The following is a 144,179-nucleotide window of genomic DNA, read 5'->3' as shown; positions in this document are numbered from 1 at the left end:
CCCTGGGCCTTCCGGGCTGTGTTCCTGCCTCTCTTGGGCTGTCCTTAGTACGCAGTCCTGTTGGAGGTTTTCAGAAAGAGAAGGACCACAACACTCCTGTTTCATTGAACCTATGACTGCACAATGGAATCGCTGCCTGGAACCTACCTTCCCTGAGGAAATCTCTACTCAGCTCCAGAGAGGGTGGCCATGATGCCCTAGCAACTGGTTTCATCCACCGTTCCACATGACCTGCTGGTGTGGGCTTCTTTGTCGCAAAAAAGGATGGTGGACTTCGACCATGTATGGATCATGGAGGTTTAATAAGATCAATGTGAAGAATCGGTACCCCTTGCCACTGATGACCACAGCTTTTGAGTTGCTGCAAGAGGCGACCGTCTTTACTGAACTGAACCTCTGAAACACATTTAACCTGGTCCGCATTCGGGAGGGTGATGAAAGGAAGACTGCTTTTAACTGGCAACTATAAATATCTTGTGATGCCACTCGGTCTAGTCAATGCCCTAGCAGTCTTCCAGGCCCTTGACAATGATGCTGTCCAGGAGATGATCAATCATTGACATTATGTACAGAACCTGAATGATGTACTCATCTTGTCCAAGCCCACATGAACACATTCAACATGTTTGACAGGTCCTTCAATGTTTCCTCCAGAACCAACTATCCACTAAAGTGGAGAAAAGTGAGTTCCACATCTCCACAGTCTCCTTCCTCAGATTTATTGGCTCTAAGGGGAATCTGCAGATAGATCCTAGCAAGACCCAGGCCCTCAGGTTTTGGCTGCAACCCACCGCAATCAAGCAGCTCCAGCAATTTCTGGGTTTTGCTCATTTTTAACGGAGATTTGTCCACAACATTTGCTCCATTGCAGCACCCCTTACTGTTCTGACTGAGGAAAGCTCCAGTCCATTTGACTGGACTCCAGAAGCTGAGATAGCTTTCCAGGAGTTGAAGGGTTGATTCACAACAGCTCCCGTCCTTGTTATCCCAGACCCTGGCCCAGAGTTGCATGCCCACCAAACTCCTTGGAGAAAGTTTGACTGAAGGTAAAACTGTCACGGTTTTTCAACACTTCTAGATGTACCTGACATCCAGAAATATCTAAAATCTATCAAAAATAAAATAGAAAACTGCACAAATAAATTATTTTTTAAAGTTAAGGTAATACTCTGAAAAGTCACTATTTGCACTTTTGAATTCAGAAGCTCAACTCACAAGTCCTGAGCTTTCACATTTATGAAGAATTCTCAAACCCTCCAGTATTTACTAGCAAATTGCAAATACTTCTAAATGTCAGGCCCCAGCGAAATCTATGTCACAGGTTTACTTACAATCAGTAGATAGAATATAATGGAAGGTTTGAATGAGATTCTATATTTCCTTATTTTATTTTTTTTATTTGGGGATATAGCACAGAATAGGCCCTTCCGGCCTAACGAGCCACACCACCTATTTAACCCTAGCCTAATCACAGGGCAATTTACAATGACCAATCAACCTACTAATCCTTGGACTGTGGGAGGAAACTAGAGCACCTGTGGAAACCCACACATTCATGGGGCGGGAAGGACGTACAAAAGTTCTTACGGGGATGCCGGAATTGAGCTCAGAACTCCGGCACCCTGAGCTGTAATAGCATCATGATAACACTACCAGGTGCCCCCAAGTATCCTATGGTTTGGGTGTCAACCATCATCTCAGCAATTAGCAATCTTGTTTCTCAATCAGAGAGTTGTGAGTTCATGGCCCACTCTGGAGATTTTGTTCCAAAAATCGTTGCTGACAGGTAGTGTAGTTAGTACTTTGGGAATATTGCTCTGCTGAGCATCCATTCCTGTCAACTCAAAGTACTCTCCCAGCTCTATGTAATGCCAGAGTGCTGTTTTACAGAAAGGGGGCGCTATCCCTTCCAACCTGGGCAATATTTAACTCTCAACTAGCACTTCACTTGCTCAGTACCATATAACTGTTTTGGGAGATTCTTGTGGCCCATTGTGTTTCCCATTTAAATGACCACACTTCTGATTCTCCTCTTTGTCTGTAAGTCATTTTGGGATGTCCTGATGTTGTGGAAGGCAGAACATCAACGCAAGTCTTCTTTTATTTTATATTGAACTGGAATGACTTTTTTGCAAGCTTCTATTAAAGCTGATTCCTTTCTACAATCTGAAGATAGTTATTAGAGATGAATTATTTCAAGGAATGATCTTCAGAATATTTTTATACACCCAGCCAGGAATTACTGTGTTGCATCCAAAGCAAAGTTTGTGATAATGCATTCCATTATAATTGTACTGTTACCTACTTTTTAGATGTGCTTTTCACAGTACAGGGTCAAATCCTCCCTCAGGGGATACTTTTTGAACCTCAGCATTGAATAAAGTCAGAATTAATCATAAACAGAAGAGATTCTCCAGAGGCTGGAAATCCAGAGTAACACATGCAAAATGCTGGAGGAATTCAGCAGGTCAGGCTGTATCTATGGTGGAGTTCCCAACTGTTTTTGTCATGAACCCCTACCAGTAACCAAGGGGTCGTGGACCCTAGGTTGGGAACCTCTGATCTATGGAAAGGAATAAACAGTTGATGTCTCGGCCCGAGACCCTTCTTCAAGTGTTACACAGAAATAGCGCGTTACTTCAATGGTGCTAGATGGCCGTAGTTGCACATGGGTATTTGCCTCATTCTCCAGCTGGCAAATGTTTGATTATATCACTGCATAAGATGCCTGGATGCAGTTCAGCTTGCACCAGTTGTTCTAGTGGCTAAAGCCATTTGCAAAGTTTTGCCTTTTCTGTGGTGCTTGAGATAGAGACTCATCTTCTTCCATATGGGTTTACTGGTTAGACGTATCTCTGAGAGGTCTCTCAAGCGTTGTGAATTTGCATCTTGGTATTTACATTGATCAGGTTCAGGGAACGAGATACAAAAGCAGAAGATACTGTAAACGTTCAGCAGGACAGCATCTGTGGAAAGAGGAACAGCTCATATTTCAGTTTGCCAGCACTGACAATTCCTAAGAAGAATCCCTGATCTGAAACATTAACTATGTCCCTTTCTACAGATGTAGTCTGAACTGCTCATTGTTTCCATCATTTTCTGATTTTATTTCAGAAATCCAGCATCTGCAGTTGTTTTTTATATATTTTCATTCACTGAGGTATGTCTGGGAGATATTGATAACAAGTAGAGGGTGGATGAGAGATAGTATCAGTAGTCAAGAGTAAATCAGAGAATCTATTATACCATATGTTCTGCATTTTTGTATTATAGATCAAAAAGATTGGTGAGCTTACTGTGAAACCAGTATTGTATTCATCTGCAGAATATAATATTAAATCTGGAGCGTTTGTGGCAAGAGTCCTATGATCTTGCCAGTTTCTGATAAGCAGGGGTTGGGGGTTGGATAACCTCATCACAGATGATATCTTGACAGCGTATTGCCAAGACAACCACCTTCTTGTAACACTGTTAAATGTTGGATATTTGTGCTCAAGTACCAATGCTTTAACTGAGCCACAGCACACCATATCACGGTTTGGTCAATGAAAGCAGCAGTTTATTCAAAGCCTAGAAGGAGGTAACTACCACCTGAATTCTCTTTTAAGGTCAATTTTTGTTATAACAGTATTGACCCTATCTAAGTTTGCTGAAAGTATATCAGAACAGACTTCTGTTAAATTGATTAAATTAGTTTTCTTCATCCCCTTTATCAGTCAGTTGTTCTACCATGAAGTCTAACAAAGAGACAAATAGATACTGAGCAAGTCTCATGCTATCAGGGAAGAACGCACCATTAGCTCTAGTTTATCCTCATTTACATATTATAGTTCTGTTTCTGGGGCTAAGTTCTCACTTCAAGGAAGTCGACACTGACCAACATTATTTTTGTATTTAATCGTAGCTGGATGAATTCGGAATGATCTGTATTTGGACTGCATTGGGATAAACAATGGCTCAGTCGGAGGGCAGAGATGAAAATCGGGCAGCACACCCGTATTACCATATCCACCATCCTATTCCTATGTTCCTTTCCACATCGGGTGGCAACCTTGCTGCTTCTTTTAGCATTTTGTCTGTTTTTTATTCAGCCGAGTTGCTAGCTGGACACTCAACTTAGCATGGATGGAAAGTGTGCCGGGAGCCGGCCGGTTTCAAATCCGGGACCACTTGTCGCCAAGTCCAGTGCGGATGCTGCTCCACCACTGGCCGGTAATCCCACTCCTATCTTCCGCGAGAACTCGAAGGATTCTCCAACCCCAGGAAGGAAAAATGAAAAACTACACTTCATGTTTTCCCTGTGCCGACTACAAAATGCTGGAGTGTACACCAAATAAAGTAGCACTCTTTCTGAAGGATGCAGCCCAATGCCCTCAACGGGAAATAACTTGTGTAATTTTAGTATTCAGCCTCCATATATTTCTGGCACCACTGCTGAGTATCCTGTTGTGAACTGTAATTTTTCCTGCAATGATGAATGATAGACCATTCAGAGCTACAGAATTCTAACTTGCAACAGGCTTTGGTTGAATGCAGATCAGTTACTTTTACACTCCATATGTCTGCGTATCAATAGGTCATCATGTTTGATACATTTTGAAATTGCTTCCCATCCTTTGCTTGCTTTTAAGCTGCTATTTGTATTTAGACCGTAGGCCATGAATATAACTAGTCCATTGTATTAGTCACTGAGATGATGAATTTCTCATAACTCACCAATAGCAGTCTGCTATCTTACACATAGCAAGATCCAGCACAGTTGTTATGAGAACAATTTAATTGAATTAATGCCATGCAGGCACCTGTTAATCTCTGTTTACTTATCTATCACTCACTTAACCTGATCAAAGTAGACAAAGTATGCTTCAAGTTTTGTCAAGTACCTACAGCACATATAGAGAGGGAGCAGCTGCTCTACAGTCAAAGTCCTGTTAAACATGTCTAATTCACCAGCTTAAATCAAGCAGATGCATGTTTATAATTTTTTTTACTACTCCCCTCGAACATTGTCTTCACTGGTGCACTATTCAGGAAATTAAAAAGCTCCTCTTCCTTTCAGTCAATGTTTTCATTGAAATCTCCCACAATAAACCTCCATCTGGTCCAGTACATCTGTCACTCGTCAGATGGAGTCAGCCTGTCACACCGGGCTGAAAATCAGGCTGCTGCCCTCGGGTGCTTGTTACCATTATCATCAAAAGCACTTCAACAGGCACTCGACAACACAAAGCAATCGACTTTCTGTGGCTCAGAAACCGCTGCTGGGGCTGAGCTAATGAAGACCTTTGAGAAGGTGGTGGAATCTTTGATCAAAACAATTGAAAGGGGCACACCCACCCTGGTCTTTTGCTGTCTAAACACTACAGAAGGAGGCGAACAAATTGCTGATTCTGCTGTTAGTGGGAAAGATGCTGGAATCTGAACCGAGATCAGAAATCCTGGAGAAGCTCAGTCATTCAAGTAGAATCAGAATCAGAATCAGGGTTAATATCACCAGCAAATGTCATGAAATTTGTTCAACACGCGGCAGCACAATGCAATACATGATAATATAGAATAAATACTGTGAATTACAGACAAGATGTATATATATTAAATAGTCAAATTAAATAAGTAATGCAAAAACAAAAATAAAAATGTAGTGAGGTAGTGTTATGGGTTCAATGTCCATTCAGATGGCAGAGGGGAAGCTGTTCCTGAATCGTTGAGTGTGTGTCTTCAAGCTTCTGTACCTCCTTCCTGATGGCAACAGTGAAAAGGGGGCATGTCCTGGGTGAGGGTCCTTAATGATGGACGTCACCAGTTGCGGCACCGCTCCTTGAAGATGTCTCGCATACACAGGGGCTAGTCCCCATGATAGAGCTGACTGAGTTTACAACTCTCTGCAGCTGACTTCGAACCTGTACAGAAGGACCCCCCCCTTCCCCTACCAGACGGTGATACAGCCAGTTAGAACGCTGCCTGGTTTCCCTGTACGCGGTTACTGCTTAATCAGCACTTTTGATTTTGTTGTTGGTCTATTTCTGACAAATCAGCCACAACAGCAACTTCCTTAAGGTCAGCAAGACAAAGGAGCAGATCGTTAACTTCAGGAGGAGGAAACCTGAGGTCCATGAGTTAGTTCTCATCGGAGGATCGGAGGTGAAGAGGGACTGCAACTTTAAATTCCTTGGTATTATCATTTTTTAGCACCTGTCCTGGGCTCAGCACGTATATAAGTACAATTACGAAGAAAGCACGACAGCGCCTCTACTTCCTGAGGAGTTTGCGAAGATTTGGCAAGACATCAAAATTTTTGGCAAACCTCCACAGCACTTGTCATACAGCACAGAAACAGGCCCTTCAACCCAACTCATTCATGCCAACCAAGATGCAAGACTAAGCTAGTCCCATTTGCCTACATTTGAGCCATATCCGTCTAAACTTTTCCTATCCATGTATGTATACAAATGTCTTTTAAAAGTTGTTAAAAATCTACAGGGCAGTGAGACTAACAAAAGACCAGAGTGTTCAACCATCCTATTCAGTCAAGACACATCAAGGTTGCTGGTGAACGCAGCAGGCCAAGCAGCATCTGTAGGAAGAGGTGCAGTCGACGTTTCAGGCCGAGACCCTTCGTCAGGACTAACGAAGGTTATCCTACAGATGCTGCTTGGCCTGCTGCATTCACCAGCAACTTTGATGTGTGTTGCTTGAATTTCCAGCATCTGCAGAATTCCTGTTGTTTCCATTCAGTCAAGATATTATATTTCCATGTTGGATTTGTAAGTGAAACAAACTTTATATCTGAAGCTAACCACAAATTTTCATTTCAGCGGTCACAAGGTGGAAGGGTGAAGGAGGAATAAAGCCACTGAAGTCTAGTTCTCCTCTGAAGACAATAAGGTGAGGCAGCAGTGACTGGTGGAAGTAATGGAGACCCAGAGATCCTTAATGTCAAACAATACAGTCATTCCTATGGTCACGAAAGGACGTCCACAGTGTCTAAGTCAGGCAATGAGAATTTCAGATGATCATTTTCCAAAGAAATTCCATGGATAACCTATAGAAGATAAGTAATCAAGAGGCCAGGGATGTCTTGGATCGTGTCCACGGCATTTTGGAGGGGGAGGGGGAGCAACCAGTTGTCTTGGTATATATTGGTTCCAATGACATTGAAAGGAAAAGCAAAGAGGTCCTGAAAAGAGAACTTAGGAAACGAGGCAGAAAGCTGAGAAGCAGGACCTCCTGGGTAGTAATTTCTAGATTGCTCCCTGTGCTATGCTTCAGTGAGGGTAGAAACAGGATGATTTGGCAGACTAATGTGTGGCTGAGAAGCTGGTGCAAGGGGCAGGGCTTCAGGTTCTTGGATCATTGAGATCTCTTCGTCAGAAGAGATATGACCTCTTCAAAAGTGACGTTTTGCTCCTGAACCTGAGGGGAACCAATATTCTCGTGGGCAGGTTTGTTAGAACTGTTGGGGAGGGTTTAAACTAATTTGACAGGCAGGGTGGGAACCAGAGTGAAGGGACTCAGGATGGGACGGAGGGTGAAAAAGCAAAGATAGCATGCTGTCAGACTGTCAGGAAGGGCAGGCGGATGTTAGGACAAAATTACAGCCAGAAGGGTGAACACCAGTGCATTCAGGATGTAGAATCAAAAAGGGTAGCAAATACATTACTCAAAGTGTTATATCTCAATGCCCAGAGTAGAAGAAATAAGGTGGATGATCTTGTTGCACACTTGCAAATTCTCGGGGATGATGTTGTGGCCACCACTGAATCGTGGCTGAAGGGTGGTTGTAGTTGGGAGCTGAATGTCCAAGGTTACACATCGTATCAGAGGGATAGGAAGGTAGGCAGAGAGGGAGGTGTGGCTCTGCTGGTAAGGAATGGCATCAAATCAGTGAAAAGCTGTGACATAGGATTGGAAGATGTTGAATTCTTGTGGGATGGGACCCTGATGGCAGTAATATACAGGCCTCCCAGTAGTCACTAGGATGTGGGCCACAGATTACAACAGGAGATAGAAAAGGAGTGCCAAAAGGGCAATGTTTTGATAGTCATGGGAGATTTCAACATGCAGGCTGATTGGGAAAATCGGATTGGAAATAGATCTCAAGAGACTGAGTTTGTTGAATACCTATGAGATAGCCTCTTTAGAGTAGTTTGCTGTTAAGCCTACTAGGGGATCAGCTATACTGGATTGGGTGTTATGTAATGAAGTGGAGGCGATTAGGGAGCTTAAGGTAAAAGAACCCTTAGAAGGCAGTGATCACGATATGATTGAATCCACCTTTAATTTTGATAGGGAGAAAGTAAAGTCTGACGTAGCAGAATTTCAGTGGAGTAAAGAAAATTACAGTGGTATGGGAGAGTTGGCCAAAGTAAATTGGAAGGAGATGCTGACAGAGTTAACAGCAAAGGAGCAATGGTGTGAGTTTCTAGGAAAAATAAGGAAGGTGCAGTATAGATTTATTCCAAAAATGAAGAAATACTCAAGCGGCAAAATAGTACAACCTTGGCTGACAAGGGAAGTCAAAACTAATGTAAAAACAAAAGAGAGGGCATACAACAAAGCAAAAATTAGTGGAAAGACAAAGAATTGGGAAGCTTTTAAAACCCTACAAAGAGCAGCTAGAAGAATCACTCATTAGAAGGGAAAAGATGAAATATGAAAGCAAACAATATCAAAGCGGATAGTAAAAGTTTTTCAAGTATGTAAAAAATAAAAAAGAAATGAGAGTAGATATAGGACCACTAGAAAATGAGGCTGGAGAAATAATAATGGGGGCCAAGGAGATGGCAGATGAACTAAATGCGTAATTTGCATTAGTCTTCACTGTGGAAGGCACTAGCAGTGTGCCAGATGTCAAAGGGTGTGAAGGAAGAGAAGTGAGTGCAGTTACTATGACAAGGGAGAAGGTGCTCAAAATGCTGAAAGTCCTAAGGGTACATAAGTCAGCCAGACCAGATCAACTGCACCCTAGGGTTCTGAAAGAAATAGTGGTAGAGATTGTGGAGGCATTACTAATGATTTTTTAAATATCATTGGACTTCGGCAAGGTGCCAGAAGACCGGAAAATTGAAAATGTCACTCCATTCTTTAAGAAAGGAGGAAGGCAGCAGAAAGGAAAATATAGACCAGTTAGCCTGACATCAGTGATTGGGAAGATGTTGGAGTCAATTGTTAAGGATGGAGGTTATTGAATACCTGATGACACAGGACAAGATAGGACAAAGGGAAAATCTTGCCTGATGAACCTGTTGGATTTCTTTGGGGAGATTACAAGGACGATAGTTAAAGGGATGCAGTGGATCTTGTATATTTGGATTTTAAGAAGGCAATTGACGAGGTGCCACACATGAGGCTACTTACCAAGTTAAGAGCTCATGGTATTACAGGAAGTTACTGGCATGGTTAGAGTATTGGCTGATTGGTAGGAGGCAGTGAGTGGGAATAAAAGAATCATTTTCTGGTTGGCTGCCAGTGACTAGTGGTGTTCTGCAGGAGTTGGTGTTGGGACCACTTCTTTTTATGCTGTTTATCAATGGTTTAGATGATGGAATAGATGGCTTTGATGCTAAGTTTGCAGATGATACAAAGATTGGTAAAGGGGCTGGTAGTGTTGGGGAAACAGGTAGGATGCAGAAGAACTTAGACAGATTAGGAGAATGGGCAAGAAAATCGCAAATGAAATACTATGTTGGAAAATGCATGGTCATGCATTTTGGTAGTAGAAATAAATGTGCAAATGATTTTCTAAGTGGGGAGAAAATCCAATTTAGAAGGATGAGAGGTGATCCCATTGAAACCTTTTGAATGTTGAAACAGCTAGACAGAGCAGATGTGGAAAAGATGTTTCGCATGGTGGGGGAGCCTACGATAAGAGTGCACAACCTCAGGATAGAGGGACGTCCATTTAAAACAGGGATGCAGAGAAATTTCTTTCACCAGAGTGTGGTGAATTTGTGGAATTTGTTACCACAGGCAGCTGTGTAGGGCAAGTCATTGGGTGTAATTAAGGCAAAGCTTGATAGGTTCTTGATTGGACATGGTATCAAAGATTACGAGAAGGCCGGGGAATGGGGCTGAGAAGGGGAAAAAAGGATCATCTATGATTGAATGGCAGAGCAGACTCGATGTGCCAAATGGCCTAATTCTGCTCCTATGTTTTATGATCTTATTGTCTTATGATAGCTGCAAAAGGAATAAAAGGCTTCTGGAAAACAACCATGTATCTCAGCATCTTTGATGCGACGTGGATGGGAATAGGCTGCTCCTAATCAAAAGTCATGGTTCATACTGACCAAAAGCAAGCCATTGGCAAGACAATTTTCTACATCTGAATTTCTGAAATTCAAGTAATTCTTGCTAAAAAGTCCAATTGCCTAGTCCCTCAAACCCAAAGCTCAGTGCCAAAGAGGATTCTCTATCAAACTTGGGCTTAATAACTGCAAAAGCTGGGATAATGTGGACATCATTTTTGTTAATTTAGGACAAACGGCAACCCCACCCTGAAAGCAATATCTAGAATTAATCAATTCTCTGAGATGTATCTATAGATCAGGTAAAGAAAAGAAACAAGAGTCTGGTGTTCGCTTCTCCAAAATGTAAAAATCCTTCTGGTGTCGATTTTGTAATTCAGTCCTTTACTTGAGGACACCATATCATAGGATCATAGAGACATAGAGCACAGAAACAGGTCCTTTGGCCCTCTGAGACCCCACCAACCATTAATGAGCACTTCACATAAATTCTCTCCAGATTTAAGCAGTCTCCCTGGGTTCTACCAGTCACCAGCGCACTAAGGACTATTCATAAAGAAGAGAAAACCTGCAGATGCTGGAAATCCACGCAGCACACAGAAAATGCTTAAGGAACTCAGCAGGCCAGGCAGCATCCATGGAAGCATCAACTGTACTTTTTTCCATGGATGCTGCCTGGCCTGCTGAGTTCCTCCAGCATTTTCTGTGTGTCACAAAGGATTATTGACAGTGAGCAAATAACCTACTAACCAATAGATCTTTGGGACATGGTGGGGGTGAGGGGGTGTGACTGGAGCACCTGGATGAAACCAATGTATCACAGGGAGAATATACAAACTCCACAGTGACAGCACCTGAGGTCAGGACTGAGCCCATTGCTCTGGCATTGTGAGGCAACAACCTTAATGTTTGTTTCACTGTGCTGCTCGAATAAGAAGACATATTAAAACAGGTAGTACCAACCTCTTCCCAGGTCAGCCTACATTTCAGTACAGAATCCATAATGTCATATTAGGGCAAACAAGATAACCACTTTACGTCCTTCCCCATACATAATCCTTATTCCACTTCTTCCTGCTCCATGAATAAATTATTACATTTCCTTCAAACATTTCACATAAATCAATATCTACAGCAAGAAATACCAGTCTGCATCATAAGACCATGGATGTAGGAGCAGATTTATGCTATTCGTCCCATCAAGTCTGGATTGCAATTCCATCATGGCTGATTTATTATCCCTTTCAGCCCCATTCTCTTCCCATCTCCCCGTAACATTTAATGCCTTGACTAATGAAGAATCAATCATCCACCTCTAAAAATATCCAATGATTTGGCCTCCACCAGCCTTCTGTGGCAATGAATTCCGGAGATTTACCACCCTCTGGTTAAAGAAGTTCCTCACCTCTGTTCTAAAGAGACATCCTTCTATTCTGAGACAGGGCCCTTTGGTCCTAGACTCCATCACCATAAGAAACATCCTCTCCAAGTCCACTCTATCCAGGCCTTTCAATATTCGATACGTTTCAATGAGATCCTCTTCATCCTTTCTTAGATAAGAGGCCAAAACCTGCTGACAATTCTCCAAGTACGGTCTGACCAGTGCCTTATAAAGTCTCAGCATTACATCCTTGCTCTTATATTCTAGTCCTCTCGAGATGAATGCTAACATTCCATTTGCCTTCCTCACCACCAACTCAACCTGCCAGCTAGACTGTAGGCATAAAGGCATAGACTATCTTTTGAACAGGGGAGAAGATTACAAAATCAGAGGTGCAAAGTCCTGCTGTAAATTCCCTTCTTCATCAACTCTACTTGCCCTCCACCTCCTTGTATGATCCACAAACTTAGCCAAAAAGCCATCAATTCTGTCATCCAAATCAATCACATATAATGTGAAAAGAATTGGTCTCAACACCAATCCCTGCAGAACACCACTAGTCACTGACAGCCAATCAAAAAAAGCCCTTTATTCCCACTCTTTGCCTCCTGCCAGTCAGCCAGTCTTTTATCTATGCCAATATCTTTCCTGTAATACCACAGGCTCTTACCTTGTTCAGCAGCCTCTTGTGCGGCACCTTGCTAAAGATCTTCTGAAAAACCAAGTAAATAACATCCACTGACTCCACTTTTTCTATCCTGCCAGTTACTTCCTCAAAGAATTCCAACAGACTTGTCAGGCAAGGTTTCTCCTTAAGGAAACCATGTTGACTTCAGCCTATTTTATCATGTGCCTCCAAGTACCCTGAAACCTCATCCTTAATAATGGAATCGATCATCAGTGAAGTCAAGCTAGCTGGCCTATAATTATATTTGATATTGCTAGTGAGCAACTATTTCTAACTATCTCTGGTCAGTGCTATCATGTTTGCTGTTGTGTGCTGGGGCAGCAGGCTGAGGGTAGCAGACACCAACAGAATCAACAAACTCATTCGTAAGGCCAGTGATGTTGTGGGGATGGAACTGGACTCTCTCACGGTGGTGTCTGAAAAGAGGATGCTGTCCAAGTTGCATACCATCTTGGTCAATGTCTCCCATCCACTACATAATGTACTGGGTGGGCACAGGAGTACATTCAGCCAGAGACTCATTTCACCGACGTGCAACACAGAGCGTCATAGGAAGTCATTCCTGCCTGTGGCCATCAAACTTTACAACTCCTCCCTTGGAAGGTCAGACACCCTGAGCCAATAGGCTGGTCCTGGACTTATTTCCTGGCATAATTTACATATTACTATTTAACTATATATGGTGTTATTACTATTTATTATTTATGGTGCAACTGTAACAAAAACCAATTTCCCCCGGGATCAATAAAGTATGACTATGACTATGACTAACCTGAACCCACTTCTTGGAGGTTTGTTTTTGTATCAGCGTAAGGCTTGGTTCCATGTAATGTCATAGCAGGGCCATTGCTTCACAAAGCTTAATTTCCACCTCAACATGCAACAAATTTGTTTCTTGCCCACATTTTGAAATTATTTTATATGTTCTAATAAAACTTTCACTCCAACAGAAGATGTTATGCGTAATAAATTATATTGCTTTATCTCATGTTGTGAGAATATTCTATTCTGTTCAGGCGCCTGCCTTTAAATATCTCCCACTTGAAACCTACTTCTATTTCTAGAGGGCTGCCAATAGCCATCCAAATCCAAACCAGAGGCAGTAAATATTTTTGCTGTTGGCTAGAATCCCCTGAATAAAGAGTTTTAAGCAAATCACTGGACTGGTAAGCTTTAAATCATTTAATCTGAAGCACAAAAGTGAAGTAACATCTTCAAGAGGTTTTTCCAGTCAGAATAGTTGGTAAGTGGTTGAAGATGGTGTCGATTTACATTTGTAAATATTGCTCCAATATATCGAATAACTCCAAAGCAAGTAAAGAAACTCTGTCTAAAACTTGCTCTTTGACACTACCCTAGTGCAGAGTGGCTCTCCTGCAACTTGAATGTCTGCCCAATCAATTTGAATTGCTGAACCCTTTGCCCTTCTGCAGTCCTCGTCCTGGTTTCATCCTCATCCTCTGTCCATTCCATTCCATAGTAAATAAAAGACTTTTGGCAGCTACTGGGATGAAACTCATGATACATATGAAGACCATAGGAAAACATTGCTATATTCCTGCACTTAATACATAGGATATCCTGAATAGACATATTTAATCATTCCTTCAACTTTATCTCTGTTTAACTCAACAGAAATGTAGGCAAATGACCTTGATGGCATAAGTTTCTCCTGAATGATTTTTCTGTGTCAGATGAAATAACGAAGCAGCCCAGTGCAATGAATATGGACCTCAATCAAAATCTGTTTTTCTTCCTGCCTATCTTCTCTTTCTGGACAGATGCTATAATTATATACTTACCCAAGACTAATTGTATATATTTAGGAAAATTTAACCTCTATATTAAATCCAATTTAAAAGTAATCCTCCTTTTGCCTTGGGAAGTGATTAAGTTGTGAATGTCAGAAGAAAGAAACAGGAAGCACCTGGCTTCTTTTCCCTTCATAACATTTAGTGTTCAAGATATATTTATATATATTTATTATTAGGTTTCCTTGTGAGTAATATATCAAATCTTGTAGTATAGTTTCCCCCACACCCAATATCCAGTTCCTCATCACCTCCTTTGTGTCCCAGTCTGAGCTGGAGATACCATCTATCATAACAATACACTTTTCCAAAGTTAAACACTTTTTGCCAAGTTCAGATTCTCTGAACAAATTGCGATCCATTTGTATATCCTATACATACTTAAATATTTATCTATATCTAGCTCTCACCCAACACCCACCCACCCCCACTGACAATCAATGACCTAACAAAGACATTGGGTTGGCATGGTAACGTGTCACACAATGGCTTTATAGCACCAGCAATCACTGATTGGGACTCAAACCCCACTATTTTCCTTTCCTTTATTAATCTTTTTATTGATTGAAAGAAAACATAGATACAATCAAATACAATCAAGAGGAGAATTAGTTCAAATATATATATCAGTAACCAAAATTAAAATAGACACTGTCAAAATCATAGATATTGTTAAACTAGTATAAAATATATAATTTAAAAAAAGAAAATAACAATTCTCCTCTTACCAGTTTAAAGGAGAGAGGAAAAAAATTGAGTTTTAAACAGAGAGGAAAAAAACCCCACTACACTATTAAAAAAATACAAAACAAACAAAACAAAAAAAAAGGGATTGGGCAGTCCATTTTGAGGATACAACCAAAAAAAAGGAGAGAAAAACTTTCTGATCAAATCTAAAACCTCGAAAAAAAAACGTGGATGGGTAATAAATTAAATTAAATGAAAATATTGGATAAAAGGTCGCCATATTTGTTCAAATTTAAAGGATGTATCAAATGTCTGACTTCTTATTTTCTCTAAACTTAAACAGGACATAATGGAGGAGAGCCAATAAAAGTTCGTAGGTGGATAATAAAAGACCGTAGGTGGATAAACCCCACCATTTTCTATAAGGAGTTTGTACATTCTCCTTGTGACCATGTGGATTTCCTCCAGGTGCTCTGCTTTCATCCCACATTCCAAAGATGTAAGGTTAGGGTTAGGTTAGGGTTAAGACTAGTAAGTCGTGGGCATGCTATGTTGCACCAGAAGCAACATAGCATGGGGTATATGGGGTGTCAGGGAGGGGTAGCACCTCTGGTGGGGGAACATGTCGCGTCCTTTTCAGGGCGGTTAGTCCACCTTTGGTCCCCACCTGGCACTCAGCTCTCACCTGTGGCTCCCTGTAGTTGTTTGCATGCGACAGCGGCCACACCCCGGGCAACGGCTTCGACAAGCCGGCTAAACCAGGTGAGGGTAGCCGACGGGTCTCAAACCCTCGGTGTGATAGGGAGTTGTCTATCCCAGCACGTGAAGACAGACTCCGGCGGATTGAGCGGACAAGACCAATGGAAGGTCCAACGGTCAAGAAGGCGGTCTCTGCAAGCGTCGTGGAACGTGTACAGCAGGACAAGACACAGAAGACGTCCTGGTCATCCACTGCGCCTAGTCCCATCTCCAGCCGTCTAGACTCTGTCTTGCCACTGGATCCAGATGGGAATTGGGAAGAGAGAGTGAGGCTGACGCTGCGCAACTCTCCCTCACTTAAATCCAAATCACGCGCTAGTCTCGACACCATCATAACGGTGTCGAGGTCCTCATCGACGTCAACGATGGACGAACAACAACAACAACAACAACCAGAAGCAAGGGGACACTTACGGCTGCCCCAAGCATAATCCTCACTGAACATGAACAGGAGAAAATCTGCAGATGCTGGAAATCCAAGCAACACACACAAAATGCTGGAGGAACTCAGCAAGCCTGGCAGCATCTATGAAAAAGAGTACAGTCGACATTTCGGGCCGATCATTGATTTGGTTTGATGCAAGTGAAGCATTTCACTCGATGTTTTGATGTTTCAATGTACATGTGACAAATAAGCTGCTCTCTTTCATCTTTACAATATTCTGAGTGTTACCATTGACCAGAAACTGTACTGGAATTGCTATACACACAATATGGCTAGAAGGGAAGCGAGAAATCCTGTGACAAATGACTCACTTCCACAACAGGATGAAGCAGCCTGTTGGTTGGCATCCCATCACAACCACTCACTCACTCTACCACCATTGCATAGTTGCATCAATCTGTACCATCTACAAGGTGCATTGCAGGCAACTCACAGAGAGAACCTTCAAATCCATGACCTCTACCAGCTAGATGGATAAGGGAAGCAAAAAACAAGGGAACATCAATAACTAGAATAGTGGTCACCAACCTTTTTAAGCCCAAGATCCCCTACCTCGACCTCAGTGAAAGGCAAGATCTACCTACCAAATTGTTTAGAGAAAAGACAGCTTAGATTGTACTTCCAATATGAGGCCTTTTATTTGGGCTAATTGTATTTGAATTACACAAAATACTTTTGTCAAACTTTCAAATTAATTCAAACAAGAAAAACACTGTAACTAGCATATCAAACAGGCCATAGATGTCTTTATTTAAGAATATTACAATACATCACACCTTTACTTCTAAGTTTCATTATTTAATTTTATTTCAACATGAAAAATAAATAAATAAAAATTGACTGTTGCACTCAGTGTGATGACTGGGGCTGAATACTTTCTGCTAGTTCCCCGAAATTTGGCTCATAACTACAGACAGCCAGTCTGAGACAGTCTGTGAGGTGTCTGTCAGTAAGACAGCTCCTGTACTTAGATATAATAATTTGCATCTGTGAAAATGCGATTTCACATAGATAAGTTGACCCAAAGAAGGCACTGACTTTTAGTGCTATAAAACCAACACGTACACTGCACATTGCTGGGGCCCCATCAGTAGTAATTGCCACCAGTTTATGAATGAGGATGTCATTTTCACAGACATATTTTTTAAACTCATTGTAAATATCCTCACCTCTCGTTCTCTCCTTTAATTGCAAAAGAGTGAGGAAGTCCTCCTTTGTTGTAAAATCCTGGAAAGCCATTCTGACAAATACAGCAAGCTGTTTGCAATACATCCAGGGCTTCATCAAACTGTAGTGAAAAATATTCAGAGTGACAATTCCTTTAACATTTGTCAATCCACGTCGTCTGTTAGTGACTCTACCCTCCTTGTCACTGTTGCAGGGCCAAGCGGCATATTATGTATTGTGGTTGTGATGTCGTTTTTGTTTTTAAAGTCATTAAAAACAGTCTCTGCGGTAATGGCCATTGCTTCCTTGAATAAATCGCCATCTGTAAAAGGCTTCTTGTGTTTAGCCAAAAGGTGACTTACACAAAATGATGCTTCAATAGCAGCCTTATTTTGAGCAGCATGTTTTGTGAAAAACGATTGCCGGGCCTTCAACCCAGATTTCAGTTCCTCAACTTTCCTAGCACGAATTGCGCCCTTTGGGGGGTAGGACTCTTTAAATTTCTGGTGGTTGGTGTTGTGGTGCCACTCCAGATTCCCTCTTTTAGTCAGCGCTTGTGTTTGGTGGCACAACATACATACACACTCATCTTTCACCAAGGTAAATAGAAATTCCTCTTCCCATTCTGGATGGAACTTGTATGTTTTCGCCTTCTTTCGTGGAGCCTCTGCCATGCTATCAAGCGAGTGCCGTATATGTTGTTTGCAACAGTCTGTACTCTTATCCAGTGGTCCCCAACCTCCAGGCCGCAGACCGATACATTGCCGTGAAGAATACAGCGGTGGCCAGGAAGCACCCAGCACATCTTTAAGAAAAAGGCCGAAATAAACAAGCTAATTAATTAGGTGCCGCCCGGCACATAAATGCTGCCCCAGATCAGAGGTGATGCAATCGGCAATCGCCTCTGATCTGGGCCAACATTTACGTACCAGGCGGCACCTAATTAGCTAAGCTGGTGCCAAATGTTTTTTTTCATAAGCTTTCCTTTGGGCTATGCTGGTGAGGCCAAGAGGGGGATCTTGACGACTGGGCATCTCAGGATCTCCATACCTTCTGCCCATGCTTGTGATGACCATCAGCATCACCCATTGTCCTTCGAGACAGACAGATGCCAACCAAATGTCAATATTCCAACATTGATCCTTATAGGATAACACTGATGAAGTGTAAGCATTTTACTTTAGTCATCTGAAATACTTTATTTCAATCACAGTACCAATGAAGTGCAAAATTGTTCAGTAACATAAGAGAAGGGAGAAGGTAGTTAAATTGCTAAGATTTAAAAACATTTGTAATGTGCCATAGAGTAACATTCAAAAGGAGGAACATTGTGCACTGCCTGACATAAACCAGTCTAGATAATAAAGAAAATTTCATTCTCAGAATTCTTCATCCTGCCAGTGACCACCATTAATGTAATAATGAACAAGATCTCTGACATTTCAATATCTTATCACAGGCCAAAGGTCAATTCCACACAACTTGGCAGTTGAGCATTTAACACTTGTCACTCAGTCATAAACTGCTTTTCTCAGTATTAGTGAAAATAAATGTAAGATACCAAAAAAAACCTGGTATGATGCAATGAAGGAGAGATAATGTGCAGGATATTTCATGAAGAATCAAACCTCTTTTCTGTTTTACTTTACATAGATTTCAGGAAACCATTGAAAACTAGAGATTCTTATGCTTCGTCCAACAGGCATTCATGTTAATGACCAAACATGGAGATCTTTTTATTGCACAAAACCTTTATATCATAAGAACAGCAAGAACACATCTCAGGGCCAAGTAGGGATGTGCAGTAACTAGTGGCCTAACCAATAACATCCGCATTTCATAAATGAATGTAAAAATTAAAATATTTTTTAGAAAAATATACATTATCTGAATCACAAACAAGAGAAAGTCTGCAGATGCTGGAAATTCGAGCAACACACACAAAATGCTGGAGGATCTTGCTGGATACCTTGGTAAGACCTGAGGACTTCTTGACACACAGGATGGACTGGACACCTGATTCAGAGAAGGCAAAAGGTGGGGGTCTGTGTTTCAGAATCAGAATCAGAGTCAGGTTTATTATCACCGGCATGTGTCGTGAAATTTGTTAACTTAGCAGCAGCAGTTCAATGCAATACATAATCTAGAAGAAAACAAAAACTCTTTGTGGTGCTCAGCTGTAGCAGTCTTGACACGCTCTTGAATCTCGGCTAGAACCTCTAATGATTAAGTGCCAACCATTATACATACCAAGAGAGTTCTCTTTCATGATCCTGACTACAGTTTACATACCTCCTTCAGCAAACAAGGAACTGTCTAACCTTTTAAATCACTGTTGGCGACTTCATCTTTTTATTCTTCTTGTAAAGTTTAATGGCAGTTGGCAAACCAGCATTAGGTATATTACAAAGATACAGGAAGTATGTCCACTCAAAAAACTCAACTAATATCAAAAAGTCTAATGCTTTTCAGAAAGTCAAATACACACTTACATACATTATGATGGCAGTGATATCCCAAAAAACTTTCCATGTTAAACTGTGTCTATCCCAAAGATCTCAATTTAGCAATTAGATGTTTCCTTTACACCTCATAGAAGTTGTATTGAAACAATATATGTTGCACCATTTCTTGACAAGTTCACTCCCTACAAATGCCCGTATCATGCATATTAATTCTGAACAAAGAATTATTCAACCTGGTATGTCCAATATCTAAACCTATAAGTGTAACTTCTTCCCTCACCCTATACCATCTCCCAGCTGAGCTCCCACCATCCTCCGAACTTTATAATAATGTCATCCTTTCTTTTCCTTATCCCAGCTTTGTTGCCACAGTGATCAAATAGACTTTTTAGTTTTGGCTTTCACCTCCTCTTTATGCAAAGGTACCGCTACATCTACATCCTTAATTTTAAGTGATTGCCGTGCTAGAGTGCCTGTCACCTTATTTCCTTCAATCCCAGTACGGGAAGGCACCCATAAGAACTAGATGCACAAGCCTAGATGCTGAAGCCTCAACAACTGTTGTCCAATCTCAATAAGTATGTTTGGCCTACAACTTGAAGTACCTATCTTAATAGATGTCAAAACCAAGAACGAATCAAAGCTCAGAAGTCATAATCAGGGCGTATTTTTTCATCCTGGTACAAGGTTTAAATGATAGCAACCATCTCAGATGTGAATACTGGTACTTTGTCTGATAATCTTTTCTTAATAGCCACCTAAAACATTGGAACATAAATGGAATTACCTGAGAAATTCGTCACTGGATCATCTCAACTATGTAAAAAGCCAAAATATCTGCCTTGTATATATGGCTGAACTACCTGTGCCACTGGAGATCCGTGAACCATTCTTAATCAGGGAATCAAAGGTGGAGAATGTCAACAACTTTAAATTCCTTGGTTTTATCATTTCTGAGGACCTGTTCTCGATCCAGCACATAGTGCCATTATGATGAAACCATAACATGCCTCTACTTTCTTAGACATTTGCGAAGATTTGGTACGTCATTTAAAACTTCGACAAACTTCAAAAGATGTCAGTGGAGAATATGTTGACAGGTTACCTCACAGCCCGGTATTAAAACCAGGTTGTGTCTCAGCCCAAAACATCAAATGTTGATTAATTTCTTTTGGTGCTGCCTGACCTGCTGAGTTCCTGTAGTATTTTGTGTGTATTACTTGGATTTCCAGTATCTGCACATTCTCTTGTGTTTATATATTTAGAGCAGGTGCCTTTTGCCCTCTCATGGCCATCAAACGCTAATGCAAATCCTGAGCTCATCAAATGATGATGGATAGAGAAAACATGTGAAGTAAGATAGTGCTTTCCATGTTTTTTATTATCTTCCAGATCATCAGAGAGGTGATAACTTTAATCCATTCAATGCCATGGAATGAAAGAAGCAGGAAATAGTTGTATCGTTGAAGGGAAAATCTGTTAAATATTTGAAACAAAAGAATGAAGGGCAGTTAGCAAAGCTGCCCTTAGCAAAGCTCTGTCATAAAAAAAGGCCCCTACTGATTTAAATAGTGTCTATAACAGACTCTGCATCCACTGTCTTTTGAGGAAGAGTTCCAAAGACTCACAAGCATCTGAGAGAAAAGATTTTGTCAAACCTCTTTCTTAAATGAATGACCTTCTGTATCGAGGGATCCCTAACTTTTTTATGCCAGGGACCATTAAGCAAGAGGTCTATTAACTCCAAGTTGGGAACCCCTGCTCTATATTGAACCAGTGATCCTTTGTTCTTTAGGATCAAACATAAGAGGAAATATTTTTTTCTACAACCATCCAATCAAGACCCGGCTCCATTTTAAACAGTTGTACAGTTACAACCCACCTGTTGGTAGTGGTGATCATGCACATATTTGTACAAATCTCCCATATCTACAACTCAATATTTATTACATTTTTATTTAATTATTATTTTGGCTTGTTTCTTTTTGTATTTGCATAATTTGCTGTCTTTTGTACATTGGTTGTTGGTCCGTCTTTGTTTTCAATTTTATTGTGTTTTTTTTTAAATTACTGTGAATGCTGGCAAGAAAATGAATCTCAGGGTAATATATGATGACATTTATGTACTTTGATAATCTTGTGTTAGTTACTAAATTAATCCTCTGCCATTCAGTTAGCCACACCCACATGAGAGGAGTTCACATATTGTACAAGCAAAGTTATCAATAAAGTTCAGTTGAATATCCTACATGCTGGCATCCTAGTGTGCTCTGTACTCTCCCTTGAACACAGCAGTGGTTGATCATCAATGAATTTGGGCTACAGACTGAAGGAGATTCCCAACAAGAAAGAATTTACAGTAAGACTGCTCTTGATGAAAAATGTCCAAAGTCTTATCAAGCTGCATTGCTTATGCTATTTGCTAACTGTATGTGCATGAACTGAGAACTGGCCAGGGTTGCTAGGCAACACCTCTGAGCTACATCCAAAGTGAATACATTGTAATAATCTGTGGGCCACTAGCCTGGGGAAGTGCACAGAGACAGAGCCACAGCAGAGAAATTGGAGAAGTCAGTCAAACTCTCAAGAAGAGAAAAGAGGACTTTTGTAATCCAAATAAATAAAATAATAAATGAACAAGCAAACAGGAAAATGGAGCAAATACCTGGAGTACCTACATCTACTTACTTAATAAAGCCCCTGAGACATTTGATTTTCCTAAACCAGGGGACTTTGAGAGATAGCTCAGATGCCTTGGGAGATTTTGGGTTGCAAGCAATCTCACTCAGGCACCAGGTATACTCCACGAGGGACAAAGCAGATGATATGAAGGGGGAATTAGGATTGACAGATGCTCAGGAGAAGGAGTACAAAACAGTGCGGGATAAATTCAAAGAATATTTCACAGGAAAGAGAAAAGGGAAAGTTCAAATCCAGAAAACAGGAGCCAGATGAAAGTGTAAATTACTCCATCACAGCATTGTATGCCCTGTCAGACAACTATGTATATGGAAATCTGAGAGATGAGCTCATTAGAGGCAAGATTGCTGTCGGGCTACTGGACACCAAATTGTCAGTGAGACTTCAGTTGCAGGCAAATCTTATACTAGAGAAATCTATTACTATGGTCAGGCAGAGTGAGAATGTTTGTCAGCAATAGGCAGAACTCAGGCATGAAAGCAATGCTGAGCTAAAGCTAGAAGCTACTAAAAAAAAGGGTACAAACAAGATGCAGGCAGAAAAACTACAAAAGAGGTGCAGAAGAGCAAAACGCAAAGAAAGAAGGACAAGTGAAACAAAGAGCAGATAAAATGTCCAGTTGCAGGAGATGCAGCAAGTCTCCACTCCTTGTCAAAGAGCTCTGTGATGTGATGTTGAGGCTCTATAAGGCATTCTTGAGGCCACACTTGGAGTATTGTGTGCAGTTTTGAAAGGATATACTGACGTTGGAGGAGTTCAGAGAAGATTCACGAGAATGATTCCAAGAATGAAAGGGTTAGTATATGAGAAATTCTGGCAGCTCTTGGACAGTATTCCCTGGAGTTCAGGAAAATGAGGGGGGATCTCATAGAAACAGTCCGAATGTTAAAAGACCTGAACAAATTAAATATGGCAAAGTTATTTCCCATGGTAGGAGAGTCTAGGACTTCAGGATTGAAGGACGTCCATTTAGAACAGGAGATGTGGAGAGATTACTTTAGTCAGAGGGTGGTAAATCTGTGGAATTTGTTGCCCCAAGCAGCCATGGAGGCCAAGTCATTAGGTGTATTTAAGGCAGAGGTAGATAGGTTCTTGGTTAGCCAGGGCATCAAAGGGTATGGGGAGAAAGCAAGGGAGTGGGGATGACTGGAAGAATTGGATGAGCCCATGATTGAATGGTGGAGCAGACTCGATGGGCTGAATAGCCTTCTTCTGCTCCTATGTCTTACGGTCTTATAGGTCAGAACATAGAACAACCTATGAACGTATTAGAGATCTGCAGTTCCTTGGCATGGTAAACCAGCTGGTTTGGCAAAGAAAATAAAGCCACTAAATGACCTCCTCTATGAATGTTTGGACCTGGGATGCACCACAGGAGAAGTCACTCTCATCACTTAAAGCAGAGCTTATCTCTCCACCAATATTGTCATCCTTTGATCCGAACAAAGCAACCAAGATCTCAGCAGAAGTCTCTTCCTTTGCTTTTGGGAGAGTGCTCACGCAACACTGCAGTGGCGTATGGAAACCGATGGCATATGCATCAGGAGCATTGTTACACCCTATGAAAAGGAGACACTGGCTCTAATGCAGGCTTGTGAATGCTTCAGCTGCTCCTTGATAGGCACTAAATTCCTACTTGAAACAGACCACATGGCGTTTGTCAGCCTCCTCAGCTTGAAAAACTTGGGTGACTTACCCCCATGTCTGCAAAATTTCAGTATGAGGCTTATGCAATACTGTTTTGATATTGAACATGTCCCTAACAAATCTTTCTCAATACCAGACACTCTGTTGAGGATGCCATGCACAGTAAGGTGACGGAAGCTGACTCTACCCTCATGGAAGATACCAATATCTACTTACTTCAGGTATGTGAAAGCTTTCCTGCATTACAGAGTAAACTGGATGAAATTAAAGCTGACTTGAAAAGGACCAAATCTGCAGCAAGGTCATTCAATACTGTGAACATGGATGGCAAGTAGTTCCAAAAGGAGCTCACAAACTTAGACCTTACTAGCTTGTAAGAGACAGACTCACCATTCTTAATGGTGTGCTGGTAAAGGGCTCCAGACGTGTCATTCCTGCTTCTGTACATGCTAAAATCATCAGTCAAATCCACCAAAGACATCCAGGCATCAAAAAATGTCACCTAACAGCAAGGCAATGATGTAGTGACCTGGTCTGAGCACACAGCTGGGAGATTATGTGAAGCATGCAGAAAACTGCACAAAAATCAGGCTGAACCTCTCTGTCTACAGAATTCCCAGATTTCCCATGGCAAATTGCAGGCACAGACATTTTTGAGCAAGAGAGAGACAAACATCTTTTCACTGTGGATTACTACTCAAGGAATGTTGAGGTGGAATGTTCTATGGACAAGAATTAGATATTGAGTTTTTCTTCTTTTTCAAGTAGCGGAGATGGTGTGGTAGTTAATAGGTTAATCCTATGCCACTCAGTTAGCCACACTGTACAAGCAGAGTTATCAATAAAGTTCATTTGAATATCCTGTGTAATGCTGTGCTGGAGTGGACTCTGCATTGTCCCTCATTAACGAGCACAATAGATAATAAATTTACCTTGAACCTTGAACATATTTCCTCTTGTATATCCATCAATTAAACCCTTCTTCTGATTCTCCTGATAGTCACTGATTCTAGGGACAATTTACAAAAGCTTTCTCTGCTGCTATGGATGTTCAGATGGCACCTGCAGGACTCTGCAACTGGTGAGTGACTTATCCTATTGTCCCTTCATAAGTCTTCCTTTCCATCTTACATAAGAAACAGGAGCAGGAGTAGGCCAGCTGGCCCGTAGAGCCTGCTCCACCATTCAATAAGGTCATGGCTGATCTGACCAAGGACTCATCTCCACCTACCTGCCTTTTCCCCATAACCCTCAATTCTCCTATCTTACCAATTTTTATAAGCACAACCCTGCTAAGAACAAAATTGAATTCTGCACAAAAGAAGATAAAGACTTGATTAAAGAGATGATAGTTAAATTGTGCATTCAACAAGCAGAGGAAACTGGAAAGGTAGGTGATTCAGGGAGGGAAATGATTGAGTTACTGAGACTGTAGGTAAGTAGCACCTAGTCCCCACCAGAGGTTAGGGTTAAAATAAAGATCGTTGTCACGGTCTGAGGCGAACTTTCGGAGTGCCTAGGGGCGACTCGGGTAGCAGCAGTACTCTCAATGGATATGATTAAATATTCTCATTTCAGCCTGATACAGCTAAAAAGCACAAGGTCAGTACAGTCAACAAAGATGTCTTAATGCGTTAAAATGAACTATTGCTGTATAAAACTGATGGAAACAACAGTGGGGTGGCTGCAGATCAGAGACACAGTGTGTTTAAGGGAACAGGGTTTTAAACTCCCAATACCGACTATCTCGCTGGCAAACGTGCAGTGTCTGGTGAATAAAATCAATGATCTCAGAGCTAGGGTGTAGGGACATTCGGACCGCGTGTGTCCTTCGTTTCACGGAATCCTGGTTAAGCCCTTCCATAATGGATGCAGTGATTCAGATCGACGGGTTTACTATACACCGTCGGGATAGATCAATAGAGTCTCTCAAAAGCAGATGTGGAGGAGTATGCCTCATGATCAACACTTCTTTGTGCACAAATGTATCAGTGCTGTCCCAATTCTGCTCACCAGACCTGGAATATCTAGCAGTTAAGCCGTCCTTTTTACTTACAGTGGGAGTTCTCCGGGGTCATTTTGGTAGCAGTATACATTCTATCTCAGGCTAATGTCAATCGAGCTTTAAATGATCTGAGCAATGGGATTAACATGCATGAACCAGCGCACTCTAACACCTTCACCATCATTCTGGGAGATTTTAACCAGGCCAGTCTGAAAAATCACTCAGCAATTACCATCAACAGATCACTTGCAATACTAGAGGAAACAACACACTGGACCATTGCTACACCACCATCGAGAATGCCTACCATACTATTCCATGCCCTCACTTTGGAAAGTCTGATCACCTGGCTGTACTTCTACTCCCTGAGTATGGGCAGAGACTGAAGACTGCAGCACCAGCAGTGAGGACCAAGAAGGTTTGGACAAGGGAAGCACAGGATTGCCTGTAGGACTGCTTTGAATCAGTGGACTGGACTGTATTCAGGGATTCATCTTCGAACCTGGATGAGTATACTGCAGTTGTTACCGACTTCATTAAAACCTGTGTGGATGAGTGTGTGCCCACAAAGACTTACTGTACATTCCCAAACCAAAAGCCGTGGATAAACCAGGAGGTATGTTATCTGCTGAAGGCTAGATCTGTGGCATTTAAGTCTGGCGATGCAGGCCTGTACCAGAAAACCAGGTATGATTTGCGGAGGGCTATTTCAAGGGCGAAGAGACAATTTTGAACGAGGTTGGAGACGACATCAGATGTACGACAACTCTGGCAGAGTCTGCAAGACATTACTTCCTACAAAGCGAAACCCAATTACATGAATGACAGCAATGCTTCACAACCAGATGAACTCAATGCCTTCTATGCACGCTTTGAAAGGGAGAATATAACTACAACTGTGAAGATCCCTGCTGCACCTGATGACCCTGTGATCTCTGTCTCAGAGGCCGATGTTAGGCTGTTTTTAAAGACAGTGAACCTTCCCAAGGTGGAAGGTCCCGATGGAGTACCTGGTAAGGCTCTGAATACCTGTGCCAACCAACTGGCAGGAGTATTCAAGGACATTTTCAACCTCTCACTGCTACAGGCAGAAGTTCCCACTTGCTTCAGATAGGCAACAATTATACCAGTGCCTAAGAAGAATAATGTGAACTGCCTTAATGACTATTGCCCGGTAGCACTCTCATCTACAATGATGAAATGCTTTGAGAGGTTGGTCATGTCTAGACTGAACTCCTAGCTCAGCAAGGACCTGGACACATTGCAATTTGCCTATCGCCACAATAGGTCAATGTTAGATGCAATCTCAATGGCTCTCCACACGACTTTAGACTACCTGGACAGGATGCCGTTCATCAACTATAACTCAGCATTTAATACCATCATTCCCACAATCCTGATTGACAAGTTGCAGAACTTGGGCCTCTGTACCTCCCTCTGCAATTAGATCCTTGACATCCTAACCGGAAGACCACAATCTGTGCGGATTGGTGATAACAACTCCCTCACGCTGACGATCAACACTGGTGCACCTCGGGGGTGTGTGCTTAGCCCACTGCTCTACTCTCTATATACCCATGATTGTGTGGCTAGGCATAGCTCAAATACCATCTATGAATTTGCTGATGATACAACCATTGTTGGTAGAATCCCAGGTGGTGACGAGAGGGTGTACAGGAGTGAGATATGCCAACTAGTGGTTGTTGCAGCAACAACCTGGCACTCAACGTCAGTAAGACGAAAGAGCTGATTGTAGACTTCAGGAAGGGTAAGACGAAGGACACATACCAATCCTCACAGAGGGATCAGAAGTGGAAAGAGTGAGCAGTTTCAAGTTCCTGGGTGTCAAGATCTCTGAGTATCTAACCTGGTCCCAACATATCAATGCAGCTATAAAGAAGGCAAGACAGTGACTATACTTCATTAGGAGTTTGAAGGGATTTGGAATGTCAACAAATACACTCAAAAACTTCTATAGATGTACCATGGAGGGCATTCTGACAGGCTGCATCACTGTCTGGTATGGTGGGGTGTAGGGGGGCTACTGCACAGGACCGAAAGAAGCTGCAGAGGGTTGCAAATTTAGTCAGCTCCATCTTGGGTACTAATCTACTGTTTTGTTTTTGCACAATTTTTAATCTATTCAATATATGTACACTATAATTGATTTACTTATTTATGATTATTATTATTATTTTATTTATTTGTTTTTCTTCTATTTTATGTATTGCATTGAACCGCTGCTGCTAAGTTAACAAATTTCACGACACATGCCGGTAATAATAAACCCAATTCTGATTGCTCTGATTGTCTTAATCTGTTTTTCCTCCATCACCTTCTGTTAGGACTTTCTGCTTCAGAGTCACTTCGACTTTTTCTTACAACTGTCAAAGTTAGCTTCACGGAATCTTCTGAAGGTATGAGCAGTTTCCCATGGTTTCAACTCAATCCTGCAGCCCCTTCTAGATTTCAACGGCTATTCATGTGCTCTGATCATTTTCAAACAGTGTCTCATGCCTCTGAATTTGTCTTATGTTTCTGTTCTTAAAATGTTACGGCTCACTCACATTTGTCTCAAGCCACATAGTGATCACTCCTGTCAACAGCAGGAATCCCCTCTGAAATGTAAACAGTATATACACTTAGAGAGCAACCCAGCTGCCCAGCTGGAAATCCTTTTTTTTATATCTCTGGAAAACTTTGCTTGTAAATATCAAAAAAAAAGTTGCAGGTGCTGGATTTTCTGAAGTGAGATCAGAAAATATTGGAAACACTTAACATGTGAGGAAAAAGAACCAGAATTAACATTTCAGACTGAAGACTCCTGAAGAGCCTATAAATTTGAACTCATTGTTTCCTCAGCCCTTGTTTTACTGTACTCCTGCCTTCAAATATATAATCAAAATAGAAAATTCATTATAAGTACAAGTGACAATGTTGCTTCCTTTATAAATATTTTAACTAATTACACAAGTATTTTGATATGTTTTCTTTATTCGGGAACTTACTTGTATTTAATATTTTTAATATCAATCAAAATATCTAAGTGTATAACTTTTTCTGATCCTCCACATAATTACAAAAAACACATCAGGTTAACACATTGATACTAAAGTAGTTAACTCTATGCAAGTTGCCTAGTATGGGAACATCAATGTCTTTGAACAGAAAATCCAACAAAAGTTAGTAGGTTCAGCCCAGTACATCACAGGTAAAGCCACCCCCCAACCATTGAGCACATCTACATGAAACGCTGTCATAGAAAAGCAGCATCCATCGTCAAAGATCCTTACCACCCAGGCCATGCTCTTTTCTCACTGGTGCCATCAGGTAGAAGGTACAAATGACTTAGGACTCGCACCACCAGATTCAAGAACAGTTACTACCTGTCTGCCATCAGGCTCTTGAACAAAAGAGGATAACTACACGTCTATTGAGATGTTCCCACAAACAATACTCTCAGTTTAAGGACTCTTTATCTTGTTATTTCATGCTCTGGTGATTTATTACTATTTATTTTTATTTGCATTTGCACATTTTGTCTTGCTCTTTGATTCTGTTTACATTTACTGTTCTATATTTACTGATTTGCTGAGTATGCCCGCAGGAAAAATAATCTCAGCGTTGTATCATAGTGACATGTATGTACCCTGATAATTAAATTTTGCTTTGAACTTTGATCATTAATGATTGTATTTCATTTGTAGGAAAGGACTTTAATACGTCCTGGAATGGCCATAACAGGTCTTTTCCCCGCTGGATGGAATAGAAAATGTTTGTAACAAAGTTAAAGGCACAACTTGCCAGGTCTACCATTAGCTAACTCGCTCACTACTCCGTGACGTCACCGGATGTTTAATTGTCTCTTTAAGGGTTTCTATTACGTTTGCTGCGTCTGTGACGTCACTGCAACGCATGCTCATTCGCCGAATCTAGGCGGGCTCTGTTTTGAAAGTTGTTCGGTTTGGCGGCGGCTGAAGTCGCAGACTGTGTGATTTTAATTCACGCTGTGAAAGGATGGCTGAAAATTTTGCGAGGCTGAGAGTGGGTCTTATTGTAAAAATCCAACGCAGCAATGGTAAGGTGTTATTTTCTAACTGAAGGGATATTGCCGACGGTGAATTCTGTTCGACCCTGATTCTGTTGGGATGTTGGGAAGAGGTTTGTCTCGGGTAGCTCTTTGGCTTTTTTTCTTTTCGTGAGGACCATATTTTAATCAGAACAGGAAACGAACTAGCCGGCTGTTGGATGGCGAATGGTACATGCGTAATGAGGCCACGAATTTTTTTGAATTACCCGCCATGTGGACGTCACTCACGTGGGACCCGCCTTATCGGTGATTGGATGACTGGTGCACCGTGACTTCAGTGCAGGCGCCCTATTGGACGCTGTGACTATTCTTTGGGCACTGCGTTTGTTCTATTAGACCTCCATCCGTACTGCACAAAACTTAGGAAATGTTCATGAAAAAACGAAACCAGGCATTGCGATTATTATTTGCAAATGTTGGGAGCAAACGCATACAAGTTTGAATAAATATGCTTAATGTGCGTCAGCATTCTTTAATATAAAATTGATCGCTTGGATATTCCCTGTTTTGTTAGAGAATAAAATTTTGGAATGCTTCCACAAGGTTAGGAACAGTTGTGTTCCTGAATACATGGGAAAACTGTTAATTGTGTTTTTAAGTGGGGATTCTTAAGTCTTTCTGGAAACAACATGATCACGCTAGGTTTTAAAACTCATCATGCTAGGTTAATGCCAGCCTTTGTTTCTGTGAGATTGATTGGCGGATTATTTTTTCAGGCTGGGAAGATTGGATCTTAATATAGTTAAGTACTAAGTTGAAATGTATTCAACCTGGGTAAATGAGTTAAGTTTGTAAATGGACTGTCAAGTCTGCTGGTCGGGAAGATCTTGAGCCAATTGATTGGACAGGTGGTAATTTTTAAACAATATCATTTATCTCTGTTTTTAGTGGGCGCACAAACAACCAACGTGCAAAAGATAGCATACAGTGCAAATACGAAAGAGTAAATAATAACAATTATATATTGAGAATATGAGATGGAAAGTCTTTGAAAGTGAGTCCATAGGTTGTGGGAACAGTTCAGAGATGGGGCAAGTGAAGTTGAATGAAGTTATCCTCTCTGGTTCAAGACCCTGATGGTTGAAGAGTAATAACTGTTCCTGAACCTGAAGTGTGAGAACTGAGGCTCCTGAACCACCCTCCTGATACCAGCAGTGTGAAGAGCGTAACCTTGGTGGGGGCGGGGGGTGGATTCCCTGATTATGGATGCTGCTTTCCTGCTACAGTGCTCGGTGCAGCTATGCTCAATGGTGGGGAAGTCTTTACCCATGATGTACTGGGTACTGATCCACTACTTTTTATAGGATTTTCCATTCAAGGGCATTGGTATTTCCATACTAGGCTGTGATGCAAGTAGTCAATATAATTTCCATGATTACTAGAAGTTTATTGAAGTATTGGATGCCATACTGAATCTTCACAAACCTCATAGGAAGTAGAGGGACTGCTGTATTTTCTTCGCAATCGCACTTGCGTGCTGGCTCTGAAATGACAACACTAAGGAATTTAAAGTTGCTGACCCTCTCCATCTCTGATCCTCTCAGGACTGGCTCATGGGCCTCTGGTTTCCCCCTCCTGAAGTCAATAATCAACATCTTGGTCTTGCTGACATTGAGTGAAAGGTTGTTGTTATGCCACCGCTCAGCCAGATTTTCAATCTCCTACCTGTAAACTTGGGCCAAGGTAGGACGTTCCAGTGTTTACCCTGGCAACCATGAAGTAATGATCGACAGTGGATTCCTGTTAAATGGGTTATCAGTTAATTGAGGCAGCTGATTATTTGGGACACTATTCCTCTTGGGGCAGGAGACTTTTTGAACAGGGTCTAACTAGCATCAGTTGTGTGCACTTGTGTGGCTGTTAGATGCTACATCATACTTGGAGCAAGCAGTTTTAAAATATCATCAGTTGCGTGTGTGGAAAAGCAGTGATTTTTGTCACTGATGGTTGGTGAGAAGTAAGCAGTAAAACAATTCAGAACTGTTTTGCTCACTGCGGTTTCAAGCATTCTGGCTTGGAGATACCAGAAATGGCTAGGAATGTAAATGAAACAATTTCACCACATAACTGCAAAGAATTTCAAGGTATCAACAATCATCTTGAATGCTACCTTTTCTCCCTACTGGACACTCGGATCTCATCTATGGCTCCAAGTAGCTGTTTGCAAATGACAGCGGCCATACTTCTGTATATTGCTTTGGCCATCAGGCCAAACCAGGTGAGGATAGCCAGCAGGTTTCATACCTGGTGCAATATGACATGCCTGTCTCAGTGTGCGAAGACTGGCGGACTGAGTGGGTAAGATCTACAGTGAGAACTGACAACCAGGAAGGAGGTTCTACAATGTTCTGTGGAGAGCGAAGGGCATGTCGAGGTGCAGAAGTGATAATCATCCACTGCAACCAAGGAAGGCCCAATGTTGTCTGCTCGCATCACTGGACTCCGACCTCCGAGGTCCAGGGAGTGAATCTGCCCCAGTGCAACAGCTTTTCCACTTTTTAAAAACTCTACTGCGCAGGTTTCCTGTTGTCATCAGATAAGATAGACAACCACCTGTAGTATTGGTGGTGTTCTAATTTGTTCTGAATTTAATTTAAGTGCTTAATTTGTTATTCAGTTAAACAGTAGCTTGTCTTTCTTTATACCTTCTTAACTATTTCCATGATATTTCAGCTAATTAGGAGAGCTGCTTAATTGAGGCAAAATGTTCTAGTTCTGATGTGTCCCAATTAACCGGAGTCCACTATACTTCCAAATTAGGATGATATACTATGCAAAGGGAGTCTGCTGATTCTTGTGTTCCTATGTGCTAAGCGCTCTTGACCTTCATGGTAGTTGACATTATGACTTTGTGAAATGTATGAGTAACTTGCATATAATTTTTGTATTTTGTAGATGTACTTAGGACAGCCTCAGCCCTGGCTGATGTGCTGAATGCAGTGCGAGTAGAATGGGCTGCTTTCTCTGGGATGGTCATGGGACTTTGAGTGTTGTTGGAGATGCACATCTACAAGGGACTCTTCATAGTTATGGCACCCAACAGAGACTCCTTTGCCTGCATCTTCCAAAACAGTTCTATTTCCATCCTTAATATTTCATACTTCCATGAAAATAACAATGCCAGTAGAGTACTCACACACAGCAATAGTAATACTGTACACGGTAGTTAGAACAGACAGGAGATTGTGTGGCCACAAAAGGGAAGCCAGGATGGTGTGTTGCCTCCCAGGTGCCAGCATTGGGGGTATTTTTGGATGACTGAAGGGGGGGGGTGGGCAGCTGGAGGTTGTAGTACACATTGGCACTAATGACATAGGTAAAAAGGGAATGAGGTCCTATGCAGTGAGTATAGGGTATTAGGAAAGAAGTTGAAACACAGGCTCTCAGTTTCTGGATTGCTCATTTTCCTACTGTCGAACTGCCTCTCTACCAGAGGACTTTAGGTTCAGACCCAGGAAAAATTGGCAAACACAATTTACTTAAAAGTACACGCTGTTTATTAGCAAGCTTGCATTGCTTTGTCAACTGAGCAGAGTCCCTGCTCACAGAGCCTGGGAAAATCTGCAATCAAGTGAGCCCCGAATACTGTCTGGAGCTGCTGATATACATTCATTATCACATACATACTTTGATAAGGGTAGACAGACAAGCTTTCTCATGCAACAAACACTACTTTGTTCGTACATTATTCTCACAGCACGACTTGTCAAGCTGCCAATAAGTCAGTTAGGTTTTAGCCCTTTTAATTCTGCATATAATTCCTCACTACATACTAATCAGAAGCAGGAATAAAAAGAGAACCGGTGAATATATGCCTGAGGAGCTGATACAGCGAGCAGGGTTTCACGTTCTTGGATCATTGGAACCTGGGACAGGTGACCTGTACAAAAGGGATGGGTTGTACCTTGACTGGAAGGGAACCAGTATCCTTACTCAGGTGTGATGGTTTGGCAAGTGGATGTGAAACACAGCACCATGTCAGAAAGTGGAGGGATTGAGAGAAGGATCAATAAAGTATGACTATATATGACCAGTATGTTTTTCAAGGAGGAACAGGCAGGATCAAAGTAATAGATGGGTTGAACTGTGTTTACTTTAATGTTAGTAGAGCAATGGTTATACTGAGATAACCAAATTTGAGGAACAAATTTGCAGGAAGAATCAGATTTAATATCACCGACATATGTCACGAAATTTGTAACAGCATTACAGTGCAATACATAACAAAACTATAAATTACAATAAGAAGTGTATCAAAAAATAAGTGCAAAGATAGAGGCAGTGTTCATGGGTTGGTTCATTGTCCATTCAGAAATCTGATTACGGAGGGACTGAAGCTGTTCCTAAGATGTTGTGTGTCTCTTCAGACTCCTGTACCTCCCTGGTGGTAGTAATAAGAAGAGAGTGCATCCTGGGGGATGGAGGTCCTAAATGATGCTACCTTTTTGAGGCGCTGCCTTTTGAAGATCTCTGCTGGAGAGGCTAGTGGTCACTATGGAGCTACACTGAGTTTGCAGCCCATTATTCTGAGGCGCATCAATACAGGACGGTGATACAACCTGTTAGAATGCTCTCGGTACAGCTAGAAATTTGCTCCCAAAACTCCTCAAACTGCTAATGAAATAAAGCTGTTGACATGCCTTATTCATAATTGCAGTAATATGTTGGGCCCAGGGTAGATCTTCAGAGATGTTAACATCCAGGAACTTGAAATTGCTTACTCTTTCCACTCCTGACTCCTTGATGAGCACTGGTGTGTGTTTATTGACTTCCCCTTGGTCTTATTAAGGTTGAATGTAAGGTTGTTGAGATACCACTCAAAAGGCTGATCTCACTCCTGTATGCCTGCCAACAACAGTTGTGCCATTGGCAAGTTTATAGATGGCATTTGAGCCGTGCATAGCTACACACTCAAGGGCGTAGAGTGTGTAGAGCAGTAAAATTAAGAAAGGTGTTAAAAATAATGTGATTGTCATGGGTGATTTTAACTTCACTAATATAGACTGGGAGGTTCTTGGTGCAATTTTAGAAGGGGCAGAATTTGGTAGATACATCCATTACAGTTTCTGTATGTAAATAGATCAACAAAAGGAGGGGCCATATTGGACCAGGTGTCAGATAAAGAGCCCAACCAGATGACTTACCTTTGAGTGGGAGCACAGTTAGGGAACAGTGACAGAAGCTTTAAGATAGTTATAGATAAGTATGGACTTTGTGGGAGAGTATTACAATCAATCAAGGCAAATTACAAGAGTATTAGGCAGGAACCAGGGTGAGGTAATTGGGAACTCTTGTTTTTGGGCAAATCTTTGATGGAGATGTATCTGATTTAAAGAGGAATTGCACAGGCATCTCTAGTAAGAAGGAAAGGCCAGTCAGCAAAGGGAACTGGTTGTCAAGAAAGGTGGTGAATGTAGTCAAGAAGAAAAAAGCAGATATTCAGTAAAGCTTAAGAAGCTCAAGTTAAACAGAGGCTGTTATTACAGAGAAGCTAGAAAAGAACTGCAAGAGGGAATTAGAACCTGGAATGACTGTGAAAGGTCCTTGGCAAGTAGGAATAAAGAGAATTCTAAGGCATTCCATTTACCAATAGAAACAGAGTTACTAGGCACAGTGTGGGATCACTCAAGGTTAAAGGTGGGACATGTACTTGAAGGCTGAGGATGCAGATGTGAATGTTAACGATATTTATTGAGGAGAGGGACATGGGTAATAGTGAAATCAGTGTGGAGAGCACTAATATGGTAGGGCATTTTAAGATAAGGAAGTAATTTTAGGTCTCTCAAAAGAACTTCTAAGGTGAATCAAACCCTGAGGCTTGATGGAATCTACCCCACATTATGCAGAGTCTCAGGAAATTAGATTTCTGGGGCTTTGACCAAGATCTCTAGCCGTAGGTGAGGTCCCAGAGGACTGGCAAGTAGTTAATATTATTCACTACTTTATACAATTCCAGATAGGCCATATCTTGAGTATTGCGTCAATTCTGGTTGCCCTTTTCAGTAGGGATGTTGACAGTGCAGAAGTGGCTTGTATTATAGGGTATGTGCTATAAAGAGAAACCTAGAAACATAGAAAACATACTGCACAATACAGGCCCTTCGGCCCACAAAGCTGTGCTGAACATGTCCCTGCCTTAGAAATTACTGGGCTTACCCATAGACCTCTATTTTTCTAAGCTCCATATACCTATCTAAAAGTCTCTTAAAAGACCCTATTGTATCCACCTCCACCACTGTTGCCGGCAACTCATTCCACGCACTCACCACTCTGCGTTTTTAAAAAAACTTATCCCTGACATCTCTGTACCTACTCCCCAGCACCTTAAACCTGTGTCCTCTTGTGGCAACCATTTCAGCCCTGGGAAAAAGCCTCTGACTATCCACACGATCAATCCCTCTCATCATCTTGTACATCTCTATCAGGTCATCTCTCATCCTCCATCGCTCCAAGGAGAAAAGGCTGAGTTCACTCAGCCTGTTTTCATAAGGCATGCTCCCCAATCTGGGCAACATCCTTGTAAATCTCCTCTGCACCCTTTCTATGGCTTCCACATCCTTCCTATAGAGAGGCGACCAGAACTGAGCACAGTACTCCTAAGTGGGGTCTGACCAGGGTCCTATATAGCTGCAACATTACCTCTCGGCTCTTAAACTCAATCCCACGATTGATGAAGGCCAATGCACCATATGCCTTCTTAACCACAGAGTCAACTTGCACAGCAGCTTTGAGCGTCCTATGGACTCGGACCCCAAGAGAGTGTCCAGTCTTGGACTGTTTTCTCTGGAGTGACAAAGGACGTAGGTCCACGATAGATGCCATTTCTTTGGCTCTTCACTTAACCCTGAAACATCTGGACAGTGAAAATGGATACATCAGGATGCTCTTCATTGACTCCAGCTCGGCATTCAATTTTACCATCCCCTCAAAATTAATCCAGACCTTGGCCTCAATTCCTCCTTGTGTAATTGGATCTTTGATTTCCATGCTTGCAGGCCCAGTCATTTTGGATTGGCAAAAACATCTTCTCCACAATCTCCTTCAGCACACTGCACCTCAGTGTTGTGTTATTAGCTCTTTGCTCTACCCATTTTATACTGTGACTGAGGCCAGGCATATCTCCAAAGGCATATTTAAATTTACTGATTGGTGTTGGCCAAATCAGCATATAAGAGGGAGATTGAAAATCAGGGTGAGTGGTGTCACAACAACAGCCACCTCTCCCTTAATGTCAGCAAGACCAAGGAACTGATTATTGATTTCAGGAGGAAGAAACTGGAGGTCCATCAACCAGTCCTCATTGGGGATCAAGTGGAGAGGGTCAGCAACCCCAAATTCATCAGTGTTATAATTTCAGAGGATCTGTCCTGAGTCCAGTATGCAAGTGTCATTACAAAGAAAGCATTGCAGCACCTCCACTTTCTTAGAAGTTCGCTAAGATTTGGCATGTTATCTTAAAATTTGACAAACATGTATAGTTGCATCACAGCCTGGTATGGAAACACCAATGCCCTTGAACAGAAACCCCTACAAAAATGAGACAGGTAAAATTAGTGATCTTGTAGTTGGGGATCCTCTTCAAAAGAGTGATCACAGTATGATTGAGTTTCTCATACAAATGTAGAGTGCAACAGTTCGATCTATAACCAATGTATTATGCCAAAACAATGGAGACTACAACAGGATGAGGGAGACTTTACCTAGTGTAGACTGGGAACACAGGCTATTTGGTGGAACAGTGGCAGACTTTCAAAGAGATTTTCACTGTGCTCAATGAAAGTGTATTGCAGTTAAAAGCAAGGACAATAAGGGTGGGGAAAGCCAGCCTTGGATAACTAAGGAAATAAAAGACCATCAAACTAAAAGCTTGTGCATACAAAATCACCAAGAGTAGTGGGAAACTGGAAGACTGGGAAAACTTTAAAAAGCAACAAAGAACCACAAAGCGAGCAATAAAGAAAGGGAAGGTAGATTGTGAAAATAAACCAGCACAAAACATAAAAATGGATAGTGAAAGTTTCTATAATTATATAAAGCAGAACAGGGTGGCTAAAGTGAACGTAGGTCCCTTAGAGGATGAGAAGGGGGAATTAATATTGAATAACAAGGAAGTGGCAAAGGCTTTGAATGACTATTTTATGTCTGTCTTTATGGTGGAGGACACATCTAACATGCCAAAGAGAGATGTTATGGATGTGACGGGAGGTGAGAACCTCGATACAATAGCTATCACTGAAGAGGTAGTGCTGAGCAAACTCATGGACCTAAAGAAAGTCAAGTCCCCTGGTCCTGATGGAATGCATCCCAGGGTACTGAAAGGAATGGCAAAAATTATAGTAGAGCTTTGGTGATAATTTACCAGAATTCTCTGGACTCTAGGCAGGTCCCAACGGATTGGAAGATGGAAAATGTCTCACTGCTATTCAGAAAAAGGATGTAAGCAAAAAGTAGGTAACTATAGGCCAGTTAGTTTAACATCTGTAGTTGGATAAATGCTTGAAGCTATCATTAAAGAAGAAATAGCGAGGCATCTGGAAAGATACGGATCCATTAGGCAGACACAGCATGGATTCAGCAATGGCAGGTCCTGTTGACAAACTTACTGGAGTTCTTTGAGGATATAACGAGCACAGTGGATAGAGAGGAACAGATGGACGTTATATACTTGGATTTCCAGAAGATGTTTGATAAGGTGCCGCAGAAAAGACTTGTCCATAAGATAAGGATGCATTAGCATGGATAGAAGATTGGTTAACTAATAGAAAACAGAGTTGGGATACACGGGTGTTACTCTGGTTGGCAATCTGTGGTGAGCAGTGGGCCGCAGGGGTCGGCGCTGGGCCCATAACTGTTCACGATATCTGTTCACATTCGTGATCTGGAAGAGGAGACCAAGTGTAGTGTATTTAAGTTTGCTGATGATACTAAATTGAATGGAAAAGCAAATTGTGCAGAAACAATGGAGAGTCTGCAGAGGGATATAGATAGATTAAGTGAGTGGGCAAGGGTCTGGCAGATGGAGTACAGTGTTGGTAAATGCGAGGTCATCTACTTTGGAAGGAAAAATGGAAGAGTAGATTATTATTTAACTGGTAAAAAATTGCAGCATGCTGCTGTGCAGAGGGACTTGGAAGTGCTTGTGCATGAATCACGAAAGGTTGGCTTGTTAGTGCAGCAAGCTATCAAAAAGACAAATAGAATGTTGACCTTCATTGCTAGAGGGATTAAATTTAAGAGCAGGGAGGTTATGCTGCAACTGTACGGGGTACTGGGGAGGCCACACCTGGAGTACTGCATGCAGTTTTGGTCTCCTTATTTGAAGGGTATACTGGCTTTGGAGGCGGTGCAGAGGAGGTTCACCAGGTTGATTCCAGAGATGAGGGGGTTAGATTCTGAGGAGAGATTGAGTTGCCTAGGATGGTATTTGCTGGAATTCAGAAGAATGAGAGGAGATCTTATAGAAAAATATAAAATTCTGGGGAGTAGACTTAGGATGGAGATGAGGAGGAACTGCTTTTCCCAGAGAGTGGAGAATCTGTGGAATTCTCTGCCCAATGAAGCAGTGGAGGCTACCTCAGTAGATATATTTAAGACAAGGTCAGATAGAGTTTTGCATAGTTGGGGAATTAGGGGTTATGGGGAAAAGGCAGGTAGGTGGAGGTGAGTCCATGGCCAGATCAACCATGATCTTATTGAATGGTGGAGCAGGCTTGACAGCCAGATGGCCGACTCCTGCTCCTATTTCTTATGTGATTATGTTCTTAAAAAGTAGTGGATAAGGCCCAGTGAAGCCCTCCCCACCATTGAGCACATCTACATGGAGCGCTGTCACAGGAAAGCAACGTCGATTATCCATGCCCTCTTTTTGTATTTGCACAGCTTGTTGTCTTCTGCATACTGGTTGAATGCCCAGTGAGTGCAGTCTTTCACTGATAATATTGTTTCTTGGATTTGAAGTATATGGTGGCATATATGTACTTTGATAATAAATTTACTTTGAAATCAGCTATGATGGAATAGGGGAGCAGATTCGATAGGCTGAATGACCTAATTCTGCTCCTATGTCTTGTGTCTTAAAACTGAGAGGCATAAATAGTCAGAATCATTTTCCAAGGGTAGAAATGGTAAATACTTGCTAGACTATTTCAGTGGGTTATGAAAGGTCACGTAAATTATTGTTGGTTCCGTCTCTTGTAGGCCAGGTAAGACAAGGAAAGCTGATTTCTCCAGAGGATTTTAATGAACCAAATAGGTTTTTACACTGTGTGATTTCATGGATTTAAATTTACATGTGCCCGCCCCCCACCATGATAAGCTTTGAACTCATATTCACATCATCATCAGTCTAAAACAATTAGAAGCTGAAATGCGTGTGGTGAGCTGTTCACACTGTTTAGGCATATATATTTTTAAGATTTTAACCACAAATGGTAGTTGAGCTGTTTTATGATGTCACAATATCTTCCTGCTGATGGTCTAAGTGTTATGTGGGCAGCGTGACCAATCTGCCTTTCCCATCCATCATTTTGTAATTAAGCTGAATGTGACTAATTTTTGTGAGAAATGGAGACGCTACACAGAATGTGAGAAGTCACAAATCTGGTTATAAACAGTGTTCTTCCAGCATTCACTTCAATGGTATTTTGAAGTTAAAGTACTTTTAACTTTAACATATTCTGTGAATTGAAGTGTACTGAGTGTCTCAAATCAGTAGGTCACATCAGCCATGTTTTCCTGGATGTGCATAGATGGCAAAGTAGCTTTTGTTAGTATATAATTGATAAGACTGTGTGCTTGTGTATTGCAGGTACAATATTTGTGCATATAAAATGCAAGTACATTATCACTTGAAGTGATGCTTGGAATGATTGATCTCAAACATGTGTACATTGATTTTGTGGTATTAAACATAAGTATGTATTGTACAATTCCTAAACTAAGGAATTGTCAATTTTTTTAAAATTAATGCTGTCATCATAGTAAGCTTTATTTACATAATATGTGAAATGCCAGTAGGAAACGAGCAGTGTATTGTTGAACTTCTGCATGCCACAGTTCCTGAGGAGATGTTAGATTGCATATAATTAGACACTTGGCAAGGACCAATAATAAAAAAAATTGGGTTTAAACGGAGCTGCCATTATGTGAGTGGGCCATGTTAGAGTAAGGAGTTCAGGCTTTGGCTCATAGAGGCTTCAATGAGAAGGAGCAAAGGCTGTAGGTGATTTTTAAAAAAATTTTTCTGTATTTCTTTCTTATCGCACAGTTAAAGCAGTAGAGATGCCAGGCAGGATAGTGGAATATTCCTCTTGCGGGATGTGGGAAGGCTGGGACAACTTCCGGTGTCCCTGATGAATACAACTGCAAGAAGTGCATCCAGCTGCAGCTTCTTTCAGACAATATTAAGGAACTGGAGCTCAAGCTGTATGAACTCCTGGATTATTCAGGAAGCAGAGGGATTGCCCATCAACGGAGGGGTAGTTACACTCAAGGTGCAGGACACAAGTAACTGGGTGACTCTCAGGAGGGGTAAAAGGGATAGGCAACCAGTGCAAAGTACCTCTGTGGCCATTCACCTCAAGACCACCTATCGCTTTGGACACTGTAACAGAAGAAAGCCATAACGGTCAGTTCTCTGACACTGAGTCAGGTTCTGTGGCTTAGAAGGGGAGGGCAGTAGTGATGGGGAATTCCATAGTTCCAGGAACTGACGGAGATTTTGTGGACATGAGACATCCAGATGATATGTTCCCTCCCAGGTGCCAGGGTCGGGGGTGTCTCGGACCCGGTCCACAGCATTCCAAAGGGGAAGAATGAGCAGAAACTGGAGATCCATGAGCCAGTCCTCATTATGGATTGAAGGTGGAGAGGGTCAGTAACTTTAAACTCCTTGGCGCTATATCAGAGGATCTGTCTCGGGACCAGCATATAAATGCCATTACAAAGAAAGCACAACAGTGCCTCTACTTAATTAGAAGTTTGAGCAGATTCAGCATGTCATCTAAAGCTTTGATAAACTTCTATAGGTTCATGCTGGAGAGTATCCAGTCTGTTTGTAAAACGTAACAGAAAAGCCTACAAAAAGTGGTGGATATAGCCCAGTCCATCACAGGCAAAGCCCTCTTTGCCAAGGAGCACTGCCACAAGAAAGCAGCATCCCCACCCCTATCCAGGCCATACTGTCTTCTGGCTGCTGCCATCAGACAGCAGGTACAGGAGTCTTTGATCTCACACCACCAGGTTAGTTATTACTCTTCAACTAGCGTGAACAACCTCAACTTTGAACTGATTCCATAACTAATGGACTCGCTTTCAAGTGCTCTACGACTCGTGTTCTCAGTATCATTTATTTACTTTTTTGTGCTTGCGTGGTTTACCACCTTTTGCGTATCAGTCGTTTGTCAGTCGTTGTGTGTAGTTTTTCATTGATTCCATTGTATTTCTTTGTTCCACTGTGAATGCCTGCAAAAAAATACATCTCAGGGTACTACATAGTGACACATACATACTTTGATAATAAGTTCACTTTGAGGTTTTGATCTTTGAACCTACTTTTTCATCTGGATTATTTATCCTGTATATTACAAATAACCAATGTTCAACTTAAATTGCAAGTAAATTAATTTTTGAAGAACTTAAATCTTTTACATAAACTTTATTGCATTTCAATAATTAAAATGGCTGAATTCAATTACTCTATAATTAGCATTTAAAGAAATTACATGGAATGTATACCTTAGACTGAGATTTATGTATAATGTTGCAATTTTAGAATTATTCCTATGCCTACTCTGGGATAAATGCTGTTTAGGCTTTTTGAAGTACTTTTTTTAAAAAAAGAAGAATTTTATTCACTTTCTAGGATCTGGGCATGCTGGCAAAGTTGCCATTTATTGCTTATGCTAATTGACCTTGTAGCCCTGGTGAACTACACTCTGTTTTTGGGAAGGAAGGATGTTCCAGGATTTGGACTTGGTGACATCAAAGACCAATGTTGGATCTCCAAGTCAGCATACGATTTTCTTATTCTTGATGGTAGTGATTTATGGGCTTCTTGGGTACTGTCAGAGCAGCCTGGTTAAAGTAGCTGCAGTTGATTTTGTAAGTGGAGCACAGTGGCTGTCGTGTGGAGAGAAGAAAAGTGTTGGGATAGTATGTGGAGTTACTTTATCCCACTTTGTGTTGAGCTTCCTGAGAGTTGATAGAGCTACACTCATCAGGGCATATGAGAGTATACCATCACATTAGTTATTTGTGCCCTATGCCGTAGGTAGCAGAAAATCTAGTTTTCAGAAGATGCTGCACGATATGGGGTTTCTTGCTTGTTCTTGTAGCTGCAAGCATTTGTGGCAGATCAGTTAAGTTTCTGGTCAATTATAGCCCCTAGGATTTTGGTGGAAAGTTTGGTAATCCCATTGAATGTCAAGAATATGTTAATTAGACTCTCTTGTTGAAGACAGAAATCGACAGATATAGCACTTCTGTGGTGCAACTGTTACTTGCCACTGTTTTTAAACTATGTCTGAACCTTGTCTAGGTCTTGCTATGTGTGGGTATCAGTTGTATTACTTGCTGCTGGTTTGCAAATAGAATTGAAAATTATGCAACCATTAGCAAGCTTCCCCTCTTCGGACCTTATGGTGTTGGAGGGAGGGTCATTGAATTAACAGCTGATGATGGTTTGGTTGAGCACACCGCCCTGAATTGTTCCTGTAGATGTCTTGGGGCTTAGATAATTGATTTCTAATAACTACCATCATGTTTGTGTGACATTTAACTCCAGCCACTGAAACCAACAGGGAAATACTTCATTTTTATCAGGCTGTTTTAATGTTATGCTCGCCCGAATTCAGTTCACTGGTTTCTGTTTGATTAGGATGAGATGTCTGTAACTGAGTGGTCCCAGCAGATCCAAACTGGGCATTGGCGAGTAAGTGGAACTTGGTGGAAGTTGTCATTATCTCAGTAATCACAATTTGAAGAAGACTGGGTGATAATTGGCAAGATTGCATTGGTCCTGTGTTTGGTGGACAGTTTTGGACATTGTCAAATAGATGTTGCAACTGAACAGGAACAGTTTGCTAGAAGCACAAAAAAAAACCTGCTGGAAGAACTTAGCAAGTCCAGCAGTACTAGTGGAGGCAAAGGGAAGGTCACATTTTTCAGCTGAGACCTTGCATTCAGCACAGAGAGAAGATAAGGGGGATGACAGAAGCTAGTGGGTGATAGATGGAGCTAGATGAGGGAGGGCTATTGAGATGGAGCTAGGTGGGGAGAGAGGAATGTTGAGACAGGCTGGTAGGTGATAGGGAGAGGAAAACTAGGCAACTGGAGCCAGGAGAGGATAGAAACAGGCTGGTCATGGAACCAGGTATTGGAGAGGTGAGCAGATGAAACCAGATATGGGTAGGAGATGGGAAAGTTGAGCCTAGATGGAATGTGGCTACATATGTAGGTGATAAGTAGGTGGAAACGGGGATGGTGGGGGAAAGTCAGAGAACCTGGGTGGACTGGCAGGAGTTGGAAAGGAGCTCAAGGGTTGTTGGTTACCTGAAATTGGAAGACTCGGTGTTCATTTCATTCATTAGACTTTAGGCTAACCAAATAGAATATGAGCTGTTGTTCTAGTTTGTGTTTGGCCTTGCCCTGGTAATGAAGTAGGCTAAGAATAGACAGGTCTGTGTAAGAATGGGAAAGGGAGTTGAAGTGACATCCAACAAGAAGATCGATGGCTTTTGTGAACAAAGTGCAGTTGCTCTGCAAAGTGATCACCTGGTCTCATTCTGGTCTCACCAATGTAAAGAGGCCACATCACGAACATCAAATGCAATAGTTGGAGGTACATGTGAATTCTTCGTCAGAGGTGCAGTGAGTTCTGGAGCACAGGTTATCACTGCTGTTCTTGGGATGTTATTTTGCTCCATAGCTTTTTGCTATTCCTTGCGTTCTTTACTATTTCTTGATGTCATGTGGAATGAGTCTGTAATTGTCTGAAAACTTCTCATAAAGGCTCTGAGATAGATCATTCATTTGATGTGTGTCAGATATTGGGACCTGTAGTACTAAAGGTGGAGATTTTCTTTGAGCCTCTGCCTCTGGTACCTTTTTCTCAATTTGTGACCATGTTGAAGGGCTACAGTTTAAGTATGATTGTGAGATTGCTTGGATCTGTCCAGTGCATGATCTTTGTCTTTTGAACATATTGGTCCTGTTGTACTTGCTATTTGATATATGCCCGGCGCAAGTGAGTTCATGCCCTGTCCTGATAGTATTGATAGCATGAAGGATGCACTGGTCCATGAGGTGGTTTACATTTCTGCTGGTGGTCCACGGTGTTTCTTTAATACCTTATTTTGAGTTGCAAGGTTTGTTTTAGGTTTTATCCTATTTGGCATGATTTTAACATGAAGGGACTGTCACTAAGGACTGTGCATTGGTCTCTTCTATCAGGGTCGAAATGGACAGATCTATCTCGTGCAGACTGAGGACAAAATCAAATTTATTCTTGTCTGTTCACTTGCTGCCTTCTGCAAGTGCAAACTGACAGTTCGTGTTTCAAGACTCAGTCATCTTAGTCAAGGTGGTAGCTCATCTCCAAATTAGAGTGCATTCTGTGTTTTGCTGATTTTAGTGTTTTCAGATAATAATGAGTGGTGTCCGGTATTAAAATGGAGGAGCTTGACAAAATTTGATTCTGTGAATGGCATTGCTGTATTTGTATGTGGGACAATTCTCCCTATTTAGACACTGCTGATATTTTTAAGAATTGTGCAAGGTTTTCTAAGGTGGGAGCCTGAATTCAGTTCCTCCGTCATCAACTAATTGCCTATATTTTAAGGAAAATACTTTAAACATGTCAAACTGCTTTTGAATGGATGCTGAATTTAAGAGCTAATAATGTTATTCTGGTTTGGAGGAAGGAAATGTATTTTGTTTTCCCATTAATTCATTTTTGATATGGCATCTTTTTTTCATAGGGATGGTACAAGATGCAGGTATAACTGAACTGAATACTGAGAAATCTTGTGTAAGAGTCGAATGGCTGGAGGATTCCGTTAGCAAAGCCAAAGATGTAAGTCTTCTGCCAAAAGCAAATTTTCCATTTTTGGAGATAGTGTTGTTCATTTCTGATTATATAGTTTTCCATGTCACATAATGTAGTTACTGAAAGGAAAAGTGCACATTATTTTCCCAACAACTACATTGGATCATTTTTCCTCAATAAATAAATGAACAAGTATGATGTTTTGTTATTTATTTAATTGGGTTCTCTTTATCTAGCTTTAGGAATTGTGTGAAGGTCTGATCACATTTTAGGTCATATTTATGCAGAAATAGAGAAAATTTAACAGGTTTCAGAAACTTTCTAGCATCACTGTATATGGTGCTGTATTCGTTGCTAGTCTTCTACACTATCCACATCTTGACCAATCTTGGTATCATCTGCAAATTTACTAACCCACCCATCTACATTTTCATCCAGGTCATTTATGTACATTACAAACAGCAGAGTTCCCAACACAGATCCCTGTGGAACATCACTAATTACAGACCACCAGCTTGAATAAGTTCTTTCAACCACTACCCTATGTCTTCTCTGTGCAAGCTGTTTCTGAATCCAAGCAGCTAATTCGCCATGGATCTCATGCATCTTCATCTTCTGGATTAGTCTCCCATGAGAGACTTTGTCAAGGGCCTTACTAAAATTTATGTAGACAACGTCCACTGCCCAACTATCATTAATCTCTCTCGTCACCTTGTTTAAAAACTCAGTCAAGTTGGTAAGACACGACCTGCTCCACACACAGCCATGCTTATCCCATGTTTTCCTTTCAATTAGTTTTATGTTTTGGAGTTACAAAACATAACAGGAAGAGCTGGAATTTGATAATGCTTTTGGGAATTTTTTGCTTTCTCCACCCACCCACTTCCATTGAGTTATGGCATGATAGGAAAAGGATTAAAATTGGTTTGGATGTTGATGATATAGGGGACAAGCATTAAGGCATTTACTGAGAACTTGTGTTCTCAGTATTATGTGTTGTTATTATTTATTATTTGTCCAGTTTGTCTTTTTCACATTGGTTGTTTGTCAGTCTTGTGTGCAATTTTTCATTGATTCTATTGTACTTTTCTTTTATTGTGGATACCTGCAAGAAAATGAATCTTGGGGTAGTATATGGTGACATGCAGTACATATTTTGTTAATAAATTTACTTTAAACTTTAGTCTTGGGATAAAGACATCTGTACTGTTCAACTCCATAAGCATGGCCAAATTATATGATATGTGGTCAGCATTTGTGCAAAGGTTTTGTATTGATTTAAGTGAGCTCTGAATATATTTCTTTTACCTTCAGATTGACATTGAAAGCTTACTAATGTTAAATCCTAACTTAGTAGAAAAGATGCCACCTCCAAGCGTACCAAGAAGGAACACACGGGTAAGTTTTAAATTTTTGGCTCTTGGAAAGTATGTTTATCTTAGTTGCTGTATTCTCCTTATTTTGAATGGTAACTCATTTTCCCATAAAGATATGTGGAGAAAAGTGTTGCTTAAGAGCAGGTGTAAGTCAATCGATTCTGGAGTTATTTCGTGATTGAAACAGTAAAACTGATAATCTAATATCCCACCATTTGGATGTTCTGATCTTTCAAATCTGCCTCAGCAGTTGATGCTTGCTGTGTTCCCAATTTACTCGCTAGGGACCCAGTTCTTGTGCTCCCTTTTGACTCTGGCATCAAAGAACCGAGCGTGTCAGGTTGACATTTTTACTTGTATGAGCTTAAATCCATTTATCAATCTTCAGTAATATACTTTAAAAGAATCTATCTGAATTATGAGCTACTATAAGTATGCTCGAATTTTTTTTTTTAATTTCTTGGAGCATCAGTTAGCTCTGAGAGATTTTCTTTCAAGTGAAAAAAGCTGAGTATCTGAAATTGGTTGGTGCAAATGAAACCGGTAGCAAAAAATCTTGTCTTTCTTAGAAGTGTATATAACAAGAGAGTGCAGGTTTAAGGTCAAGTGTGGGTAACTTAGAGAAAATTAGGAGTTTTTTTTCCCTGTCCAGGCCTGACATTTTTGTATGGTAACATGCTGAATAGCTGTTCACACAGACACTTTGACATTACATAACTGCATCCCCATTTTAGACTCTCTTTTTGACAAGAATTGGGTTATGCTATAACTTTCTCAAACAAGCTGACTTGGATATTGTTTTATTTTATTCCTGCAGCATTAAATTTCTAGTGGTGCAACTTTTGCTGTACAAGGCAATGCTGGTGAAGCTAGCTTTTGTGGACCAATTCCAGTTTGGGAATTAAAAATAAATTCTCGCTAATATATTTTGGGATTTTAAAAAATTGGAATACATCTACAATATATTTGTTGGGAGGAAAAAGAATAGGTAATTTTATGGACATTTTCTTGGGGGCAAAATATTTCATTGAAAGCAACAGCTTTTCATGTGTTTTGCGTATCTAGCAGGTATGAAGAAGTGTTTTTTGATCTCTTCATTTGATTATTTGGGGATTGCTACATTAAAAAATAGTGCAGTAAATTTTACCAGTGGTCCTGAATCCCATCATGACCACTCAAAGTAGCTCACTTAATTTCTTTGCTTTTTTTTTTCAAACGACCATTTTTTGTATTTCATATTTCAAATTTTTTTGTGTTTTGGAAAAGAGTAGCTTTTCTTGCAAGTTAAGTTAGTTTCTTAATTATTTACAATAGTCATGAGCAGTCTTTATTTTCATTCTAATTGAAACTGATTCTTGAATGTGTCATTAATAATGTGGAATAGTTATTTGAAATATCTTTTTAAAAAGGTAGATATAAGATTTTACTTGCCCTTCCAGTTACCACAACTAATTGTCTCTTTTAGGTCCCAAGACGTGAATCAGCTCTGCCAGTTCCAAGGAATGGGACTGCAAAAGAAAGTGAGTTGAAGTTACTTGAAATTCAAATGTGCACTATGTTTTGCTTTATCATTTAACAGCTAGGGAGGGAGCTAGAAGATATTTCGTCTCATGATCAAATGGTTTTGTAACATCCTATAATAGAACAAATTGATATGATCTATGAAAGGAAGTGGCTTAAAGTTCTACATTAATGCATTGAATTTTTTTTTACATCATCAAAAAGAATTCCTTTATCTGATAACTGCCTCTTTTAAAATCAGGTGAAATTGTTTTGAAGGTGCATTTAACGTCAGAGAAATGTATGCAATATACATCCTGAAATGCTCTTTCTTCTCAACCATCCATGAAAACAGAGGAGTTCCCCCAAAGTCCCCCCCACCCAGCTCCCCTCACCAGCAAAAAAAAGAGCATCGGCACCCACCACCAAGCACTCAAGCGTACAGTAAAGACACAGACTTGCAATACCCCAAAGACTACTCATTCACCCAGTATTCGACATACCACAGGGTCTCTCTCACTAATAAGGGAGAAAGAGGTGTCTCCATTTCACAGCAAGGGGGGAGACATAACAAACAATTTGCTGGTTTATGATGTTAAAAGTCCATTGCGTCACTTTTTCCAAGCTCTGTGCCCAAAGATCTCTGGTCTCTGGGCACATGACCAGAGATCTTCCGACTCCCACGACACACCAATCATAGTCATACTTTATTGATCCCGAGGGAAATTGGTTTTCGTTACAGTTGCACCATAAATAATTAAATAGTAATATGTAAATTATGCTGGGAAATAAGTCCACGATCAGCCTATTGGCTCAGGGTGTCTGACCCTCAGGAAATATATCTCCTGCTGGGACACCGACCTTTGATCAGCCTGTCTCCAGAGCCACAGGGTCCCGGGCCTCCAAAGTCAAGCGAAGCTCTTAGGCCGCATCCTTGGCATGTCGGATAACGGCCAGTCGTGAAACCCCGAGAGCGGGTCCCATTCCCATAAAGAACCAAAGTCAGCGTGTAACTCCAGGTCAGGGTCTTCAAAAGAACCCTGAAAGGGAAATATAGAGATATAAAAGATGGAAATAAAGCTGTTTCCATGACAAAGGAGTCGTCATTTAGTGCCATCATAACTAAGCTCCACCCTCTTTGTATACAAGACGTTAAGGAAATTAACAGAAAATAATGACGATAGTGAGCTTTCAGTCAATATTAATTGCTCCTTCCATTTAGTTATCTTTTACATAAAACTGATTAACAAACTTAGTGCCAAGATTGGAGAAAGGATGCTGATTAAAATATGTTCCTTGGTACAGCTTGACAAGAAAATTTCTGCATTAGTTATTTTATAAAATAGATGGTAACCTCAGCTCCGCATTCCCCATTATTCTCAATAACAGTTCATCAAGTTTATCAAGAATCTGTCAAAGGCTCTCGTCCACCATTCTTAGAAAGCATTTCAAAGACTGAGCCGTAAGAGAATTTCATTCCGTCTGTGTCTTAAATAGACATGCTCATTAACAGGTTCACTTAAGTGAATATGGAGAGTGCTGCTGGTCTTGGTATGAAAATACTAATCTGCTGGTTTTTGCAGATAACAGCAAAATATTTTCACTCCAATACTGGCATATAACTCAGAAAAACAAACTTATTTGTACAATCACAAGCAAGAGAAAAATCTGCAGATGTTGGAAATCCAAAGCAACGCACACAAAATGCTGGAGAACTCATTAGGCCAGGCAACATCAATGGACAATAGTAAACAGTCGACGTTTCGGCCTGACACCCTTCATCAGGACTCTTATTTGGTACAATATTTTTATGGCTGATTGGCGAATCCCCTTTACTGGACTTAGCTGCTATTATTCAGCCGTGACATTTCCACATTGATTAGTTCCCCAGTAATCAAATAGTCTGATATTTGTATTCTCGAGTTTTATGTACTGAAGGTGTTTTTGTTTGAGAATGACTGATAGATTAAGAATTGTACTCTTGCCAGAAGTTGGCAATCTCAGGCAGGAAAAGGCATGAGAAAACATAAATTGACCTTCGAATAGACAGATTCTATATCAAATATAATATTGGTGTCCACTAAAATATCACTTGGTTTTTGTAGCTATCACTGCAATTGGCAGCTTTAAATTTAGTATGTTTTTGTCATTGGAAAATAAAGGTGTCAGATTTGAGTGGTATGATTAAATATTTCCATCTGAATTTCAAACTTTTCCTGAAAGGTCTCCATTTCCAAGAACGTTCAGACTTCATTTTGCTGGAAGTTTGTATCTTTGCTCTCCTGCCGGATGATAGCAGTAGCTTTTGGAGAATCAACAATGAGTTTATTGGATCTTTTGTACGCTTTGAATTGATTTCATTGTTGTGTTTGAAGCAATGTTAAATGTTTCAGGTTTCCCCAATGAAATGAGATCTCATACGTTTAAATATAAATTGAAGTGCAGTTGACTCATTTGTCTGTAACCAATTAAGATTGTGGAAGGGGTGAGAGAGTTGATGAATTAATTTTGTGTGGAATCTAATAGACTTTGTTTATCTTTTCATGTGATGAATACTCTAGAACCTGTATTTGATGGTGATGAAGGTAACACTAATGTTACTATTTACTAAACTGCACTTAATTCACATCTTTATCTTAATAACTTTAAGGTAGTATAGTATATGCAATTCTTGAGGTATTGCTTCCTTTTAAAATTTTAAACTACACAAATTTCTGCGAGTTTGAAGACCTGACCATCTCACTTCCAGTTGACAGCAGATTTAATTATTTGTCTGAATTGTAAGTCTAGGGTACCGGTGTGTTTCTGAAAGCTAGTGCTTAATGAGCTTTAATTCATTTTCCTCCTCATTATTCAGTTTCTACCTCTGAGGTGAAGGCTTCCTTTTGTTTTGGCCAGTGGTGCTTTCAGTTGAGAGAGTGTGCTATAACAATCCACTAGAAGACCGGCACTGGTATCACCAAATCTTATTAAAAGTTCAATATTTCTTTCTTTTACAATACTTTTATTAATTTCTACATAGAAGAATACAGAGTCCAAGAAAATACATATTATAAAACAAAAGAAAAAATATAATAATACCAGGTACATTATATTGAATCACATTAACAAACTCCTTACCCTATACAGGTTTCCCCCCGCCATCCAAAGGTAGAGCGTTCCTATGAAACGGTTCGTAAGCCGGAATGTCGTAAAGCGAAGAAGCAATTACTATTTATTTATATGGGATAATTTTGTGAGAGTTCGCAGACCCAAAAATAACCTACCAAATCATGCCAAATAACACATAAAACCTAAAATAACAGTAACATATAGTAAAAGCAGGAATGATATGATAAATACACAGCCTATATAAAGTAGAAATACTTTTCCATAATCATTACTGCACTGCTCTCCATAGCGAAAATCTCACGCAAGCACTTTCGGCAAAAACCGGCGCAAGCGCTCTCGGCAGAAAATCTCTCACAAGCGCTGTTGGCAAAACACTCTCCAGTAACCTTTAAACTATGAAGCTGCCAAATCATACCAAATAACACGTAAGATACACAGCCGATATAAAGTAGAAATAATGTATGTACAGTGCAGTATCACTTACCGGAATTGGGACAGCGCCGAGCACACTGATGATGGTGTGTTAGACTGAGTCATCAGAGTTTGGGTGATGCAGTGGTTCCCACCCTCCAGGCCGCCGACCGATACTGATCCGCGAAGCATGCAGGGGTACAGCGGTAGCCGGGAGGCACACAGCACATCTTTAAGAAAAAAGCCAAAATAAACAAGCTAATTAATTAGGTGCCGCCTGGCACGTAAATGTCGGCCCAGATCAAAGGTGATTGCCGATTGCATTGTCTCTGATCTGGGCCGAGAATTACGTGCCCGGCAGCACCTAATTAATTAGCATGTTTATTTCGGCTTTTTTAAAGATGTGCTGTGTGCCTCCCAGCTATCACTGCATTCTCAACGAATTGGTATCTGTCCGCGGCCTGGGGGTTGGGGTGGTGGGACACTGGGGTGTCATCTCATCGTTGTCTGCTTCCATTAGGGCAGGCAGCTCATCTTCTCCTATGACTGCCTGCCTCGATGTCGAAGATCGAGGTTCGTTGTCTGTTGTGGCTGATGTGGAAGGCTTGCTTGACTGCTGAGCCTCGCGCATTTTTAGCTCATACAGTTCTTTGTAAGGACTCAAACCATCTTGCAAATATCCCCTAAGCCGACGTACCCTTTCAAACTTAAAGTCGAACTTTATCATTGCAGCGAAAATCTCACACAGTTGCTTCACGTTCAGTTCGCTACTGCATTCGGTTTTGATTGTTATCCTTTCCTCTTCCAATTGCATCAACTCTTCATCTATCAGTTCTTGGTCATGGGATGCCAAAACCTCTTCAACATCATCTTCGTCAGCTTCCACAAGCCAAACTCACTTTGCCCTTGCTTCGTTCACCACAATCAAAACGCTTAATTATGTCTAGTTTTACGCTGTGTAACACCCTTACGAGCTCTTTCAGGCTTTTCCAATACTGTAGAACTCATCTTGCTAACTGCTGCTCACAGGCACGTGCTTAAGCAATGCCGGTGAGAATGCCGTTCCGAATCCGGGAGAGAGCGGCTGCTTTCTTTTCGTAACAGTGAAAATACCTTCTGAAAGCAAAAGTAGGGAACTGAATGTAGGTCGTTCATAACAGTGAGGTTTCGTAAAACGAACGTTCGAAAAGCGGGGGACACCTGTATTCGTATAGATTAGATTAATTCATATGTTAGAATATGAACAATTTATATTTTTTTAAAATCTATACCCCACTACTAAAGTCAAAGCTGTTTGGTAAAGAAAAAAAAACCTTATCAGATAGTGAAATATGCTATTAACCAGCTTCTGTACTTTAACAGGAAATCAAAGATTATGAAAATAATTTAAAAACGGCCCCCACAAATTTTGAAAATCTTGGTTAGAATCAGAAATTGAACAACGAATCTTTTCTAAATTTAAGAATGCCATAACATCCCGTAATCACTGAGCATGGTTAGGCGGAACAGCGTCCTTCCATTTAAGCAAAAGCGCCCTCCTAGCCATAAGAGAGAGTTCAATATTTTATTCCATGTATAAAATTTCATTCAAAATTGTTATATTGATTGAATTTCTGCTGTTGAAGTGAAATGATCAGATTGCATGAATATCAAACTCCACAATAATAATGGGGCAGTTTGTTGGTGCTATTGGTATATTAATGGTCATTGTCAAAGGTGATGGCTGGGTTACAATGGGATTGTTAGGTAACAGAAGTACTAATTTGGTCTCCAGGGTTCTGGTGCAGCATTAGGTATGAAAAGGAAATTGGGTCATTAATCAAATTGATTTTAGCTGTTTTTTTCCTTTTTTTAAAAAAAAATCCATGTAAGATTGCTGTAGTTTAAAAATGACAATTGTACATAGAAATGTTTGGCCTGGGGTTTTATAGTGGGAGGGTGGGGAGGACCCTAACTTTATATGATTTTATTTTGGGTGCTTTTTCCTTATTCTTATGAATTATATATTGGACACGATTGTTTTGCACTGTATAAATCTCCATTTTGTTGATGGTTTTTTCTGTTGCTGTATTGTAGAAACGCATAAAAAATTAATTTTTAAAAAATGACAATTGGGTTGGAATCTAGGCTCACAGATGCTTTGTTCAATATAACTTGGATTGATCACCAACTTTATGGAAAATCATTGGTATATTGTATTGTCCCCTGGGGTAAATGTGATTAGTTACTTGCTGTTTGTTTAAAACGTGGTATATTTTTCTACATTTTCCAAGTATCACGTCGGACTCGTTCACGAGCACAAGTTGCACTGGAAGCACAAATTATGCCTAACTTGAGATCAGCTGAAGTAGACCCTGTAAACTGCAAGAGCGTTGCTACAGGTAATAAAGACATCAACAAGTTTGTTTAGATTTTAAATGCATACTCATACTGTTGTTGTTGAATGCCGTCGAGTCACTGTGACCCTATGGATAGTGTAGTTGGCAAGATACAGAAGTAGATTGCCAGGCCTTCTGCACAAATACTGCTGCTGCTGTCCAGGTTGGCACCCAGCTGGATTCAAACTTGGGATCATCCGCCTCGAAGTCCAGTGCTGATGCCATTACACCACCGACTGGCCCAAATACTGTAGTCCTCAATTAATTGATTTACTTTGAGTTGTTCTCAAAATGAGATTATCTGACTTGTTTATAGCCTTTCAGATTGATACCAGAGTCCCAGATTTGTCACAGCCTGAATAATATATAATGACTAGAACTCCTAATATTTTCATGACAACAAAGAAATGTTGCTTGGTTAAGTTTGTCAAGTTGTCCCAAAAATGATGAGTTTGTGGAGCTGGGTTACTTGGTGGTACACTTCAGTTTTATGACTTCCGTCCAGAATTTATTAGCAATCACCAACATCATCCCATGTAACATCAGCAACCTCCACTTTAAAGTAAAAATCCAACTGCCAATTGTTTTTTTTAATCCTTTTTCAATCAATCGAGCTAGGTCTGATGCTTTACCAGAAAGGGTCTGACCAGCTGGGTGAATTGTATTGGGGTTAGTCCATGTTCTTCATAAGCCACTAGCAGTGTAAGCAAAATCTGCCCATAATGTGTATGTAACATACTACTCATTATAAATTACTATTCATTGCACATTTAGACTGAGACATAAGGTAAAGATTTTTACTTATCATGTATATGAAGGATGTAAGTAATTAAGTCAATTCAATTCAGTTCAATGTAACTTCCACTACCTAATTGAAGTTCCATTTGATTGCTCAATGTGCTACATTTACATGTTCCGTGGATCACTAAGTAAATACCACTTTTTTAAAATTATCAGTGTGTAATTTGCGATTTTGATTTGCCCTTGTGTTAACTTTTTAACTGGTTCATGTTGCGTGTTAATGGTAAAATCCTAGATTAATAAAATACTTTGCAGGAAGAAAACCTACTTGTATAAGAGAGACTGAAAAGATTAAGAGACAGCGAGAAAATAGACTAACTCAGCTTCAAGAAATAAGAGAAAAGCGTTTACAGGTAGGACCCCATTCAGATATGCAAACATGGTGCAAATTGAATAAATACTACTTTACTGGAATATAAAACCAACTTCAAAGTTTGATACTTTAACCAGAAAAATGCCATTCCTTTCCAGGATTTTGACCTGACATTGGTTCAGTTTTCCCTTTTTTCTTAAAAGGAAACATTTTCTTGCACTTTCATTTCACCACCTGAGATTCCTATTTTTTGTGTGAATTGCGCAAACTACATTTTAAACTGGGTTCTTCCATCTGTGTTGGTTACAAGCAGGATTTTGTTTAAACCTTTTTAACAATTAAGTATCTAATGTTTTAATTATTATAGGAATATGACACCAGCAATCCAAACTGGGAGTTCATGAAAATGATTGCAGAATTTAGAGCAACACTAGACTGTTATCCTCACCTTTCTTCTTCAGATCCTGTGAGTAATGATCTTGTATCATATTCATTGATTTAGATTTAATGGCTATTGATGAAGGAATGGTGCTTACCACTAACCGCTAAGAAACCTGATCTCAAAGATCTGGTGTAGATTTACCACCTTGCAATAAATTACAGTATGCAGCTGTGGAATAGCTGAAATGCATCTTGATCTGTGCGTCAAAATTTCCCAAAAAGGAAAGACCAAACATACCTTGGGTGTTACTTCCGAGCTGACCATAGCTTAGTGATCCTGACAGTAACTTATTGGGATCTGTGATTTGGGCCCATTTCAAAAAAATAAATAAGTAATGAAAACCGCAAGATACAAGATTTGGAGTGCTATTTTCATGTTTGCCTTTTCAATTCTTTCAGGTTGAGTTACACAAAATATGTGTCTGTGTTCGGAAGCGACCCCTCAGCAATAAAGGTTTGTTCAGCACTGAATAGGAAATTTTCAGACCTTTTAAGAGACAGTGGTGCTCTATAGGCTTTGAATTGCTTGTAATCTTTTTTTTGTCAGCACTTTTTTTCTTGCATGGGACAGAAGGAATTTACAACTTTTATAGATCTGACAATTTGTAGACTTCTATAGAAGTCAGAAATATGACTCTGTGGTATGTTGTATCCACTTTCTCTCAGAAATTGCACAATGCTGATCTTGCACTTCATTGAGATTTGAATTCCAGTAAGTTGTGAGAAAAAAGCAAATGGATTTAGCCTAATTAAGTGCATGTGCGTAGATAGAGTATAATGTGGACAAGTGTGATGATTATTTATTTTGGTAGCAAGAATAGAAAATAAAGAATGATTATCAGCATTTGAAATTCAGAAATTTGGATGATCTTTAAGCTGAATCTGAAAAGTATTGTGCAAATACAGCAGCTAGGGAAATAAATACCATTCGGCTTTTGTAAGAAGGCAGTTAAAGTACAAAAGTAAAGAAGTCCTGCTTCAAGTGAAATTTTGAATGCAGTTCTGGTCCCCTTGCCTTGTGACAATGCTAAAGAACTATCACTGAGTAGAGCAGCAAACCAAAAGTGCAGGAGATCTGCAGATGCTGGAAATCCAGACCAACACACACAAAATGCTGGTGGATCTCAGCAGGTCAGGCAACATTTATAAAAATGAATAAACAGTCGGCGTATAGGGATGAGACCCTTTATCAGGACTAGGTAAAGTGGAGTCTGAGTCTGGATAGAGCAGGTCTACTCTCATCCATTAGAATCAAAGTGATGTTGAGGCATGGAAGGTTCTGAAAGGACAAGAGGTAATGAGCAACAGGACAAATGCAGGAACATCATTTCTATAACTGGTGAGAAGACATTTATATGATCTGAGCATAAGATATCAGACACTAAGGTTGAGAGTTTTCTTCATTTGGGTTTTGAATCTTTAGCATTTTCTACCCCACGGAGCTATGTTTGATCGGTGGTTAAATCTGATTAGATCAGAGAATAAGGACCAATGTATTCCCTCTCTCCCAAAAAAATTCAAAGTGGAAGATCAATGATATAATAATAAATCTTGTCAATGGGCAGAACCAACTTGAAGAGTCATCTGGTCCACCCACTGCTGCTTCTGTGTCTTAGTTTTGTCTTGTACTCTTAATCACCCATGGATCTAGTTTCTAATAGCTATTGATTAGTGATTCGTTTTAGAATTTTTTTTTTTAAGAATTTTCCTTGGGGTGGACAGATTGGGCTCTTATTGGGGTGGGGGGGAAACAAAAGGCCATTCTCAGCACATATCATTTTTTAGGGAAAGAAGAGATGCACCTCATTGAATATTTTCTGAATTTACTTTTATTCCTGCTGCATTACCTCTTGTCTCAGACAGATGATGCTATTTTTATTTAAAAATGCTTGTATTCAACTTAATCATCACACCTGCTGTAGATTAGAAAGTTGGAGTTAAAACTTAGTTTGGGTATCCATTTAATAATATAAAGCCTATTACTTTCTGGCCAGTGAGGCAGGTATGGTAGGCGATTGTGATTGTCTTAATTGTCAACTTTGTCTAATTTAACACTTGTCTAGTTTAATGATCTAGGCGAAGGGTCTCGGCCCAAAATATCAACTCTTTATTCCTTTCCATAGATGCTGCCTGGCCTGTTAAGTTCTTCCAGCATTTTGTATGTGTTACTCTAATTTAATGCTAGTTCATTTTATTTCCTTTACTATTAATCATTTCTTTACCAACCCTAAACAAAAAAGTTACCGACTGTTGGTTTTGGTGTTTACTTATGTCACAGATGCCTCATTGCATTATTTCATCCCCTCTGCCGTCAGACTTCTGAATGGACAGTGAACCCACGAACACTACCTCACTATTTATTTTGCTCCCTTTTTTGCACTAAAAATTTTATATAAACTGTACTTAACATGGTTTATTTTATTATCTATTGCAATGTACTCTACCGCAAAAACAACAAATTTCACAACATATACCAGTGATATTAAACTTGATGTTAATTCTGAAAAAATCTACCATAGATCATAGTATCATACTCAAGGTAATTTAGAGAGGGAATACTCTGCTGAATGATCAAAAAGAATATTTGGATCATTATATCCACTTCCAGACATCACCTAGATTCAATTGTTAACATGGTTTGGCAAAAATATATCTCAAACTTGAGTATATGAGAATGTTAAAAGGCATGGACAGAGTGGATGTGGCAAAGTTGTTTCCCATGATGGGGGAGTCTAGTACGAGAGGGCATGACTTCAGGATTGAAGGGCGGCCTTTCGGAACAGAAATGCGAAGAAATTTTTTTAGTCAGAGGGTGGTGAATCTATGGAATTTGTTGCCACGGGCAGCAGTGGAGGCCAAGTCATTGGGCGTATTTAAGGCAGAGATTGTTAGGTATCTGAGAAGCCAGGGCATCAAAGGTTATGGTGAGAAGGCGGGGCAGTGGGAATAAATAGGATAAAATGGATCAGCTCATGATAAAATGGAGGAGCAGACTCGATGGGCCAAATGGCCTACTTCTGTTCCTTTGTCTTATGGTCTTATAATGGAGAAGATGTTGGCACATGCTATGTTCTGATTCTGGTCAGTGGTAAATTGGATAGCTTCAATGAAAGTGTATATACCTTCTACATTTTCTTACATTATTGTTCTTTGGAGTTATTTCTATAAGTGATATTTAAGCAGATGTACCATTTTGTCAAAATAGTCATGATATTAAGCTAATGTGTTAACCTAAGGTACAGTTATCTCAAACTACATGGAATTTTATAGGCCATATCGTTTTTCTTCCATTCAGTTGTGTTCAAAAAGTAACAATATTGTTTTTGTTTAAAAAAGCAGAAGTATTTGATCAAGACATTGTGTGTTAAGAAATTTCAAGTTAATCATACTAGGTTATGCTTACACTTGTACAAGAGAAAATAACTTGATCTTGCAGAGTTTAACTAACCTTTATTTAATCATCTTTTTAAGGTTTAGCTTGAATTTTTTTTTACTTTCACAGAAAAATTGAAAAAAGAGATTGATGTTATCACAGTTTCAAGTAAAAATGTTGTCCTTGTGCATGAGACAAAGATGAAAGTTGATCTCACCAAGTACTTGGATAACCAGCCCTTCAGATTTGACTATGCCTTTGATGAATCAGTTACAAACGAAGAAGTATACAGGTAGTCTAAATTTGGTTTTGAAGTTGTTCATTTTGAACAATACTATTATCACCCTTTCAATGAATGGGTGATCATTAAAGATATTTTCACTGATGGGATGTGTGTAAAATGAATAAGATACTGAATATACTGTGGTAGAAGTGAGTCTTGAACCATGAAGGTCTTCATCTTAGGACCTCATGTCTGCCCCCTTTCAATTATAATTTCTTTAAATTTTGTATCAGATTTAGTCATATAATATTTTAAATGCAATTTGAACCTAGGTTTTGTAGCTATATTGCCAAACTTACCCTTCCACTATGGTAACTTTGCATAATTCTTCAAATTAAAATGTGATTGATATGAAGGTATTTAAAGTTTTTAAAAGATTTGCTGTTTTGATGTTATGGCATATGGTGCTAAAACTTTAATTTTGCATAAACTGAGCAATTATTCCAGACGCTTATTTCAAATGCATTGAGACTTCCTAAGGCCTGGTCTATTTTATCAAATTATTTACCTTGTTCTTTTGCTACTCTGACCATTATTAAAAGTAATCTGACAAACCAAAATGTGCAATTTAATCAAAGAAAGAACCACTACATCATTGTTTCTGATTGAATGCAATTGCAGTATTTTTAAATGATGTACTGTTAGCATTGTAGCAGAGAAACAAAAATTTGTTTGGGACCAAAATAAATGGGGAATATTGAGTTCGTGCATTTCAGTAGGAAGAAAAGGGTAAGGCTAAAGTGTAGTCTGTGGATTATGAGTTACGAGGCACAATGGAATCTATGTGTACAAATTATTGACTCGAACAACAGATTTACAAAGTCAAAGAATGCAGTAGGGCTAAATTCTTCAACTAAAACAAACTAGTTGTGTTCATCAGACTGTATTTAAAATCTCTCTCTCTGGCTATCCATCCCATAGGATGATGATGGTTCCTTTCAGTCAGTTAGTGGGGTTTACCCAACTCCTCAGAAAGAAACAGCGTGTGCATGAATGGATTTTAGATGAGTACGGGGTTGCACAGGTCCAGACCCACCCTCTCAACATTCCCTCCTGGATCCAGTGGTTTGGTGGGGTCCCAGGCGGCTGAGGAAAGTTCTGTTGCAGTGAATGGCCAGACCAAGCTTCGATACAAGGGATGCCCTTTTCACGCTTCACGGCAAGTGTTTGCCAGATGGCCATTGACCCTACGAGAGGGTTCATCCGCCCTTTGACAGGTCTTGTTTTTCATCCTGCAGGGTGTCTAGCCACCCTCCTCACCGGGCAAGCCTAGTGGGGGAGCCGGTTTAGTCGCCGACCAGCCGACCATGCGACAGCTGGTACTGGGTTACATGGTACCAGTAGCACTCAGACGAGTGACCTGACCCTCGTATGTATATTACAGCTGAAATTTAACAAATTTTGGATGTTGTGATGTGGATGTTGATATTCCTTAGAATGGTAAAGATCAGAATACATACATTTAAGAGTGATATGTATAGAAAAGAATCCAGTAGGAAGTTGTTGATATCAGCTTGCAATGAAATATATTGAGGCCATTTGGGTCTTAAATTGTCACATAGATTGGTTGAGTTTAATGGCTGTTCTGTAATGCAATATTTGGGTACTACTGTCTGGTTCTTGGTTTACCTGTCAGGTTTGAGAAAGTTTATTTTAGCAGTAGTTGTTTTAAGAAAGCCTGGGTTATACTGAGAATGATGTAGCCATAGTGGTCTACTTGCATATGAAGCTGTATCTAAGTACTGAACTGCCTGTGTCTGAATCCCGATATGTCAGGTCTGTCGGGTTTGGGGGTGGGTAGACAGGCTTTGGTATTGGCCCATTTAACTGGTGGCCCCAATTAACTGATGTTTCATTGAAATAGTTAAAAGGGAATAAAAACAATAAACTGACAAATTATATATTGAAATGAATTACAGAACAAATTGAAACTCTACCAATAATACTGCAGTACTATAGTACTGTATTGGTTCCTAATACTTATCAGAGGAATTCATATAGAACATAGAATAGTACAGCACAGTACAGGCCCTTCAGCCCACAATGTGCCGACCCTCAAACCCTGCCTCTCATATACCCCCCCCAACTTTAAATTCCTCCATATACCTGTCTAGTAGTCTCTTAAATTTCACTAGTGTATCTGCCTCCACCACTGACTCAGGCAGTGTATTCCACACATCAACCACTCTGAGTTTTTAAAAAAAAACTTTCTCTAATATCCCCCTTGAACTTCCCACCCCTTACCTTAAAGCCATGTCCTCTTGTATTGAGCAGTGGTGCCCTGGGGAAGAGGCGCTGGCAATCCACTCTATCTATTCCTCTTAAGATCTTGTATACCTCTATCATGTCTTCTCTCATCCTCCTTCTCTCCAAAGAGTAAAGCCCTAGCTCCCTTAATCTCTGATCATAATGCATACTCTCTAAACCAGGCAGCATTCTGGTAAATCTCCTCTGTACCCTTTCCAATGCTTCCACATCCTTCCTATAGTGAGGCGACCAGAACTGGACAGAGTACTCCAAGTGTGGCCTAACCAGAGTTTTATAGAGCTGCATCATTACGTCACGACTCTTAAACTCTATCCCTCGACTTATGAAAGCTAACACCCCATAAGCTTTCTTAACTACCCTAACTACTTGTAAGGCAACTTTCGGGGATCTGTGGACATGTACCCCCAGATCCCTCTGCTCCTTCACACGACCATGTATCCTGCCATTTACTTTGTACTCTGCCTTGAAGTTTGTCCTTCCAAAGTGTACCACCTGACACTTCTCCGGGTTGAACTCCATCTGCCACTTCTCAGCCCACTTCTGCAACTTATCAATGTCTCTCTGCAATCTTCGACAATCCTCTACACTATCTACAACACCACCAACCTTTGTGTCATCTGCAAACTTGCCAACACACCCTTCTACCCCCACATCCAGGTCGTTAATAAAAATCACAAAAAGCAGAGGTCCCAGAACAGATCCTTGTGGGACACCATTAGTCACAACCCCCCAATCCGAATGTACTCCCTCCACCACGACCCTCTACCTTCTGCAGGCAAGCCAATTCTGAATCCACCTGGCCTAACTTCCCTGGATCCCATGCCTTCTGACTTTCTGAATAAGCCTACCATGTGGAACCTTGTCAAATGCCTTACTAAAATCCATATAGATCACATCCACTGCACTACCCTCATCTATATGCCTGGTCACCTCCTCAAAGTACTCTATCAGGCTTGTTAGACACGATCTGCCCTTCACAAAGCCATGCTGACTGTCCCTGATGAGACTGTGATTCTCTAAATGCCCATAGATCCTATCTCTAGATCCTTCCAACAGCTTTCCCACCACAGTCATAAGGCTCACTGGTCTATAATTACCCGGACTATCCCTACTACCTTTTTTGAACAAGGGGACAACATTCGCCTCCATCCAATCCTCCAGTACCATTCCCATAGACAACAAGGACATAAAAATCCTAGCCAGAGACTCAGCAATCTCTTCCCTTGCCTCATGGAGCAGCCTGGGGAATATTCCATCAGGCCCCGGGGACTTATCCGTCCTAATGTATTTTAATAACTCCAACACCTCCTCTCCCTTAATATCGACATGCTCCAGAATATCAACCTCACTCATATTGTCCTCACCATCATCAAGTTCCCTCTCAATGGTGAATACCAAAGAGAAGTATTCATTGAGGATCTCGCTCACTTCCACAGCCTCCAGGCACATCTTCCCACCTTTACTTCTAATTGGTCCTACCTTCACTCCCGTCATCCTTTTGTTCTTCATATAATTGAAGAATGCCTTGAGGGTTTTCCTTTACCCTACTCGCCAAGGCCTTCTCATGCCCCCTTCTTGCTCTCCTCAGCCCCTTCTTAAGCTCCTTTCTTGCTTTCCTATATTCCTCAATAGACCCATCTGATCCTTGCTTCCTAAATCTCAAGTATGCTGTCTTCTTCCACCTGACTAGATTTCCCACCTCACTTGTCACCTACGGTTCCTTCACTCTACCATTCTTTATCTTCCTCACCGGGACAAATTTATCCCTAACATCCTGCAAGAGATCGCTAAACATCGACCACGTGTCCATAGTACACTTCCCTGCAAAAACATCATCCCAATTCATACCTGCAAGTTCTAGCCTTATAGCCTCATAATTTGCCCTTCCCCAATTAAAAATTTTCCTGTCCTCTCTGATTCTGTCCTTTTCCATGATGATGCTGAAGGCCAGGGAGTGGTGGTCACTGTCCCCCAGATGCTAGATCTAGTATGGCATTCCCCCTAGTCGGCCTGTCAACATACTGTGACAGGAATCCGTCCTGGACACACTTAACAAACTGCCCCGTCCACACCCTTGGAACTAATCAGGTGCCAATCAATAGTAGGGAAGTTAAAGTCACCCATGATAACAACCCTGTTATTTTTGCACCTTTCCAAAATCTGCCTCCCAATCTGCTCCTCTGTATCTCTGCTGCTACCAGCAGTTTCAAGTTTCTTTTGACTGTAAATGAACAAAATCAGCGCAGACACCTTGTGCAGATAATGGACTGCCTTCATACAATGCTGTTGATTGCATCCTCCAAATCTTCATTTTCATTGCAACATTCAAGGTGATTGTTGAAACCTTCACATTCTTCTTAATTTCTGACTTGAAGTAGTGAAATAACTATTTCACTAGCTATTTCTGACATCTCCAAGCCTAAATGCTTGAAACCACAGTGAGCAAAACCATTCATAATTTTGTTTCTGCTTATTTGCTACCAATTTAGTGGCAAAAATCACTGCTTTTTGAACATAAACACAGGCAACTGATGCTAATTAAAAACTGTTCACTCAAAGCAGAGTGTAATGTCTAACAGCCACACAAACACACATGACTGACGCTAGTTAGAAACTGTTTGGCAACAGTCCAATTAAATAGCATAGTGTCCCAAATAAACAAAGGAAATCCCAGCTATTTTCTCAATTAGTTTTTCTTTAATATTTGTCCCAAATAAGCAGCTGCCCTGATTAACTGATGACCCAATTAACCAGAATCCACTGTAGTTTGATTCTGCAATAAGGTCTCCATGTTTTTCATCCTATTCAAATAGCCCCTTGAATTTGGACAAAGTTGTGTATGCTAATAAAGTGCACTGTTTTAATTTTAATTATTTTTAATCACAGGTTCACAGCAAAGCCTTTAGTACAAACCATCTTTGAGAGAGGAATGGCTACCTGCTTTGCCTATGGGCAGACTGGAAGTGGCAAAACTCATGTGAGATACTATGCATATGTTATCTACTCTAACATGGATTCCTTTCTGTCGTTTGCCTTTTTAATTTAACTGTAGATTACTGTAGATTTGTACGGAGATTTGTATGGAGTTGCTGGACTGTAGACATGCCTCTGGATGTTGTCACACTTCAGTTAGAAATGCCACCAGTTAACGATTGGAGATGGAAATCTCCTCTGCAGCTGCTTTGTTTGCCCTCTTGTGGAAAATGGGTGAAATCCACCTTGGAGAGTTGTCTGTTCATTTCACTGCAGAGTCACTTCTGATCTGTATTTGGAACGATGTTGGAAAGCTGGGTCTGAGCACTAAGCATTTTAAAGAAAGTAATTTAGAAGATTGGAAATTGGAGCATAACCCTGAAAACACAAGATGTGCAGCTTCTGGCCTGGGTCGTGCTAGATCTGACTCTTATTCTCCCACCCCGCCCCCCAAAACTCTCCTTGAGCAGCAGATACCAAAATTCCTATCCACCCAAACAAAATTGCCCTGGTCACCCTTGTGGCCTTTTTTTTACATTTTGTAATAATTGGAGACTTTAAGGCAGTTCAAGTACATACTAAAACACTTGTGAAGTTTATTACGTATGCAAGCACGAGGAATTCTGCAGATGCTGGAAATTCAAGCAACACACATCAAGGTTGCTGGTGAACGCAACAGGTCAGGCAGCATCTCTAGGAAGAGGTACAGTCAACGTTTCAGGCCGAGACCCTTCATCAGGACTAACTGAAGAAAGAACTAGTAAGAGATTTAAAAGTGGGAGGGGCAGGGGGAGATCCAAAATGATAGGAGAAGACAGGAGGGGAAGGGATGGAGCCAAGAGCTGGACAGGTGATTGGCAAAAAGAAAACTGTTTGCTTTTGCTTAGATCTTCCATCTAGTCTGGCAATCCCATTCAAATGAATAGCTACTCTGAATATGTATTTCCAGCAGCAGAGCATTCCACAAAGTAATGATGTTAGAGATTCTGGAGAGAGGAGCACTAGTTAGACCTTATCTGACCTATAGATGTTTCACTCTGATCTGCTTCAATGCTTAAATGAAGGATGAGAGGTGACTTGATAGAGATGTACATAATGGTGAAAGGCACAGTTTGAGTATATAGCCAGATACTTTACGCACTCCCCCCCCCCCCCGGGCAGAAATGGCTAATACCAGAGGGCATAAGTTTAAGGTGACTGGAGGAAAGTATGTGTGGGTGGGGGGGGTGATGTCAGGTATATTCTTTACACAGAGTGGTCGGTGTATGGAACATCCTACCTCAGGTGCTGGTAGAGACAGATACATTAGGGGCATGTAAGAAACTCTTAAATGGGCACATGGATCATAGAAAAATGGAGGGTTATGTTGTAGATTAAAGAGTTGTCACAACATTATGGACCAAAGGGCCTAACTGTGCTGTCATGTTCTGTACAAGTTGCCAAAACCAGATCCTTTATATTCCATATATGATCTGACTGCCAGCTATTAAAATTATCTAAAGACTTTAGAATATTTATGCAAGCTTCTGATATTTGCAAAACAGCCTAAAGTGATTCAAACTCCATTTCTTAAAAAATGCAGCACCAGTGGCGAGGACCAAGGGTGACAGAGGACCACTTTACAGGACTGCTTTGAGTCAGTAGACTGGACAATATTCAGGGATTTCTCTCGGAATCTGAATGAATACACCACAGTTGTCACTGAGACCTGTGATAATGTGTGTACCTTCGAGAACATACTGGACATACTCAAACCAAGAGCTGCGGATGAACCAAAAGATTCCTAGTCTGCTGAGGGCGGCATGGTAGTGTAGTAGTTAGCACAACGCTTTACAATACAGGCGACCCTGGTTCAATTCCCACCACTGCCTGTAAGGAGTTTATACATTCTCCCCATGACCACATGGGTTTCCTCTAGGTGCTCCAGTTTCATCCCACATTCCAAAGGCATACGGGTTGATATGTAAATTGGTCATTGTAAATTGTCCTGTGATTAGGCTAGGATTAAATAGGGAGATTTCTGGGCGGTGTGGCTCAGAGGGCCTATTCCGCACTGTATCTCAATAAATAAACAAATATGTGGTATTCAAAACCAGTGACCCAAAACTATACAAGAAGTCCAAGTATGAGCTACAGAAGACTATTTAACAGTGAAAAAACAATTTTGATTAAAGTTAGAGATGGAATCAGATGCATATCAGCTGAGGCAGGGTTTGCAGACTATTACATCCTACAAGGTGAAACCTAACATCATGGATGGCTATGATGCTTTACTTGCAATTAAGCTCAACACCTTTTGTACGTGCTTTGAAAAAGAGACTAAAACTACACTTGTGCAAATCGCTGCAGCATCTGGTGACCCTGGGATCTCTGACTCGGAGGCCAACGTCAGAACATCTCAAGAGGGTGAGCCCTCGCAAGGTATCGGGCCCTGATGGTGTACCTGATAGGACACTGAAAACCTGTGCCAACCAAGTGGTGAGAGTGTTCAGGGATATCTTCAAACTCTTACTGCTGCAATCAGAGGTTTCCCACCTGCTTCAAAAAGGCAGCAATTATACCTGTGCCCAGGGTGAGCTGCCTCCATGACTATCGTGCATTTGCGCTCACTTCTACTGTGATGGAGAGCTTTGGGAGGTTGGTCATGGCCAGAATCAACTCTTTCAACTCTTGCTTAAGTAAAGACCTGTACTTGCTTTAATTTGTCTATTGCCACGATAGCTCGGCAACAGCTTCAATTTCACTGGTTCTCCTCTGGGCCTTGGATCACCTGGACAATGGCAATACCTATATCAGGCTGCTGATAATTGAATACAACTCAGCATTAAACACCATCATACCCTCAATTCTAATCAACAATTTCCAAAACTTCTCATAACATCTCATCCTCACTGACAATCAATACGCGTACACCTCAAAGCTGCATGCTTAGCTCACTGCTCTGCTCTCTACATGCATGACTGTGTGGCTGGGCACAGCTCAAATGCCATCTATAAAATTATCACTGGCACAACTGTTGCTGGCAGAATTTCAGATGGTGACAAGGAGGCATACATGAGTGAGATAGATCAGCTGATTGAGTGGTGTCTTCACACCATTGTAATCAATGCCAGTAAGACTAAGGAATCGATTGTGGACTTCAGGAAGGGAAAGTGAGGGAACACACATCAATCCTCATTGAGTGGAAAGGGTAAACAGTTTCAAGTTCCTGGTGTCAACATCAGTGAAGATCTATCCCGGACCTAACATAATGACGCATTTACAAAGAAGGCATTCTATTTCATTAGGAGTTTGAGGAGAGTTTGTATGTCACCAAGGACTCTCTCAAATTTCTGCAGATGGCCCGTAGAGAGTATTTTAACTGGTTGCATCACCATCTGGTATGGAGGGGCTACTGCACTTGATGGTGGAAAAGCTGCAGAGAACTGTAAGTTCAGCCAGCTCCATCATGGATATTGGCCTCCACAGAATTAGGAACACCTTCAAAAGGCGATGCCTGAACAAAGGGCATCCATCATCAAGAATGCCCATCACCCAGGATGTGCCCTCTTCTTATTGTTATCAAAGAAGGGAGTAGAGAAGCCTGAAGCCACACACTCAGTGTCTCTTGAACAACTTTTTCCCCTCTGCCATCCGGTTTCTGAATGGAAAATGAGTTCATGACCACTACCTCACTATTTTTCTCTTGGTTAATTTACTTTTTTATATATACAGTACTTATAATTTGTAGCTTTTTAATGCTTTGCAACAACAATTTTCATGATATGTGCTAATGATATTACTCTGATCCTAATTCTGTTATTAACTGGATAATAAATTCCAATAGAATGGAGTCCTATTAAATGGTGAGCCCCAACCTATTGTATATAAAAATAGGGTGGTGATGGGGAAAACAAGGGGTTGTTATTACCTAAGTCACTTGCATGCTTTTATGTAGGTGTCGTAATGATTTGCAACAGCGAGCCTTGATTCTTAGCTAATTTAGCAATCATTCAGTCAAAACAAAATGTTTCAATATTTCCATCCTTCTTATGTAGACAATGGGAGGTGACTTCTCTGGGAAAAATCAAGACTGCTCCAAAGGAATCTATGCTCTTGCAAGTAAGAAATAGACAAAAATGATTGTAAAATATAATCGTTTAATCGTCAAATTATAAAGTTCAACTTTTCTTCTTCAGGTCAAGATGTATTTTTGCTGCTTGAACAACCCCGATACAAGGATCTTAATCTGAAAGTATTTGTAAGCTTTTTTGAAATCTATAGTGGTAAGGTGAGTTTACAATTTCTGAATCAACATTCAAATAATTTTTTTTGTTGACATACATCTATGTCACCATATACAACACTAAGATTCATTTTATTGCGGGCAATCACAATAAATACAAAAAAAAACCGATAGAATCAATGAAAGAGCAAACCCAACAGGGCAGAGAAGTAAGCAATGTGCAAAAAAATAAAACTGCAAATGCAAAAAAGGAGGGGATAAAATTATATTTATTTATTATTATTATTATTGAGAACATAAGATGAAGAGTCCTTGAAAGTGAGAACAGTTCAGTCATGGGGCGAATGAAGTTATCCCCTCTGGTTCAAAAACCTACTGGTTGAATGGTAATAACTATTCCTGAACCTAGTGGTGCGGGTCCTGAGGCTCCTGTATCACCACCTTCAGAAGAATGAGAGGGGATCTTATAGAAACATACAAAATTTTGAAAAGGATAGATAAGATAGAAGTAGGAAAGTTGTTGCCATTGGTAGGTGAGACTAGAACTAGGGGACATTGCCTCAAGATTCAGGGAAGGAGAAACTTTTTTTCCCTGAGAGTGGTGAATCTGTGGAATTCTATGCCCAGGGAAGCAGTTGAGGCTTCTTCACTAAAGATATTTAAGATACAGTTAGATAGGTTTTTACATAGTAGAAAAATTAAGGGTTATGGGGAAAAGGCAGGTAGATGGAGCTGAGTTTACAGACAGATCAGCCATGATCTTATTTAATGGTGGGCAGGCTCGATGGGCTGGATGGTCTACTATTTCTTATGTTTACATCCCCTGATGGCAGCAGCGAGAAGAGAGTGTGTCCTGGGTGGTGGACGTCCCTGGTGACAGATGCTGCTTTCCTGTAACAGCACTCCGTGTATATGTGTTCAATTGTGGGGAGGATGCTTATCTGCGATGGACTGGGATGTGTCTAATGCATTTTGTGGGCTTTTCTGTACAAGGGCCATGATGCAACCAGTCAATTTACTCTCCCACACATTTATAGTAGTTTGTCAACGTTTTAGATGTCATGCTGAATCTTCGCTAAGTCTTAAGAAAGTAGAGGCATTGCTGTGCTTTCTTCATAATGGCACTTGCGTGCTGGATCCAGGACAGATCCTCTGAAATGATAATACTGAGGAACTTAAAGCTGCTGACCCTCGCCACCTCTGAGGACAAGCTCAAGCACCTCCAGTTTCCTCCTCTTGTAATCAATAATTAGCCTTTTGGTCTTGCTAACATTGAGTGAGAACTTGATGTGGCACCATTCAGCCAGATTTTTCAATCTCCCTTCTATATGCTGATTCATCACCACCCTTGACTCAGCCAATGACAGTCATGTCATCGGCAAACTTAAATGTGGCATAGTACATAGAACTTGTGTGTTAACTGTACCAATGTAAATTGTAAAATAAAACAACTCAGGTTCTTAAAGAATATGGGAATGCCCAACAGAGAGGAAAGTAATATTGGGGTTTATACGGTGCAACAAATATTTGTTTTTAATTTTTTTTGTGGTTCCCAGTCATTATGTAATAACCTGTGTCAATTTTATAGTAAGAATCACCTATATACTGTACATTAATTCTGCAGTTTCATCAGTTAACTTTGCTAGTTTTTAGTGGCTATGGTATATCCACAAATTGGTTATCCCCTGTTTTTAAATGATGATGGAGGTGAAAATGCAGATCAAATTAGTGCTAAAGCCGCAAGGAGAACAGATTTTGTGAAGGTTACCATATCCATTTGGTATGTCAAAAGCTGTTTCAGGAAAGCATTGACTCAAACTATAATTCCTTGTTAAATCTTTAAATTTGCAAGCTGAAGAGCTGGTGTTTAACTGTTAAAGTATCAGCACTGAAGAAAAGAGGTGACTAAATTAAGTAATTATAATTATTCAAATGGAAACACAGACTGACTGCTTTTCTAAATCCTCAAGAGCAATAGAAAAGCTTAGGATCATTCCAAGTGGTTTTTCAAAATATATTCAATTAAGGAGGCTCATTCAGAAAATAATCACAAATTTGCTGTCCAAAATAAAATTAGCAGAGTTTACCGTGATTCCTGTCCTCAATAAAACCATAATTTTGTGTGAGACAGGAACGCTGTCTCATTCAGCTTATCCATGTATGGTTTGAATGACAATTAAACTTGATTTGATCTGGATTTTTTAAAAACGCCATCTTTTATTGAAACTACTGTAACCAATTTGCAAGCAAATCTCAGTTGTATTCTGTATACATTGAATCTTTGAAGCAGAACAAGTGAAAACGTACTTGATATTGTACTTTTCAAATAAATATTGCTTCCATTGTTGGCTATTCATCTGGTTCTCATTTTGAAAATTCTTATAAAGGTATTTGATCTCCTGAACAAGAAAACAAAGTTGCGTATGATGGAAGACAATAAGCAACAGGTGCAAATAGTCGGGCTGCTGGAGCAGGATGTCTTCTCTGTAGATGATGTAATTCTGAATATTGACATGGGAAATAATTACAGGTAACTATCTTCTCTCACCCCCAATTTTTCTATATTCTTTATGGGCAGATGGGGAAACCTTGCTTTACTCTCCTCAGCCCTTGTTGTTTTGTCTCAGAAGAAATTCTGTTGTTAAAACAAAACTTTGAGTGGAAAAGGTATATGGCTCAGAAATGGGCCCTTCAGCTCACCATGCCCATGCTGATCATCAAAGATCTATTTATACTAATTTCATTTACCAGCACTTTTAACCTACTATGCCTTGGTAATTCAAATGCTCATCCAGATTTTTAGAAGATGAGAGTATGTGTATCCACTATCTTAGGCAGTGTGTTTCAGATTTCTGCAAAATCTTTTGTCCTCAAACCCCATGGTCTAGGATACCTCTGCTGTATTCCCATTATCTATGCTATCATGCCTCTCATAACTTGTGGATATCTATATCAAGTTCCCCTCCCTACCAGCACCACTGACCTCCTCTTTCCCAAAGTAAACCATTACATCTTTCCACTGTAATGACACAATTCATCTGGCATTCATGACAAGTAAATTGAACTATCTTTGTTTCTTAATAAGCTATGTTCTAATTGTGGGACATTGTTTATTCTGAGAATCATGAAATAACTAATTGTGTAAACACTTTTCCTTCTTGGTGATTGACCAGTAACTCTTGAGTAGATACAAATCAAGCTAAATCCTTTCAAACAAGATTTAATTTGTACTGATATAACAAATATTTGGAAATTTGGAACTGTGCTCTTGATTAAGTACATCTGGGGTGATTGCCTACACATGGGAGTTAGGACCAGGAGTCCTTCAGACCTGCTTTGTCATTCAGGGTAATCCTATAAATTTATTTGAATAAACAATAACCACTGCCACTCCTCCAACCCTCTGCTCCCAGATAATATATTCAACTACAAGGAAAGATTTTCTCCCTGTCCATCTTGTCAAACCCCTTTGGAACATTTATACCTTGGGATCATTTCTCACTCTTCAAAACTTTTCTTGTCCTTCTTCAAAGCATCCTCCCCATTTCACATATGAGCTTTAGTAAACCAACTATAAACTACCTACTATTTGCAACCTTTCTTAACTAAAGAGAACAAAAAGCGAGTTGTATAATGTGGGGTCACCTATACCCTGTGTAATCCTCCCTACTTTTCTGTTCATTTCTCACAGTATTCTATTGCTGTGAAAAATCACTATACTATTGATTTTCTTAATTATTTAAAGTATATGCATGATAGCCTTCCATGAATCTGTCATTAGGGCATCTGGATCTTTTTTTGTACCTAAGAGCTTGCAATCTCTGTCCGTTTAGATAAATGCATTTTTATTTCTCTTGCCAAAATGGACTATTTCTCATTTTCCCACATAATACTCCACAGAATAGATCTTCACACACTTACCTAACCTATTTATCTTTTATGCATGTAGCCACATCCTTTACTGCCTTCCATGTAAAATTTGTAAAATACTGAGATCCCAGCACCTAACTTGTAGCACACTGGTGAAATCAGCGAAATGCAGTAAAACTGCATTCACTGATTTGCCCCATGAGCATTAGAACTGAATTGAATTGACTTTATTTCTTACATCCTTCACATACATGAGAAGTAAAAAATCTTTGCATTATGTCTCCATCTAAATGTACAATGCGCAATCATAGTAATTTAGAATAAATACACTCAAAGCAGCATGAGTTAATCAGTCTGATGGCCTGGTGGAAAGAGACTATTGGTCCTGGCTTAGATGAGATGAATAGAGTGTTAAAGTTTTGATAGTTTAATTATTAAATTAAATCTCAGAAGCAGCCCGTTATCAGGATTTGATATCTCCAAATTCACACGTCGTTCTTGTTATTGGCCAGGCTTTTCCAGGGGTGGGGGAAGGGCAGCAATTAGTCAGAGTCATTCCGCAAGCAAATTCTAGAAATTCCTTCCGTACTATTTCCTTGTTAGTGTCAGTAAATTTGAACTTCTGCCTAATTCCTGGAGATCATAAGCTTTTGGCAAGTTGTGTGAGTGTTTTGATAAATACCTCTGCTGGACTCCAATGTAAAACACAATTTCCTGCAGTTGCCGATAATTTACACTGCGGAATCTGTTTCTTAAACCTGGACTTTGAAAATGATGACTCTATTCATTTCAGAGGAGAGGAAAGGCTATGAAGAGCTGGATCATTTAATGTAATTTTCAATTATATCTATGTAAATAGGAGTACTCAAGTTAATGAAGCAATTGAAATTTTATTTTGTATTTTTCATGTAAGTTATGGTTGGGTGAGCTGTTAGTCAATTTGATTTTTCAACACAATTTTGGATGTGCACTTGTTCCACGCAGTGATGGGGTTTACCTCCAAATGTGCTTGCTGATGAGGCTCTGCAGTTTCTATAAGAAAGTTCTCACCAGAGCCTTGCACTTGGCAAGGAAGTTTGGTGGAAAGATGATCAGAAAGTACTTGTGGCTCATCGCATCCACTGGACAGTAATTTATTTATTTTTTTTTGAAAGTGTTGTTTCCTCAAAGTTATTTTGCTTATGATAGACCACGTTGAAGCTGAACACAAATATAACTTCAGGCTACTTGCATCGTAGGAATTTGGAAAAACAAAAAATAAACTTTTATTGAATATAATGCGTGTAATTACATCATGGTGCTGATGCTTTGCAATAGTTCAACTAAGCTAAAAATGTTTTGTTGATAATTTTTATTTGTACTCAGTGTCTGAGGCTTCTTGCTGAAGTGTCCAACAAAAATCAACCAGCATTGATGGGTTCCAGTTGCCCCGATGCAGTTTCTCCATGACTGCAATGTCCTGGTGAAACCATTCACCCTGCTCATCGCTGACAGTGCCAAGACTTGCAGGGAAGAGGTCTAAATGGGAATGTAGAAAATGAATCTTTAGTGATATGTTGCACTTCACGGTTTTGTATGCTTGAAGCATGTTGTCAGCCAACTGCATGTGGTTTGGTGCTCTGTAGTTGCCAAGAAAATTTTCAACAACATCTTTGAATGCCTTCCATGCAATTTTCTTTGGTGCCACTATAAGTTCTTTGAATTGTCTATCATTGCCAATTTGTTTGATCTGTAAACCGACAAAAATGCCTTTCTTAATCTTGACATCAGTTATTCTGGGTAACATTTGTCATAGATATCGAAATCCTTCATGGAAATTTTTGCACTTAATGACAGCAGATTCTATCCTTGCAGTCTTGAAACCAGTAATTTTGTTTTTGCCTTTGATAAACCCAAGTTTCTGACCAGGTTATTTCATTCTGATTGAGTTATAAGATGATGCTCACTCAACATAAAGGGTTCAAAATCAGTACCAGTGCTGTTTTCCGTTCCTGGCTTGTGCATCATGGTGTCTTTGGCTGCTTTCTCTAGACTCCATGTCTCTGGTGACTTTGGTACAGGAAGACTATTGTCATGTAGCACGGGTCTCATGGCTGAAGGAAGATTAGGGTATTCAATGGATTTCTTGCTTTTAGCAGAGAAACCAGACACACTGGTCAGGCAGAAGTAGCAGACTGTCACATGGTTCTCACCATATCATTGGGACAGAATTAGCAGTCTGTCACCTTTTGTTCTCACCATTTCATTAGGACAGCGAACAGCATTGACCACCGAGTACCATTGAGCCAAGCTCTGAAATCGACAGTACATATTGAACAACAAATGTGTGGAGCCTAGGCTCATAGGCTTTCTTAATAAGAGGAGTCATGCACCTTTTTTGAGATTTAAGCATATACTTGCCACAAATACAATAGAAAATATCGCAGCTGTAACATTGACGAGACATTTTGCTATCACAAATACTCGTGAAAATACAATTACTTTATTATAATGTGTATGCACCGGGGTCCCCAACCCTTTTTACACCGTGGACCGATTTAATATTGACAATATTCTTGCGGACCGGCCAACCAAGGGGGGTGCGGTTAATCACGACTGGAATATAGGTGATAAGTCAACTATAAGTCACTTATCAGTGGCTAATATACTCAATTTTGTTTCTAAGAGGGTTTATCTGATTAATTTAATATTAAACACACCGCATATTTTCCTCGCATGAATATAGTGATAAGTCAATTATAAGTCATAAGAGGGTCCCTTATGTCCAGTCTATTCTGCAATTTAGTTTTCGTTGCATTCATTGCAGAAAACATCGCTTCGCAGAGATATAATGTTGGAAATGGAAGCAACGTTTTCAGTGCTTTCATGGCTATCTCAGGATGTTCAGCCTTGACTTTGATCCAGATTGCCGACAGATCAAACATACTTTTCAGCCCACTGTCATTTGCAAGCTTGAGGAGTTGATCTTCTTCCTGCGCTGACATGGATGATTCACCGGGGACATTCACAAAAGGGTCACGGACCCAATCCTTTGCACATCTTGGGTCATTTGCGTTTGGGAAGTAACGCTCGAATTCTGTCAACAGCGAAGATAGGTGTTCACACACCAGCTGTGAGCCTCACTCTCTCCCAGATTCCCAGCTAATGTTGGGAACATGTCAAATGTGCCCCTGTCCACTCGCCGTCCCCAGTTCCAGTTTGGCTGTGAAAGCAGACACTTTATCTGCCAACTTGAAGACAATTGTCATTCTCCTCTGAAGTGACAAATTGAGTTCGTTGAGCAGGTTGAATATGTCACACAGATAAGCCAGTTTTGCTATCCACTCCTCATCACTGAAGTGTGCTGCCAGCGGTGACTTTCTTCCTGAAAGAAATCTCTGTAGCTGCTCTCTTAACTCAAAGACCCTGGTCGGGGCTCTCCCCCTTGATAGCCACCTGACTACAGTGTGTAAGAGAAGGCATTTGTGCTCTATATCCATTTCCTCGCAAAGCTGCTCAAACAGACTTGAGTTAAGGGCTTTTGCTTTGATGTGATTGATAATGTCAACAATGTCACTCAATACGCTGTTAAGATCAAGTGACGTTTTTCAGCTAACCACATTTCCCTGGGTGTGACACCGTGTGTAGACTGGCATTCAGGAGCAACCTCTTTGACTCGGGTAGTGAAACCACTCGTTAAGCCGTTCCAACAGCTGTGCTTCGATGTCCTCCGCTATGTCATCGTTTCTTCCTGAAACTGTGGTAGCTGAAAGAGAAACCTGTGCCATCTTGTTAACTCGCAAACACGAGGAAATCTGCAGATACTGGAATTTCAAGCAACGCACATAAAAGTTGCCGGTGAACACAGCAGGCCAGGCAGCATTTCTAGGAAGAGGTACAGTCGACGTTTCGGGCCGAGACCCTGCATCAGGACTAACTGAAAGAAGAGCTAGTAAGAGATTTGAAAGGGGGAGGGGGAGGGGGAGATTCAAAATGATAGGAGAAGACAGGAGGGGGAGGGATGGAGCCAAGAGCTGGACAGGTGATAGGCAAAAGGGATATGAGAGGATCATGGGACAGAAGGCCTAGGGAGAAAAAAGGGTGAGGAGGGAAGCCCAGAGGATGGGCAAGGGGTATAGTGAGAGGGACAGAGGGAGAAAAAGAACGTGTGTGTGTGTGTATAAAAAAAAATAACGGATGGGGTACGAGGAGGAGGTGGGACATTAGCGGAAGTTTGAGAAGTCAATGTTCATGCCATCAGGTTGGAGGCTACCCAGACGGAATATAGATTATGAAGACACGTAGTCCTCTTTTATTGTCATTTAGTAATGCATGCATTAAGAAATGATACATTATTTCCTCCGGTGTGGTATCACAAAACACAGGACAGACCAAGACTGAAACAACTGACAAAACCACATAATTATAACATAGTTACAACAGTGCACAATACCATAACTTGATGAAGAAGTCCATGAGCACAGTCAAGTACAGTTTCTCAAATGTCCCACATCTCGCGCAGATGGGACAAGGAAGAAAAACTCTCCCTGCCATGCTGACCACAATCCGACTCTGAGTCATCTGAAAACTTCAAGCTCTGATCAGCTCTCCAACACTGAGTACTGAGCACCATCTCTGTCCGAACGATTCGACCTCCTTCTCGGTCGCCAAAAAGCAGGCAAGGCCGGGGATTTTGAGGCCTACCCTCCGAAAGATTCCCGACCACACAGTAACGACAGCAGCGGACGGGCGTTTCAGAGATTTCTCCAGATGTTCCTCTGTGCTTTCACGTCCATTCTCCATCAAATCAGAATTGTCCGCAGCCCCTATTTAACAGATACGATATTGTTTTTCACCAGAGGGCTGCGCACACGCAGGCACGCCACCAACACACAATATAAGGTGTTGTTCCTCCAACCTGAGTGTGACTTCATCTTTACAGTAGAGGAGGCCGTGGATAGACATATCAGAATGGGAATGGGATGTGGAATTAAAATGTGTGGCCACTGGGAGATCCTGCATTCTCTGGTGGACAGAGCGTAGGTGTTCAGCGAAACGATCTCCCAGTATGCGTCGGGTCTCACCAATATACAGAAGGCCACATCAGGAGCACCGGACGCAGTATATCACCCCAGCTGACTCACAGGTGAAGTGTCGCTTCACCTGGGAGGACTGTCTGGGGCCCTGAATGGTAGTGAGGGAGAAAGTGTAGGGGCATGTGTAGCACTTGTTCCACTTACAAGGGTAAGTGCCAGGAGGGAGATCGGTGGGGAGGGATGGGGGGGGGAACGAAGGGACAAGGGAGTCGCGTAGGGAGCGATCCCTGCGGAAAGCGGGGAGGGGGGGATGTGCTTAGTGGTGCGATACCGTCGGAGGTGGCGGAAGTTACGGAGAATTATATGTTGGACTCGGAGGCTGGTGGGGTGGTTGGTGACGACAGGGGGAACCCTATTCCTAGTGGGGTGACGGGAGGATGGAATGAGAGCAGATGTGCGTGAAATGGGGGAGATGCGTTTGAGAGCAGGGTTGATGGTGGAGGAAGGGAAGCCCCTTTCTTTAAAAAAGGAGGACATCTCCTTCATCCTGTAATGAAAAGCCTCATCCTGAGAGCAGATGCGGCAGAGACAGAGGAATTGCGAGAAGGGGGTGGCATTTTTGCAAGAGACAGGGTGAGAAGAGGAATAGTCCAGATAGCTGTGACAGTCAGTAGGCTTATAATAGACATCAGTAGATAAGCTGTCTCCAGAGATAGAGACAGAAAGATCTAGAAAGTGGAGGGAGGTGTTGGAAATAGACCAGGTAAACTTGAGGGCAGGGTGAAAGTTAGAGGCAAAGTTAATTAAGTCAACGAGCTCAGTATGTATGCAGGAAGCAGTGCCAATGCAGTCGTCGATGTAGCGAAGGAAAAGTGGGGGACAGATACCAGAATAGGTTTGGAACATAGATTGTTCCACAAAGCCAACAAAAAGGCAGGCATGGCTAGGACCCATGCGGGTGCCCATAGCTACACCTTTAGTTTGGAGGAAGTGGGAGGAGCCAAAGGAGAAATTATTAAGAGTAAGGACTAATTCCGCTAGACGGAGCAGAGTGGTGGTAGAGGGGAACTGGTTAGGTCTGGAATCCAAAAAGAAGCGGAGAGCTTTGAGACCTTCCTGATGGGGGATGGAAGTATATAGCGACAGGACATCCATGGTGAAAATAAAGCGGTGGAGGCCAGGGGACTTAAAATCATCGAAAAGTTTCAGAGCGTGGGAAGTGTCACAAACATAGATAGGAAGGGATTGAACAAGGGGTGATAAAACAGTGTCAAGGTATGCAGAAATGAGTTCGGTGGGGCAGGAGCAAGCTGAGACAATAGGTCTACCTGGACAGGCAGGTTTGTGGATCTTGGGTAGGAGGTAGAAAGGGGAAGTGTGGGGTGTGGGAACTATAAGGTTGGTAGCAGTGGATGGGAGATCCCCTGAGCGGATAAAGTTGGTAATGGTGTGGGAGACAATGGCCTGGTGCTCCTTAGTGGGGTCACGATCGAGGGGTAAATAAGAGGAGCTTATGTTAGCTGCAGCTTCTCCCAACAGTTCATGACACATGTCCTTGGCAGCAGGCAGAATCAATTCTTCACTAACAGTGAAAGGCTTCTTAGCCTTAGCAATACGGCTAGCCACTAAGTACAACGCTCTCAGAGCAGCAGCATTTGTGGAGGTGGTGGCTCTCAACACTTGCTTCTGTCCCTCTTGCTCATGTTTTTCCGCTCAAAAAAACTCAACGGGTTTATCTTTAAGTGAAGGGTGCTTGGACTCAAGGTGCCGAAGCAGTTTTGAGGGCTTCAATGCCTCATTAGACAGCTTGTCTCCACATATCACACAGGGGGCTTGGAGCGTGCAAGTCACCGGTCGCATTAAAGCCATATTTTATGTACAACTGGTTGTATTTTCTGTTGAAGGAAGCTTTTTTTTTGCAGTCTCGGCCTCAGCTGTCTCTGCGTTATCATCATCATTAGGCCTTTTATGTTCCCTACCATCTCTTCCAAAGAAACCCTCAAGCGATGTTTGATTTTTACTCATCGAGTAGTTGTAGGTTCATGACTGACTGATAACTTCGCGTGCATTCAAGTTCAACAGTGAGCATGACAGGGAATGAGGAAAGGTGCAGCTGACTCATATCGTTTCCTCGCGGCCCGGTAGCACATGCTTTGCGGTCCGGTACCGGTCCACAGCCCGGTGGTTGGGGACCAATGGCAGACACAATATGCTATGCGTGTAGAACATGCGCAAACTGATATAATGCATAAACGCAATGCATAGAATAGACAAGATAGAAAACTTCCCAGATTACATTGTGGTCTACATTTTAATTGATTTATAAATTGAAATGACAAATATAGCTGAGATTTTTTTTTGATGGGGAAATTTCATGGTGATTTTCATGATCAGCAGCCCAAAATCTTTGTTGTGCAGTGTTATTTGAAAATAAATGGAAGCACTTTAGAGTTCATTCACACATGCATTTCAAAGTCCTTACAGGAAATTAATTGTATTTTTGTATCCAACTTGAGTCTACAAGGTTGCTTCTAAAAGATGATGTTGCTTTTTTTTAATAGGACCTCAGGGCAGACTTCTGCAAATAATAACTCTTCCAGGTCTCATGCGATCTTTCAAATTATTCTGCGAAGGAATGATAAGCTTTATGGCCAGTTTTCCTTCATTGATCTGGCTGGAAATGAGCGAGGTGCTGATACCAGCAGTGCAGACAGACAAACACGAATGGAAGGTGCAGAAATTAATAAGAGTCTACTTGCATTGAAGGTAGTATTTATCACCTGGATATATAAATAGACGCATAAAAACTATATTTTGTGCTTTTGTTCAATGAGTAATTGTTTAATGAATATTATCATATTCCAGAAAAGTTGATGCCACCAAGAAGAAAGGAAAATAACCCAATGAAAAGTTTATTGCATTAGCGTGAACAACAGTATCAGAATAATAACAAAAACAACAGGAAATCTGCAGATGCTGGAAATTCAAGCAACATACATCAAAGTTGCTGGTGAACGCAGCAGGCCAAGCAGCATCTATAGGAAGAGGTGCAGTCGACGTTTCAGGCCGAGACCCTTCGTCAGGGATCCCTTACTCACTCTTCCTTCAGTTAGTCCTGACGAAGGGTCTCGGCCTGAAACGTCAACTGCACCTCTTCCTATAGATGCTGCTTGGCCTGCTGCGTTCACCAGCAACTTTGATGTATGTTGTTATCAGAATAATAAGATGGCTTTGGCTTGTCGTGTCAGTGCTAGTTATTGTAAAACAGTTACTGTCTAATTGACCAAACTGTTCCATTGTCTTGGATTGCTTTGCTGTGAAGTACCTATCAAATCCTTTCTGTAAATTGCATTTGAATTTACTTTTTCTTCCCTTTCAAGAAGCTTGTTAGAGATTAAAAGCTCCCAGATAACGTTTCCCCTCTTGTTTTGCCTATGACCTTGCCTCTTTCTTTTCTGTTTAATTTCACAGCTTTGAATTGTAGTTATTGAAACATAACTTTTAAAAAAACTTGTTAATGCTGACACCATGGGAAGATGATAGTTATGTTTAATTTTGCAACAGAGTTGTGCTGGATTATTATGAGCTCTACAGAGTTTCAAGAATTTAAGTGGTTTTCCAATTGAGGTAAATGTAGATGGGAGACAATATTTCCTAATATTTCAAAAGTAAATATTCATACAATAATCAAAACAAGCAGGTAAAGTGCATGACAATTAGGATCATTAGTATACTCTCAATGGAAGGTGCAGAGCTTGTAGGAAAATGGTGGCTTTGGCGTGTCAGTCCATAATACGTGTTCTCTAAAATGCTAGTAAACAATTTAATCAGATATAATTATGCATAATTAGGTCTCTTTTGAATATTATAAATTATTTGATTATTTTGTATGTTACATAATCCAAATGTGCTGTAACTAATACAATTGACTGTCGTAGGAGTTTTGGTAGGTTGATTCAGAAGATAAAGTTAAAGGGCAAAAGTTTAGGGGTAACTTGAGGGGGAACTACTTTACTCAGAGAGTCGTGGCTGTGTGGAATGAGCTTCCAGCAGAAGTGGTTGAGGCAGGTTTGATGTTGTCATTTAAAGTTAAACTGGACAGCTAAATGGGCAGGAAAGGAATGGAGGGTTATGGGCTGAGTGCAGGTCGGTGGGACTAGGTGAGAGTAAGAGTTCGGCACGGACTAGAAGGGCCAAGATGGCCTGTTTCCGTGCTGTAATTGTTAATGGTTATATATGGTTATAATTAATTGGGACACATCAGGATCAGTATATTTTGGCCCAATTAGTTGAAAGTTCATGGAAGTGATTAAAAAGTTGTATATTTAAACACTACCAATGTTCTACAGTACTGTAAACTGTGAATTAGTTCCTAATAGTTACTGACAGAGGAATTCATCTAGTGTACACAATGAACAAAATCAGTGCAGACACCTAGTGCAGATGATGAACTGCCTTAAAACAATGCTATCAATGATTGCATCCTCCAAATCTTCATTTTCATTGCAACATTGAAGATGATTTTGAATACCTTCAAATTCCATGTAGTTCGTAACTTGTTGAAGTAGAGAAATAGTTTCACTCCCAGCCGTTTTGGCATCTCCAAGCCTGAATGCTTGAAACTGCAGTGAACAAAACGGTTCTGAATTGTCTTGCTGCATATTTCTCGCCAGCTATCAGTGTCAAAAATTGCTGCTTTTTAAACAAATACGTGCAACTGATTCTATTTTAAAAACTGTTTGCTCTTAAGCACAGTGTATAACCGCATGTGACACTAATCAGAACCTGATTGGCAACAGTGACCTGTCCCAGTTAAGCAGTTTAATATCCCTAAACTAAGGGAATCCCTGTAATTTTCTCTTTGTTTCTGTTCTTTGAGAGTTGCCCCAAATAAGCGGGTGCCCTGATTATCAGGAATCCACTGTATTCTGAGATGTCACTATTTGAAATTATTATAAGATTGAATTGGAAGATCAAATGTAGGATCACTGATAACATTTGATAATTGCTAGAATAATGGAGGAGCATCAGTATCTTGATTGTTGCCCATCTAAACCATTTTTTAAAGAAAGTTTTCTAATTTTTTTTTCTTTATCAAAGTTCAAAGTAAAATTTATCAGAGTACATACATGTCACCACATGCAACCCTGAGATTCTTTTTCTGCGGGCATACTTAAATCTGTAGGAGAGTAACTGTAAACGGGATCGATGGACAACAAACTATGCAAATATAAATAAATAGCAATGAATAACGAGCATGAAATGACCAGATAAAGTGTCCTTAAAGTGAGACCATTGGTTGTGGGACCACCCTTTTGTTCAAGAACCTGATGGTTGAGGGGTAGTACCCTGGTGGTACATGTCCTGAGTCACTTGTATCTTCTACCTGATGGCAGCAGCCAAAAAAGAGCATGGCCTGGGTGGTAAGGATTTTTGATGATGGATGCACCTTTTGTACGGCAATGTTTCATGTAGATGTGCTCAATGTTTGGAAGGATTTTACCCCGTGATGTACTGGGCCTAATCCACTACCTTTTGTAGGATATTCCACTCAAAGGCATTGGTGTTCCCATACCAGGCTACAATGCAGACAGTCAGCACACTTTCCACCACACATCTATAGAGGTTTTCCAAGATACCTTCTTAGAGATCCTTTATCTCCGTGTGGAGATGCACTCTGGTTAACAAAGCAGTATACTAGATTAGAGGAAGGCATAAGGAATGAGGGAATGAAAATGCAGAATTGAGTTTGTACATTGTGTAGATGTTGTCAATGCATGGGAATTTTTGGCTGAACAGTTATGGTGAACTCATGGAGATATGAGACAAGTTCCTATCAGAGGATGCAGGAGAAGTTCAGGGGATGAGTTAGGTTGTACTTTGTGTGCCATTATACATAATGCAAGAACAAGGATGTGTTGCTGAGGCTTTATGAGGCACTGGTGAAGCCTCACCTTGAGTATTATGAACAGTTTTGGGCTCCTTATCTAAGAAAAGAAGTGCTGACATTGAAGAGGGTTCAGAGGAAGTTCACAAGATTGAAAGGGTTAGCATTCAAGGAACATTTGATAGCTCTGGGTCTGTACTCACTGGAATTTAGAAGGTTGAGGGGGGATCTCATTGAAACCTTTCAAATGTTGAAAGGCCCATATGGAATAGATGTGGAAAGAATGTTTCCCATGGTGGGGAAGTCTTGGACAAGAGGGCATGGCCTCAGCATAGAGGGACATCCATTTAAAACAAATGTGGAGAAATTTCTTTAGCCAAAGAGTGATGAATTTGTGGAATTTATTACCACAGGCAGCTGTGGAGGCCAGGTCGTTGGGTGTACTTAAGGCAGGACTTAATAGGTTCTTGATTGGCCACGGCATCAAAGGTTACAGGGAGAAGGCTGGGATTGTACATTGGAAGGATATGGAAGGAGTGGAGCTGAGGTGGCGGGGGGGTGGAGTGGGGAGGATCAGTCATGATTGAAAGGCGGAGCAGACTTGATGGGCCAAATGGCCTAATTCTGCTCTTATATCCTATGGTCTTGTAGATTTCTTTCTGCTGAAATGATACTTCCAACTCAGCAGAAGGTTAACTGAAATTTGTCTAATTTGTTGTACTGCTTCACTGAAATGGTACCTTTCGAAGCCTTTAAAGGTACAACTGAGCAGTTTATAAACATATGTTTTGCAATAATTCTTTATTTTCTATTAGGAGTGCATTCGATCATTGGGCCAGAATAATATCTATACACCTTTTCGAGCAAGCAAACTGACCTTGGTACTAAGAGATTCATTTATTGGTGAAAATTCAAGGACCTGCATGGTATGGTTTCTTTCCTTGATGAAGATTTGCTCCTTGCAATTTGTGATTTTGTTTTGAAGCTAGTAATTGAATGCTCTTACAGTTGTATAATTTAAGAGTGGCATGTGGTATTGTGGATTTTTTTCCCCAAAACAATTTAATGATCTGACACTTCAATATCCAAGATTAAGGTTCTTCAGTGTTTCAAATGGGTATCAATATTAACAATGAAGTGTGTTTATAATATGACTTAATTGTTTTATGTTTGGGTATGGTTCTACAGGTAATATCAGCTCTTCAGTAGCCATATAAATGATAATACTGCATATTATGTACTTGTGACTTCTTTAATGATGCAAGAATGTCAGTATCCAAGTTTTCGGATTTTAGTTTCCAACAGCAGTTGCTGGGAAGTAATTGACTATTTATGACTTCCTGTATGCACCACTGAATATGATGCATACAGTGCATATGAACTGAATTCTATATCGAATAATCAACCAAAGATGTATCTAGCCACAGCTCAAATGCATGCATAGCATAGCAACTAACTTTTATTTCAAGCTTCAAGGCCATAAGGAAATGGTGAGCAGACTTTGCCAAGTGGCTCAAATTTTACACTGTTTTAATGACTAGCTGTAGTGGGCAATGGGCATATCTCTTGTTCTGCATAGGAGATTATTCAAAAGAAAGTGAAAGATTTATTATCCAACACTGTTACAGGAGTATTTATGACTTCACTGTGGGAGGTGTGGAAACATGCACAAATTTCAAAAATATATTTAGATTTGTGTGAGGGAAAAGGTGTCCAATGTTGCCCTTGTATAGATCCATGGGGAGCCTTTTGTCAATATCATCAGGTAACGCTTTCTTTCTTTTCTAGATTGCAATGATTTCACCGGGTTTGAGTTCCTGCGAACACACTCTAAACACATTAAGATATGCAGACAGGTAACAACTCAAGCTTTACAGTTGAATTCCCAGATTGTAGTATGAGCAAGACGCTGTATTCAACCGATTCGAGGTGCTCTGCAAGTTACTCACATCAAGTATTAATTCCTTTCATTCAAATACTTAAAAGTTGTACGGGGAGAGTTTTTGCTTGGGTGTTAAATGAACACAGTTACTCAGAAGTACAGGTATTCCTCAATTTACAAAGGAGTCACTTTTCAGGAAAAGAGAGTTAACCAAAACTTTAAGTCATAAAGGTCCATGAACAAGAGAAAATCTGCAGATGCTGGAAATCAAAGTAATACACACAAAATGCTGGAGGAATTCAGTAGGCCAGGCAGCATCTACAGAAAGGAGTACAGTTAACGTTTTGGACCAAGGTCCTTCAGCAGAACTGCTGAAGGGTCTTCACCCAAAACGTCGACAATTTACTCTTTTTCCATAGATGCTGCCTGGCCTGCTGAATTCCTCTAGCATTTGTGTGGATTACCTAAATCATAAAGGTATCATAAATGTGAAAACTCTAGTTTTGTTCCAGAGCTGAAGAATCTTGCTCAAATAAGCCTTGACATTTAATATAAGGATCTGAAATAATATTTCATTAACAGTTAAGATGTGAATTAAACATAATGTACCTGTTGGAGGTAATTAAGTAAAAAGAACAAGCTTCTAAGAGATCTCGCTGGGGTGAAACTGGAAAAGGCAGAACCACAAAAGCATGTGTGGCTTCTTAAACTTTGTTGCTTGTTATTTGGTAATTACAGAAATGTTGAATTGTACTCAAATCTGTTCAAGGGTAAAAGAGCTTGGTGTTGAAGAAGTTCCCAATGAACCAGAATGCTCCACATTCTCTAAAGATAAAAAACTCAATGAATCCTTGGAACAGTCTGATATTCGGTTGCTGTGTGAGAAAATTGTAAGTATAGTTTTGAACTGCTGTTTTGAAATAACTTCTGAGAGTCAGTAGTGAATGTTTTGAAATGATACTAACAATGTTGCCCAGGCAGAATACTATCTGCAGTAAAAGACTGATAATCTGGCAACCTCAGAACCAACAGATTTTTTTAGACTATTGAATGGGTACTTTTAAATTGCCCTTTTTATTTAGATCTTATGCGATGGTATAATTTTTCCAGTGAACCGGGTGAGTTTAAATGAAGAGTGGTGTTTAGCTGGGGTGGGTGCAGTCCTGGTTAACCCAATTCCAACCAATGATAATGCATTGGAACGCTTCTACTGTTTCCACAGGAATGACTCCTTTATTTTTGTTGACAAATATTCTGATCCTTTCTATTCTGAAACAAGAGTTTGAAGTAATGAGAATCTTTTAATGTTTCGTTCTTTGAAGTTCAGTGCTGGGTTCAATGTACCAGGAATTTAGAGTATATGTTCTTTGTTTTTGCATCTTTTTTGAGCTGCCACATCTGATGTTCATTTCATTCAGGAAGAGAACAATGTTTTGTATGTTCAATTTTTATAGGGTTTACTTTAAAGAATAGGGATTCTGTATACGTTTGGTTAACAGCTTCAATGTCCATTCAATCTTTTTCCTTTGTCTACCTGGCCGAAACATGGGCAGACTCCAGTTCCAATAGAGAAAGAGGAGGGTTTTGGGGATAAGGACGTTCAGTTTTGTGGGAGCAAAATCCAAAGGTGTCTGTGATGTATGATGGTAGAAATAACAAAAATCTTAGATTCAAAGGATATAATCTAGTCCCAATAAGTCATAATTTATTCAGCCTACTGAATTTATTCATTGAAAGCATCTCAAGTATTAATATTGACTGTAATGACACCAATTGCTAACATAATGTGATCTTAAGAAATTGATGCAGCTTTAGTGTAAAATAGATCAGCAGTGTACAACTTTTGACTTTAAGCACATGAAAAGATCTTCATTGCAGAAATTAACACTGCATTTTTTTAACATCTGGTGCTCAGTATCTATTGCATTCACAGTTGATACATGAATTTAAACAATATCTGCTGTTTGTATTGTTTACAGATCTTGTTTGGTGGAATAATTTGACTAAATTTGTTTAAATATTGGATTTTACAAAAGGAATTATCTATTAATATTGCCCAAGAGAACTGGAAACAATGCTCCTGATTTTTAGTTTTCCTTGCTACCGAATGTAGTCTAACCTCTGTTTATAGTAATTCCTGTAGACCGCACTGTCTTTCTCACTTTCCTATCTGATGTTGTCTTTAAGCCCGGCAAAAATGAAGTTCTAAGTGAGAAGGTTACAGCGCAAGGTGGTTTGGACGTATCTCAGGTTAGGCTAATAGTCTTTTTAAGAGCTTTCCCAAACTTCAGGGCTGTTTCAGATTTTATTCAGGGCAGTACTTAAAATCTGCACCATTAAAATTTATATTCCTTAATTTTCTTAGAGCAGGCATTCTTTATGAGTAACCATCCAAAATAACACACACAAATTGCCGAAGGAACTCAAAAGGTCAGGCAGCATCTATGGAGGGGAGTAAGCAGTCGATGTTTGAGGTTGAGACTTTTCATCAGGGCTTATCAATATGATATTTTGGTATCCAGATATTTTTGTAATATATGAGCTTGTGGAGAGTTGTGGATCTGTGGAATGCTCTGCCTCAGAAGGCAGTGGAGGCCAATTGTCTGGATGCTTTCAAGAAAGAGTTAGATAGAGCTCTTAATGATAGCGGAGTCAAGGAATATGGGGAGAAGGCAGGAACGGGGTACTGATTGTGGATGATCAGCCATGATCACAGTGAATGGCGGTGCTGGCTCAAAGGGCCGAATGGCCTACTCCTGCATCTATTGTCTTGGTGAGATGGTCTAGATTTAGGCTTAAATTATATACATGATTATTTCTTATGGATTTGGCGTGCTTTAAATTTGACAGCATTTTTGTGCGTATAAAAATCATTTGTAAATAGTAGGTCTTCCAACATTCAGTTTAACCAGATTTTTGCACTTAACAGTGCAGTGGAAGCACACCCTGCTGACTTTAAAGCTTAAAATCTTTTGTAAGTTTTCTTTCCAGATTGGTCACTGTTGGTCTGTTGTCTTTTTTTTGCTTGAGGATGTATGTTGCTAACGTACTTGCATTTTTTGCCAGTCTAATTGCTTAAAGATATTGAGCTGCCTTTGAACCCCTGTCGTCCTTCCCACAGTGCCTTTAGGCATCCAGTGAAGAAATCTCAATATTTTCCTCTGCAATGCAGTTCATGGATATTATTGGAATGCGATTGTGACTGACAATGGGGCATTTTGCAGGTTGTACACAATCCAGCCATGGTGCAGGAATAATCCAGGCTGGTAGATGATGTGCCAATCCAGTGGGCTGCTTTGTCCATTGATTTGACTCTTGTGGGTGGTGGAAGAAGTTGAGTTGTTAGTAAGCAAGTCAATTGATAGAGGATACTGTGTCTCTGTCTTACTTTTAGCTACAGAAAATGGCTATTTCAGCTGAATTTTGAGTCAGTAGTGATACTCCTACCCTCCAACCCACCACAGGATTTTGTTGATAAGGGTCAAAACTAATCAGCAGACTCCAGGACCTGGGCCTCAATACCACCTTGTGCAATTTGATCCTGGATTTCCTCCCTTGCAGACCCCGGTCAGTTTGGATTGGCAAAAGCATCTCCACAATCAGCACCTGTACAGGTGCACCGCAGGGACGTGTGCTTAGACCCTGCTCTATACTCGCTTTACAGCTATGACTGTGTGGCTAAGTACAGCTCCAACACCATACAGTTTGCTGGTGACATCACTTTTGTGGGTTGTATCAGGTGGTGATGAATCAGCATACAGGAGGGAGATTGAAAATTTGGCTGAGTGGCGTAATAACAGCAATCTCTCACTCAATGTCAGCAAGACTAAGGAAATGATTGGAGATTTCAGGAGAGGGAAACCAGAGGTCTGAGTCAGTACTCATCAGATGTAGAGAGGGTCAGTAACCTAAAATTCCTGGGTGTCACTATCTCAGAGGATCTGTCCTGGACATGTATAAATGTAATTGCACAGAAAGCACAACAGCACCTTTACTTCCTTTGGAGTCTACGGAGATTCGGCACGTCATCAAAAACCTTGAAACCTTCTATAGATGTATGGTGGAAAGCGTATTGACCTGGTATGGGAGCACCAATGCCTTTATGTTATTCATTGATCCTGTTTACAGTTACTGTTCTGTAGATTTGCTAAGTATGCCTGCAGGAACATTAATCTCAGTGTTGTATGTGGTGGCATGTATGCACTCTGATACTAAATTTGACTTTGACTTTTTGACTCACCCACATTAGAAATTGTTATATTTTTCATGGTATGAATATTATTTGACTTAACACAGGCTGCTCCTGTATATTACTTGGGTCTTTCTGTTTACAGACGTGCATTGCTTCCTTTACTGGTAATAAGCCATGGGAAAGAAGGTTTTACTGTAACTCTGATATCCTGGAACAAGGGATGTTTGGCCTCAAACAATTGCAACCATCTGCAGATAGGATGAGCTCTTACAGGCTTTTTCCCCCTCGGTTGGGTGAGACTAGAATTAGAGCTCATAGGTTTAGGGTGAAAAGTGAAATATTCAAGTGAAATCTTCTTCATTCAGAGGTTGCTGTGAGTGGAACAAGCTGCCATTGGAAGTGGAGGTGCTGGTTCAATGTTAAAGTTTTAAGAGAAATTTGGATAGGTTATTGAATGAGAGGGATACAGTCTGGTTTGTAAGTAGATGCAACTAGGCAGAAGATCAGTTTGGTATAGACTAGTTGGGCAGAAGTCCCTGTTTCTCTGCTGCAGTACTCTATCTCTAGAACTCGCTGCCAGAGGAGGTGGTGGAATCAAAAACAACCTTCCTTTTCATTAGGTAAAACTCCAAGCATTGTTTTTTCATCTTGATGACCATTGACTTCAGTTTCTTCACTGCTGCTTCATGTCACATTTGATCAAATGCTGCCTTGATGCCAAAGCCAGCTACTTTGGACTCGCCTCATCTATTCTTAATCATCAGTAATCAACTTGGGTACTCACGAGTTTTAATTTGCCGAGGTGCAGTGGTAAGTTGCCAAGGTCATAAATAGGCTCTGAAATGCCTAGCAAATTAATGTCAGAGATTCTTGATGCTCGCAAGCAAATGGACACAATGCATCTGGATGTAAACACGAAGAAATCTGCAGATGCTGGAATTTCAAGCAACACGCATAAACGTTGCTGGTGGACGCAGCAGGCCATGCAGCATCTATAGGAAGAGGTACAGTCGACATTTTGGGCCAAGACCCTTTGTCAGGACTAACTGAAAGAAGAGCTAGTAAGAGATTTGAAAGTGGGAGGGGGAGGGGAAGATCCAAAATGATAGGAGGAGGGGGGAGGGATGGAGCCAAGAGCTGGACAGGTGATTGGCAAAAGGGATATGAGAGGATCATGGGACAGGAGGCCTAGGGAGAAAGAAAGGGGAGGGGGGAAGCCCAGAGGATGGGCAATAAGGGATGGGGTACGAGGGGGAAGTGGGGCATTAACGGAAGTTCGAGAAATCAATGTTCATGCCATCAGGTTGGAGGCCACCCAGATGGAATATAAGGTGTTGTTCCTCCAACCTGAGTGTAGCTTCATCTTTACAGTAGAGGCAGCCGTGGATAGACATATCAGAAAGGGAATGGGACGTGGAATTAAAATGTGTGGCCATTAGGAGATCCTGCTTTCTGTGGCGGACAGAGCGTAGGTGTTCAGCGAACCGATCTCCCAGTCTGCGTCGGGTCTCGCCAATATATAGAAGGCCGCATTGGGAGTACCGGACGCAGTATATCACCCCAGCTGACTCAAGGTGAAGTGTCGCCTCATCTGGAAGGACTGTCTGGATCCCTGAATGGTGGTAAGGGAAGAAGTGTAAGGGCATGTGTAGCACTTGTTCCGCTCACAAGGATAAGTGCCGGGAGGGAGATCGGTGGGGAGGGATGGGGGGGGACGAATGGACAAGGGAGTCACGTAGGGAGTGGTCCCTGCGGAAGCGGGGGGGGGGGGAGGGAAAGATGTCCTTAGTGGTGGGATCCTGTTGGAGGTGGCGGAAGTTACGGAGAATTATATGTTGGACCCGGAGGCTGGTGGGGTGGTAGGTGAGGACAAGGGGATCCCTATTCCTAGTGGGGTGGCAGGAGGATGGGGTGAGAGCAGATGTGCGTGAAATGGGAGGGATGCATTTGAAAGCAGAGTTGATGGTGGAGGAAGGAAAGCCCCTTTCTTTGAAAAAGGAGGACATCTCCCTTGTGCTGGAATGAAAAGCCTCATCCTGAGAGCAGGTGCGGCGGAGACGGAGGAATTGCGAGAAGGGGATGGCATTTTCGCAAGAGACAGGGTGAGAAGACGAATAGTCCAGATAGCTGTGATAGTCTGGAGGCTTATAATAGACATCGGTAGATAAGCTGTCTCCAGAGATAGAGACAGAAAGATCTAGAAAGGGGAGGGAGGTGTCGGAAATGGACCAGGTAATCTTGAGGGCAGGGTGAAAGTTGGAGGCAAAGTTAAGGAAGTCAACGAGCTCAGCATGCGTGCAGGAAGCAGCGCAAGTGCAGTCGTCGATGTAGCGAAGGAAAAGTGGGGGACATACCAGTATAGGCTTGGAACATGGATTGTTCCACAAAGCCAACAAAAAGGCAGGCATAGCTGGGACCCATATGGGTGCCCGTGGGTCCCTTTAGTTTGGAGGAAGTGGGAGGAGCAAAAGGAGAAATTATTAAGAGTAAGGACTAATTCCGCTAGATGGAGCAGAGTGGTGGTAGAGGGGAACTGGTTAGGTCTAGAATCCAAAAAGAAGCGGAGAGCTCTGAGACCTTCCTGATGGGGGATGGAAGTATATAGGGACAGGGCATCCATGGTGAAAATAAAGCGGTGGGGCCCAGGAAATTTAAAATCATTGAAAAATTTTAAAGCATGAGAAGTGTCACAAACAGAGGTAGGAAGGGATTGAACAAGGGTGATAAAACTTTTTTAAAGAAAGGGGCTTCCCTTCCTCTACCATCAACTCTGCTCTCAAACGCATCTCTCCCATTTCACGCACATCTGCTCTCACCCCATCCTCCCACAACCCCGCTAGGAATAGGGTTCCCCTTGTCCTCACCTACCACCCCACCAGCCTCTGGGTCCAACATATAATTCAGGGCCCCAGACAGTCCTTCCAGGTGAGGCAACACTTCACCTGTGAGTCGGCTGGGGTGATATACTGCGTCCGGTGCTCCTGATGCGGCCTTCTATATATTGGCGAGACCCGACGCAGACTGGGAGATCGTTTCGCTGAACACCTACGCTCTCCGCCAGAGAAAGCAGGATCTCCCAGTGGCCACACATTTTAATTCCACGTCCCTTTCCCTTTCTGATATGTCTATCCACGGCCTCCTCTACTGTAAAGATGAAGCCACACTCAGGTTGGAGGAACAACACCTTATATTCCGTCTGGGTAGCCTCCAACCTGATGACGTGAACATTGGCTTTTCTAACTTCCGTTAATGCCCCACCTCCCCCTCGTACCTCATCCGTTATTGCCCATCTTCTGGGCTTCCCCCCCCTTCCCCTTTCTTTCTCCCTCGGCCTCCTGTCCCATGATCCTCTCATATCCCTTTTGCCAATCACCTGTCCAGCTCTTGGCTCCATCCCTCCCCCTCCCACTTTCAAATCTCTTACTAGCTCTTTCAGTGTGTCCTGACGAAGGGTCTCAGCCCAAAACGTCGACTGTACCTCTTCCTAGAGATGCTGCCTGGCCTGCTGTGTTCACCAGCAACTTTTATGTGTGTTGTATCTGGATGTAAATGTTTTTCTCACTTCTGGTTCCAAAGAAGCATTTACAATCTGAAATATTAATTGTTTCTCTTTACATAGATGCTCTGAAGATTTCTAGCTATTTCTTTTGGTTTTCATTTCAGATTTCCTGCATCTGTATTTTTTTTTATAGATGTTAATAGAGACATCCGTCATCTGTGTTTGAAGTTGCAAAGAGTGGAAATATTCATCAATATCTCAAGTAATGGTGTCATAATTCAATTACCCAATGATCAGAGTTAGTCTGAAACTGTATTTTATAATATGGTTTATGTTGAGTTTCAGAAAGACTTGCGGGGTTCTGTTTTCCAGAATATAATAAATTCAAAATTGGGATGGTAGTAAGTTTATCAAGCTATCAACCTGACACTTAAAAGTAAACATTGTCAAATAATGTTGCTGATGTGATTTATTGCTCTTGAAAGTTGGTTATGTTGATAAAGCATGACCATTAAACATTTGTACTTATGTCAATTTCAACTTTATGAAGACTTGCATTCCAGTAGCAGCCTGCTGTAGCTATGCAGCAGCAACAATTAAGAGAACAAATGGTCAGTTAGTAAAAATGGGGTGTGGAAGTCCTGTGAGGATTCTTGGACCTATTCTCTAAAGTTTGAAATTGGTAATGAGCTCACAGGATTGCATAAAACAGTTTTGCTATATCTACCTGTTCAACATTGTCAAGCCGTTTCTCCAGTCTAGAGTGTTGATGTTAAATGTTCAAAGCCTCAGGATGAAGAATTTACCAATTAAGAAAGTTAACATGTTTCTTCACTGAATGGATTGTCTAGTTTTAACATTCTATTCAAAAATGTTAAACTGGAAGTACAGAGCTACCTGAATATAGTATGGTTCTATATATTGTGCTTTCAACTGAGCCATATCTCTATAGGAAGATTGTATTTTTATAACAAAATTACAGGAGAACAGTAATTAGCAGTATGTAATAGATCTTTGCTTGACAACCATCTGACAACGACTGCTGAAGGAGCAGTAGATTTTGGTACTCTGGCACTTGGGAGTTTTTTCTATTAGAAGATTCCCATGTGTTGTGTAGTAGTAGAGGCAATGGGAGTGGATATTGGGGAAATATGTTCAAACTGTTGAAAGAATTCTAAATTTGTAAACATTTATAATAGATGCTAAATTGTCTCCTTTCACCACTTGAATCACATCCAGTTTGTACTGCTTTCAAGAGCCACAGTGCAGGATATTAAAATATAACAGTGGAAGTAGTTATTTGTCTCATTGTGAATAATATGTTATCTTTTGAAGCATGCAAATGTAGCTTGAAGTTTGGCTTGTTGCATTTTGGTGCACATTATTTCTGGTGGTCTGATCAAGGCTAACCTATCTTTTGAAACAAATATTTTCTTATCAAGTGTCTATGGAATGTATGATGAAGTATGCTGAATGAGTTACCAAGACATCAGTAAAGATCTGTGCATGCACAAAACACAATTTGCTGCTAACTCTACTTAGTTGAGACTTGTAGATGGGGAATCTATTTAAGAATTTCAAATGACCTCCATGTGTATCTGAAACAGCCCTGATTAAAGTTACTTGTTAATGCAGGGAAATAATTAAAGTAGATCTCTGAATCAAAATAGTAAAGATATAATTCTCAGATGCAACTGTTTTCTCATCTTCAATGTGATTCTCTTATTTTCTACTCCCCATCCGACCTAAATGAAACCGCTCTAATTTAACTTCAAACAACAGGAATTCTGCAGATGCTGGAAATTCAAGCAACATACATCAAAGTTGCTGGTGAACGCAGCAGGCCAAGCAGCATCTATAGGAAGAGGCGCAGTCGACGTTTCAGGCCGAGACCCTTCGTCAGGACTCAACGAAGGGTCTGACGTCCTGACGAAGGGTCTCGGCCTGAAACGTCGACTGCGCCTCTAATTTAACTTTATCCATTCTAATAAGCTATGCTTAAACAATATATGCATTTAAGTAAAAGCAAAATGCTGCAAGTATCCAGATTCAGAATATTCAGGGCTGGGGGCTTTTATTTTCAAGATCTTATAGATTTTTGATGTTTAGTATTTGCTTAAAGATTGTTATATTGGCTTAGCTTTGTTTAGCCGAAAGCTATTCTCAGAAATGTAGCCCTTAGGTTATTTTACAAGACCAGCTTTCCCCTTTCCGACATTCCACAATGGATCGAATGCTAATCCTGATCTTCAGATCTTTGCCCTCATTCCTTTTTATTTCTGCCCCTTTTTATCTAAAAATTTTCATTTATACTTTTTGATGGTGTGTAAAAGAAACATTTTATTTCACTAATTACATTTTTCAGTGCTCTTCTGGGCATCTCTGTATCAAATCATCATTTGGGATTGTTGTCACGTTAAATCAAAGTCAATACAAAATGTCAGTCATAGAGAGTTTGTTCAATTTACAAACAATATTTGTTGGCAGTTATTTGCAACTACTTTCAATCTAGCAAGTTCTAAGAAACCTTTAACTTTCATCTGCACATAATCAAGAACACAACAATTTTGTGTTCTTCATTTGCCTCAGTCAAAGACCTTTTCTAATTTGTTAGTTGTGAACATGAAATTATTTTTAAAGTTTAATTGTCTATAGTATAGAAGGTAAGGGTAGCAGGATCATGGTGGTTTGTTTGTTTATTTTATTTCGAGATACAGCAGGGAACAGGCCATGTGTACATGGGTTTGAACTTCAAACTTGCTTACAGAGGATGCTGGAATTGGACTCTGAACTCCACCCTGAGCTGTAAAAGCGTCGTGCTAATTGCTGTGCTACTGTGGCACCCCATTCAGCTGCATAATCTTCTAGTTTCCCACATTTGTAGACAAGTCTCTCATGCACATTTGTCACTTTTATTAAGAAGAAGTTGCAAAACCTTCTGAAATTACGAACATTTCAGTAAGTGCCATTGACCTTGGTGTGAATGAAGCTACTTAAATACTAGATATAAAACTTGCTTAAGTATATCATTTTCCATTTTAAGGAGGCACCATCAAAGATTTGTGACTTGCATGTAGACGTCTCTCGAATTCTTGAATTGGAAGAGCAGGTGGTGGATGAACATCGAGAAATTCAGCAGGTAAGAAGAGGAATTTCATTTGCAAAAAAAATTAATAATTTTGGCTAGTTTCTTCCCTCCCCGAGTGGCTTTGAATAAGGGCCACTTACGCCAGCAGGGATCCTAGTTTGTCTCAGATAATTATGATCAGGATGGCTGTCAGTGCTACAATTAGAAATTGAATTGACTTGACTTTATTACTTACATCCTTCAAATACATGAGGAGTAAAAATGTTTACATTATGTCTCCGTTCAAATGTGCAATTATAGTAATTTATAATATGTACAACAGGACAGTCAATATAACATAGAAATACAGCATTGTCAGCATGAATGATGGCTGGTGGAAGAAGCTGTCCTGGAGTATGTTGGCCCTGGCTTTTATGCTACAGTACCATTTCCCAGATGGTAGCAGCTGGAACAGTTTGTGGTTGGGGTGACTCGGGTCCCCAATGATCCTTCGGGCCCTTTTTACACACCTGTCTTTGCAAATGTCCTGAATAGTGGGAAGTTCACATCTACAGGTGCACTGGACTGTCTGCACCACTCTCTGCAGAGTCCTGCGATTGAGGGAACTACAGTTCCTAAGGCAGTGATGCAGCCAGTCAGGATGCTCTCAATCGTGCCCCTGTAGAAAGTTCTTAGAATTTGGCGGGTGGGGGCCATACCAAACTTCTATATACAAGGATATCTGCCCCTCTGTCTCTTACCTCCCACTCTCCATCTTGTTGCAGTGGGCCACTTTTGTTCAGTCAGGGCTCTCTTACAAAATTCTGTTCGTCGTAATTTACTGCCATTCCATTAAAGGTTTTGATGGGGTTCTTAATTTTGTTCAAAGGCTTGAATGTTTAATAGTTTAAATACACAAAATAAATTGATGTTTTCTTGAGCAGGTTTCATGGTGTTTCTTTTGTTGGTAGTGACCTGTGGGAGGATATGCTCCGGGCAGCCTGCTGTGTTGTATTCTGTGTACATTGATAATAAATATACTTTGAATTTTTGAAACAAACTCGTTAGCTAAGAATACAAATTATTTACTCAATTTTGATACTACGGTCTGCTAGCAGTACCTTGCAGGGCAACGCTTAAATCAAGAAACATTTTCCATTACACTCTATCAATAAGTATGCAGTTTCCAAACCCCAGGATGTTCCTGTGTTTAATTTTGTTCTGGCACCATATGCAGTTCAGAAGAAGCCTGGAAGTTCATTTTAATGTCATTAGAATTGTGCTGCCTCTGTTAGATTGTTGATTATATATTGTTAATTTGAGCAATAGTAAAGTAAGTACTAAGAAGTAAGTAAATTAAATGCAAGTTTCCAGATTCCCAGAATTTTTTGGTTTCATAAGGCAAATGAGAACATGTGTGTATACAGTGTTACCTTTGAAACAATTAAACAAGATGTGGTTTATCCAGGAAAACACGTCCCCACTAAATTCACTTTTCCATTGTAGTACAGTAGGTAATATTTTTAGTTTTAGTTTGTTGGTGAATTCTGTGAAGCAGTCACATATCTCTGGTTGGCTCAACATATCTCAACGATTGGCTGAGGTTCTGCCCTACTAGTTCCCTTTGAATCAATGGAAACCTTATAATTTTTTTCCCTGCTAAAAGTGGATAGCATGTTTTGCTGAGCTGACAGTTTTTTTTAAAAATTACTGTGATTTTCACTGGGCTCCTGCAAAGTGAACTCGTGGAGAAATTTAACAAAATTTCAAATTTAGCTGGCTGCAGCTAAGTAGGGTAGTTACTTAATCCAATCTGAGCCGTGCCAAATACTGTAATTTTCCTCCCCTTAAGGGAGCAGACATTTAATGAACATTTAATTCCATACTTTCATATGGAAAGTAATGATTTATCTTTTTCCTCAGAAATTACTACAGTGGAGTGATGCAGATAATAAACTCTTGAAGATGACTCAACTACCAGAGTATAATGTTGAAAACTACGTCAACATATTACAAGCGTACATCAATGAGAGGATGGAAATATTTCAAGAGTTTGACAGTACAGTTTTCAGATTTATACTCTTATATTGAATTAAGGAATGTTGATCTCAATATGTAAAAACAAGGGGAGCATTGAATATTTTGTAATTCATAATGCAGCCCTGTTGCTTTTCACTTCTCATCAAAATTGCCTTGCTTTACTAAATGAGCTGGAGATTTGACTAAAAGTGTACATGAATGGAAAGGTTTGAAATTGGTTATGGGCAATTAAGTGGCAACCTTAAGTTATTTCCTGTCAGTGAGATATCCAATTTAAAACAGATGGCAATAAATTTTGTATTGTGTATTTTGTACCACTGCATATTCCCACACTTCATCGGGATTGATGAAGGGTCTTGGCCCGAAACGTCAACTGTTTACTCTTTTCCATAGATGCTGCCTGGCCTGCTGAGTTCCTCCAGCATTTTGTGTGTGTGTTGCTGTGAGAATACATTTTGGTCAATGTGTGTATTCCACTACAACATCCCAAAAAATGTACTGTTAAATCTTCATGTCTCTCGGTGTATTTAAAGAAAAATTGAAGCAAGTTTTTTGCCTGATTTTGAACAATCAAATGGATTTAAATGTAATTCAAAAAAGAGGAAACATGCCTATGACTTCCCTGGTGTCAATTTGATCCCAAGCCAAGACAATCTTGTCATGTATTCTGAGGAAGGGTAGTGGCAATGATTTTCAAATCATTGGGAAAATGTTAGTTAAGGACTCCCCGCTGAATTATTCAAGAATTCCAATTTGCAGGTGAAAACATTAACCTAGCATGATATCTCATAGATGAGTTCAATTATAGATTGTGATGATTGTTACACCTGATGTTGGTGCATGACAGGACAGCCAGGTGGAGTTGATGGGCGTACCAAAGAATCGGTTGCAGGGGAATTGCTTAATGAGCCAAATGTTGGAGAAGGTATCTGATGTTTAAAAATCTGTATTTATCCCGGTTACTTAATTTTCATGTGAGTAATTAACAGTATAGTCATGTAAACATTGATATTCTAAGAAAGATGGCAAAAGATGTCCAGTCTTGAAACTATAAGTAATCGATTTAGTCAAGTGCTCAAATCCATGAATGAATACAATGAGGAAAACTATATTGGTAGGTTCAGGAAATCAAACCCAAAATTGTTTAGGCATTTTCATAAATTTTATTAATAGGTTATTCATATTGTAAAGTTTGGAGTGATCTGTTTTGTTCATCTGAAATTTAAACTGAAATATAATATATTAAATACTTGTCTTTCTAACTGCAGAAATCGTGAAAGCCTTGCGACAAGCTTTGCAGAAGGAGGAGCAAGCTGCTAAATTTCATGGGTAAAGCCATGACCTGCAATTTGAGCATCTGTGCAAGCATTGTCATTGTAACTTTTGTGGCCATTGTATTCATCTCTCATTCAACCAGAGGCTGTGAAATTTCAAACATGTTCCTCTTTGCTGTTTGTCTTTACAATCCTCTCTCTAAAACATTTGTCTATATGTCTCTCTTGGATATTTTCTTTTGAAAATGTACAGATTTATATCTCGTTTATAATATGTTTGAACTGACGTTGTGACATGTAAGAGCGAAAGTTTGCATACATAGTGATGCAGTTATGGTATTAAGTTTTTCAGAATACATTGATCTCTCTAATCTATTCCATTATTGCAAATTAGAAAATGAACCTGTTTTAAAAACTTGAGAGTGGAATTGCTCTGTCTTTGTTTTCATTCCCTGCCCCAAAATATAACAAATATTTCATGGTGGCAAACTAATATTTTAATGTGCTGGAGTTGTGAAACTCTGTAATGACTTGCTAAATATTTCACAACTCGTTAGTTTTATAGTTCCAGTAGAATAACCTGCTGAATGCTTAGTGTTTGGGTTTAATGAATAGTGACTGACTTCGGTATCCTCTAGCATGTTTACAATCAATTCAGTGTACCAGTGAAACACTACAGAGTTTTTCCAAGGACGGAATTATATCACTCTATTGGATTGCTAAAATGGTCTTGTTTTTTTGTGTTGTTTTTTTTTACTTTTTTGGTGAACAAAATATAAAGCAGCTACACAACATTTTGATTCTTCTCAAATTGTATGATGCTCGTTAATACAATAGGAGTCTGGAAGAGCCAAAGTGACGCACTGCAATCCATTTTATCTAAAGCTGTTCAACTTGAGGACAAAGCAAACCATAAGTGTCCCTAATTCATAACTTAAAACAATTTTCTATACTATTTTTTTTGCACTGGAATAGGAGGAGAGAAATCAATTGACTTCCAAATTCTGAAGTAACCCAGATGTGTTTTTATGAACAACCACCTGGCAAAGAACTGAATTAAGGTTTTCTTAGTCTACCCTTAAATGATTGGTGTACTGATGGAAAAGTCAAATGTGAACTATTCTCTGGTTTGTGTCAATCCAGATTACATAGTCCATTGGAATTTATTGAATTGAGGAATCATTATACTGTAATGTCCTTTGACATATTTAATAAAGAAATTAATTACCATACAAGCTGATCATTTTAAAAAAAATATCTATCACATGCTGAACTTGAATGTGGTGAACTGATTAATAGTTTAAAAGAAAATTGCATATAGATTTAGAAGTAGCCCACTACTGCAAATTTCCACTAATATTTGTTTATTTAAATGTTATTTGAACTGCTTTGAAAGAAACAGGGTGAAGCCCTTTTAACCATTTTGCCTTTATCTGGTTCCCATTATTAGACACATTCTCTGATTTAAAAATAAGATCCTGAGCAATGCTGCATAACAATTACAGGCATATAGATTTAGTTATAAAGTCCTCTACTGTGAATCTTATTCCTATTATCCCTTCATTACCTACTCCAACTCTAGGGATATTGAAAAGCTGTGTTAAGCTTTCTAATCCAAGTAGTATGCAGGCTCTGCAGTTTACAGTGTGAGCAGACAGGATTGCAAAGGGGTGCCCTGGGTCACTCGGCAGTAATAAAACACAACAATCTGTAAGATGCTATGATTTGTATTACAGTTAATTACTCTTGTGTTGCCAATGGCAACAAGTACTTGTCTAAAGTTATTTTATATTCTACCAATTCTAATCAACTGATTACAGCAACACACACAAAATGCTAGAGAAACTCAGCAGGTCAGGCAGTATCTATGGAAATGAATAAACAGTCAATGTTTTGGCATAATATTGCACAAACACTATTAGTAAAGCACTCTGGTACAATTCAGGTTCCATTTTGTTACTACAAGTAAATACATTATATTCCCTCCTTTGTGTCATTTCATGACAACGCAATGTTTCATCAAAAATAGTAATTGAAATATGCAATTACTATTCCTCTTTACAAAACTGCTTCAATTCTGGGATGTTGATGGGCTTCCTTTTATGAACTGTTTTCTTCAGGTCCTTCCACAACATTTCTATAAGAATAAGTTCAGGACTTTGATTCGGCCATTCAAAAACACAGATTTTCTTTTTAAACCATTCTGTTGTTGATTTGCTCTCGTCTTTTGGATCATTGTCTTGTTGCATTATCCAATTTCTATTAAGCTGCAGGTGATGGACTGCTACCCAGGCATTCTCCTATAAAATGTCTTGATACAATTTTGAATTCATTGTTCCCTCAATGATTGCAAGCTATCCAGGCCCTGAGGCAGCAAAGTAGCCCCAAACCATGATATTCCTTCCACCATGCCTTACAGTTGGCATGAAGTTTTGGTATTGCTGTGCAGTGCCCTTTTTCCTCCAAACAGAGCAACATGCATTTCTGCCAAAAAATTCAACTGTTGTCACATCTGTCCACAGAACATTGTCCCAGAAGCATGTAGAACATCCAGATGGTCTTTTGGAAACTTGAGACGTGCAGCAATTTTTTTTTGAGAACAGTAGTTTCTTCTGTGGTGTCCTTCCACGAACACCATTCTTGTTCAGTGTTTTTCTTATAGTGGACATTTGAACAGCAACATTAGCAAGTTCTAGAGATTTCTGCAGGTCTTTTGCTGTTACGTTTGGATTCTTTTTCACCTCTTTCAGCATTGCACATTGTGCCCTTGGTGTGATCTTTGCAGGATACCCACTCCTACGGAGAGCAGCAACTGTACTGAATTTCCTCCATTTGTAGACAATTTCTCTTACTGTTGACTGGTGAACATTCGGGTCTTTGAAAGTTTTTGTAGTCTTTTCCAGCTTCACGCATCTCTACAATTCTTCTAAGGTCCTCTGAAAGTTGTTTTGATTGAGGCACAGTGCACATAACCAGATCTTTCTTGAGAAGAGCAGGCTTTGTCAGTAACCTGATTTTTGTGTGGTTTTTTTTATAGGACAGGGCATCTCCTCAACCCACATCTCCAATCTCATCTTATTGGTTGGAACACCTGGTTCAAAATAGCTTTGACTCCAATTACCCCAGAGGTTCACTTAATTTTTCCAACAAATACATGTAATATTGGATCATTTTTCTCGATAAATATATGAACGAGTATAATTTTTTTTGTGTTATTTAATTGAGTTCCCTTTGTCTAGTTTAGAACTTGCATGAAGATCTGATCACATTTTAGGTTATTTATGCAGAAATAGAGAAAATTCTGTATGTGGTTTCATTTGCTATTTTCTCCAGAGCTGATACAATCTCATATCCTGGAAAAGCAATCATCCAGAATATCTCGACATCCGTTATGGACCTGGTACCGTCACCAGTGAGTGGTAAGGTAGTAATGCCACGTCGCATGTGGGGCCTTCCAGGACCACGGCTCTCTCCACAATCCCCTCATACATGGGACATGCCTGGCAGCCCAGTAACCGGATAACCAATGAGACTCAGCAGACGGGAAGGACTGAAATTTATCAGTTCTGTACATATACTCTGATGCCAGCACTTGGGTTCCAGAAACAACCATTTGAATCCCTCTTTGCCATATAGAATAAAATCTTTGGCACAGTAATAGCCAACAGGATGCTTTCAGTCTCCATGTTCTTGAATTAAGACTGCTATCGTCTGTTTCTCATTGACATACAGGGGAATTGTCCAGCTGTTTTAGGGATTCTTAATGCATGTTCAGTACACAATGTCACCTTCACAAGAAAATCTGCAGATGCTGGAAATCTAGGTAACACACACACACACACACATACACAAATGCTGGAGGAACTCAGCAAGCCAAGCAGCATCTATGGAAAAGAGTAAACAGTTGAGGTTTTGAGCTAAGACCTGTTGTCAGGGCTGGGGGAAAAAGGTTGAGAAATCAGAGTAAGAAGGGGGGGAGGAGCGGAAGAAATACAAGGTGATAGGTGAAACTGGGGGTGAAGTAAAGAGCTGGGAAGTCGATTGGTGAAAAAGATAAAAGGGCTGGAGAAGGGGAAATCCAATAGGAGAGGACAGAACAGCGGAAGACAGAAAAGCAGGAAGAGCACCAGTCACCATAATGTCACCTTTAAAGTTTGAAATGATTTCATCTGGTCTTCATTAAGAGTTACAGGATTCTCTAAGCACTTCTTGCCCTTCAGCAGATTGTTGAGAAATAGTTGAATGATTTGCCACCAACTTGTCAATATATTAATTAGCAATAGTTTCATCTGACATAGCTCTAAATCTTTTTCTTTCATCACTGTCATTCTCGTGAGTCGCTAGGGTCCATGTCATGTGAATCCTTCCTTGGGGGTTCAAATGGTGTCACTGTTCCCGGACTCCTGTAATTCTCCTGAGTTCGAATGATGGCACTGTACGGGAAGACTTTTCGATGTGAGCTGTAATTCCTTAAACCAGGGGTCCCCAACCTTTTTTGCACCTCGGACCGGTTTAATATTGACAATATTCTTGTGGACCGGTGGACCTGGAGGGGTGGGGGGGTTGCCAACGGACAAGAGTAGCAATCAAATACCGGTGAACGCAGCAGGCCAGGCAGCATCTCTAGGAAGAGGTACAGTTGACGTTTCAGGCCGAGACCCTTCGTCAGGACTATCTGAAGGAAGAGCTAGTAAGAGATTTGAAAGTGGGAGGGGGAGAGGGAGAACCAAAATGATCGGAGAAGACAGGAGGGGGAGGGATGGAGCCAAGAGCTGGACAGTTGATTGGCAAAAGGGATATGAGAGGGTCATGGGACGGGAAGTCCTGACGAAGGGTCTCGGCCCATAACATCGACTGTACCTCTTCCTAGAGATGCTGCCTGGCCTGCTGCGTTCACCAGCAATTTTGATGTGTGTCGCTTGAATTTCCAGCATCTGCAGAATTCCTCGTGTTAATGGTCAAATACATTGTGTTTACCCCGAGAAAGACTACAATGCCCATGAAGCCTTGCATGGGTACCAGTGTGCATGCGTGCACGTGCCGATTTTTTTTCTACAAATCATTTTTGGCGATTCTGTTTGGGGGGGGGGTGTTAATCACGACCGGAATATCGGTGAATGGCTAATACACTCAATTTCGTTTTTAAAAGGGTTTATCTAACGAATTTAATATTAAACACACCGCATATTTTCCTCACATGAATATAGTGATGTCAATTATCAGCAGAGGACAGGGGAGCTTGAAGTAAGTGTTGAATGAACTTCCAGTAGAAGTGGTAGAGGCAGGTTCGATATTATCATTTAAAGAAAAATTGGATGGGTATATGGACAGGAAAGGAATGGAAGGTTATGGGCTGAGTGCAGGGCGGTGGGACTAGGTGAGAGTAGCGTTCGGCACGGACTAGAAGGGCCGAGATGGCCTGTTTTCATCCTGTAATTGTTATATGGTTATATAAATAAGTCAATAACATCATAACATTTTAAGTAACGTTTGGATATTAAACACACAGCACATATTTTCCCTGTATGAATATATAAAATCATTGCAACACACCAATATTGCTGAATCAGTGGGAGCCCTGGGCTTGTTTCCCTGCAACAAGACGGTCCCATTGAGGTGTGATGGGAGACAGCGATACTCGAAGGGGGTTCCTTATGTCCAGTCTGTTACGCAATTTAGTTTTTGTTGCATTCATTGCAGAAAACCCCGCTTCGCAGCGGTATGTTGGAAGTGGAAGCAACGTTTTCAGTGCTTTCGTGGCTATCTCAGGATATTTAGCCTTGACTTTGATCCAGAATGCCGGCAGAGATGTTAATGTCAAACACACTTTTCAGTCCGCCGTTATTTGCAAGCTCGAGGAGTTGATCTCCTTCCCGCGTTGACATGGATGACGCGTGCATAATGACCTCGCGTGCGTTCAAGCTCAAGAGTGGCTACGACAGAGAAGGAGGAAAGGTGCAGCTGACTCATATCGTTTCCTCACGGCCCGGTAGCACATCCTTTGTGGCCCGGTGGTTGGGGACCGCTGCCTTAAACTTCAGAACTAGGTATTTCCCAGGGCAGTAGCATCACTATTAATATTACCAGCAGAACTGCCCACTTGAAGTCACAGCTGCGTTTTAACATTTTGTCTAGTTTGCTTTGAAATTACATACAATGCACATCAATGGAACTACAGTGATCTTTCGCTCGTTCAGCTAATGCAAAGATTTGGTCTTTAGACTTTTCACTCTCTAACATGTTATTTTTGTAGTTTATCGCATGTTTGGCATTTCTTTTGGTAAGTGAAAGACTTCACCTCGTTAACTTTCAATTGCTGTTATGTACCCCGTAACAGGTTAAAGAACCAGCAGAAATGGAAAACACCTGGAGTCTGGTATTGCTGTTAACATAAAGCTAGTTTATTAGTGACTACGTAATAATACTATAAAACCAGATAAATCAAACAGGTCAGCAGAACTTTTGCTTATACAGGTGAGTAAATATAGAACCCAAACTTCTTCAAGCTTAGGAGGTAAATGGATACAGTGTTACAATAGCAGGTAAGTGAAGTCAGTTCCGTTCGTGATACAGTATTTAGTTGAGTAGAATTGAGGGGAGAGAGAGATATTTGTAATCCAAAAGGCAAATGTTGTGAGAAGGCAATACGTCGATATTCCACAGATTCCACGACAGCAATAGCAGATAACAATAGTAGTAGGTTTTATCTGCTAAGTTGTTCCACTCCACACACAAAATATCACCAAGTGATCTTCGGTGAATATCCTTTCAACACAAGTGGTACCACAACCGAATTCAGCTATGGGTCATCCCAAAGTGGTGGCCACAGGATACTCAGACAGAATCCACGTATGGATTATCACCAACAGTAGTCTATCACTGAGGTACCATCTTCACGTGGCAAAACTACCAACCCAGGCAAGGATTATCACACACAGGTAGTTTCCACACAAGGTTACCCAAACACACAAATGTGATTGCCACATGTCCAGTACCACGACATATGAAATAACTCCAACAGTGATTTGCCACAGGGGTGCCTTTCTTCAGTGAACTACCACACCCAAACAAGGGTAACACACAAGTGGTATTCACAAAGGTACTCCCCTCACCAGAGAACCCACTCCTGTGCATTAACTACGTGACAGTCACACCTTCCTATTCGAATGGAACTCAAACTCACCCTTACGGGCTACTTAGATAGAGAGTCCAAACTGTGACCTCTTTGCCACTACGTTTCTTCTGTTTCAAACCTATCCCTCCTCTCTTCTCTTCCTGCAAATTTGTTCTAGTTGCAGAAACTCACCCCTTTTGAGCTACTGAAAGTTTAAACCAGGACCACACTCACTGGTGTCTTACATTGATCAAATCCATCTTGACGCTGGGCATGTGTTTCTCGGTGTCTGTAACTATCCTTGTATATTCAAAATAAGCTGCAGAGAAACCATAACATCGATTGTCCATCAAACAACTCCACCTCTCTGTAGGAACTCACAAGCAGGCAGCGTCCTTGTGTAAGTGTAAACATGATTTAGAGTTCGTATAAACACCATCTGGAAGGCAGGTTTTGTCTCTCCCCCCCCCCCGGAGCACCTCAGACAGTGTCCAAAAGACAGTCCACAGAAAATATGAACCCTAAGGGTACATAACCGCTCACACATTTTACTAAGTTTGTTTTTAACCATTCCATTCATCCTTTCTAATAAGCCTACCAACTGATGATGGTAGCTACAATGGAAATATTGGTCAATCTGTAAGGTCTCACATACTTATTCGTTTGTCATTATGTGCCATGATATATGACGTAGGCAATCATAGTCTTTCCACGACCATGATTGTTCTTGGCAATTTTTTCTACAGAAGTGGTTTGCCATTGCCTTCTTCTGGGCAGTGTCTTTACAAGATGGGTGACCCCAGCTATTATCAATACACTTCAGAGATTGTCTGCCTGGCGTCAGTGGTCACATAACCAGGACTTGTGATATGCACCTGCTCATCATATGAGCACCCACCACCTGTTCCCATGGTTTCACATGACCCTGATCAGGGGCTAAACAGATGCTACATCTTGCCCAAGGCTGACCTGCAGGCTAGCAGAGGGAAGGAGTGCCTTACGCTTCCTTTTGTGGAGACATATCTCCACCCCAACATCTCGGGGAAGTTAGCTACTATAACTGAGTCATTCTTTCTACAAGGAAATGCTTCAGCCTATCATGAAAAATATTAATAATGACCAATACAATAATGACAAATGGTCCATCAGAGGGTAGTGCATGAGATCCTTCCACCTTCAATAGTTTCCCTGGATTTTGCAAAAATACATCTCATATATTGTTCCCAAACTTGATTTTCAGCTTTTGATAAACCACAGGCATGCTATTTTTGATTTATATGATCTATCAATCCTGCCTTCAGCCTTCAGGGAAAGATTTCCAGCCAAGTTAAAATAAGCTGTTCAATGAAGATAACAGTGGTGTAGATCTAAGCAGAATCTAGAACAATCTCTGGAGGCTTTCAAGGCACTTACATAAAAATATTCCAAACTCTTCTATAAGTGGGTAGTGAGTGCCACTTATACAAAATAGATTAACTGCTACTGAAATAGTATACAGTAGTCTACAATGGCTCCCTGCTATACAAAATTCAGTCCCTCAGGTGTGCAGGTAATAATAGTTCACATTTTACACAATAAATCTCTTCCACATAAGTTTACAGGCATATCCAGAGAAAGTAGAAAGGTATAATACAAATCCTGGCCTCCTATGCTAATCTCCACCAGGTCTGATTTTGGAACATTAATAAGCTGATGTTTTGTTGGGAAAGACAATGTAATTTGGGTTTGGGCAAAAGACCATTTTCAATAGTACTAATTGTACAACCAAGGGCCTGCTCTTTTGGCAATCCTGAATATTGTTCCATTTTCTGTACTATCTTCTGTGTATATTTTCCAACAAACTCACTGCTACCTTGTTGTTTCCATAATCTTAGACTAATTAGCCTTTTAAGAAAGGCAGTATTCAATGCATTGTACATATTTTTATTAAAATCTTCATTTTGCATGACAGCAGGTTATGGCCTGGCACTGTTACGGTCTTCTTGAAACCACTGAAATTTAACCTCATATAATTCGAATCTGGGGCTAACCATGTCCTCACTGAGGTTCCCAAATTTATAAAACTAGATTAATGAAACAAAACTATAGTTTTAAGTTTCTGAATAGCTTTTTCAAACCCATCTCTGGGTCAGAAATTTCTTCTACCACGGCCCATAACTCTGCCATCTAATATTGATATGCCCCTTGACTCCCCACCTGTTATTCTTGCACCGATCCTTTCCCATAATTATTAAACATATACCATGCTGGTGTATTTGAGACAGGGAAAGTCTGCCCTTGTCTCATTATTACTAATTTCAATGGTTCAATGGCTCCATTTAATATCAAGAGACTGTTTACAGTACACAACCTAAAATTCTTGCTCTTCACAGACACCCACGAAACAAGAAGAGTCTAGTCTCTCATTCTACTTACCATATTTTCTTTTTCTTTTTTTCACTAAAGCATCCTGTAAGGATTGAACTTATGAACTCAGATTCCACAAACCCACTTTTACTCACTCTTTTTACCGGTACTGGTGTATCCCTGGCACCAGATGTACAAACAATTTTAATGTTCAAACTTGGTGGTTCCCTGATGCCATAAATGTTCCTGACACATGTACTGGTCAAATGTGGTGCGTCTCTGACGCCATACGTATTCCTGACACCCTTACTGCTCGAATCTAATCACTGATGCCCATACCGTGTGTTCCTGTTTGACATGCCGAAAGCTTCGGAATCACGGAGAGAGAAACTGATCCACTCAATAGACAGTAGCATAGATCGCAGTGTATAGAACAGGAGCAGGGCAGAAACCAGTGTTTGCTGCTCACCTGGAAAGGCCATAAAGACAAAAGAGCAAATTTACTTTTTGGTGATCACTCCCCCACTGGATTATCCCCAGGAGCAGACAGTCACCAGAATCCCTGTGTCTGCTCCCACACCTAAACACGAGATCTCGGTGGGACCTCCAAATCCTGACAAGCACCTTTTAGCTACATCTTATAACAAACAACAATAACACAGAGAGGATCAGTCATAAGCACATTTATTTTATGTGCTGCAAGGGAAGGCTACTACCGCACAAGAGCCGGTGATAGCTTTGAAAAAACAAACGACATAATCACTCCTTAATACCCAAATGTTAGATTCAGTTCAAGGACATTCTATACGTCTGCTTAATCACTGTCCTTGGCATTCTTCCCGTAATGCATCTGCTTGTCTTTCTGCAGTTTGTCATATATTCAAGCTCCATCGGCATAATGTTGCACAAACAATTTTAGCAAAGTGTTCTGGTACAATACAAGTTCTATTTTATTACAGACAAAAATACTATGTTGTTACTACAAGTACATTTCCACAACACGTACATACATGAATTTTCAGTCATCCTGCAGCTGTAGTCTATCATCAGACACAATTATTTAATAAAGTTCAGTTAGCAAAACAACCAAATGTAACCTGCAGCTAGAAGGGCAAGGGAAAAAATGTCAAAATACAGTTTAGAGGAGGTCATGAAGTTAAAACAGGATCTGAGGCAGGTGTGACATGCTGAATAGTGCAAAAACTTGGTTCCAGCCTTGGTTTGGAGGGGAATTTAGGACTTTGGACAGATTCAGTCAATCAGTCAAGCTAGAGTAACAGATGCTATTGAGAGGATGAAAGAGGATACAAGTGTTTAGGAATTCACTGAATTTAGCAACCAATGCTTTGTAACAACTACTGCCCCATAAGCATTGTCTCTCAATCAACAGGCTTCAAGAGTAGTTTTTCTCCATTTACTCAGCCTCGCGTTAAACTGAGGTTGAGGCTGTGGCCTGCTTCAGCTTCTCCAAGCTCCGCGTCTGAAAGCTAAATGATGTTTACTTGGCTCTGTGCTGAACTGAGGCCAAGGCTGTAGACTGCTCTGTCAACTCCCAGCTTCATGTCTATGGATTCACTTTAGTTCTCAATGTTATTGGCTTAGTTTCATTATTTGCACAATTTGTTTTTTATTTGTCTCTGTATATTGGGTGTTTGATGGCCTTTTTTATGGGTACTTTTGGGTTTCTTTGTTCTGTGGCTGCCTGCATTGAGAAGGATCTCAAGGTTGTATATTGTATACATAGTTTGATTCAAATGTGCATTGAAATTCCCTCCAAGTCGCCCGTGGTTCTCTGCCCAATCCCTTTTTCAGTACAAATACCACCTCCACAAACCTTCAGAGTTTTTTACTCCTGCCTTTGTTAATAATATCCCATTTTAAAAAATGTAAAATGAAGAATAATGTGTCTAATCCTCCCTTTCTTCCTACTATAGCACCCTGAGAAAACAATGAATTTAAACTTCTGCAATAGATTAGACTAGATTCAACTTTATTGTCATTGTGCCGAGTACAGATACAAAGCCAATGAAATGCATTTAGCATCTGACCAGAAATGCAGAGAATAGTGTTATTTACAAAATAACTGCGAATAAAAAAAGTGCTACAGCACACAAATATAAAAGTACTGAGACAGTACAATATGGGTACAATACTGCTTAGCGCTGTGATGAGAGGTTCAGCAGTGTCACAGCCTCAGGGAAGAAGCACTTCCCGTGCCTGCTGGTGCGGGAGCGGAGGCTCCTGTAGTGCCTACCAGATGGGAGGAGAGTAAAAAGTCCATGGTTAGGGTAAGATGCATCCCTGATAATGCTTTTCGCCCTGCCCGGGCAGCGTTTATGGTAGATGTTCTCAATGGTGGGCAATTGGGTGCTGTTAATCCGCTGGGCAGTTTTCACCACACGCTGGAGTGCTTTGCAGTCCGATACAGGATAATTGCCATACCACACTGAGATGCAGTTGGTGAGTATGCTCTCAATGGTACAGTGGTAAAAGTCCGTCAGTATCCTGGGACGGAGGTGAGCTTTCCTGATGCTCCGCAGGAAATAAAGGCACTGTTGCGCCTTTTTGATCAGGATGGAGGAGTTCAGGGATCAGGTGAGATCCTTGAAAATGTGGACACCAAGGAATTTGAAGCTTGATACACGCTCCACTACAGTTCCGTTAGATGTAGATGGGGACGTGAGTGTGACTCCTAGCATGCCTGAAGTCCACAATGATCTCCTTGGTCTTCTGGGTGTTAAGGGCCAGATTGTTGTCGGCACACCACGCGGCCAGGTGCTGAACCTCATCCCTGTAGGCCGTCTCATCATCCCCTCTGATCAGACCAACCACCGTGGTGTCATCTGCGAACTTGATTATAGAGTTAGAACCATGTACAGGAATGTGGTCATAGGTGAAAAGGGAGTACAGAAGAGGGCTCAGCACACAGCCTTGAGGCACGCCGGTGTTAAGGATGAGAGTGGAGGAGGAGAGGTAGTCTAACTTAACTGATTGGGGTCTGTTAGTCAGAAAGTCCAAGGTCCAATTGCAGAGGGATGAGCTGATACCAAGCTGGCAAAGTTTGGTGATCAGCTTGGAGGGGATCACAGTATTGAATGCCGAACTAAAGTCAATGAACAACATTCTGACGTAAGAGTTGGGGCTGTCCAGGTGGGTCAGGGCAGTGTGAAGTGCCATGGAGGTGGCATCCTCTGTTGACCTTTTGGTGCGATAGGCAAATTGATGGGGGTCCAGGGTAGTGGGCAGACAGGATTTCAGATGTGATAGAACCAGTCTCTCAAAGCACTTTGCAATGACAGGGGTGAGTGCAACTGGACGGAAGTCATTCAGGCCCATGGCAGTGTAATGCTTCAGCACTGGCATGACGGTGGTGATCTTGAAGCTTGTGGGGACAACTGCCTGGGCCAGGGACAGATTAAAAATGGATTGTGTTTTTGATGTAAAAGGCAGATGGTGCTTGAAAACAATCTAGTTAAATCTAGTTCTGGTTCTGATTTGCATTCTGGCTTGGTTTGTCCTGTAAAACTTCTAATTTCACAACTTCAGAACATCCAAAAATGCTTTACAGCTGATGAAGTGCCTACATAAGCATTGTAACTCTGTAAATCCAAAGACAAACTAAAATTTTCACTCACAACTTCCACAAAATGACCAAATAAACATAGAACAGTACAGTACAAGAACAGGCCCTTCAGCCCACAATGTTGTGCCAAACCAGCTAAAAAGTAAATTTTAAAAACCCAAAAAAAGAAATCCCTCCTGCCTACAGTATATCCATATCCTTCCATCTTCCTCACATTTATGTGTGAGGGGATCCAGGAGTGCCCCTATTAACTGTTTGAAGAGAGACAGAGAGAGAGTTATTTACCACCGATATGTTGCTTTTTAAAAGAGAGAGAGAGATGAAGATCAACGGTTGGACTGTCACTTTAAGGCATTGGAAGTAACTTTGGATTTTCACTGAGTTTGGAGTTGGAGACAGCACTGAGCAGCTCGGAAGTTGCTATGGTGACCAACAGGACATTATTGATGTTACTTCCAAGGACTTGTTGCCTGCCCGCATTTCTTTACAGACAAAGGAAGGAGGGACTCTTCGAATGACAGGTGATGGTCAGCCTGGTGAAATAAATGGGAGGTCAGATGATACAGACCTCAGACACATGATCTGGACACAGAATGAGCATTGTTGTGCCCGCAGGGAAAGTGGGTTTTGGAGGATCAATTAGGTGGATCGATCCAAATTGCTATTCCAGTGAAGGAGAAGGGGTTGACTGGTGGGAAGTTGTCTACGTGTCCACCCTTGCCGGGGTGATAGCTCCACCACAGGAAAACTGGTCCTCCTGGTTAAAGTCACAGTCGGTGACTTGTAAAGGATTTCGGAGGACGGTGAGGAGATCGACGGCATCAGCTCACCTGAAGACTCAACTCACTCTCTCTCTCTCTCTCTCCATCACTACTCAACTACATACCACGAACTGAATTGAACTGAACTTTACTCAACATCGTAAGCCTGTATCTTTTTACCCCTAGACTTAAAGAAGCTTGGTTTTCATACATATATATTCCACACTTACTGATTTGCGTAACTATATATATAAAATCATTGCTAACCTGTTTGATTTATTTACATTGATATTTACTGTATTGCATAGTTACTAATAAATATTAGTAGTTTATAGCAATACTGGACTCCAAAGTGGTTTCTATTTCTGCTGGTTTCTTTATCCCTGTCACGGGGTACGTAACACATGGCCTATCTAAATGTCTCATAAAAGCCTCCAACGTATTTGCCTCTACCGCCATACTAGGCAGCATATTCCAGGCATTTACTACTCTCTCAGTAAAAAAACTTACCCCTCACATCCTCTTTGAACCTACCCCCCTCACCAATGCATGTCCTCCGGAATTAGATATTTCTACCCTGGGGAAATGGATACTCCCTGCCTACTCTGTCTATGCCTTTCATAATCTTATAAACCTCGATCAGATCTCCCCATAGCCTCTCCAAAGAAAACAACCCAGATTTGTCTAGCCTCTCATGATAGCACAAGCCTTCTAAACCAGGCCGCATCCTGGTAAACCTCTTTTGTACCCGCTCCAGGGCCTCAAAATCCATCTATAGTAAGGCGACCAGAACTCCATGCAATACTCCTGATGTGGCCTAACCAGAGTTTTATAAAATTGCAACTTAACCACTTGACTTTTGAACTCAATGCCTCGGTTAATAACTGCAAACATTGCCTAAGTTTGCTGAACCACCCTATCAACCTGTGTAGCCACTTTCATGGAGATAAGAACTTGGATCCCAAGATCTCTCTGTCAACAACATTGCCCTTAACAGTGTATTGTCTCCTTGCATTTTCCCTACCAAGGTGCAACACCTCACATTTATTTGGGTTAAACTTCATCTGCCATTTCTCAGCCCATATCTGCAGCTGATCAATATTGCGCTGCATTCTTTGCCAGTCCTCTACATGATCCACAACTCCACCAATCGTATCATCTGCAAATTTGCTAACCCACCCATCTACATTTTCATCCAGGTCATTTATGTACATCACAAACAGCAGAGATCCGAGCAGAGTTCCCTGTGGAACATCACTAATTACCGACCTCCAACTCGAATAAGTCCCTTCAACCACTACTCTCTGCCTTCTATGTGCAAGCCAGTTCTGCATCCAAACAGACAACTCACCGCAGATCCTGTGCATCTTAATCTTCTGGATTAGCCTCCCATGAGGGACTTCGTCAAACACTTTACTAAAATCCATATAGACAACATCCACTACCCTACCCTCATCAATCTCTCTTGCCACCTTGTCAAAAAACTCAATCAAGTTTTTTGCCTGCCCTGCCATGCTAGCTCTTCCTAATTAGACCATGGGTTTCCAAATGCTCATATATCCTATCCCTCAGAATTTTCTCTAGCAATTTCTCTACAACTGATGTGAGGCTCACCGGTCTAGAGCTCCCAGGATTTTCCCTTGTTCCCTTCTTGAATAAGAGGCATTAGCTACTTGCCAGTTCCCCAGGACCTCACCTGTGGCTAGAGAGGTCACAAAGACACTGGTCAAGGGCACAGCAATCTTGCCTCTTGCCTCCTTCAATAACCTGTGGTAAATCTCAGCAGGCCCTGGGGACTTAACCATCTTGATACTCACTCGGAGGCCCAACGCTTCCTCCTTCTTGACCTCTTAACACCCAACATACTTACACACTCAGTACTGATCTCCTGAAAGATTGTCTCTGAATCACTGAATGTGGGTCTCCATGCTCTTATACCTCTTCCCTGATGGTCGTAACAAGAAGAGGGCATATCCCATACAGTGAGGGTCCATAACAATGGGATGCTGCCTCCTTGAGGCACCAAGTCCTAAAGATACCCTTTGTGGAGGGAGGGAGGGTTGTTGAAACTGGTTAAGCCTACAATCCTCTGCAGACTCTTGTGATCCTGTGCATTGGAGACTCCATAACCAGGCTGTGACAAACGATATCTCCTCAAACTCCTAACAAAGTAAGAGCTGCTGACATGCCTTCTAAGAGATTGCATCAACATGGGACAGATTGTCCAAGACGTTGACACCCAGGAATGTAAAACTGCTCACCTTTAATATTACTCTAGAAGTTTCAACCTGGATATTTAAGTGGTCTACAGACGTGACCATGAACCATAGGAAATCATTGAGCCAGGGCAGATATAGCCATTGCCAACAATGAATAATCACCAGGGTTTCATGGACACAATACTCATTCCAGATTTGGGGCCTATCAGACATCCCACCTCTCCCGGAAGTTCCGGGAGTCTCCCGCATATTGATAGTTGCTTCCTGATCCCCACAAATTATATACAATATCCTGGAAATCGATTTTATTGAGAGAGAGAGAGAGAGAGAGAGATAAAAAAATATATATATATATATGGCAGCAGAGTGTTCCAACAAAAGAAATTATTAAACGTACGTCACCCCAGCCTACACCAAAGTGTAACCCTGCCGAATAGGGGTCAAAAATAATGACAGTGTTGCTCGCTGCACTGCTTGCAACAGTGACTTTTCTATTGCCCATGGCGGGTTAAGACTGTAAAAGACCACAGAATCCACAGCCTCCCGCAACTTCCTGTCGTCTATCATGCAGGTCTTAGACGACGGCAAGCGGGAGAGTCTGGATCAGCCACTGACCCTGGACGAACTGACAGGCTCCATCCATTCCCTTGAGTCCAGTAAGACTCCCGGAAGCGACGGCTTACCGGCTGAGTTGTACTCGGCTCTGTGGAACTGGATGGGCCCAGACCTGCTGGAAGTGTACAACGCTATGCTTCTGGCCGGCAGTATGTCTGAGTCCATGAGGAAGGGCATCATCACCCTCATCTACAAGCAGAAGGGGGAAAGGGAGGACATTAGAAATTGGAGACCCATCTCTCTCCTGAATGTGGATTACAAGATCCTGTCCAAGGCTATCGCCAACAGGGTCAAGTCTGCTCTGGGACAGGTGATCCACCCGGACCAAACCTGTGCTGTACCGGGCAGGAAGATCTCAGACAGCCTCGCGCTGCTGAGGGACACCATCGCCTACGTGCAGGACAGGGGGGTGGACGCCTGCCTGGTCAGCTTGGACCAGGAGAGAGCCTTCGACAGGATATCGCACACGTACATGGCGGACGTGCTCTCCAAAATGGGATTTGGGGAGGGAATCCGGAATTGGATTAGACTGCTCTACACAGACATCTGTAGTGCAGTCCAGGTCAACGGGTGGGAAACAGACAGCTTCCCCATCAGGTCTGGAGTCAGGCAGGGCTGTCCCCTCTCCCCTGTCTTGTTTGTCTGCTGCATAGAACCCTTTGCGGAAGCCATCAGGAGGGATGAGGGCATAAGAGGGGTGACGCTGCCAGGCAGTGGAGGGACCCAAGTGAAAACCTCCCTGTACATGGACGACGTCACCTTCTTCTGCTCTGATCCGAGGTCAGTTCGCAGGTTGATTGGCACCTGCGAACAGTTCGAGCTAGCGTCGGGGGCCAGGGTCAACCGCACGAAGAGCGAAGCCATGCTCTTCGGCAACTGTCCCGACCGATCCAGCGTCCCCTTCACCATCAGGTCTGACCACGTGAAGGTGTTGGGGATCTGGTTCGGAGGGGCTGAGGCGTGCAACGAGAACTGGCAGGAGCGGACTGCCAAGGTGAAACAGAAACTGGGACTGTGGGGAGGGCGCTCCCTGTCGATAACGGGCAAGAACCTGGTCATCAGGTGTGAGGTGCTCTCAGGGCTGCTGTACTTGGTGCAGGTCTGGCCCGTCACCCGCTCCTACAGCTTGGAAATCACCCGGGCTGTCTTCAGATTCGTCTGGGGATCCAAGGTGGAGCGGGTGAGACGGACCGTCATGCACGTCCCTGGACAAAGGGGGCAAGAACGTCCCCAATGTCGCCCTCACCCTGATGGCCAGCTTCGTATGTGGCTGCTTCAGGTTGTGTGTAGAACCCAGGTATTTGGGCACCAAGTACCACTATGTGCCCAGGTTCTACCTGTCGCCCCGGCTACGAAGGATGGGTCTGGCCCCACTCCCGCACAACGCCCCAGTCAGCTGGTCGTTGCCGCCATACGTGTCCTACGTAGCAAAGTTCTTCCAGGAGAACGCCTTTGACCACAGGGTCATCAGGCAGTGGTCGGCACGTAGTATCCTGCAGGCACTGCAGGAGAAGGATGTGATGGACACAGTGGGGTGGGTCTCTGAGCAGACCGTCCAGTTCATCTGGCAAAATGCCTCATCGCCAGATCTCACCAACAGGCACCAAGACCTCGCCTGGCTGGCGGTGAGAGGGGCCCTCCCAGTCAGAGCCTTCCTGTATGCCCGGAACGTCGTCTCCGCACCCCACTGCCCACGGGAGGACTGCAGTGAGGAGGAGTCTGTGACCCACCTCTTTGTACACTGCCAGTTCGCAAAGAGGGTGTGGAGGAGGATGGACGGGCTAGTGTCACGTTTTATCCCCAGCAGCTGCGTAACAGAGGACTCTCTGATCTACGGGCTGTTCCCGGGGACGCACACGGAGACCAACATCCGGTGCTGCTGGCAGATCATCAACTCGGTGAAAGACGCTCTTTGGTCGGCCCGAAACTTGATGATCTACCAGCACATGGAGATGTCCGTGGGAGAATGCTGCCGACTGGCACATTCTCGGCTGCAGGAGTACGTGCTGAGGGACGCACTGAAACTCGGTGCAGCCACCGCAAGGGCCCGGTGGGGAAGGACCATGGTATAGGTTTCTCCACCCGTGGGAGTGGGAGGGGTCGGTGGGCGGGGAGTATACCCCTCAACAATGATGTGGTAAGGTGAACAACTGGAGTGCCACGTGGGTGGCCATAAGTACGGATATGTACTGACTATAATGGGAACGTATGTAAAGGATGGAAAGTTATTGAATGGTGTATTGTATATAATTATATGTTTGAATAAAGTATATTTTGAAATAAAAAAGACTGTAAAAGACATGTTGAGGTGAGTTTAACAGGTGTCATTCATTCATTAGCATCACTAACGTTATTTAAACTAGCTGGCTAGCTGCTAAGGAGCTACTCTATTGCAGACATCCCACCTCTCCCAGAAGTTCCGGGAGTCTCCCGCAAATTGATGGTGCTACCTCCCTGAAATGAGTTTTTGCGGGTGGGATGTCTGGTCTATGGATCCCTCGGTTAATGGGAGGGGTCCATGGCATAAAAAAAGTTGGGAACCCCTGCTCTAAACCAGCTAATGGTACTTACTGCATTATGTTGTAATATTATAGAGATTTTTAAAGTCTTCAAAACTAATTAACACATGACTTGGTTTATTTTAATGACTGGTGACAAGCATCCAAACTTTCACTGTACATGTGACAAATAAAGCTAATCTTTTGCAACACATCTGCAGGATCTGTTATGCCAGAAAAAGCCCAGTAACATTATGAAGAATCCCACCCACCCTGCTCATGCACTGTTTGTCCCTCTCCCAGCATGGAGGAGGCTACGTGGCATCCAAGCCAGACCACCAGACTCAGAAAGTTATTTTTTTCCCCACAGTAAGGCTGATCAACACCTCCAGTCACTACTTTATCATTTTCCGTCAGTCACCTTATGTACAGCCCCAGCATCACTTTATAGACTTACAACCGATCTATGTATACATGTGTTTTTATATTTACTGTGTGTGTTTATTTTTTTTAAATCTTTTGTGTGCTTTTGTGCTGCCTCAGATCTGGAGTAACAATTGCATGTATTTTGTTCTCCTTACACTTGTGCACAGGACATGACGTTAAAACAGTCTTGAATAACATTGGTCACCTTCCAGTCTTCGTTACCTTAAACAACGGCTAACGATAAAGCAAATTTCTCTGTAAATGTCTCTGAAATTTCTTTAGCCTCCAAGTCTACAGAAATACGCAGTCAGCCCCGGGGGTTTAGCCACTTTAATGCACTGTATATATGTACACACCTCCTCCTTGATGTGAACTTGCTTCCACTGAATAACTACATAATCCTAGTCACTTCATGGCTGTACACAAGAGTTCTGGGAAGGTTTTATTTGGGATGAACCTGGGATTTAAATGGAGGAGCAAGGCCATGAAGGGGTTTAATCAGTTAATTCTAAAACTGTATTTGAACGAATAGGATACAATAAAAGCCAATGAAAACAGGAAATATTTGGATATCAGACTTTATCTTCCAAACTCTAAATACCGAAGGATGTTCTTAACAGATTAATTTTGGATGAGGGAATCAAAAACAAGCGACATAGGTTTCAGGTGAGAGGAAGCGGCTTTAATGAGGATTTGCGGTACAAGTAGGCTTGTTTTTAAAATGAGGTGGTTACTATCTGGAACTTGTTATTTAAGAGATAATTAGAGAGGCAGTCGAATAGGGAAGACCTAGAAGGATGTGGACTTTAACGTGGGCAAATAGAATTCGTGCAGATGGGCAGAAAGGTCGACATGGAAACGAAAGGCCGAATGATCTGTTTCTGTGGTGTCTAACGAAAGGTATGTTTTTGTTGGAGACTTCTACTATCGTTTGCTCCAGTTCACAAAGTCTCGCAAACTCAAAGGAAACTGAAATCATGTCGATAAATCTTAAGAAATTATGGTGAAGGGGCAGAGAAAATTTAAAGTCCAGGTTTACTACTCTGGCAACATCTTCACTCCTAAACTGGGATTCTTGCAAATGTTCACCGAGCCTGTGCAAACCTGGAAGGATCACATGAGGGGGGAAAAAACATCGCCCGGCTGCCCGTCCCACTGGGATAACTCGGAAAGAAGGAAGCTCCAGGCCTGGAATAAAGTATGGCACTGATGTGCAGGTAGACGCGGCCAGCATCGTGTGATTGTCCCCGACCGTCCGCTAGGCCGCAGCCAACTCGGTGCGATTAACCCCGGCCGCGGCCAGAACAGTGCGATTATCCCCGAACGTCCCGCCACAAACACAATCCTCTTCCTCCTACGTCACGCGGTGCCCAGCGAATCCACGCGAGACTTTGAAGCGACTTGTGACCCAGCAGCCGTTGCGGTTCCTCTTTCCGCCCGAAGCCTGAGAATGGGTACGTGAGCTGCGGGGTTTGTCCCAATGCAATCCGAGTCAATCCGCCGCTTGTGGCGGTTCGGGACCTTCGCTCTGCCACAGGCCGCGTCCAAGGAAGCTTGGAGATGAGGGTCAGCTTTGTCCGGGGGCACAACTCGCGCTGGCTCTGCTGATACTTTGGTGTTAGACGTCGGGTGGGCCCGGCTGGCCGTCATGGCGGTGCTTAGTCCGCGCCCTGAGCACTGGGATGGACAGGGCACGGCTGGGACCCCGTCAGTGTGGGGGGCACAGAACCGGGACCCCATCAGTGTGTGTATGTGGGGGGGGGGTGAGGTTTGCGGGGTCCGGCTTGGTCCCCCCTCACTGTTGCGGAGATGAGGGCCGGTTATCATCGACTGTCCCAATAACTCGTGTAATGGTAACCCAGTGAGTCGAACAGCGTGTATTGCAGCTCTGGGTGGAGAGAAGGAGGGAATTCCTCAGGTGAGTTTTGCCAGGCAACACTTAAGTGCTGTAGTTCGTGGATCACAGCTAAACGCCGCCTCTAGAGATGCTGTATAGGATCGTACTTCGTGCAAGCGACTCTTCTTGAATTTGGTACTTCAAACTAGCAGCCACCAAAACCCAGGTGTTACTAAATTGCAAATAATTATGGAACAAATAAAGAGTACAACGGTGAAGAACAGTGGCTTGGAGTATTGCAACTAAAGGTTTTATGGGACTAGCGTGTCGCGATGCACTTATTGTACACCAATTTTGTTAGCTGCTAACTTTATGGGTTTTTGTTGACCTGTAATGCAGCAGGTATAAATGATGAAACTCGTACAGCACTGAATGTTTCCTGTAGAGAATCACCTTGGAGAACTGAGTACCTGCTGTTGTGCACCGTCAACTTGATATGTTTGCATGGGACGGTAGTTTAACTTGCGGTTTGTCACAGGTATATCCCGGAATAATTGGCACAAGCGCCGCAAGACTGGAGGTAAAAGGAAGCCATATCATAAAAAGAGAAAATATGAACTTGGACGTCCTCCTGCAAATACCAAGGTATCTGACGTAGTTTATTTTGTAGCCTTACTGTAAATCGTAGCACTCCCAAGTGAATTTTGGATGCATTTCACAGAGAGGGAATTGGTTAATTCTAGATGCTTGCAGTGTGAATGATGACAATATGACTTTCTTGATAGGTGGGTTGTTAGTGACCGTTCTGGTCATTTTTGCATCCACCTATGTTTCTTTGTCATAGTTACACTGACCACACTGCCTGGGTTACTTGTTTCTCTTTGTGTAGAATCTGAATGTTTTTATATTTAATATTTTTGTATTCTAAAATAGAATTGCAGATTTGCACCTAATCTGTCCAGGGTGTATTTTGGACCATAAAATATAGGAGCAGAATTAGGTCATTTGGCCCATTGAGTCTGCTCTGTCATTTCATCATGGCTGATCCATTTACCCTCTCAGTCCCCAATCTCCTGCCTATTCCTCACACATGCTTTGACTAATCGAGAATCTGTTGGCCTCTGCCCCTAAATATATGTGGGGGGGGCGGGAAGGACTTGGCCTTCACAGCTGCCTAGGTACAATGAATTCCACAGATTCACCATTTGCTGGGTAAAGAAGTTCCCCCTCATCTCTGTTCTAAAAAAGATGCCCCTCTATTCTGAGGCTGTCCTCTGGTCTTGTACTCTCCCACCATAGGACACATACTCTTCATATCCACTCTGTCAAGGCCTTTCACCATTTGATAGGTTTCAATGAGGTTACCCTTCATTCTTCTGGATTCTAGTGAATACGGACCCAGAGTGATCAAATGCTCCTCACATGATAAGCCTTTTAATCCTAAAATCATTTTCTTGAACCCTCTCCAACATCAGCACATCCTTTCATAGATAAGGGACCCAAAATGGCTCTCAGTACTCCAAATGAGGCCTCATGGTGCTTTATAAAGCCTTAGCATTGCATCCTTCCTTGTATAATCTATTCCTCTTGAAATGTTATTTGAAATTTACAGCTGCTAAAACTTGAACATGTAGTATTTGGAGAGCATTATGCAGGTGGGCAGTTTTGGATAGTATGTTTATTTAGCATTGTGTCAGGACTACTTGCTGTTTGTGCTATCTTGGCAATTTCATTGTCTTTCGCTATGTATTTAACGATATTTTACATGCCTGTAGATTGGACCACGTCGTATCCACACAGTGAGAGTCCGTGGTGGAAATAAAAAGTATCGGGCTTTGAGGTTGGATGCAGGAAACTACTCCTGGGGTTCTGAATGTAAGTTTTTCTGGGATGTCAGTAGCAGTTTTGGCCTAATTCCTTTGAAGTGTCTCTTACTGTTTCTAAACCAGAGCTAAATCGCCTTTCTCTTTATAGGTTGTACACGGAAGACCAGGATCATTGATGTAGTCTACAATGCTTCCAACAATGAATTGGTCAGGACAAAGACATTAGTAAAGAACTGTATTGTTCAGATTGATAGCACTCCTTTCAGGCAGTGGTATGAATCTCACTTTGCCCTTCCACTTGGTCGGAAGAAGGGTGCCAAATTGGTATGTTGAGCAAATATTTGATATGTATTCATAACCAGTACATGTTTTCTGCTTTTTTGCAATTTTGAAAGTTCTTAACTTTTGCTATTTAAACACATAAAAGGTAAGCTTTGGTCTGTGTTTACCAATTTTTTTTTTAGATCTGCAGTGTATTGCCAATTCAGTTGAGGTGGGGTGGGAATTGTGATATATACATGTTAATGTAGTGGTTTGGTAACTACTGAATCCAAGACTGGCTTTGAGTGTATTTTTAAATGTTTGCTATGTACCTCTTTATGCATAGCTTCCTATTGAGTCCCACGGTGTATCCTAAATTTCTTTACTTTTGGTGTGATTAAATATGTCTTAAATGCGTGTCGTGGCCAATTTGAACCAAGCCAAATTGCCTTTGCTGGCGGCCCCCCCCCCCCCTTGATATGCTTGTGTGATGTGCCCTCAGCTCCAATGATTGTTCCAAAACTCAAAGATAAGTATTCAACCCTTTATTCGCAAATAGACAATTTTAAAATGACAAAATGTAAGCATAATTGAGCAGGTAATAAAACATAGGACATTAGTCAGCCCCCAGCTGCAAACTGCCATGAGCAAGGCCTGAGTATGTAAATTATTCCCTTCACTATTACCATGCCCCCACTCATGACAAGTTACCAGAATCAGGTTTATTATCACTGGCATGTTGTGAAATTTGTTACTTAGCAGCAGTTCATTGTTATACATAATATAGAAGAAAAATAAGTATACTGTAATTGATTTAATTATTTATGGTATGTATATTGAATAGATTAAAAGTCATGAAGAAAAAAAAATACATTTGAAAAAGTGAGGTAGTGTTCACTGGTTCAACGTCTATTTAGGCAGAGGGAAAGAAGCTGTTCCTGAATCACTGTATGCCTTCAGGCTTCTGTACCTCCTGCCTGATGATAACAGTGAGAAAAGGTTATGCCCTGGGTGCTGGAAGTCCTTAATGGACGCTGCCTTTCTGAGATGCCACTCCTTGAAGATGTCCTGGGTACATTGTAGGCTGGTACCCAAGATGGAGCCAACTGAATTTACAAACCTCTGCAGCTTCTTTCGGTCCTGTGCAGTAGTCCCCCCCCCCCCCCCCCCACCTCCATACCAGACGGTGATGCAGCCTGTCGGAATGCTCTCCATGATACATCTATAGAAGTTTTTGAGTATTTGTTGACATGCCTAATCTCTTCAAACTAATGAATTGTAGTCACTGTCTTGTGTTTATAACTGCATTAATATGTTGGGACCATGTTAGGTCATCAGATCTTCACATGGAGGAACTTGAGACTGCACACTCAACATTTCTGATCCCTCTACGAGGATGATGTGTGTTCCTTCGTCTTACCCTTCCAGAAGTCCACAATCAGCTCTTCCGTCTTATTGCTGTTGAGTGCCAGGTTGTTGCTGCGATGCCACTCTACTAGTTGGCATATCTCACTCCTGTATGCCCTCTCATCACCATCTGAAATTCTACCAACATTGGTGGTGTCATCAAATTTATAGATGGTATAGGGACATGTCCTGAGATGCACCCGTGTTGATCGTCAGCGAGGAGGAAATATCACCAATCGCATGTATTGTCTTCCGGTTAGGAAATTGAGGATCCAATTGCAAAGAAGTATAGGCTCAGGTTCTGCAACTTCTCAATCACAATTGTGAGAGTTGTGTTAAATGCTGAGCTATGGCCAATGAACAGCAAAATCAATGCACATAGAGAATGGATGTGTCTCCTACAGTGTGGCTGAAATGTGACGGTATGCTATTTGTATACTGTCCTATTCCTGGCTAATGGATATTGTACATTCCATTTGCAATCAACTGTCAACTTTTGACGTAAAATGCAGAATGTAGGTTTACTGCTGAAGATGATAGTCAACCTGTTTTGAATTCCGTGAATTATTTAAGGCTGTTAAACTAGAGAAATAATAGACCAGTTTCTGCAAAGATTGCTGAAATCTAGGCAAATGTCAAATCTGTTTACCTGGATTAAACATATTTGAAAATGTGCAGCTTTACGTGTAGTTTGATCGTCTGTTTTGATCATATGAGTGCTGAGTGCAGCTTGTGAGTTTGTTACATGAGAATTGTCCAGTTTGGCTGGAGAGGCAATGGGCAGGTTTCCATTGGTGAGGAAAGGAGCTACTTGGGAATGATTTTCAAAGTGTACTTTAGTTGGACATAATTCAATAGACTGGATGTGTCCTTCAAAGAATATAAAATGTCCCAACTCCCCTCAGCGTAAATTGTTTTCCCAGGATTAAAAGTGATTGCATTAAGCAGCTTTGATATACTTTGGAAATCCCAGTGTTTTTCTTGGGGGTGGTGGAATATAGGTTTAAGAAAAATCATTTAATACTGTACAACCATTTTTCTTATTAGTAAGTTGATATATTGTTGCTGTACAGTGGAAAAATGTTTGCGGGCCATAGAAACATCGTTTCATTACAACAGTGCATTAAGATAGTGGAAGAGAAAATATAACAATGCAGCATAAGCTTTTAAAGTGCTGTGTAAATTGGTGCAAAGCAGTGTAACCTTTTCTGCTATTGTTATTGCCTTGTAAGATGAGTGTTTTGTTGATTTCAGACACCTGAAGAGGAAGAAATTCTGAACAAGAAAAGGTCAAAGAAAATTCAGAAGAAATATGAAGAGCGAAGAAAGAATGCAAAAATCAGTTCACTGCTAGAAGAACAATTCCAGCAAGGGAAATTGCTTGGTAAATAATGAAACTTTTATTCTTCCATCAAGAAGATTACAAGTTTTGCACATCTATATCCATGCTAGATATCCTTCTGTTTTAAATTGAATAGATGGCTTTGTGTATATAAAGGCTTTGGTGTACTGCTACTCAATTCTTGAGCATTGGGTGCAGTTTGAAAGCATGATTGGAGGTTCCGGGGTTCTGCTTAGCTACTGTGCACTTTGGTCGGTGCTTAGTCCATGATATGCATCATTTATTGGAGGTTGATGCCAATGACACCTGAGAATTTGAGGATAAAGCATTGGCAGTGAAGGTAGAGGGGCTTTTGCTGCTAATAAACTTTTTTCCCCCTAATATTGATCTTGGTGACTTTTCTGTATTCCATACAATGTTGATGCTGTGATGGGTGTTTCATCTTCTACTCTAGGGCATGAAAATATTTGCTATTTTTTTTGATGGTCAACCCTTAGTTAATGATCAAAATGAGGAGGAAACAACTTTGGTTTCCATTTTCTGTGGCTGTTGTCTATGTTTATCTTGGAGAATTGACATTTAAACATTTGCATGGTTATATCAGCTAATGATCAGGGTGTAACAGTTGACGAGATCTGTTTGAAAGTAGTGCATGCAGGGATACTGCTTGGAGTGCAAGGCAGCATAGGTGGGGAATGACTCTGACGTGACAAATTTATGAATCTGTGTAATGTAATGATTAAATCCAGTTATATGTCTTGCTGTTTCCTTGCAGCTTGCATATCTTCAAGACCTGGTCAGTGTGGAAGAGCTGATGGCTACGTCCTTGAAGGAAAGGAGCTGGAATTCTACCTGAGGAAAATCAAAGCCAAGAAGGGCAAATAAGCTTTATTCCTGTAGAAAATGTATTAATAAAACATTTTTCAACCAATTTTGCAATTTCCAGTTGATCCCACTAGAAGCTAATACTGAATGCATAAGATAACACAGTAGAGTGTTTCCCAGGTCAAGATTTATTTGCAACTGAACAGCTTTTTTAAGCTTGCCATGATTGGTTGAGGAAATGTCCAATGGCAGATTTTGTACGGTTTATTGGGGTTCTGTAAAATTACAGGTTACTGAGGCTGCTAGCACAATGGAAGGACAGGGATGTTTTCATGGAATATCAATTTACTAAAACAGTGGCTCATGCACAATCTAGTGACTTGGTGCTTTTACTGTAGCATTTCAAGACTCATTCTTGTGCAAGATCAAACTCCTGTTTGCAGAAAGAAAAGCTTTATTTGTAGCTTCACCTTTTCGAAGGCAGGAAACATTTTTTCCCATTTAGTAACTGTTTACAGCATTGTCTGCAAATATACATTGGAGGTGGGAAGTTCACAAACACAAAGATTTGAAATGCTCATTAAACCAAGTGGCATAAGCTTCCTTCACAAAATGCTGGAGGGACCAGCAGGCCAGGCAGCATCCAGGAAAAGACTACAGTCGACGTTAGAGGCTGAAACCCTACGGCAGGACTGGAGAAAAGAGAGCTGACAGCCGGAAAAGTTGACTGCACTTTTGCTAGATGCTGCTTGGCCTGCTGAGTTCCTCCAGCATTTTGTGTGTGTGGCTGGGATTTCTGGATTTTCTCTGGTTTAAGCTTCCTTGTTTATTGGCTTTTTAAATCTAAACTACTGGCTTCTGAGTTAAGTACAACAAAAAGAAAACTTGGATGCTGCTTGTAATTCAACATTTTTAGGAAATTTGTTTTAAATGGACTTGAATTAGTCAATTTACTGTTTATTCAAAGTAGAGACGAGGGAAGCTGAATTTTTTAAAAATGTCTACCTTCCTGGAGAATGCATTGGGTGGCTTGCTTAACAGAATTATACCTATCTAGGTTTAGTGACTGTAATTTTATTGCACATCTGTGGTAGTAATGGAGGGAATTTAGGGGGGAAAAAACACTGGAATTTGCCTGGAACAGTGGGCTATAATGGTGAGGTTATGAATAGGTCTGGGTTAATCTTCACTGGAATTTAAGAGGGGCTTGGAAATTTCTAAAAATGAAGCATAAAACTAGAGGAACGGGAAATTTAAAGGTACTTTTTCTGTAGAGTTGTTACCTGGAACAAGCAGCCAGAGGACATGTAGAGGCTGATGCATTTTAAAAGGCATGTGCATAGGACACACACGCACAAAGCAAACAAGGGATGAGAGTGAACAACACACAAGATGTTGGAGGAGCTCAGCAGGCCGGGCTGCATCGAAAGAAGAGTACAATCCCTGTGTCAGGCTGAGACCCTTAAGCAGGACTGGAGTTTAAAAGCTGCAGAGTAGATTTTGAAGGGGGTCTGCTCTCCACAGGGATCACCCCCTATGCAACTTCCTTGTCTTTTCATCCCTCCACACTGACCTCCCTCCTGACACTTAACTTAGTAAGTGGAACAAATGCTACACCTCCCTCACTACCATTCAGGGCCCCAAACAGTCCTTTCAGTTGATGCTTCACTTGTGAGTCTATTGGGGTCATATAATGTGTCCAGTGTGCCCTCTTGGTGATACCCGATGTAGATTAGGAGATAGCTTCACTGAGCACCTACTCTCCATCTGCCTGAAAAAGGGTCTCCTAGTGGCCACCCATTTTAATTCCACTTCCCATTCTGAAAAATACCTGTGGCCTCCAATGTGATGTGGCCACACTCTGGTTGGAGGAACATCACCTTGTATTCCATCTGGGTAGCCTCCATCTTGATGGCATAAACATTAGTTTCTCAAACTTCCAGTAATTACCCCTGCCCCCACCTTTTAAGTCTTGTTGGCTTTTTTCTCCAGCCCTGCTGAAGGGTCTCAGCCCAAAAAAGCCAAATGTACTCTTCCATCGATGCTGCCTGGCCTGCTGAGTTATTCCAGCATTTTTTGGGTGTGTTGCTTGGATTTCCAGCATCTGCAGATTTTTGCGTTTGGGATGAGAGCAAGCGGTTTTGAACCACTTCTCTAAAAAAGGATCTGTTGGCATTGAGAGGGTATGGAGAAAGTTCATGAGAATTGTCCTAGAAATGAAAGAGCTAATGTATGAGGAGCATTTAATGGCTCTTATACAGTACGTGTTGAAGTCATTAAAACTTAGTAAATATTGAAAGGCCTTGATCAACAATGTGGAGAGGGTGTTTTCTTAGAGGTTGGGGGAGGTCTAGGATCAAAAGACATAGTCTCAGAATACAAGCATGTCCCTTTAGAACAGATGGAGGGATTTCTTTAGCCAGAGGATGATGAATCTGGGATTTGTTGCCATGGATGACTGTAGAGGCCAAGTCATTTACATATATTTAAAGTTAAGCTTGATAGGTTCTTAATTAAAAGGGGGCATATCAAAGGTTATAGGGGGGATTGAAATAAGGTTGAGGGGCTTTTATGTTGTATTTTCTGTAGAATTTGAAGTAGGAAAGACTAAAATTTTAAGCTTGCCTGATAGAATATGCTCTGAAGTATATTAAGAGAAGTACACTACTACAGAAGGAGAAACCCTCATTGTAACACCAGATGTGGGAGTGCTAGAAATTATAATCAGTGAACAGCCTAACAGTTTTGGTCCTGGTAGCCTATTGATTGATCTGAATCAAGAATGGGGCAAAAGCTACTTGCAGTTTAAAAAAAAACTAATGCCCATGAGTTTATTAAAGGATAATGTGGCATACTTAACTGATGGTAGAGGAGCTGAGAGAACCCCAATGAATGAGAGAGCATAGATTATGACAGCACATGGCCAACTCTGTTCCATGATGTGCCAAGTATGCCAAATTAAATCCTTTCTCCCTGCACACTACTACATTTGACAGTGGCACTTGCCGATTAAAAACATTCATTATTTGTGTCCAACCTCATTACTTAAAACTAATACCCTCAAATACAGGTAGCATCCTGGTAAGCTGTGACCACTGTTACAGTCATCTTGAAACCCTGCATCGGCTCCTCAGCCACACATTCATCAGCTCTAACTTTCTGTTTTCCCTTGTTCGTGAGCATATGGTGCTGCAAGTAATCCAGAGGTTATGGCTGCTGTTTAATTTCTTAACTCCCTATATTCACCATAGAGGAACTCATCACTCTTTTACTTGCAGCATTGGTACTAATGTGCACTAGGATATCTGAAACCATTTTGAAACAGTTGCTTTAACATATGTCGTGCACCTGACCCGGACATTCCTAGAAAACAAGGACACAGCTGTTTCTGGATTCCAGTTTAACATTCAACATTTGTCCCACAGTCCTTGGGGAACAAATTCCCAGTGTGTGACTGGGTGTTGGACTTACTAACAAACAGACCTCAATTAGTCGGGATGTACAGCCGCTCCTCAATCCCCATTATCCTCAACAGGGGTGCCCCTCACAGAGCTGTGTGCTGAGCCCACTGCCCATACATGACTGCACAGGCAAACGCCCAAGTAATCACCTTGTCAATTTCGCTGGTGACAACAGTGGTAGGGCTCATCACCAACAACGAGATGATATACAGAGAAGAGGTGAAGACCTCACAGCCCGGTGCTAGGGTAATTATTCATTGAGATACAGCACAGCATAGATCCTTTGCACAATGCCCTGTCTGTCTTTTCCCTTGCTACTGAACCTCAGAGCCAGTTTCAGTGCCACCAACCTGTCTACTGTTACTTTGCCCAGAAAGCTCATTACTCCCACAGCATTCCCCAATGTGGTATATGCTACTGAACAGAAGGGCTTTAGCATGGTCCTGCCCTGTCTGTTTCCCTTGCTACTCCTGGGGGGGTGGTCACCAAACCTTATTGTCATCTGCACCTTAAGAGTGACAACCTCAAAGTGGATCAATAAAGCTGTGTTTCCAACCATGTTCACCTCCAGCTCCAGTTCATTAATGTAGTCAATGTGGAACTAGGCATCCTTCCCACAGGTGTAGAGTCCCGGATCTCTCACATTGTATGTGAGGAAAATTTCACTGCCGCTCAGTAATGTTGAGAAGGAAAACTCACCAGCCTTTTCTCAGCCTTCTCTTGTCTTACCGCAGCCATCAGATTTTGAGACTTACCTTTTTAAATGTTCCTACTTCCAACTTTGGTAAAAGAAATAAAATATAAATTATTGTAATTTGTAATTTAATGTGTTAAATATGTTAATATACTAATATAGAGTCAAAACACCACAGCATAGTTACAGACTCTGGCCCATCTAGTTCATGCCATTGTGATCTTCCCAGTGCCATCTACCTGCATCCAGACAGACCCTAGCCATTCACACACCTTTCATGTACCTGTCGAAAGTTATCTTAAATTTTACTATTGTACCCACATCTAAAAGGGTCTCGGCCGGAAATGTTGACTGTACCTCTTCCTAGAGATGCTGCCTGGCCTGCTGCATTCACCAGCAACTTTGATGTGTGTTGCTTGAATTTCCAGCATCTGCAGAATTCCTCGTGGTTGCACCTCTAGTTCTTGTCTCATCCAACGTGAGGGGAAAGGGACATTCATTCATCCTACCTATACCATTCATAATTGTGCGTGCCTTTGTAAATCTCCATTCCAGGGAATAAAGTCCCAATCTGTTCAACTTTTTCCTATAACTTGTAAATTTTCCCTGTACTCTTTCAAGATTACTGATGTGTTTCCTGTAGTTAGCTCACCAAAGCTACACATTATAGACTAAATTTTGCCTTTTCACAACTTTGTACAACTTCACCATGACATTCCAACTCCTATACTCATTGCCCTGATTTATGATGGCCAATGTACTAAATGATCTCTTTACTATCTTAGTCACCTGTGATGTTACTGTCAATGATTTATGGACCTGTATTCCCAGGTCTCGCCATGCTCAACCTTTCAGTTTCCATCTTAGCTTGTAGGCTTAGCATATACTTTCACCATAGCCGCTCCACTTGCTGTCCTGCCACTTTAGTTCCCACCCCCTGCAACTCTTATGAAGCACTCTTGAGCAGAAAACCTTCCCACGAGGATATGTGTGCCCCCCCTCCTTCCCGTTCAGGTGTAAACCACCCCATTTGTACAGATCCTACCCGGCCTGGAAGAGAGCCAAATGTCAGAAAACATTAACTTTTCTGAAACAGCAATATAAAAGTTTGATTAGGCAACAATTGGAATATATGCATATGCATTTCTGGTTGCCATGCTATATAAGATGTAGAGGTTTTGGAGATGGTGCATTCCATGTACACAAAGAATATTGCCTGAATTAGAGCATATTAGTAACATGGAGAAGCTGGGAAATTTGGATTTGTTTTTGCTGGAGCATCAGTGGCTGAGAGGCAACCTGTAGCAGTACATTCCATTTTGAAGGGCATATATAGGATAAATTGGGTCTTTTAACCAGGGTGGAAAGATCAAATACTGGACGGCTTGATTCTAAGGTGAGGGGTGGGGAAGTTTAAAGGAGTTGTGGAAGGCATTTCCTTTGGTATGTGGCTGTAACATGCTGCCAGGGAGGTGGTGGGTAGCGACGTTGGAGTGATATTGAGACATTGATGTGAGCAGGCATAGAATAGTGGGGTACGGACCGTGTGCAGGATTCCTTTAGACTTGGCATTATGGTCAGCTCTCCATGTCCACCTTCAAAGGGCCTGAAATAGTTCACAGAATTGCAGGTGATTCTTAACCAATGAGTTGTGTTTTCAATAATAACTTATGTAATGCCCAGGTTAAGATTTCTACTGCTTTGCTGTAGGTCTCATTTTAGCAGTTTTCTGCAAAAGCAGTGTGTTCTGCTGGAAGAATTTGTTTTTGTTTCGGCAAAGAAGCCCTGCTGTTCAAATTAGGAATGTGGTGTTAGCCAATCAGCATGGTGGGATCTGGAGAAAGTAGCCCAGTTTGGGCATTTTTGGCAGGAGCTGCGAAGTGGGATAGAAGGGAAGCTGCCACAGACTACTGTGGAAAGGAGAGTTCCCCCGTTGCAAGAAGTGCAGATGAATAGCTCCAAGGAGGAAGGGCAATATTCATATGAGAGAGAGCTTGAGATGGTCTTTGAGGGGAGTTCGAAAATGTGGCGAGTGTTTTCACACAGACTGTAGGTCCAGCGCTTAAGTAAAGAGATACATCCCTGAATACTCCAATATGTGCTTCAATGGTTATGTGTGCATTGGACTGGTTTAACTGTAAAAGGACATTTCTTTTTTCCCCTAATAACAGATAGAGCTGAAATTAGTAAATATACTTTTATAATTTTATGTGGCGTACAATCTGTAATTTCTTGCTGACCAATAACTGAGTATGGGCAGTATTTATACACCAATCATTCAAAACGAGGTTTCTTTAATTGGAACATCACAACGTTCCTGTTTGGTTGCTCGAATCATACCGACCCTGGAAGTATATTGCTTATGAAAAGAAGCCTTCTCACCACTTAAGTCATGTGGCTGTTAGCAGGGGTAACACTTAAAGGGGGACTCATTTTGCTCATTGAGTCCACACAAACTCATGAAATCAGTACTTTCCCATTCTCTACTTGTTGTGCCTAAGGCCCTGTATATATATTTTTCTAAAAGTGCTTATGCCTAATGAATGCCCATCTTGATAGTGGTTATTCTGGATCAGCACAAAGCGTTCCTTTAAAAAAATACTCACTCTGCCCCTCCTTTCAGATCGCCTCTTCCCACCTGTCAAAGGATGTAGCGCAATGCATTTGATATTGGAGGACTCCACATGTCAGGCAGCATCCGTGGAGGGATTGAGACCCTTTATAGAGATGCTGCCTGACCCATTCTGGATTTCCAGCGCAGATTTGCAGATTCTCTCTTTGTGAAAATACACCAGACCTGATTTATACTAACATGTTGTTGTCGAGTCATCATTGACTCATATAGTTGTCTATAGGGTTTTTGTGGCAAGATACAGAAGTATGTTGCTAGGCCTTTCTTCCATGCAGATACCGCTGCTCCTCAGGTTGGGACCCAGTTAGGTTCGAACTTGGGACCATCCACCTAGAAGTTCAGTGCTGATGCCACACCACCACTGGCTGGCCCATACCAGGTGCATGCATATACAGCTGTCCCTCAACCCCACATTGGACTCTGATCACTTATCTGTAATGCAAATTCCACCATATAAACCACTGATCAAAACAGGCCAAACCAGTTCTAAAGGTGGTGAAAACCTGGCCTGAGGGGGCAATCTCAGCAATGCAGAACTGCTTTGAAAAAACGAACTGGAGAATGTTCAGGGAAGCTGCTATCTACGGCAACCACATTAACATCGAGGAATATGTGGATTCTGTGACCAGCTACATAGAGAAGTGTAGGGAGGATATCCAGGTGAGGGCAAATCAGAAGTCATGGTTTATTGCGGAAGTCCGTGCACGGGTAAGGGATCGTGATGCTGCCTTTGGACCGGGACATGTGACGATGATGGGCTGAGCAGAACCCACTGCTTTTTGTAAGATTTTCTATTCAAGGACATTGGTGTTTCCATACCAGGCCATGATGCAACCAGTCAATCTACTCTCCACCACACATTTACAGAAGTTTGTCAAAGTTTTAGATATCATGCCAAATATTTGCAAACTTCTAAAGAAGTACAGGTGCTACTGTGTTTTCTTCATAATGATATTTACATGCTGGGCCCAGGACAGATCCTCTGAAATAATAAATTCAAAGGCGCTGACCCTCTCCACCTCTGATCCCCTAATGCGGACAGGCTCATGGATTCCAGTTTCCTCCTCCTAAAATCAATAATTAGCTCCTTTTCTTGGTCTTGTGGACACTGAGAAATTGCTGTTGCAACACTCCAGCAGATTTTCAATCTCCCTCCTATATGCTGATATGTCACCTCCTTGGATTCGGGCAACAACAGCGGTGTCATCAGCAAACTTAAATATGGCATTGGAGCTGTGTTTAGCCTCACAGTCAGCAGTGTAAAGCGAATAATGCAGGGGGCTAAATACACAGCCTTGTGGTGCACCTGTGCTGATGGAAATTGTGGAAGAGATGTTTTTATCAATCCAAACTAACAGTGGTCTACAAGTGAGGAAATCGAGGATCCAGCTGCACAAGGAAGCATTGAGGCCAAGGTCTTGAAGTTTATTGATAAGTTCTGAGGAGATGATAGTATTGATTGCCAAGTTGTCGATAAAGAACACCCTGATGTTTGCATTTTTGCTGTCTAGATGTCCCAGGATTGAGTGAAGAGCCAATGAAGTAGCATCTGTTGTGACAGTAGGCAAATTGGAGCATATCCAAGTCACTTCTCATGTAGGTGGTGATATGTTTCATCACAAACCTCTCTAACACTTCATCACTGTGGATGTAAGTGCTACTGAATGATAATCATTTAGGCAGGTTACCACATTCTTCTTAGGCACCGGAATAATTAAAGTCTGCTTGAAGAAGGTGGGTACTTCAAACCGCTGAAGCGAGAAGTTACAGATAACAGTGGACACTCCAGCTGGTCTTTAGTACTTGACCTGGTACTCCATCTGGGCTGGATGCTTTCTGTGGGTACATCCCCCTGAAGGATGCTCAGAGACCGAAATTACAGGTCATCAAAGGCTGTGTAGTTCGTGAAGGTGCCTCTGGTCAAAGTGAGCGAAAAAGGAATTGAGCTCATCGGGGAATGAAACCATTTCGCCTGATTTCACTTCGTAGGAGGTGATAGCACTCAAGTCCTACCACAGCTGTCGCGCATTCTTCAATGATTCAAGTTTGGTCCAGAATTGCCGCTTCACATGTGAGATCGCTTTCCAGAGATTATAACTAGACCTCTCGTATCTTATTTGGTCACCAGACCTGAGGGCTCCTGATCTGGCCCTCAGCAGATTGCGGATCTCCAGGGCTTCTGGTTGGGGAAGACTCTGGATAATTTTGTGAGGACACACTCATCTGTTTGTAAAAGGTCCATGACCACTGTGGTGTATTCATTCAGATCGTCTGCTGAGTCCTTGAACACAGCCCACTGCACAGTCTTGAAGAAATCGCGTAGCCGCTCCCCTGCCTCCCTCCACCACCTCTTTGTTATGCTTGTCTCTGGAGCTTTGCTCTTTAGCCTCTGCCTGTATGCAGGTAAGACAGCCAAGTGATCAGATTTTCTGAAATGCAGTCTAGGCATGGAATGGGAGGCTATACAGTATTGTTCTGTGTAGAAAAAAAAAACAGCTTAGGAGTACGATTAATTGAAACGTAGGCATATGAGCCGAATATAGTATCCCTTTCCAAAGAATAAAAGCAGAACAGAAACATCTGGCCAAGTGTCATCTGGGAAATGAGGAACACTATGCTTAACGTCCAAGGTCCTTCGCTGCTCTTTCAAGCTAGTACATTACAGACACATAAGAAGGTCTGCAGAAGCTGGAATCCAAAGCAACACACACACAAAATGCTGGAGGAAGTCAACAGATCAGGCAGTATATGGAAATGAAAAAACGGTCGCTGTTTCAGGCCGACACCCCGCTCCGGGACTCCTCACAAACATCGCTGCGCGTCCAAGGACAACCAATATACAGACCACGCCTCCAGCCAATCGCATAGTTACGTGTTCGTCGCCTTCGATAACGTCATTGCGTCACGCCAGTCTATATATAGAGAGGGTCAGGGTGCTGTTCGCCCTTTTCCCCGGTAGACCCGTGTCCGTGTGTGATGGGTTTGTTTTGGCTGCTGTTGTCCCGGGCTCGGAGGCCATGTGCGAGGTAGGGTAATGAAGGCCGCGGCGGCAGACTCGAAATGAGCCCGGGATCGGGAGGGGGAAAGTGCAGGCGGTGGGACAGTAACTAGGCGAGTGTCTGTGAGGACAATTTTCTGCGGTTTCCGAATTCACATTGTGGAGATTTACCTTGGAGAACTGAGCACTCGTTAATCAACGTGTTCTCCTTGATTGCGTTTCCATCCGGGGGCTCACATTAATTTCTTTTTTTTTCTTTTAGTGTCCAAAGATGGCGATGCGTTAAACCGGTTCGGATGTTAGAATCGGGATGAGTTGTGGCTCCAGCTTGCAATCGTGAAGTATGTCATTGTATTGATTTTATTTTACTAGAGACCCTTTTGCTTTAAGCGTCTTATTTTAATAACGAAATAACTGCAGGTTGCTTATAGCGTTTCATATTTAGCTATTTTTTTTTATCCTTAACTATTTTCTAGAACGACTCGCATGGCTAACCTTCTCGTAATTTCCTTTAGAAAATACAACTTTGTGCAGATGTAGGAGATTGTAAATGCTGCAATCGTGATGAAAACATAAAACTGCTTGTAGGACTTCAAATGTTGCCTGATCTGAGTTTCTTTGATAATTAGTTTCGACAATTGAGACTGCTTTATTTTTGAGAAGTAATCTGCTAGTGTGAAAGAACTCAAGGGCTTTGGACATGGGATGGCATAGCAGGTGGGGAAGAACAGATCTGTAGAAAGCTTTGATTTAAAAAAAACTACCGTAGGATAACTAAGACTCGTTTGGATAACCTGCTTGCACACCACGTGCTTATTTTATGAATTGTCGGAGTGCCCTGTGGTTGTATACCTGGTATTGCTAAAACTTATTTTCCTTTCTAAACGTTTCTGTCGACAAAATTCCAAAACACCTTTTATAAATGGACTCTGAAGATGAGGTTGTCCTGACTGTTAAAATCAAAACCAGAGTACTGAGGATCATTTTCAACTGCATCAGATATACAAATCATTGCCGGAATCTTAGGCAAAACTAAAACATTCTGCTTGAAGAATGCTATGTCCAGCTGATCCTTGGGGCTGAGAGCCTGTATCAGCTTTATAAAGACAGAAGATTCTGCAAGTATTGGGAATTTTGAACAGTACACAAAATGCTAGAGAAGTGCAAGTCAGGCAGCATCTATGGAAGGGAATAAACAAATCAACATTTTGGGCTGAGCTGCTTCAGGGCTGGATAGGGAGCAGGGAAAAATTAAGAATAATATTGGGAATCAGGAACAAGTATAAGCTGACAGGTGAGCAGATGAAGTTAAAAGCTGACAAGTAAAAGACTGAAGAAGGAATCTAAAACAGAACGGTGGACAAAAGATAAGGAGGGGAACCAGAGGGAATTGGCAGGCAGGTGAGAAGAGAAGGGGTGAGAGAGTAACTAGAACTGGGAATGGAGTCTCTCGGTTCTTTGACTTCTGTTGATACTCTGCATTACAAATGATCCAGTCTTCTCATGATGAAAACCTTTTTGTCAGTTCTGCTTCTGAGTATCTGTGGTGATATCTATAGTGTTCTGAAGAAGACTTGGTATAGATTAATAAATGGGCAGGGAATATCCTGTCAGCAGTACTTGACCTATTTGCTTACTGTTGTATCTTATTTTTGACTTTGGATCGTATTTCAGATTTGAAGACCTTCTTATTTAAGTAGCCAGTAAAGGCAAGTTGGAGGTCTAAAGCAACACACAATGCTGGAGGAACTCAGCAGGCCAGGGAGCACCTGTGGGAAAGAGTGAACAGTCTACGTTTCGGGCTGGGACCTTCAGGGCTGGAAAAGGTGCTCCTTTCCTCAGATTTTCTCATTTGCGAGGAGGAGGTCTGAACAGTATCCATGGCAAGTAGCAGCTATGTTACGTGTGGGTATTTGTAATTAATGTAGTTCTGTAATGATGGGTGCTGATAGACTGTTTCCTGATCTAATGATGACAACATTAACCAGTTCTGCTTCTGAAATAATGATGCTGTTTTTGTACACTGAAAATCTGGAAATAGTTGCAGGGTGTAATTTGGTTAGAGAATTTCTGTTGTATTGATAGGTAATGTAATGTGTTTTTTTCCTTCCAGTTTGCACATGAAGAATTAACTTGGCTCAGCAGTGCTATAACCAGTAGGAGGAAGTCAAACTGAAGAAGCATTAGTTCTGATCTATTTTGAAAATGGCGTAATAAACGTTTTTCTGGAATAACATTCTGACCATTGCATTTCTGAACATGTACAAATGTTAAGCAGGTGTGAGCATCTTGATTCAAGTCTATTATTTGCTATTGTGGCTGATTTGCATTTTCACCTGGTCTGGTATACCTGCACCCAAATCAAGAAATTGTATCTCTCTGCCTTATTATCGTTTATTACCTTTACTTGCACTGCTCTTTGACCCTTAAGGAATTTAACATTCACACTGAGTACGCCTTCGTTTTTCAAGGGTGAACGTTGCACTGTATTCTGATGGTTTACTCATGATAAATGGGCCTTGGTTATATTGTCCAGACTTGAGGGTGGTGGTGTGCTATGTGGATCAGTTTTAATATGGATGAGGATGTTATAGACAGCAAAAGGTTAAATGCTGAAGTTTCAGACTAAGGCTCTTAATCAGAACTGGAAAGGAAGGGGCAAGAATAAGGTGCGGATGATGTAAGAAGTTGGGGGTGTTAGGGGGAGTGCTAAAGGACTGAAGGAAACAAGTAGGAAAGGAATGGACCTTAGAAGATAAAATAAATTGCAACAAGAAATGTATACATGCCTGTATATTGTAGTGTACATGATGGGTTTATTGTACTTTAATAAACCTGGTAGGGGATGGGAAGAAGCTGTTCCTAAAACAGCTTTACACTCCTGTATCTTGATAGCATTAAGAACTGTGTGTGTCCTGGGTAATGGGGGTTTGTAATAAATGATACTGCCTTTTTGAGGTGTTAGCTTTGGAAAATACCCTCTATGCTGAGGAGTCCAGTGCCCATGAGTTGAACTCAGAAAGGCAACGTGGTTTGTGTAGGTGGATTGGGCCTTAAGGCCAATTTATACTTGTGCGTCAAATCTACGCTGTAGCCTGACACGCAGCTCCCCAAAAATGTAACTATGCGTTGCGGTGACACAGACCGCACAACTGTGATTGGTCCGCTTGGTAGCATCGCATTTCCTCCTACACTGCAGTAGCTTCCCATTGGGCGACTGAAGGGCAGGGAAGGATCTCTGGCTGTAATGCTTTCCATAAAGCTGTACAGACCTCTGAAATTATGGAGGACCCTGTGCTTGACGCCAGGTTGTAGCTAGCTGCTACAGCCTGTTGACTTCTGCAGCTCCTAAGTGACCATGTTAGGGAACTGGAGCTGCAGCTCGATGACCTTTGTCTGGTCAGGGAGAGTGAGGAGTTACAGGCAGGTGGTCACACCGGGGCCACGGGAGGCAGACAAGTGGGTCACAGCTAGGAGGGGAAAGAGGAAGAGTCATGTAATAAGAGAGTACCCCAGTGGCTATGCCCCTCTGTTAGGGGGGACAGCTTACCTGGGGGAAGCGACAGTGGCCGTGCCTCCGGCACAGAGTGCGACCCTGTAGCTCAGAAGGGTAGGGAAAGGAAGAGGAGGGCAGTTGTAATAGGGGACTCGATAGTAAGGTGGTCAGATAGGTGATCCTGTGGGTGCAGTCCAGAGACCTGGATGGTAGTTTGCCTCCCTGGTGCCAGGGTCTGGGATATTTCTGATTGCGTCCAAGATATCCTGAAGTGGGAGGGTGAGGAGCCAGAGGTCGTGGTACATATAGGTACCAATGACATAGGTAGGAAAAGGGAAGAGGTCCTGAAAGGAGAATATAGGGAGTTGAGAAAAAGGACTGCAAAGGTAGTAATCTCGGGATTACTGCCTGTGCTACACGACAGAGTAGGAATGCAAAGAGGTGGAGGATAAATGCATGGCTGAGGGATTGGAGCAGGGGGCAGGGATTTGAATAACTACTTTGGTTCTGTCTTCGCTAAGGAGGACATTAATATTCTTCTGGAAATAAGGGACAGAGGGTCTAGTGAGATGGAGGAACTGAGGGAAATACATGTTAGTAGGGAATTGGTGTTAGGTAAATTAGTAAGGATTAAAGGCGGATAAATCCCCAGGGGCAGATGGTCTGCATGTCAGAGTGCTTAAGGAAGTAGCCCAAGAAATAGTGGATGCATTAGTGATAATTTTGCAAAACTTTGTAGATTCTGGACTAGTTGAGGATTGGAGGGTGGCTAATGTAACCCCGCTTTTTAAAAAAGGAGGGAGAGAGAAACCAGGGAATTATAGACCGCTTAGCCTGACATCGGTGGTGGGGAAAATGCTAGAGTCTGTTATCAAAGATGTGATAACAGAGCTGATTACTCAAATTTGAAAGCAGCCTCTGCAAGCCAAATTCCTCGGCCACTTATGGGAATGAACAGGCCCACCGTGAATACTAATGCACCACCACCTCAAGGTCCACCTGGAAGCCTGGGAAATCAAATGCCAGAAAGCAACATTGCATTGCCTAATGATTGATTTGTTCCTGGAAATATGGATGGTCAAGCAAATAAGATGGGTGGACCGATGGTTGGGATCCCGGCTGGGTTTCCCCATGGAAATCAAGTTGGAGAGTTTGGTGCAAATAAACGCCGTAGATACTAAATACAGACCTGAAAATATCCAGTAGTCTTTAGCCATTCCACTTATTGCCTCATTTTTTTGCAGATTGTATCAGTTGTAATGAGCATTAGTACATAAGGTCTTTTTGGTATTTTACTGTTTCAAATATTATTTTAACTTCCTGTTGGATATATTTAGTGAATGTGCATGATATGTTTCAGTAACCTAAAATGTACATAATGTAATGCACAAGTTGCAGAGAATTTGGACAAAAAGTCTCTTGAGCTGTTACTATTTTGATATTTGTTTAGCTACTCTAGTACCATCTTCTAGAACGATTTTGTCTTGTGATTTTTGTTTTTTTAAGTGATTTCAGACAGTAAAATTGGAATCTCAAATGGCCTATGTGTTTTTATTTTGTATTGCTGTAGGCTTTTTGTTAATATGCTTGGTATTTTAAATATAGATGGGTATTGGGATGAGGAAATGTGGGCAATAGGTGGGTTTGCATTTGAGTTTGGTGGAATGGGCTTAAAGCCTTTTTGACATGAAATAGATAAGAATTGAGGTTCATTGATAATATGCTGTGTTGGCCTTTTTAAGGATATTGTGTATTCTGGTTTTGGTAGTTCAAAAGCTCAATATTTCTAACTACTGACAATATTTAACAGGAATAACTTGTATTTGTGGGATGGGGGTATTAGAATTAAAATTCATCGGGTCTCTGGAACATATACCTGGCTTGCAGGAAAATAAATCAAATATAAACCCACCTTTTTGAACTTGATACCCTCGAGCTTGTTCACGGATGCTTGGTATACGTTGCAGTACAGGCTTTAAGATGTAAATAAAGTTCTTGGCAATAATAAAAAAAAATGTGATAACAGCACATTTGGAAAGCGGTGAAATCATCGGACAAAGTCAGCATGGATTTGTGAAAGGAAAATCATGTCTGATGAATCTCAGAGTTTTTTGAGGATGTAACTGGTAGAGTGGATGGGGGAGAACCAGTGGATGTGGTACATTTGGATTTTCAAAAGGCTTTTGACACCCAAAGTCCCACACAGGAGATTAGTGTGCAAGCACACGGTATTGGGGGTAAGGTATTGATGTGGATAGAGAATTGGTTTGCAGACAGGAAGCAAAGAGTGGGAATAAACGGGACCTATTCAGAATGGCAGGCAGTGACTAGTGGGGTACCGCAAGGCTCGGTGCTGGGACCCCAGTTGTTTACAATATATATTAATGAGTTAGATGGAATTAAATACAGCATCTCCAAGTTTGCAGATAACATGAAGCTGGATGGCAGTGTTGGCTGTGAGGAGGATGCAGGGTGACTTGAATAGGTTAGGTGAGTGGGCAAATTCATGGCAGAGGCAATTTAATGTGGATAAATGTGAAGTTATCCACTTTGGTGGCAAAAACAGGAAAACAGATTATTATCTGAATGGTGGCCGATTAGGAAAAGAGGAGGTGCAATGGGACCTGGGTGTCATACACTGGTCATTGAAAGTGGGCAGGCGGTGAAAAAGGCGAATGGTATGCTGGCATTCATAGCAAGAGGATTTGAGTACAGGAGCAGGGAGGTACTACTGCAGTTGTACAAGGCCTTGGTGAGACCACATCTGGAGTATTGTGTGCAGTTTTGGTCCCCTAATCTGAGGAAAGACATTCTTGCCATGGAGTACAAGGAAGGTTCACCAGATTGATTCCTGGGTTGGCAGGACTTTCATATAACGAAAGAGTGGATCAACTAGGTTTATACTCGTTGGCATTTAGAAGATTGACGGGGGATCTTACTGAAACGTATAAAATCCTAAAGGGATTGGACAGGCTAGATGCAGGAAGATTGTTCCTGATGTTGGGGAAGTCCAGAACGAGGGGTCACAGTTTGAGGATAAAGGGGAAGCCTTTTAGGACTGAGAGTAGGAAAAACTTCACACAGGGAGTGGTGAATCTGTGGAATTCTCTGCCACAGGAAACAGTTGAGGCCAGTTCATTGGCTATATTTGAGAGGAGTTAGATATGGCCCTTGTGGCTAAAGGGATCGGGGGGTATGGAGTGAAGGCAGGTACAGGGTTCTGAGTTGGATGATCAGCCATGGTCATTCTGAATGGCAGTGCAGGCTCGAAGGGCCGAATGGCCTACTCCACCTATTTTCTATGTTTCCACCTGAAGCTAAAACTCGAATGGTGATTGCCAGTCTCTGAGTATACTGTACATACACTGATGTGAAATAAATGGATGGAGACGATGAACCAAATCGTCAAATCTACCTGCTGACATCTGAAAATATTTGAAATGCATTTCCTCGTCCATGTCTCTTGGTGGCCGGACAAGCACAGAAAATTCACCCTCCTTCAGTTTCAGTGGCCATTGTTTG

The 144,179-nt window shown here is 41.3% G+C and overlaps 2 protein-coding genes, 1 long non-coding RNA gene and 3 other non-coding genes across 9 annotated transcripts; all 6 read left to right on the top strand.

The window, feature by feature from the left end:
• Positions 1-29,945: 29,945 nt before the first annotated feature.
• Positions 29,946-101,535, top strand: kif2c (kinesin family member 2C). Of its 3 annotated transcripts, XM_063065002.1 has the most exons (22): positions 29,946-30,080; positions 46,070-46,164; positions 47,452-47,535; positions 48,979-49,033; positions 51,575-51,598; positions 54,809-54,916; positions 55,970-56,067; positions 56,395-56,493; positions 56,868-56,922; positions 59,971-60,133; positions 65,279-65,369; positions 69,403-69,466; positions 69,544-69,635; positions 71,978-72,120; positions 81,037-81,241; positions 85,178-85,288; positions 86,151-86,218; positions 87,014-87,134; positions 88,432-88,494; positions 96,979-97,074; positions 98,926-99,061; positions 100,311-101,535. In XM_063065002.1, exons 1-22 carry the CDS (start codon positions 30,020-30,022, stop codon positions 100,373-100,375), a joined length of 2,097 nt encoding a protein of 698 aa, XP_062921072.1. In that variant the 5' UTR covers positions 29,946-30,019; the 3' UTR covers positions 100,376-101,535. The 3 variants fall into 3 exon arrangements, with proteins under 3 accessions (XP_062921072.1, XP_062921075.1, XP_062921076.1); XM_063065005.1 differs by lacking the exon at positions 51,575-51,598; XM_063065006.1 differs by lacking the exon at positions 88,432-88,494.
• A 19,712-nt stretch (positions 101,536-121,247) lies between these two features.
• Positions 121,248-127,482, top strand: rps8a (ribosomal protein S8a). The gene is made up of 6 exons (XM_063064477.1): positions 121,248-121,332; positions 122,254-122,360; positions 123,491-123,590; positions 123,690-123,865; positions 126,464-126,593; positions 127,327-127,482. Exons 1-6 carry the CDS (start codon positions 121,329-121,331, stop codon positions 127,434-127,436), a joined length of 627 nt encoding a protein of 208 aa, XP_062920547.1. The 5' UTR covers positions 121,248-121,328; the 3' UTR covers positions 127,437-127,482.
• A 257-nt stretch (positions 127,483-127,739) lies between these two features.
• On the top strand, positions 127,740-127,869 carry LOC134355301 (small nucleolar RNA SNORA35). The gene has a single exon (XR_010020022.1). It is a non-coding gene; the product is annotated as a small nucleolar RNA SNORA35 (small nucleolar RNA).
• A 9,208-nt stretch (positions 127,870-137,077) lies between these two features.
• On the top strand, positions 137,078-143,284 carry LOC134354948 (uncharacterized). Of its 2 annotated transcripts, XR_010019935.1 has the most exons (4): positions 137,078-137,189; positions 137,424-137,502; positions 138,836-138,987; positions 139,275-143,284. It is a non-coding gene; the product is annotated as an uncharacterized LOC134354948 (long non-coding RNA). The 2 variants fall into 2 exon arrangements; XR_010019934.1 differs by lacking the exon at positions 139,275-143,284 and having other exon boundaries at positions 137,084-137,189; positions 138,836-139,043.
• On the top strand, positions 137,276-137,352 carry LOC134355296 (small nucleolar RNA SNORD55/SNORD39). Its single transcript, XR_010020017.1, has one exon. It is a non-coding gene; the product is annotated as a small nucleolar RNA SNORD55/SNORD39 (small nucleolar RNA).
• Positions 138,660-138,731, top strand: LOC134355300 (small nucleolar RNA snR61/Z1/Z11). Its single transcript, XR_010020021.1, has one exon. It is a non-coding gene; the product is annotated as a small nucleolar RNA snR61/Z1/Z11 (small nucleolar RNA).
• Positions 143,285-144,179: the final 895 nt, after the last annotated feature.

This window comes from Mobula hypostoma, chromosome 12, assembly GCF_963921235.1.
Source record: "Mobula hypostoma chromosome 12, sMobHyp1.1, whole genome shotgun sequence".
Taxonomy (NCBI): Eukaryota; Metazoa; Chordata; class Chondrichthyes; order Myliobatiformes; family Myliobatidae; genus Mobula; species Mobula hypostoma.
The sequence above is the reverse complement of the archived record's forward strand: the minus strand, read 5'-3'. Positions and strand labels throughout refer to the sequence as shown.

What these genes read in the sequence shown, in the direction of transcription:
- rps8a (XM_063064477.1), top strand. An exon ending in GTCCTCCTGCAAATACCAAG is followed by an intron (nt 122,361 to 123,490) that starts GTATCTGACGTA and finishes ACATGCCTGTAG; the next exon opens with ATTGGACCACGTCGTATCCA. An exon ending in CCAGCAAGGGAAATTGCTTG is followed by an intron (nt 126,594 to 127,326) that starts GTAAATAATGAA and finishes GTTTCCTTGCAG; the next exon opens with CTTGCATATCTTCAAGACCT.
- kif2c (XM_063065002.1), top strand. Translation starts at nt 30,020, where the DNA reads ATGGCTGAAAATTTTGCGAGGCTGAGAGTGGGTCTTATTGTAAAAATC. An exon ending in TACCAAGAAGGAACACACGG is followed by an intron (nt 47,536 to 48,978) that starts GTAAGTTTTAAA and finishes TGTCTCTTTTAG; the next exon opens with GTCCCAAGACGTGAATCAGC. An exon ending in AATATTTCAAGAGTTTGACA is followed by an intron (nt 99,062 to 100,310) that starts GTACAGTTTTCA and finishes TTCTAACTGCAG; the next exon opens with AAATCGTGAAAGCCTTGCGA.